Consider the following 141,101-nt stretch of genomic DNA (forward strand, 5'->3'; position numbering starts at 1 on the left):
TTCGATTTTCAAATATTGTTATGCCAGGAGTCTCAAGAAACCCTAACTCCTAGTGGTGATAAAGACACCAGATGGTTGTGGTTATAGGAACTCAAGAGAGCGGAGATAATAGTACATAAACTTAGGATGTACCTTTACGGAGTTCTGCCAGTGTGGACATAATGTAGTTTTAATATCCCAGAGTAGAAAGGCTACTGTAAATGTCTAAGCCGCTCAAAGTTCATCTTTTAAAAAATGCACTTTGGAACATATTCTTTAAAGAATGTTTATTGTCTAAATATGGCTTCGTTCATTCTTACAAAAACATTACTTGGACATTACATTTACTGGGTTTCAGGTCAAAAGAGGTCTAAGGCAGTTCTTTCAGTGAAGGGAGTACACTTTCATGTTTTCTACATGTGAAAAGAACATTCTTCCAAGAGCTGTTTGCTGATATTTTGTCCTTCAAACACTTTCCCTTAATATAGAAATACATAAATCATGTACATAAAACTAAATGCAAAGGAAGGCACAGCTGGTTATAGTGTGTTTAGAAGCAGAGTTCAGCATATGCAGAATTAAAGCAATAAAAAGCTTCACATATCCTTATTAGTTATATTGAAAACATTAAAAAGGTTCTTCACTGTCAGTGTTCAACACTTCAGAGCTAAAAGGATAGAAAAACAAAAACATTAAAATCCACTTAATGCAAAACACTTTCATATAGAGCTGAATATATAAAAATGGTTTTTAAAAGGCTAACATACATCTAGGTTATCCGTGTTATGAAAAGTGCAAACCAAATTAACAGGGTTTCACAATGTCCTTCTCATGACACAGGTAAACTAGCCCATGGGGACAAACTGGCTTCATCAGTTTTGAGTCCTTAGTTGCTGCTGCTGCCGCCGCCACCACCACCGACACTCATCATGATTTCTGAGAGCTGGAGGAAAGCAGGACTGGGGATGGAGCTCTGTCCAAACTGGGGAGTGGCACCGGCATGTGACCATTGAGCAGTGTGGGGAACTGTAAGGGACAAGAGGCATTCAGTGATAATGGCAGATTCATTGAGCAGCTTAGACACACCAATGGAGGTACTTCATGCCACCCAGTGATGGGAGTTGGTTGCTGACCTGTTTGACAGAGGTTACCGAGAGCAACAGAGGGAGGCCCAGAAATGTCCCTACTCTGTGTGCTTACGTCCTAAAGTGTACTTCAGCATGCTCTGCTACTGTTTTTAAAGGTTCTCAGCTACTTAGCATGCTGATTTGCTTTAAATATTGAGGGGATGAAACTGGAAGCCAACATTCTTTACATACAAGTCAGTAATCTCAAATTTTGAGATTTGCTGTCAGCTTTCCATAGCACAGCAAAATGGCCCATCAGTACTTGTTTAAAATGAGGACCAGGGAACTGGACAGATAGCTCAGCAATTAACAATGCTCACTGCTGTCTTCATAGAGGGCCTGAGCTTGGTTCCAGCACCCACATCACATGACTCAAAACTAATTCCAGTGACAGATATCTGTTGTACTGGCCTCTGTGGGCACGCACACACCCAAATACATAATTAATTAAAAAGAAAGTGAATCTTTTTGTAAAAGACTATCTTAACTTTCACTGACTTAATATCAATGCACTAGATCACAGCCATATAAGGGAACAGTAGGACTTCTGTTACAGTAGTATTGTTGGTAACTAGAATGGCAAACAGTAGAATGAGGCATTATGTCTGACTTCATGGCTTGAACAAATCCTTCGGCTATCCTCCTAAATGAAGAAGAATGAGTAGAAGCATCTTCTTAACATGTGACTGCTCACAACTACAGTTCTGCGTTGCCAAAGATGAAATGTGTCCATTCGAGCTACCAGGTGCTCTTCTAGCTTAATCCCTGTTTAGTCCAGGAAAGTTAAATATTAAGCTTCAGCACTGACTATCAACCTGCAGTGCCTGGCACATGGTAGAAGTCCAATAAATATTTGCAGAGTGAGTAAATACTTTTTTTTTTTTTTAATTTTGAAACTGTTTTGGTAACACATCCAATGCCACCTTCCCAGGGCTGCCATCTCATTGGATGTCTAGAAATAGAAAGCAAGCCTTCTTAGCCTCCCTTTATAAATGAGAAAAACAAAGAGGTTCCAATTAGTTAAAGGCCATAGCTCATAAGCAAAACCAACTTTTATCTCCAGCTATACTAAACTGCCCGGCTCCTATTTTAATTTCTTGAATGGTAACTGGCATATGCAAGCTTTTCTGTCTTTCCTGCAGCTTTAGGATCTTTATAAATTGTGGGACTTAGTTATGTTCCTAGATCTATCCAAATGCATTTTATACCATCTAAGCCAAGGGCCATGTCCTTGTCACCACTCCCGTGGTGGCTTCAGTTGAACGGCAGAACTGGCCTTGGCTTTCATTCTTGAAGAACAGTTGCATCTTCTCTCTTGGACACTCAGCCACCACTTTATCAGTGGTTATAAAAGCATTGTCTTTAGTTTTACCTTTTTCCATGTATTAGAAATTCCTCTGTATGAATTTAATTGTCATTCTAATCTTGATAGGTTATTTTTTTTATTTTGTTGTTTTTCTGTTTGTTTTCCTGGCATGTTTGTTGGCTTTTCTTTCACCACATTACAACATTCCCAGACCTCCCTCACTTTTCTCCAGTCTTATCCTGAACATGACAGCCACACCCTGAGCGTGATAGCCATGCCCACTGTAAATATCTGAATCCAAAGCCTCACAGAACCTGCTCTTTGGTGTTGAGTCGGTGAGAGGCAGGATTAGGAATGCAGGGCTCCTCCATACACTATTGTGTGACCTTGGGTAAATCTCATCTTTATAGTACAAACACACAGAAGGAAACATGACTTAGGCTAAAGTCTGGCATGCAGTAATCAAAGTATAATTTAGCAAACTGATGCATGCCAGCTGGTATTAATACTCCCATTTTGTAACCTACCAGCTTTGTTTACACAAAATTTCCAGTACTTACCCTCTTCCTCAAACCCAACTCAAAAGTCTTTCTCTTACTTCTGCTAAACACAAGCCTAGTACAGTTGGGATCTATCTGATGGGCTATAATTTTATAATTTTATATTTTATATATAATAAATATATATATAATATTTTATATTTTTATAATTTTATATCCTCCTGTTCCTTAACTCGCTGTCATTTCTTCCTCCACATGCGTATCAGTGGGATTTTCCTAACAGACTCTCATACCTGCAGTGTAAAAAATATTAACACACAAGGGCAGGAGCTCATGACTCACAGTTCAAGGCTTATCGCTGCTTTCCACCTGACCTGTTACCACCCTGCTTCCTGTACACCCCCTTGTCTGAGCCCCACAAATCTATGAAGGCCTAACTGCACTCTTCTCTCTGTGGAAGGCCTGACCCTCTTTCCTGTCTCTGCTCAGGTGGTGCTTTCTGGTTGAGGCCTCTCTGGCTAGTTGCCAGCTGGGAAGAGTTCTTCTGTCCCTGTTGTTCCAGCTCCAGGACCTCATTGGCTGCATCTCCTACAGGCCCTGCCACAGAGGCCTGAAACTGTGCCAGGCTGAAAAGTTACAGGGCCCATTCTCAGCTGGAGATGAAGTCAAGTCCACCTTGTTGCCACATGTACCTGCCTGTGAGGTACATTCCATAGCTGGTCACCTGGCAGCTGAAATGGAACTGTGCTATTTGTAGCTTGGGCTCTCACTTCTCACGCAGCCATGCCTTTGCTCCCTCTTCACCGAACATATTGCAGATAGAAAACATACCTCTTTCTTTGCTTCTGTATTCTTTGCTGAAATTCTGCCATGTCTGCTCTAATCATGGTCCAAGTATGCTAGTGCACACCTGTAATCCCAACATTCAGGAGGGCCACAGTGAGTTTCAGGCCAGTCTGGGCTACAAAGTGAGTTCCAGGCTAGCCAGAGCTGCAGTGTGTGACCCTGGACCAGTCCCTTTCCCTCTCGGGGGTTATTTGTGTAGGAATGCCTTAACGCCATCAAGGCTTTCCCTATGGATTTTGATTTGCTTTTCCGGAGATCATACAGGAAGCTTGCCCACTCTGCTTAAAATGTGCTGTAGATTATGTTTTCTTTATCATTTACTAACAACCAGTGTATGTAAATGGGGTTTATTATGTTTATTAACTTGAAAGGGGCACTGTAGTAATCTGAATTCTGAGAGACCCATTTGATGTCTTATTTTTAGTTGGAAGTCTCATTCCTCTTAGCACGGTTGCTGTTTACCATTTTAAAAACTGCCCCCTCTGAATTTTGCCATATTCCGTTGCTCTTTGTTCATGAGAAGAGTAATAATACTTTAAAAGGTACAAAGTTGTTTCCCTTGGTCTCATGGATCCAGCCATAACTGAAGAACCTCAGGCCATGTAAAATGTCAGCTATCCAGGCTAAGTTGTAGCCCCTTCCCAGCCTTCCTAATTATTGTTTTTTTTGGGGGGGGAAGATTTTGGTTGTTGTTATTGTTTCGTTTTGTTTTTTATGACTCTTGGAGGGAAAACAGATTTGTTTGGTGAAATTAAAATTGAAATTCTTTGCAGATGGTCTTTATATTCAGTAATCTGCAGAATTTGAAATATAAGTTAGGAACCCCTGGTCTGCAACAGTTCTCAGAATACCTACATTCCTATATCAGAGCATCATTAGAAACATGAATAATATGTTTCATCAAACCCAGTTAAGACCTCATGAATCAGAAGCCCTAGGGTGGGCCTAGCATCTTTATTTGACACGTTATCCCTGACACTCAGGTACATGCTAACTTCGTAGTATGTGGTGTGTGTATCTCCCAGCTCCCGGAGGTCCTGGCTGTCAATCAGCTGTGGACATGAGCTGTATTTACTGTTGGGAATACTGGAATAGAGACAAAATTCCACTGGTTCCTTGTGGCTTTCCTAGGAGGTCACCAAGGCTTGCACCAATCAGATGGCAGAACTCCCGATGGCATTGGAAATGAGAAGCTGTTTATTATTCAGATATTTACTGCTCTCTACAAAAGCTCCGTGTTAAATTCTTTAACTATATATAGTGTTGCAGTCCTACTCCCAAGGAGCTGCTGTAGTCAGTCATGCAACTCCTTCCTGCTCCAGTTCTACCAGAACATGCTGCTTCAGGTTAAAATTGTCACCACTACCTGGCTGGAACTGAGCTGTGATGGGACTGGGGGTCAGGGAGAGAAGGAAACCCGATTACTTGAGGGAATATTCACAGCATGACACCCTACTCCAAGCCTGCTAGGAAACCAGAGGCACATGATAGCAATCAAAACCTCTGTGGCTGTCCCATTCTTGCAGTGAGACCCTAAATCCCATTATGCATGCACTGTGCTCATGCAGAGGTGCTCATCAGAGGAGCTCATCAACAGTGACATTTTATTGACAGCTGTGCTTTGGCGTCTGGTCACTAGGTCATCAGTAATGACTGACATGTGTGCACTAGTCGATGTGCTAGATGCTGGGAAATAGCACAGAGATCAGACTATGGTTCCTGTCATTTGGGGGCACACTCTAGTGGAGTTTGCCAGATCAACAGGAAGCCATAATACAACATGCTAAATGCAGTGGGAGCAAGAAGCTACAGTGAGTTTGGGGTGAGCTGTACTAAGGCTAGGAAAGCAGGCTAGATAAGACCAGGCTAGAGTTGGGGAACAAGGAGCTGTCACCGTGTCCATCTTTGCTTCATTCCTGCCCCTGCCTGTACTCACATCCTCAAAACAGTAGCACCTTGAGTGGGTGAGCAGCTATCTTAGGGACCCTGAGGAACTATTATTCCACATGATAGGGAATAAGGCTCCTCCTGGAAGATTCCAGAACCTCAATGAATAATGAATGTGTTCATCTAACTCAGGGAGGTCTTCATTATTCTTTAACCATATGCTGCACAGTATTTTATTTCAAATCTAGAGCTCAGTTATAATTTATAGAATGACACAGGGAACTTCTACTCCAGTTTGGAAAAACTGTCCGCTATTTTTATTTTTTAATATATTCCAGTATGAATATATTGGCTAGTTGGATTCATATTTTAAACTGCTTTACTGAGCTTTTTATAAAAGCCAGTTTTTAATTTTAAATAACTTATGCGGTAAATTTCCAGTTTTCCCAGTCGTGTGCAAATATGCAGAACACTTGAAGAATCCATGTTTGGATTCCTGACATGCGCACATCTATCTTTTCTGCCTCAGTGAGAATGTCAGTCTCTAAAGGACTGTGTAGCCCAATCTTCACGAAGTCCCCTTGGAAACTTACCACAGTAACCAAGTATGTGTGGAATTTAGAGAAAAGCCACGGATGGCCCATGCTGAAAAGTTACTTCCAAACACTTACCTGGAAAAGTGTGTTTGGCCCTTGCAGCCTGGCAGGACTCAGGGGAGCAACAGGACTAAGGCTGCTCCAGAAATGTATGCTGGAGAGCAGCGGACTCGGGGTCAGCAGCAGTCCATTTGGTGTCTAGAAGACAAGGCAACAGGCAGGTCTTGATAGGGCATTACCTAACGCCAGCCATGACGTTAGATGCACTAGCCATGGACAATGAACCAAACCTTGCTTTCTCCAGAAAACTGGGTAACTTTAGTTCCATCTGCATGGCTATGAGCAGTTTTCATTTTCTTAATACTAATTTTATCCACTTAAGTCTTAGGCAAGTCACCTTGCCTAAGCATCCTGGTGGAAAAGGCAGGTTTGTAGCAGCTTCAGCCCCTTCCCCAGCTCCCAGGAAACAAAGAAGTGTACAGACATAACAGCCTCCCTGGGAGGGGTTTTGTTTCTTATCAAAATACTTGCTCATGGTGGACACCTATTGCTTACATGGGCACACACACGTAAAGTCTCCTTGGGTTTCACTGCCCGCTATCAACAGCCCTTTAATATCTGACATCCCATTAGCATGGGTCTGCAGCAGCAACTTCAGAATCCCAAGCTGATTTTAAAGACTTCCCCCTGGATGTGGGGCTGGGAAGAAGTCACCGCCCGGGCAGTGGAAAGTAGGGTTGCAGAACCAGAGCTTAGCATTTCTTAGAAGTGACAGGACTGGCATTTGCTTGCCCACAGGACTCGGCAGGAGTCCTGGCCCACAAGCCAGCTGAAGGGCAGGAGAAACACCCCGCCCAAGCCAGTAAATCTGCACAGCTTTTCTTCTCAGCAGAGGCAAGCTCCCTGGCTCGGGGTGTCTGCACCTCTGGTGACCAGAAGGAGCCCCTCAATAAGACTCTTTGTGTAAGAACACAGCAAAGGCGCCAGCATTTCAGATTGCATCATGCTGGACGCAGCCGTGTTATTTTTTCCTAGAACTGGCCTCAGCAGCTTCAATAATTATCAAGAGCATTTGAGCTTAAACCTAAATTGAAAGGTTTGCTCTGTTCAGCGGGAGAGAGACAAACATCCAGTGGTCTTCCAGCCAAAGTGCTGAAAGGTAAACAAATTGAAACCAAGTTATTTGAGTCTTTGGTTCCATGGCATTTCCTTCTGCATATTGAATGGCCTACGAGGTTACTAGGATAAATACGTGTTTTGAGTCAGTGCTCCATTTCTTTCTAGTCCAGGCAATTTCACAAGCATGCTAGGCCAGCTGGCCTCACGGTTAAAAATTAATGAGCTCTGCCAGGGTTCCCATATCAGAACCTCTACTCACTAGCTAGACAACCCGAGACAAGCAACCCAGCCTTTCTGGGCCTCGATCTTAATCTGTTCAATGGGAAGAATGAAAATGCATGCTATTATTATAGGGTTGCTGGGAAGATAATATAATCCATCTGAAACTCCGTGTGTGTGTGTGTGTGTGTGTGTGTGTGTGTGTGTGTGTGTGTGTGTGTGTGTGTGTGTCCAACACAGAAATGTCAAGGCTAAGGAGACTCAAGACATGCAAAGTCTTAATATCTTTGTGAACTAGTGAATCGGTAATAAACATAAAATATATCTGACACACTCATTGGATGGACTTTATTCGTGGGAGAAATTCTCAGCTGGGTACTGAACAGTCCTGTGAAACCAGCTGTGCAGGTATGTTGGGCCCCAGTCCACAGACTCAGGTGACCTGAGAACTAATATTTACACCATACCCCAGGGCCACGTTCAAGCTACAGTATGTCACATTAATATTTAGTAACCAGTGTCAGGGCCTTCTGGTTTACCCTCAGTGAAGACTTCTCCAAGTCTACATGGTCTTCTAAACTATATAGGACAGCTACCTTTTTGTCACCCAAGATCACATGCTCACACCTCTGGACAATATGTTAAATAGAGGATTTCTGTTTCCATGGTTGACAGTTCACATTCCCTCTGGATTTGAGGTGTATGCACATTTGTTTCCAAGAAATACAGGATGTACTTAGAATGCAGTGGCCTTCTGTTCCTCATGGTAATACATTTGAAATGTCTTCTGTAATTTATGCAAATCAACACTGTGAAATGACTTCATTCACTCCCCCTCCGATTGCTGTTCTCTCTGGAGATCCTGTGGCCTTAAAAGAAAAACTGCTTGGGAACTTGGAAGGGGAACTTCCTAAACAGCCTTGCCTGGGTTATCTCAGGACATTGTGGAGCCTCCACCAACTGCCCTGGAGGAAAGAGTGCCTGCCCAAAGAGACTGGGCACTTGGAGAGAGGAGTGCTACAAGCAGGACCCATGCTGCTGCTTCCCCTCCACCTGGAAATGCCTGTCTTAACAAATGGCCATAGGAGTCCCTGATCCAAGTGAAAGATACCCACAGTCAACGGGCAGTCGTTGACAAGGAAGTGGGGTTTCCTACAAGGATCTCGCTTCTCTTCCTCCCCATTCAACTCCACTTAACACCAGGTCTCCCCGAGACCTTACTCACATGTAAGCTTTAACAATAGAATCTGGTCTCATCCAGATGTGTTGCACCTGTGTGTCCTGCTCCCTAGCCATTTGTCTGCATCACGTCCTTCAACCTTTTCTACCCGTCTCTCTTTGCCCATCGAAAGTGCCACCTTCTTGCCTCCGGCCTCCACTTAAGCAAATGGGGTTTCTCCCCATAGCCATTGGAGAAATTGTTCATTGCTGTCCTGAGTACACAGCCCCCAAGTGCTTGATGAGCTGAAGAACCTATCAGCTCTGTGTGCTCCCATCTGAACCCAGGACAAGCCTCACTCAGTATCCGGGGCTCCTCCCAGCACTTCTTACCCTGCCCCCTACCAACCCTAACCCTCCCCCTCCCACAGGCTGGGCTTTGCTTTCCCCAGCCTGATTTCTGTATAACTCAGCCATTTTGGCTATGCTGGTATCTTGGCCCAGGCCACCTCTCTTAGTAGTCAGCTCCTCTCTTGCTCTCCCTTCCCATCTCTCCTCTCATGGTCTGGTTGAGTCTGCCAACCATGCCTGGATTCTTCCCTCTGCCTGCTTTCTCCCCCGTATCTACAATAAAACTTGTCTTCATACTTTAGGAGTAGTCATGTCTTATTTCATTTTTTTTTCATTCAGCTTCTCTGCTTGGAATGACCACATATTCAAAACAGAACTCATCTTTCATATCCACTGATTCTTAAGGTTTCCATTTCTGCACGCAGTACCAGCAGCTGGGTATCAATATATACACCGACTGTGGCTGAAAGTGTTTGCAGAAGCAAGGAAAACACAAGACACGATTTCTGCACACATGGCTCTGCCTACTGCTCAGCATCCAGTTACCAAGGCACAAATAGTGCCTTCCTGGAATTCACTTTCTATCTCTTCACTTTGTCTGGGCTGCATTCAAGACCCAACCAGAATGTCACTCAACCAGTGATATTCTACAGCTCTCCCTCTAATACCCAGAGCTGTTCTACATCCTTATCTCATGTTCTTCTCAGTCGATAGTGCTCCCACCTATAATGCTTCGGTGTGCCAGAAAGATTCCTGCTGCTTGCTCAAAGCCTGACCCAAGTGTGACCACCCATCTCATAGCAACTCTCAATGTTCTTTAACTCCTCTGGGTAAATTAATCCCTTCTCCCTAAATATTCCCTTGGCGCCTGCCTCTAGCTCTCGGGGACTATCCCTAATTCCAACCATAGCAGTTTACACAGGGGTGGTGCCCCCTTCACGATTAGGGAACTGAGCCAAATGTTCTTGCTCCTTGTGCTCTTCAGGTCTCCTCTGCAGGAAATAACTGCCGTGCGCGCGCACGTGTGTGTGTGTGTGTGTGTGTGTGTGTGTGTGTGTGTGTGTGTGTGTGGTGTGTGTGTGTGTGGTGTGTGTGTGCATGTGCTCACACATGCGCGCGCGCTTCATCATTGCTAGGTCCTAAGGTTGTAAAACTAGTCACTTGTGTCCTTTTCATGTCTTGTAAAATTAATGTTCAGTGGTTGGTTATTAACTCTAATAAGGAATTTGTGTTCCACTTGGTTTACGTCTCTTGAATCTGTTAATGTCCTATCAAACATGTCTGAACTTCTTAGCCAGGTTTCATGACCCTAAATTATATATTGGTCCAGATTCTTTACCTTGTGGGCAGCAACTGTAAGCTCATGAGAGCAAGAACTGTGTCTATCTACTAACCTGGGCAGCAAGGAGGTACCTGGGTATGTGTTCAGTGACTAGCTCCAAGGGAATTAAAAAGAGGAGGCATTTGCTACATGACAGATAGAGAATGTGCAGGATCTCTTCAGTGGCTAGTATTTGCTGATGTCTTGAGTGGGTGCTTGAGACACTAGGAAATCATCCAGACTTTAGGAAAAAACCCAACATATATACCTTAAAAGTGACATAAGAGGCAAACAGCATCCATTATGATGGTGTCCCAGTTAAACATTATTTAGAAAAGTTGGGTCAGTGGTAAAAGCACTTGCCACTGAGCCAAAGTTCAGTCTGGGGGACTCATAGTGGAAGGAAAGAACCAACTCCAACAAGTTGTCCTCTGACCTCCACATGTGCGCCATGGCACACATGTCCCACCATCACACATGTAATAAGTAAAGTGTAATTTATGTGTGTGTAAAATATATATGTGTGCACTTCAGGGAAGTTCTTGACTGAGCTGGTAACTGTTTCTTATAATATATATATATATATATATATATATATATATATATATATATATATATATATATATTCCCTGAAGTGTCAATCTCTAGAAAGTCACATAATTGCCTTAATTCACTAAAACCATAGTTTTAATGACTTTAAAAGAGGACCAGAATCCCATAAGAGTTTGTGTAGTTCTGATCTGAAGGAATGGGATAAGGAGGATCTCATACATCCAATGGAAGGTACTGAAAGCAGTGATGAAGCATGAGATGAGATGAAAAGAGTCATGAGGGATCAAAGGAGAGGAGAGGAGCAACCAGGGGACCAGGGAACCCAGGGCACAGGGAGGGAGGCACTCCCTTGGGGTAACCCACAACTTGGGAGCCAAGAACCTACACAGCTTCTACTGCAAAGGCCTCCCACAAGGAAGTTCTCTGCCTGTAGGGAAGGTCATTGTGAACAAAGCTGGAGGCTTGGCTGGGGAAGTGTTAACTGTTTTTCTTTCGATGATAACGTTAAAAAAGACAGGAAGATGGAACCGCCCCAGAAGTGGGATGGTGGACAGGATGCCTGCATTCTGGTTGTTCCACACTGCTCTGGACTCCCACTTTCTGACTCCGGATCAAAGCTGTCTCACCACCCCATAATAAAGGAAGTAGACTTTAGCATTTCCAACCTAGCAGGCTGTCTCCACTCAGTCAGCACTAATCCGGGCTGCTGCTGAGCAAACACCCTGGGGCCTGCATACTCAGACTCTGATGGCGAATGCCGTGCTGAAACAGATCTGATTTCATCATCTTGCACAGTACAGGTGAGATGAACATGAGTCTTGGCATAAATGAGAAACACAATGCATCAGCCTTGGATTCTGAAGTGGCTTGCCCCGGGGGCAGGGCGGGTGGTGGTGGACAGGAGCAATGGGACTGAAATGGAAAATGGCAGGAAGAGGGACAGATGAAAGCAAGGTGCAAAAGACAGAATCAGAAGTTCCAGCTGGCGCTTCAGACTGCCAAGGTGCCTGGCTAGAGGCCAGAGAGGCTTCACAACCCAGCTCCTCCCCCTCTGCCTTACATTTGGTAGCTTGTGCCAACAGAGACAGCAAGCAGCCCTGCTCTTTTGGCAACATTCAGATATGACCTCTGGTGTTGAGCTCTGAGGTCCCCACTTCTCTGTATCTATCTGACTTTTGTTTGAGTTTTTCAGTTCCTTACAGTCCCTTGTTGGAGAAGTTCTTTTTTTTTTTTTTTTTTTTTTTTTTTGGTTTTTCAAGACAGGGTTTCTCTGTGTAGCTTTGGCACCTATCCTGGCACTCGCTCTGGAGACCAGGCTGGCCTCAAACTCACAGAGATCTGCCTGCCTCTGCCTCCCGAGTGCTGGGATTAAAGGCGTGCGCCAGCAACACCCAGCTGGAGAAGTTCTTGACTGAGCTGGTAACTGTTGTTTCTTATAAACTTATAGCAAGGGTGATGTCCCCGGCTCTTTATAGCTCCTGTTAAAGGCATCACAAGTGTCCCTGCCATGAGGTGGCTCTGACGCTGAGGGAGTGGCAGAATCGTGCTGGCTTCCTTTTCTGCACATCAAGTTGGAGATGAAAAGTTCAAATCTGAACTTGGACCTTACCAGGTATATGGACAAAAACAGTGATCATGTGACATGTGGGTCAAGGCTCCGCACTTTTAGGGGCAGGGTTAGCAGAGCACAGGCTTCCCCGCTTGTAAAAGGAAGTTCCTCCTCAGGGCAAAGGTCTAGAGGGTGTTCTCATAGGTGACCAAATGCTGTGTGCCCACAGGGTCCCACTTCACAGAGCAGGAGAAGGGAATGTTGCCATGGCAAGGGGGAAGTGCTAAGGTGGGCAAGGGAGCCGGCCCATGAGTCAGGGAGTAAGCCCTCCCTTATGAAGGGTTCAGCAGGGTATCCAGTGTAACCAGTCCTGAAGGACCAAGGCCTGTCAGGATAAACTGGAGTGGCCTGTCTAGTCCCAAATAAACCACCAACGGCTGAGGGAAGGCAGGTGTAACAGAGTTTTAGTGTATCACCGTCCTTCTCTCCCTCTCTGTTGCCTGCCCATACTCCAGGAACATAAAGGTCCTGAGGCTCCACTATGTCCCCAAGCAGTCTCCTTCCAAACCCTCTCATTCTCTGTCTCTCCCAGAAAGCCTGGGCCCATTTTTTTACTTTCCGGTCCTCACTCAGTGAAGATGGAGTCCTCTCAGCTTGACTCCCAGATGACTGAGGCACACAGGCCTCGGTCACAGAGCCTGGCTTCCCTCAGCATTCTCTCCAGGCTCTAGATGAGAGGTTCTATCTCCTGGGATTAATGCTTTGTCCATGTGGTAGGATCCCTATCTCACTCAAGGTCCTTCCACTCCTCACCCCAGCCCTGCCCTCCTAGTTCCCTCTGAGAGGTCCACCCCACTAAGTTCACAGTAGCTGGAACCAACGCCACAGTAGAAACCTGGGTGATTTTCCCCAAGACAGCCAGGGCTACTCTGCTCTGAGTAGGTTGATAGAGGCTCATGGAGAACACAGACACTACAACTGGAGGTGACTTGGCCTGGCAGTAGACCACTCTCAACCATACAGTCATGAGCACTAAAGCCAGATTATCCACCTGGTAGCTCTGATCCATTACTGACCTGAACTGTAGCATGAGCCGCTTGCTTCTTGCGTGTTGCCAGGCAGCCTGGCTTTGTTAGGGAATGCTAATTTCAGAATGCATGGCCCCTTCCAACTTATCACAGAGTCCTGGGCCTCTCATCAGTAATGAGTGCTATTACTGCCACATGTCACCCCTGGGAAGCCTTGCAAAGCAAAGTAGCGAAGAGTTGCTGGCAGCTGGTCTGCAGTGGTTCTGCTATCAAGGTAAAACAACTGTTTTTCCCAATGTGGGATGGCAGTGTGTTTAGTTTCAGAGTGGATGCTGGAGGCAGACAAAATAGGTTCCAACTCTTTCCTCTTACTTTTAGCTATGGAATTGGGTCAAGATACTTCACCTCTGTACCCCAGGCCATTGCAATGACAACAGTATCCACACCAGGGGGCTACTATGACACAGATGGCAAGGTGTGTGGTATGTGGCCAGTGTCTGGCACATGCATAGAATTTGGTGTCTACTGCTGGAGCCAACAAAGACAGCTATGACAATGATAGAGGCAGAGCCCAGAATTCCGCCACCCCCGCTCCCCAGCATGGTCCCACTCGGAGCCACAAAGCTCCAAGATGGCAATGCCTGCCAGTTAGTTGGAGCTGGCTAGGTAGGGGAGCATAGTCATAACCACCATCCCAATGTACTGTCACTATATGGCATCACGCAGAGACACTGCCCACTGTCCCACCCCTCGGTGGGGGGGGGTCACAGATGCAGAATATAAGCCTACGCTTTTAACCTCTACCACTGACATACGTCTGATCTGGTCTGCAGCCACTTCTTCTGTCTGTCCTGCAGCTGAACCAGACACCACTGTGACACTTTTACAGGAAAAAATAAATAAGTAAATAAAAAAGGCCACCTTCTCCAGGGACTCAGAGCAGCTAAGACCTTTACACTCTGTGAGTTTGCTCTCCTCTCCCCATGCTGGGACCCAAGCTTCCCCAAGCAGCCCTGCTCTTGGTGGAAACTTTCCTTCTGCATGTACCCCTTGTGTTTCTTGTTAAAGGTCAACATGACACCCAAAGCTCCACACTGTTACCTGTGAACATGTATTATCTTATCAGGACACATAGGAGGCTTCTAAGTGCCTCCAGAAAATCATGTCATTAAAAACTTCCTAAGGCCTAAAAGCCCCCAAAAGTGCAAATGTCCCCAGAGATCTCCCCACCCTCATAGACTGTGTGCATGATCCTTCTGGGGTTACTCTGGGTCACAGAGAGCAAATGTCCCTTTATTGCTAGGATACCAAGCCTTTCCTTGTGTGTGACTTTGAGACACTGGTGAGAGCATAACTCTTAAGGTGGATGGGGGTGGCTCTTCTGGCTTTCCCTGGGACCACGGGGATAGTGTTTACCTGTGCAGTGAAGAAGGCTGGAGTGAGGGATCCTGAGGGGAGGGCTGGACTGTTGAGGGCGATGGAGCCGATGTCGCTGCCGGAGAGCAACAGTTGAGGTGCAGAGATTTCCAAGCCTTTGGGTTTTTTGCCTTTTGGGGGAAGAGATGGAGACTTGGATTTGGAGCCCGATGACAGATTTAAGGGTTCCAGAGAATCCGAGTCATGGCAGGCTGCCTCGAGGAAGAGGCTTCTGTGTTCAGAAGGGAGGGGAGAGTTGGGGGACAGGGATGGGGACCGAGATGAGGAGGGTGATGCAGACGAAACGCTGGCAGCAGCATTTGGCAACATTAAAGAGGAGATCTTGGCTGAGACAGATGAGGCCAGGAAAGCGGATGCTGCCGCGGCCTCAGATGTGGAAGGCAGGGACACCACAGGTCTGGTGATGTGCTTGTCGGTTTTATTGGTCACAAACCTGATCACAGTCCTGACTTCTTCCACAGGGGGGCTGTCATCACATGGTTCCTCCAGCTTCTCTGTCTTGATGGCCTTGAAGGCCTCAGGAGGGTTCTGCAGGGAATTGATGGTGAAGGACGAGTACAGGCCCGAGTGGATGTATTCGTTGCGGCTTGTGCTTTTGAGGGCAGACAGGCCATGCTTGTGGGCCTCTCGGCCTTCAGGGGACACCTTACAGTCGCTGTCCTGCAGCAGGAGGTTCTCCCGACTGATCTCCACCGCGTGAGGATCCATTTTTAGGATATCCGGGAAAGAGACGAACTTGTACACAAACTTCTGCCCAATCACTTTCTTGATGATGTTCTGTGAATACAAAAGCAGATATTTAAAATGGGCGAGCCACAGACATGGAAGGAGGGTGCACTGGAATGATGAAACCTTGGCAGCAGAAGCGTCAGACTATCCTTGATGTCCACAGGGTGGCTAAGAGGAATGATGTCAGAGACTTTCGAAGGCTCCCATTTGCATTCTGGTCCTGCTGCCCAGGAATGTTGCGCTCTCCAGCCTTTGGCAACCTTCTCATCTGTATTATTTGTAATAATTTTGTAATAGCAAAAGCTACCACTGAGTTAGCACGTATTGTGTAGCTGCGATGACTCATACTTTAGCTCCCAGAACTTGCACTGTAATCCTACAAGCAGGTTTTGTCATTCTTGTTTTACAGTCAGGAAACAGAGCTAGAGAGATGGCTCAGTGAATTAACTTCAAGCACAGGGACTGGATTTCAGATCACCAACACCCAAGTAAAAGCTGGTCAGGTGTGGTGGCCAGCACTTGGGATACAGGGGGTCTCTAGTGCAAGCTGATTAGCTAGATGAGCCTAATCCATGAGCTCCACATTCAGCACGAGTTCCTACCTCAGTAAGTAAAGTAGAGAATAACTAAGGGAGACATCTGGTGTCAACTTGGTGCACACACACACACACACACACACACACACACACACACACACACACACACACACGTATGTGCATGCACCCACATAACACATGCAAAAATCAAAGGGTCGAAGAATTAGGAAATAACACTTTCAGCATTGCAGTGACTCACACAGCAAGGGAGTACTTCCTTCACCAGTACTGTCTTACCTGCTGCCTCTGGGAGCTGAGAGAGTGCAATGAAATAATAACAGGAAAATCTCTGCTGCAGAGCACTGGGGAGACGTACATTATCGCTACCCAGCAACACAACAGTTTCTTCAGTCAGGCAGCCATTTCTGGCATGAAAGCCACTGGAGGGAAACAAATTGCCTGCTTAGATATTTATGGCATTTGTTTCATATTCTTAGTTGCTAGTGTCTACTTCTGGCTCTTCAGTGAAGGCTTCATTCCTCTAAGATTAGGATGTAAATGAAAATCACTGTCAAGGCAAAAGTTTTCTCAGCCTGTGACAAAGTGGATTTTATATGGAAGGCTATGCTGTTCTTAAGGCTAATGGGGCCGGGAGAGCAGTCCTGCACAGCCTACCCAGTTCCATGTCCGTCTAGCAAACGCTTGCTGCAGGTCTTGCCCTATTGTTGACTCTAAGTCCTAGCTACTCCAGGGAGAAAAAGATGGCTTCCCTCTGTCTCAAAAAGCCAGCACTATTCTATGGGGAAAGGACCCTGAAGGTTTCCTTAGAAAGCCTTCCTCTTAAATCATGTGAAATACATCATATGAGGAAGAAGCATTTTATTGATTGAGTGTGTCACAAGTCCAGCCATCTGCTGTATAAATCCCACAGCAGCTCTCATGGAGGGAGGAAGGTAGCATCCTTCCCCTGCCAAGACAAGGAAGTACGGGGAAGGAGCCACAGCCCCAGACTGCCAAGATCCCCTGGCACTAAAGCCAGAGCCTTTCTACATTCCACATGGGGAAAGAAAGCACAATACAACCCGATGGAGATGTCTCCATGCATTCTGACCCTCCTTGGGTGGTCATGGTCCTAAGTATGAGCATATTAGCTTTTTGCCTGCTACCTTGTTCCATTTTTTTCACTCCCTCACAACACAAGAGAAGGGCTCATTTGCCAGTCACTGAAATGTTCAAGAAGAAATTCCCTGAGGCAGGTTTTTACAGGAGACATGCAAGGTCCCTGTGCAGGAAATCCTAACCACATGAGCCCCAGAGAGAGACCTTACCCAGCACAGCACACTGGTATGCCCTTGCCTAGGGACAGGTCAGGTTGCTATCAAAGTTAAACAGTCCCATGGCTGGTATGCTGGGGCTCTGGCCTGCAATTCACCTTCCCAAATCCCGTGACTCTAGCTGACCTCAGTCTCGAACCCCAGGCTGGCAAATCTTCAGAGCAATGGGAGAAACAAAAGGTTCCACCAGCTGCTTTGGGTGGGGGTAAGGGGCATCTCTAGTGAGAACAGCACCAGGCCTGTCATAAAGGAGTATGCAAGCATGGAGCTTCCTCTGCTTAAACTGCTGCTGTTTATATTATATGTAATACATTTTATTTTATTTTGTTTTATTTTATTTATAGCTCATAATTACTTCCTCTTTGGGAGAAAACTATTCTTTTTCTTCTCAATCACTTTGAATATTCATCTAAATTGAGTGAACTTATTGAACCTAAATAATCATACAGGAGGAGCAGATAAACTGTTACTTCAACTGATCAGTCTCACAAAAACTAACTTTTTTAAAGAAATCATTATTTTTTAAATTATTGGATCAGAGGAGTGACTACTATATTTATGAGTAAGCCAACAGATAATTAAGAGCTATGATAAAATGACTTTTGTGGGGTCTTGCAAGATTTCCCAGTGGCTAAGGGCACAGGTTGCTCTTTTGGAGGCCCTGAGTTAGATGCTAGCACCCATATCAGGTGGCTCACAATCACCTGCAACTCCCAACTCCAGGGGATCTGGTGCCCTCTTCTGAACTCCTTGGATACCCACACATGTGGCATATAGTCACACAGACACACAGACATAAATAAAAGTCTTTTAAAAAGTTTTAAGTCTCTCCTCAAAAAATTAGTTGAGGATTAAACGTCAGCCACAGATAGACAGCTGCTGGCCCCTGGCTTACATGCCTTCCAGCTGACAAAGGGCAGAAAAATATAATACAGACCTAGAATTGAGTATTACCCAACAACAAAAAAGTAGGAAGGGCCGAGACATGCTATAATAGGGACAGAGGTCCTTATGCTAAGTGGTTATAAAGACTACACATCATGTCATCTAATCATATGAAATGTGTGGAATGGAAAATATCCACCATAGACTGGCATGGTGGCACAGACCTGTAACCCTAGCACTTGGGGGCCTGAGGCAGAAGGATGGAAAGATTGAGACAGTCTGGGATGCACAGTGAAACTGTTTCAAAAACGTTCAGACTGGCCACAGCAATGATTGCTCTGAGTGCAAGCCTCGGCCACTGAGCTACAGCTTTCATGAGTCAGGTGACCAGCCTGGGGATTATGTCTCAACAAAACTGTTTTCTAAGAAGAATGTGAAGAACCTACTATGAGTGTTCATTAGAAGACAGTGGGCTCTGCTGCTCCATGGTAACAATCTCATTTGCTGGTCTCCTGCTCTTGGGAGAAAAAGTGGAAACAAGGGTTGAGCGTGGTTGGGGAGATGGCTCAATGGGTAAAGGGCTTGCTGTGCAAGCTTGAGGACCTGAGTCAGATCCCCAGCACCCACATAAAAAGCCAGGCATGGTGGCACATGCCTGTGACCCCAGCACTGAGGGGAGTGGGCAGAGACAGAAAAATCACTGAGACTCACTGGCCAGCAAGTCTAGCCAAAAGCGTGAGTCGCAGGTTCTAAGAGAGACAGTGTCTTAAAACATTGGGTGGAAAGCTATTGAAGAAGACATATGAAGTCAACCTCTGACTTCCTCAGGGACACACACACAATTGAGTGCATCTGCAGGGGCGTGTGTGCGCGCACGCGCACACACACACACAGACCCCAAAACAGAAAACGTGGCAATAAGAGGGCCTGTGTTAGTTGCTGGTCTGGAAGCCCCACAGCAGGGCATTAGAAGGGCTTCTGAGGAAAGTTCATTGGGTAGATGGATTGGATACAATGCCACAAGGAAGAAGTCTGACTGTCTTAGGAGCAAAGATGGGCTCCACCTCTTTAAAGACCAGCCTGCAAGGTGGATTCCATCAGACTCCTTAGCCACAGGGAACGCTGAGAATGGAACAAGGCAAGGATGGGGAAGGAAGGGCAGGGTACAAGCATCGGAGAGAGGCTTCCCAGCTTGTCAGGGGCTCAACATCATGACAGAAATAGCAAGGAAAATCAAGTAATTATCCACAGCTGGAGCAGGAGACGAGCAGTGGGCTGGAGAGCAGCTAAAGCAACAGCTCTTCCTTTTCTGCCAGGGCAGATCTCAGGAATAAGAGGGACTGCTGATATCTGCAGACCCCTCTACTGTTCCGAAAGAACATTTCCTCCCAAGTCAGCTGGGAAAACACCGTGCAGGCAACAACGGTAACTGGAGTTTGCTGAGCATGCATTTGCTGGGCTCTGTTCAAAGAACTCAAAGCTATTAACCCATTAGGCTCCTGTGTGATTATTACCCCATAGGACAGATGGAAAAACTGAGTTTCACAGACTATAAGTTACTACCGTTGGAAACTCATGCTTGGAGACATCTGGTTCCTGAGCTCTTGGCCAGAAAAGAAGGTGATGTACATCAGCCAAAGCAGATCAGCACTTGGACAGGCAGGGCTCTTGTTGTGGTAAGTGATGAAGACATTTTGAAGATGTCTGCTTTTCACCCCTTCAATACCAGACTCACAAGTATTTGTTACTCCCTGTTGCCTGGCAACCGGACAAATGCTAATGTGTGTCCAGTTGAGCCAAGAGACTTTCTGTGGTTTTTAAAGAGACAGTTGCATGCATCTCCTCCTTTCTATGTGGGAAACAAGCCACTGAATAATCTCCCATGAAATGTGGAATGTGACCCATAGCCAGGGCCAACTCTGGGCCCTTTCTGGTGAGCCCCAAGGACAAGGCCAACTTCTGAGAAAGGTAAACAAGCATCCCTCATAGCCAACATACAACCGTGAAAGACTGAGCTTGGGAATGACCACTGTCACATCATGCTGTCATATTAACGGTGCAGGAACCTGAAGTGTGGATAGTTTGACAGGTAAAGGCACAGAGTGTCAAGACAAAGACACCTCTCCCAGCTCACATCCTCACCAACAAACTGACCTCCATTTCCCCAGAACTATCTGCAGCCCTGACAAGCCGTAGGTTCACCTGCAAGAACATGTGTGTCCATAACTGTGCTTACATATGTGGGTTTGAACGCTGCCTTGTCCCTTTGAAGGGGACAGGGCTGTGTGAATAATCACAAATACGGTCACCTCATACTTCACTGTCTGGGGGTGAGGGTGGGGAGGTGGTCAGCCTCTGAACTCTGCGGCTGCTCTGTCATAAAGTGACTCGAGACTCACAGCCTGTGCACACCCTTCCATATGCTTTAAACTATCTCCCTATTACTTCTGTCTCCTAACACAATGTTAATGTTATGTACATGGTCAGTATACTGAATATTGACAAGGAGAGGTGTGCATACATGTTGAGTACAGGCACATCTTTTCAAATCTCCATTCTGTATCTGCTAGATTTTCAAAATCATGTCTAAGTGTAGTGGACCGATGAGAACTTTCCTAAACTTTTATGACTTAAATGTATATGCATGTACACACATTCTATCTACTATATATGTATGCACACACAGAGAGAATTCTGGGATGGAATTTACATTCCTAGTTATATTAGGATAAGATTCAAAGAAGCTCACTAAGCATTCTTGTGGTACAGGAATTTGACTATAGAGAACAATGGATCTTGCATGAAGCCAGAGGCCACTGATGACTTCATAATATGTCTCATACATACATACATACATACATACATACATACATACATACATACATCTATATATATGCTTTGCCCACAGCACTTTTGTAATTACATATTTTTATTTGACAGTTTCATGCATGTATATGATGAATTTTAGCCCATCTCTTCTCCTACTACCCTATCATCTCCCTCCTTCTCCTCTCTCTCTCTCTCTTTCTCTCTCTCTCTCTCTCTCTCTCTCTGTTTGTGTGTGTGTCTACGCACATACATGCGCACTCGTGCACATACAATCTATTGAGTCTACTCAATACGGTTGCCAGCATAAGCAGAGTGGGATGTTAGCTACTGGGACATGGACAACATATCAGCAGTTACAGTACTGAAGAAAGCGACACCCTTTTCCCCAGCCAGCCAACAGTAACTCAACAGTCCCTCAGGGAGGGGTGAGGCCCCATCATCCTTTTCCCTTTGGTGATGAAATGTTGGCAGGTCAAATCCTGTGCAGGTCAGCTGCAGTGAATTGTTGAATGCATGAACCATGCCCAGAAGACACTTTTGCAGCATTTTTTTCCGGCTTCTGGCTCTTACAGCCTTCCCAACCCCTCTTCCACAATTCCCAGTGTCTTACTGTGTGGCTGTGGCTGGTCCAGAACTCAAGAGAGATCAGCCTGTCTCTGCCTCTTGAGTGCTGGGATGAAAGATGTGTGCCTCCACACCCAGCACCCCATAGGATTTTTAAGCTAAAATCAATACTGTCACTACAATGCCATGCCTCCTCTGAGAGCTTCATAAACTTCTGTTTTACCAGCGTGTTGACTCACTAGGCTCCCCACGTATGATGTGTGGAACATGCTTTACAGGTTCTGGCACCTCAAGTTTGATCTAAAGTAATGGGTCAGACTTTGATGTGTTCAGACTTGTCAGCCAACCTGTTTTCTCAATGGGCTTCTCATCATTCTTCCTGGCTCAGCTCCCTTAATACACCATCCTCTAAGGGCTCTCTGGAATTGCAGCCTCTTGCCCTCTGACCTTGCCCTATGCTCACCCCTGAGAAAGGTCAGCGGCTCACACAGCCAGGAGGGAAAGTTGTCCAGAAACCTCTTACACCAGCTGGGACTTTTCTCAGCCTCATGCTGGGAGCACAGCTGGGAAAGGGAATAACGTAGGAGGATCTTTCCCATAAGTATCTGCTTGATAGTACTGCAAGGCTACTACTTGGATTAAGTTTTAAATGCCACTCAGACTCCCTCTAGCCACATGATTTGACATCCTCAACTGTAGAATAGGACGGACCCATCCACCTAAAGCTTGTAGCCAATAAAAGCCCAAAACATTTATCGGCATCAGCATTATCAGCTTTATTTTCCACTCCCATTTAGCCAATATTAATCCATTAATGCTACCTGCTCTTTAGCCTGGCTGACAGGTTATTGGTCAAAATGAACCTCCTAGAAGGTTGTGCACATTCTACTTGCTTTAGTCACAGTTCATATACCCCCAACCAAGCAGGGGAATCGTGGTGTTTTACTTAGCTGGATTCAGACAAGAAAGAGATGTGAGGAGGTCTCTGGTATACCATGCTAAACACAGCCACAATGTGACAGTCACTATGAAGAAAACCTCACCCGATACAATTAACTCATGGGCCATTATACCACACTATTCTGTTATTCTGTTGTGGGCCAATCAGAAGTCCTTAAATGGCACCTCACTCTAAGGCCTGTGAAGGAGTCTCTCATACACAAATGCCCATTTCACAGATGAGGAAACCGAAGTTTTGCTCCGAGTTCTCACAGTCTAGCAGCAGGGGTGGCATGTCTCCAAGTTACTGGCTTCCCAGCCAACACCCCACATAAGTTCATCATTTGGAGGCTGACTCACTCTCCTGACACAAATCCTAAACACAATGCCTACAGGAGCCAGGCTCCAAGCCCCCTGTCCTTAACCAGCAAGCCTGCCCACAAAATCCCAAGAGACACCTTCCTCTGGATATGCCCAGACTCTAAGAAACAGAACCAGAATGAGTTCTGTAGGTCTCCAAGTGTTAGCCTGGGGCCTGCAGACTGCCCTAAGCAGTTGGTTAGCTTTATTGGGATCAGCAATAAATTTGTTTAGGCGAGGTCCTCTCACATTTGCCCCCAAGGAACACTTATAAAAAGGACCCCATCACCCTGAGTTACTTGGAACCAGGCAGCCTCTTCTACCCCCACAGTGTGGTGGGAGAATGGTATTCCCCCTAGAACTCATGCCTACTCAGAACCTTAGAATGTGGCCTTATTTGGAAATAAGGTCTCTGCTGATAAAACTGGCCAAGGGTGCTGAGACTTGGGGGAAGCATGAAGTGCAGTGACTAATGTCCTATAAGACGAGGGCAGTGAGGGATGGACACACAGGAAGGATTTGCATGTGAAGACAGAGACAGAGAATGGAGGATATACCTAGGGAGCACCAAGGACTGCTGGGAGCCACTAGGGCTCAAGAGGGAAGGTTTTCCCTGAAACTGTCGAAGGGTGCAGCTGTCTTCCTGTGGGGACAACCAAGTTCTGTTGCTTTGAGCTAAAGTCTGAGGGTATCTATTACAGCAGCCTTGGGGCGGGGCAGGGCGGGGTGGGGGTGGGGTTCTTAAATGACCTGTGCCCAACAGAGCCTCTGACTCTGTGGAGGGCCCAGCATAGTCTTCCGCATTGGATGTTGGTCTAGGCACCAGACTAAGCAAAGCTGGGACACCCTTTGTCTAAATTTGACATTTGGAGCGCATGCGTGCAACCACAAACTTCTAAGAATAAAACACCCTAACTTTGGCTCAGAGTTGGCCTGCTCCACCAGCTCCCGGCTTCAAGATTTTCTTGTGGTTTGGACTAAGATTTCTTTATTTTTCTGGCATCAGTAAACTGTAGTGTGAATGGCTTGCCAAATACAGCAACTTAACATTGGGAGGGCTCCTCCGACTCACTGTCTGAGCCACTGAGGCACCCTGAGGACCCCTCTTCCTATTAGTCTGGTGGGACATCCCTCCCTGGGAGACTTGAGCTGGATTCTGGGGCATCTTTCTCTGCTCTCTTTGCAGCTGCTTCTTGCTAGGCTCAGTTCTAACTCCATCCTGGCTCCATCAAACATTCCTCCAAGGGTGTTTGTCCTCAATAAATTGAACCCTAAGACTGCTGTGCCAGCATAACCCTTCCCTGGCTGGGTTGAGGACTAACTACAATGGTTCTCCATTTTGAGTGGATAACTCTAATGATGACATTTGGCATGGGGACCTTAGGACCCCAGGTGGAAAGAAGTATAATCTTCCCCCAGGTTTGCCAGATTTTTGATATTCCATACTGGAAGACAAAGCCTTGGCCTCAGCCTCCTGGTTTGCTTTCTGTCTATTTGATAGAAGCTAGAGTCATCTGGAAAAAGGAACCTCAACTGAGAACACACCTGCCTCAGATTGCCTGTAGAAAATCTGTGGGGTATTTTTCTGATTAATGACTGATGTGGGAGGGTCCAGCCTACTCTGGGCAGTGCCACCCTCAGGCAGGTAGTCCTGAGTGGTATAAGACAGCAAGCTGAGCAAGTCATGAGAGGCAAGCCAGTAAGCAGTGTTCCTCCATGGGCTCTGTCTGCATCAGCTCCTGCCTCCAGGTTCCTGCCCTGACTTCCCTACGTACTTCATGGTAGAAATAAACCCTTTACTTCTTCTCAAGTTGCTTTTGGTCATGGGGCTTTATCCCAGGAATAGAAAGCTAACTAAGACAAGCACCAGACAAAAGAAGAATTAAAAAAATAAGAATAAAAGTGCTTTCTGTTTAGGACCGTCATTTGTTAGAGGTGCACTGGCAGGGCGAGGTGGTTTCTTCCGTCCTTCCCAGTGCCGACATTTCACGCTGACATTTCCTCCTATGCTACAGAGGCTGCCTGCTCACTCCTGACTCACACTCTGCCAGCAGACACTGGAGATGATGGCAATGTTAAGAAAAAACAGGCAGGGGACCAGTAAAGTGGATGCAGTGATGGGGGAGGGGAGGAAGCATGGGACAAGGGAGACAGACACCAAGCAGGGGCTGCTGAGGAACAGTCAGAGTTGAGCTGGAGAGGCGGCCTGAAGTGGGCAGGCAAAGTGGGTGGGCTAAGGATGAGGCTCAGAGGTAGGAAGCTTGAAAACCAGTGGAGTTGGGGCTAGAGGGTAAAGAGAGTTTGGGGATTTCCCGGGGCCATTGGGTGGCCAGGGTGTACGAAAGCAGACAGGAAGGGAATGCCAACCTGGCTTCCTGCCTGTCCCCACCCCCCCTCTCTAAGACAGGGTCTCATTGTGCAGCTTTGACTGGCCTGGAACCCACTATGTACACTAGACTGGCTTCAAACGCTGCCTCTACTCCCTGTACACTGGGCAAAGGTGCACACTGTTCTGTCCAGCTTGCTAACTTCTTGTTTTGAAGACTTATTTATTTTTTATTTTCTATGCAGGAGTATTTTTGCCTGTGTGCATGCATGGGCGCCACATGAGCGCCTGATGTCCACAGAGACCAGACGACGGCGTCAGATCCGCTGGGTCTCAAGTTATAGATGGTTGTGAGCCCCCATCTGGGCACTGGAAACCAACCCTGACTTCTCTGGAAGAGCAAACAGCAAGTAGTCTTCTCTCCAGTCCTCAACCTGGCTTTCTTTAGGAAGCACGATTTGTAAGTGGGGGCTCTCTGGGGCTTCCAACCTAACCCCTCCCATTCTCAGTTAGCCCAGAGCACCTCACAACTTAGCACTCACACCTCAGAGCACACTTTCCAAAGACCACTTGATCAGACAGTGTTGGCTTGCCCCAGAGATAGTCATCAGCCACATAAAGGATGGAAGGTCTCATTTCAGCTGGGGCCCCCAGCAATCTACACCTGTGTGATCTGCAACTTCACTTATCCCAACTATGGCCCTGAGGCGAAAACTTCTAGGCTGAATGCTTGACCCTAAGCAGCTGCTTCATCTTGGGTGTGCTACTCAACCCGCCCCCAGACTCAGTATCTCCATCTCTAGAATGAGTCTATCACTGGTCACAAGGCTGAGTGCCTTGGAACTCAGACAATGGTTAGCAAATGTGCATGCAATGCCTAGCACAGAGCCGAGCACAGCATGCCCCATCCACGTGAGTTTCCCTCCTGGCTTTACCATCTGGGGTAGGAGCTGAGCCTATGAGGGAAGTGCGGAGAGGCCACCCAGAGGAGCAGCTGGTGGCTGGTGGCTGGTGGGAGGTGTGATGTGAATGTTAGTGGGTTTTTTGTCAGTTTGTCTACACAATTCCTAAATTTTCCTGCAGCTAAGAGCCCAGAGCAGGAACGCTGGTGCCTGCCAAGGGGGACTTGGTGTAGGCTAGGGCAAGTGCCTGATGCAGCAATTTGGCAAGGCTATGAGAGCCTCAGCAGCTGAGTATCCCACAGAAGCCGCCCCATCAACATGTTAACTGTGCTCTCAAGACTGCCTCATCCTGTTTCTTAGCAACCACCCTATTTGGGGGAATGTGGAGTGCTACAGGGACACTGGCTTGGAAGCATGGGCAAGACAGAAAGCACCCCCAAATTTACCACGTGGTATCCGGTCCCTTGCACTCCCACAGACTGCCTTCTTATGCTGGCTGCCATCTCCAGGGGGCAAAGCAGCCAGATTGGAAGCCTTCCAAAAGGGAGTTCAGCTACATACAGGTCTCCAGGCAGCTTCCAAGGCCAAATTCATGCAGGGAAGTCCTGGTTACCCGCCCCCCCCCCTCGCTTGGCCTCTGGACAAAAGCCCAGGTACCATCTGTTGTCTTCCCCCCCACCCCACACACACACAATCTGAGCAGCTGACGTGGTACAGGGGGTAAAGATACCCAGCAAAGCACTCAGGCTCTTGATATTCAGGCTATAGCCAGGCAGAAAGGATCTCAACCATAGGCAGAACATTCCAGAAAGTTCCAGGATAGGAACACTTGCTGGACTCTTGTTCTGTCTCCACTCTGAAAATATATCCTTTTATCTTCTCAGATTTTATTTTGGGGTATTAAAGGATTCCACCAGAGCCAGGCTTTTTGGCACAGGCAGTTGACTTCAGATATATGTTATTAATGCTAACATTTTCTCATCGTGATTGCACACCCCATTTAAAATGAATTACCCAATTAGACCAAGGAGGTGATGCATTTGCCTTCCTGGGATTTGTTGCCAGTGGCTCTGCCCTGACTGCTCTCCCCTAATTTCCTTCCAATTAGGCGAAGATCACTTGGTGCCCTGTGTGGGTCAGCTGGGAGGTTGCCGTGGAGACCAGAGGACTGTTCACCCTATCACCATTTTCGTCTGCGGATGAGAAGGGAACTGGAAGCATTTCCAGGCTCCCCCTGGGATGAACGTTCTCTGCCAACAACAACAGAGACAAAAGGGCTGTTGAAGGGATTGAGTCAGCTTCCGGGTCTTCTCGTGTAGCAACCAAGGTAGATGTCGTCAGCTTCCCATGAGCAGCTGCACCTAGGGGAGTGCCAGGCAGTGTGACACTTGCCTTCCCTGCCCCTGTGTGCTGGAGAGGGCGCTGCAGGCCCTGGTTCTGATGTCATGACGAGGCCAATTTACCCAGTGTGGAAAAGGCCTTCCCAGTAGCTGGCCAGAAAGATCAGAGCAGAGTGTAAAATCACCAACACCAAGGAACACAGGAGTGGCTGCAGGTTTTTATTTCTAAAATGCAAATCATCCAAATCCTGGCTCCTCGCTTTACATCCTTCACTGTCTCTCATCAGGAAGGACCAAGCGAAACATGAGATGCTCCATGCTTCTCTCCCCATGTCCCTCTCTGCCCCATCTCAACCTCATTCCCTAAGTAAATACTCTGCACTAGGAAGGATCAAACACTCACGCTTTACTTCCCACAAGCTGTTTTCTGCTTGGTATTCTTCTCCAAGCCTGGCCCCCCCTGGACTCAGGTTCAGCCCAGGAGTCCAAGGTCAAGTATCTTGACCCCCAGAAATCTCTCCATCTCAACTTCCTTACCTCCCTCTTCTGGAAGGCCTCGAACCACATCTATGCTGGCACTTTTCGCAATTTTAGGGGGTAGGGATGATTTGTGTGTCTCTGTCCACAGCCCCATATCTGCAGAACCATGCAAGGGGAGGGAGGGGCATTTTCAAAGAAATTGCTGAGGGACTTGAGAACCTGAGAACAGAGGTAACAGAGAAGGATGTAATTGTCAATGTGATACTAAAGAGTGAGTTAATGGAGCTGGGGAGATGGCTCAGTGGTTAAGAACACTGGCTGCTTTCCCAGAGGACCTGAGTTCAATTCCCAGCACCTATAAGGCAGCTTGAAACTAACTGTAACTCCAGTCCCAGGGATCTAATGCTCCCTTCTGGTCTCCCTGGGGACCAGGCATGCACGTGGTTCACAGACATACATGCATATCAAACACCTACACAAACGAAATGAATTAATTTTTTAATAATTTATTATTTATTTTACATCTCAGTCGCAGTTTCCTCTCTTCCCAGTCCCCCATCCATTCACCCCTCTGTCCCAACCCCTGCATCCAGTCCTCCTCCATTTCTGTTCAGAAAAGGGCAAGCCTCCCATGGATATCAACAAAGCATGGCATATCAAGTTGCAGTAAGACTAAGCACCTCTCCATGTATTAAGGCTGGGCAAGGTGACCCAGTATGAAGAAAAAGAAATTAGTGTTTTAAGTGAATGAAAGCAGCACACCCCTTGGTCCATGGGGTGGAGCCGTTACAGACACTGACTGTCCATCAGTCCTTCCCTCATCTGCCCTAAGATGAAAGATTTAAAAGCAAGCATGCCTAGTATTATGAAGGAGTGGAGTAAAAAGTTAGCTTGCTAACCAAGTCTCCAAAAGGCATCCTTATAATTACGTCAAGTCTACCTTCTGGAAGTATTGGTTTAAAACCAAGGTTGGGAGGCGCCTACTGAAACTTTCCTGGGCAGAGCTGCAGCTGCTCAGAGTGGAGAACGGAATGCAGCGCCTGGGAGAGCAGAAGAGGGTGAGCGCCACTGTCACTCAGTGCCTTGCTCAGGTCTCTACCACCTGTACCTCCCCCTGCTCAGACCCTAGAGCTTAGGCTGGCCAGACGCCCCTGAGCCCTCACCCACCTATCCTACCCCAACCCCCTACCATCCTCCTCCTCCGGAGAGTAAAGCATGCTGTTCCTGGGACTGAGTGACCCCCTATCCTAGAATGCTAGTGGAGTCTGCTCAGTAGCCTCTTCAAAAGCTTAGGGTGGGCCAAGAGGGCCATTGTTGGAGCTTATCATTGCAAACCCTGACACTTAGCCTCCAGGCCACCCCCATCAGATTTTCCTAAAATAAGGGATATGCACATGAGGAAACCCATAGATATGCAGGTAAAAACTGTGGCCACCCCAGAATCTGAGCCCTTGGGAGCAGTTTTTGTATCAGCTTCAGTCTCTCTTAAAGCCCTTGGTAGCAAAGATCAGGGACCCATAAAGTCCCAGCAATCCCAGTGACTCAGTATCTCCCAAGGCAGAGCTCAGCTCCTTCGCCTCTGACCTGGCCCGGGTGCTGGCTGACATACATGCTGTTGAATATAGTGTCATCCCTGTCACAGAATCTAGCATGATACCTGTTGTTGAGCTACATGGCTAGACCCAACCTCAACAATAAATAACAGTAACGTGGTTCATGAAGACATTTGTATAGCCGACCTCTGTTACCCAATGCATTAAGAGGCTAACACGGCTGAGACCCTCGCACACATCCTATCTCCAGATCCTCTTGTGACCTGGTGAGGGGAGGCACTGCCAAGATTGTGCTTTGTGATGGTGCAGGTGAAACAGCTGGCTTCCACCTCCATGGTCCTGAATCCAAAACCCGGATACTAAGGGCACTCGGAGATGGATGTTCATTCTCGCTAAGTGCCCAGAGAAGAGTGCAGGCTTTCACTTGGAGGGACAGGAAGGGCATCGAAATATGGGAATTTTCCGAACAGCCTAACTATGCAGATACAAGCAGCTGGTACAGTTGTTGGCCACTCTTAGTGATAAAACATCAGAGCTAAGGGCTCCTGACACTGCCTAGATGAGAGCACTCCTTTTCCACGCACCTATTCTGGAGGATTGTCCGCAGGCTTCACTTCCCTTCACTGCATTCACCCAAAATTTTAAAATTAATGGCAGGAAAAGACAATTACCCACGTTATGATTCTGGCTGAGGCTTCGTCATATCTATCAAGTACTGCTCACTGTGTCGGGACCACACAGGTGCCACTGAGCCTATCCGCCTTGACCCCTCCAATAGACTCTGCTGCCATTCTCATTCTGCATTAAAAAGGAGAGTGTACTTGCCTAGCATGTGAGGGTCCTGGGCCCTATCCTCAGGACCACAGAAAAGATGGGCTAAGGGAATGGTGGGGGAGGTGGCTCAGTCAGTGAAGTGGACCTCAGTTCTGATCTCTGGTGCCCATTTGTACTCTCAACGCTGGGGAGGTAGAGTCAGAAGGATCCCTGAGGTTTGCGGAGAAACTGTGTCTCAAAAAATAAGAGGGAAAATGATCCAGGTAGAGCCCTGATAATGACCTCCAGGTTCCACAAGCACCCTCACACATGTGCACACAAAACTAATACATACAAACCTACTCATGCAAAAATAAGTAGATTTATAAGGAAGGAGGCTAAGGCAAGCCCAGAGGGACCACCCCTCCCCCCAGCTGCTCTCCAGCCCAGACATCTAAACCAAGACCCACACCACACCCACCTCTCTGTTACAACCTGTGGGCTGGGGGGCACATGTTTTGAAGGGACACCAATTTTAGCCCTTCACCCTGCCAGATATCACAATCACATCCAGTATTTTCCCTCAGTGTCTTATGTACAGCTTCATACACTTTTCCACATCTCTCCTCTGCCCACTTTTAATATTCTGGGACAAGCTAAAATTGCAACATATACCATATAAAAATAATGCTGTTCGTAGGCTTGTCTGCGCTGGCAGAGAAACTTCCCTATTAGGACAAAGCAAAGGATGTGCGTTTTCAGCCACCCCAGGGAAAGGATGCTGGCTAGAGAAGGCCAGAAAAGACAACAGAAAAAAAATTGCCATGGCTGCTCAGTGAGACAGTCACAGATTTATACCACTCACAGGCTGCGTAGGAGGGAGGAGGGGGGAAGAGGAGGTCGATGACAGTCACGAGGATGACACCGGAGAAGCAGAGGGGACCAGCCTGAGCCTGGGATCACTCCCCCATCCTTGCCCGAAAAACAGAGCAGGGCAGGGCACATCACATTAGGCCCGTGTGGCCCAAGAGTTTCACATCCACAGACACCCTAATCCAAGCTGCCCTTCCACGAGAAGGTCATGCCGGTCATGACTGCCAGTCTAACCCTGTCCGATGTTAGAGATTTGAACCACTGTAACAGACCCAGGCCATCAGAGTGCTGCTGTTGAAACCAGAAGTGTTAGAAAATGCAAAATAAATGATCTTAGTGGCACGGTGACAGTTTTCTCTTGTTCTTCCTCTCCTCCATTCTGTCTCCTTTCACCTTCTTCCTTCCCTCTCATCATCCTCCCCTCTTTGTCCCTCCCCCTCCTCTCCTTTTCTTTTTAAACTCTATTGAGAGTCTGTGGCCATGGCTGGAGCATGCCCCTGGAGTTGGAAAGTTGGAAGCCAAGTCCTTAGTGTGACGATGCTTACCTTTAGGAGTTAGGGACTGTGCCGTGCAATCGTGTGTCTTGTCGCTGAGGGTGTGAGAGATGTTCTTGCAGGGTTGGATCTTAGGAGAGTGGTTTGTTATGAAAGAGAGGGCCCCATCTCAGTCTCCTTCTCACTCATGCTCCTGTCATGCATCCTCCAACTATGTCACAGCCAAGGGGACCCTTACCAGAGCCACTGCTGCGCTCCCAAATCTCCCAAAGCCCTTCCTTCATACGCTACCCAGCCTCATGTATTCTGTAGTAGCAACAGAAGATAGGCAGCTGCAAAGTCTAGATGGTGTCATCTCTTGGGAGTGTTGCAGATGATGAGTCGCTGTCCTGGGAACATGTACGTACACAACTGTAATGTGACAGGACAGGTATGGGGCAAGCCTCTCTGGTGGCCGAGCCTGAACAACACACTGAGATAGGAGAGGCAGCAGAAGCTCCTGCCTTTACTGCAAGGCCCAGCTCCTAGGCTGCTTCCAGGTCACATGACTGGACTATGCTCTGCCCCCCCCCCAAAAAAAGGAAGGGGACAAGCCTAGCAACCTGACCATAGTGGCCTCCTGGGCCCCAGAGTTTGGACTTAAGCTAATACAGGATATTTGTTTGGACTTTTCAGTATTAAAACTGAATAATAAAAACTTCTGAGGTTAGCACAGCATATGGGCAGCCTACCTGACCTCAGAGGTTCCAAAGTAGAGGTCAAGGTTTGTGTCTTAAAGAACAGCACAGAGCAGCCAGGCCTTAGGCCCTGCCACTCACTGGCTTCATGGTCTAGCATGGTCTTCCAACCAAGGCCCTGTGTTCTGCTTCATATAGGAGGGCTGGGGCAGGATCTGTCTCAAGAAGTGTCATCTAGTTTAAAGTCATCTAGTTCAATAGGAAGTACCCAGGCCAGGATAGGTCCCTAGACACCCAACAGAAAGCAGCAATATGCTTCCTGGTTGACAGCTATAAAACTACTTCTGAAAAACATGTGTTTTTGTGCATGAGAATTTTACTTGTGTGTATGTGTGTGTGCATATGTATGTGTGCTTGTGTGTATGTATATTGTACCTGTGTGTGTGCATACATATGTACTTGTATGTGTGCATGTATATGAATTGTACTTGTATGTGTATGTACTTACGGGTATGTATATTATACTTGTGTATACATGTGTGTGCATGTGTGTGTGTGTACATGTATGTATATACACAAGCATACACATGAATGTGGAGGCCAGAGGACTTCAGCAGTCATCCTTAGAAACATCAATCACCTCCTTTGAGACAGGGTCTCTCTTTGACCTGGAGCTCACCTATTATGCTAGGCTAGCTGGCCAATGAGCCCCAAGGATTTACCTGTCTCTGCCTTCCCAGTGCTGGGATTATAAGCAGAAGACATCATGCCCATCATTTCTCCAGGATCTCACCTTGTGAGAGAGGCACTTTACTGTCTGGCTCTCCAGCCTGAAGTTGCACTCTCTAGAGACCTAAGTCCAGGTGCTGGCTAAACAACAGCAGCTCTGCCAGCCACTAACAGTCACTATGTCCCCAGCCTGGGACACAGACCCCTTCATGCTGATGGAATATACCCTCAGGTGCAATGCCCAAACCATGAAGAGGTGACAATAATCTCAGGCATGGAGGCAAGCCCTATTTCCTTTGACACCTTGATTTAAAACAATGGAAAGGCCAAGTTTCTGGGCTCTCTGCCAGCAGGCAGGGCAGACAGTTTTCCTGTGGGGCCCCCAATCCCCATGGCAGAACATTGAACTTGGGGAAAATGCAAAGCAAGACACCATCTGCTTGGCTTCCAGGCAGTGCAATTAGCTGAGAGGTGCCTTTACCTCGTAGGACTCTGCATTAAGCCGGGATTAATTAATTGCCACATTAATGGGAAGCACCTTTAGCTCTCCAATGACATAATCACAAGCAATTAGAAGCATAGAAAGAAGCTCTTTATAATTAATGATGTCTTCACTTCCTGAAATGTGTAAGCCTCTGTCTTCAATTCCAAAGAGGTTTGCAGACAGAGGTACTAAATATAGATCAGGAACTAATATTTAAATCAGTTTTAAATTCACCTTTTCATATGAATAGTGAACCCAGAACAAAAGCTGACTCCGCTTACTAGGAATCTAAGCCTTTATGTCCACAAAGCTAAATAGCCAGCAAGCATGGATTCAAACAGAAATGCCCAATAGTTACAGATATTTATCCTAAATAGAAGGAATTTTGCCCTACCAAGCAAACTAACTAATTTGTGAGAAATGAATTAAACTCATGCCAATTGTCCTGACTTTAGCAAACATGCTATGATTCACTTTAAAAAGCACTGTAGGAGCTGGAGGAGATGGCTCAATGGTTAAGAGCACTGGCTGCTCTTCCAGAGGCCTGAGTTCAATTCCCAGCACCCACATGGCAGCTCACAACTATCTGTAACTCCAGTCTTAGGGGGGTCCTATGCCCTCTTCTGGCCTCCATGGGTACTGCACACATGTAGTGCACAGATAATACATGCAAGTGAAACACCCATATACATAAAATTAGTACTGTTTTTCTTCAAATTATAGCACTCCATACTCATCTTCTTAATACAGAAATGAAGCTAGCTTTGCTTCTAACTAGGAAGTTACTAACAAGTCAAATGCCACATGCCAAGCAGGAACAGCTATTCGTACTTGAATGGCTCAGTGAATCCTCACCAAGAGCCTGATTCGGGAATTGCTATGATGCCCATTTCACAAGCAGGGACACTGCAGTGCCAGATCCTTAACAGTAATAATGTGTCCAGGGCTAGAAGTGTAACTCAGTGGCAGAACACTTGCTTACGGTGCACAAGGCCCTAGGTTTAGCCCCCAGCACACAGGGGTCAAATACTGCACTCCCAAACTACCATTCCCAAGGAAAGGTTCTTCTGGCTGGCACCCCATCCAGAAAGAACAGACAGATTCTCTAGACTCTAATTCGTATTCTGTCCCCAGAGCAGCATCTGGAAAGCCCCAGAGCCACCTTGACACCTCACCCCTGCTGCCAGCATCCTTCTTCAGCAAGTTACTCAGGAAAAGGCGGGGACAAGATCTGAGGCCCAGTAACATTCTAAAAGTTTCCCCAGGAGGGGAAATCCTCACGGTGGTTTTGCTCAAAATTAAAGATGTAACCAAATCTCCATTTTCTTGTGTTCTCAGTGTGTTGTTTGTACGCACGCATGGTCATGGGCATGTATGTGGTCATCATTCCTCAGGCTCCATACATCAGTCTTTTCTTGAAACAGGGTCTCTGAGTGGCCTGGAATTGGCAATTAAGGCAAGGCTGGCTGGCTAGGGAGTCCCAGGGATTCTCCGGTTTCCACCTGCCTGGCTCTGGGATAGCATATTCATCACACCAGGCCTTTTTGGTGGGTTCCAGAGACTGAATTTAGATCTCGTGCCTACGGAACAAGCAGTTCACTGAGTGAGCTGCCTCTGAGCCATTGCCTCTCTTTTCTAATTTGATCCACAGCGCCCGTTCATCGGTCCTCATCAACGAAGTAGGAGAGGAGAGCCCCCCCCCCACCTCCCCTAGGAAGCTGAAGGTTGCTTTACCTTGTCGTAATAGTATCTCAGGGCTCTGCTCAGCTTGTCGTAGTTCATGTTTGTCTTGTTCTTGCGGAGACCCCACAGCTTGGCCACCTCTTCCGCCTTGAGGAGCTTGAACTCGCCGTCGTTGGATGTCCAGCAGATGAGGTGCTCATGTTTCTGGTCCAGCAACAAGTGCAAGAGGAACTGCCACAGTGTGATTGCACTCTCCATACCTGGGGGGAGGAGGAGGCAGGTGGGTCAGAACTGGGGCCTGCAGGCCAGGGGCTACACTTTCCACCCCATCCCCACGGACTGCCTAACCACACACAGACTTTCTGGTTGCACTCTTGCTAGCAGCTTAGATGCAGAAACGCAACATCCAGCAAGTGGCAGTGCCCTGGGATCCTGGAACATACAAACCAGCAGAGGTCACCCTATGTGCTGGTAAGTCCCCATTCAACTCCTCCTTGCCTTAGCTTTATCTTTCCCCACCCATCACATCAGTTGTGTTTTGGTCATCCTCTAGCTATTGCTTGCTGAAATGTGGCATGGGTACTGCTGGGGCTAAGTGAGTTTACACAGGGGCTGGGATAATGAAGACATAACATCCCTTGGTTGAACTGTCCTTTCCCACCATACAGCCAGTTTTGCATTGCAGGGAAGGGACACGGTCACTCACTCTTTGCATTGTTTACATAGAGCAATCCACCAGTCAGTAGACGCTGGTGGATTTAAAGGATCTCGGGCATTGCCAACAGAAGAGAACTTCAGTTTCCCAGGCACCTATCACATACCCGCTCCAGCCCCAAAGTCTCAAGCACACAGGTAGGAAGTGTTTGTCCCATCAGGAGAGGAAATGCCACAAACATGTTATCCTTAGCCTTTGCCTATAGCATAAACTCTGCTGTTCATTCCTCCTAACAAGCTGTTCTCTAGTTCTTGGTATTTTGTGAACTCCAACTCATCCACACTGACACACTTCAAGTGGGATCACTGGAGGTTCTGAATTTTGATCCGTTGAGTGTACCCATAAGAAATTATCCCTGTGTTTTATTACACTTATTTATTCTGTGTGTACGGTACACATGTGTACCCATGCATACCACAGCATGTGTGTAGAGGTCAGAGAACAGCTTGTAGCAGTCTGTTCTTCCCTTCCACCCGGTCCTGGGAATTGAACTCAGGTTTTCAGGCTTGTTGGCAGGCGCCTTTAGACCCATCAGCCCTACCCATTTATTTTATCATCATCCATGTAATTAGGAAAAGCTTTCCTGCGAGCCAATTGTCAGGAGAAACACCAAGGGTGTTTGGGTCTGGGCCGATGGAGCTGGGATTTTAATGTTGAGCCAAGAAAGCTCATGAAGATTCCAAGGTGGAGGCCAAGCTGTGATGTAGACACAATGGACAAAATGAGAGAACCCCCTATATGGCAGCAAGGAGACACTGGGGTCCTTGTGACAGCCCAGGGTGACACAATGAGGAACGGTGAGAGAGATGCCTGAAAGACAGAACAATGGCCTTGAGGAGTTTTCTACAGTGAGTCTCACGGCTCCTCTTCTCCATTGCTCTTCATAGAGCAGCTTCAAGGTGTCCAGCAGTTCCCTGCAGACAGACCTTCAAACTGGCTGGCATTTTTCTGCCTCTTCCAGCAGGTTCCAGAGGGCAGGAGTATTGCTTAGCGGGAGAACACTTGGCCAGCATGGCTGGGGGCCTTGGGTTCCACGGCAGTACCACAAGAAACAGCTTTGGGATCCTAATAGCAGTCACACACCCCTGCCCCCTTGCCATCTGAAAGCCCCCCAGTCACCCTTATAAGAATTCACTTCCTGTTTCCTTTCACAGGCCCAGCCAGAGAAAGAATCCTATTGTTTCTCTGGGTGCCATGAGGGTGCCTATGTTAAAGAAAATCCAGACTAAGAATGTGCTACAAACACCCACAGGGTGTTTTATTTATAACTCTTTAAAGGGGGTATTCTTAAAGAGATCTGTCTTCACCACAGTGGTCACTGGGTTTATAAGAGTTGGCCCCACCACTTCTGACTTCAAACCACACCAGTAACTCCTAAGCTCCATAAGGGCTCCTGGCAGGATGGGCAGTGTTATGGCTCCAGCTCCTAATGAGCTGGAATAAGCCACACACATTTCAAATTCTTTGGTGTCTCTAGCCAAACCTTCTGGAAGTGAGTTTTTAAATATCTTTGAAACTTAGTGGCCACTCAGAAGAACCTTCCTGGAGAGGCAGAGAGATGCCAGCCAGTTTGGAGTTCTGCAGACAGAGAAGGGCTAGGCCTGCTCTCTCTCTCTGGTTCCCAGGTCAGGTGAGAACATATGGAGCAACCTCAAACCTTTAATTGCCAGGAACCAGTATTGTTCCACAAGAGTCAGGAAGACAGCAGAGGCATCTGCATAATTTTGCACCATGGTCTCACCAGGCTCCTGGGGAAAGAGGGTGTTTCCTAGAATCCCTTCTGTGAGCTCCAACCTGAGCACAGGGAAGAGGGGCTCAGCACAACTTGGAGGGGGGCAGCTCCCATGTGGCTTCCTGGATCTCTAGAACTCCCTCTTTGTGGACCTCCAAACAGGCCACCTCTTTCTGCCCCTTTGAGCAAAGCCCTTGGCATGGCTACTGAAAGTTTCCAACATACTTAAAAGTATCTATTGTCCAAAGGTTTGGCCAGCATTTGGACACCAAGAATATATAGAATTTATTCCCAGGTCTTCCCTGCTTTAAGGGGCCAGGCAGCACTACACTGCACTGGGTCCCTACATGGGCAGCACACTGAGAGTTGGGCTTGGCCTTGTGTCTTTTTCTAGTCAGTGAAATACTGCATTGAAGTGATGAGATACAGAGCTGACCTAAACTTTATCAAAGGCTGGCATGGGCCCAGTCTGAAGAAACAGACATGTAAGGAAAATAAATGCCGCCATGAACGAGCCCAGGATTCTTGGGATAGTTTGTTATACGGTGCCACTACAGCAAAAGTTGACAGCTGCAACGTCACACATATTTGTCCCTCCCTTCATCAGGATGCCCTCTGGAGCTCAAAGAGACACAAAAGGGCAGAAAGGGAACAGACCAGGGAGTGGATGGTGGAGATGGGGTACCTAGCTGCAGGGACTCCCAGATTCCTGAAATGGGTAAATGGGGCCACAGAAGGCAAGGGTAGGAGATAAGGACCTCAGAGCCACCCAGCCACTCTCAGGGCAGACAGAGCCCAGTTTGGGAGGCAGCAAGCTGGAGCATGCGAGGGTCACTCAGAGCTGGTGTGAGCAAGTGTGCTCCCTGGAGGTGACTAAGGGCTCAGGCTTCATGTGTGGAAAGCACTCTACCCAGCACAGAGCTCAGTCTAGCTACTGCCTTGCCGTACTAGGTGTCCCAGTTTTGATGACTGAGTCACACCTAGTTCTATTTTGTGTTGGAAGCCCAAGCCAGGTGTTATTCAGCAGCAAGTGTCAGAAATAGTCCCTTTTAGCCACCTCATAGTCCCACCACTATAGAAGCCATCCTGGGGATGGGGGGTATCCCAGAGGCACAAGATGGCTCTGAACCCCTAACCATCAAGCTGTGTTGCATGGAGCCAGGCAGCCAAGACCAGGCACAGTTTGGCCACCAACAAAGGACTCTATTCTTGATCTCTCCCCTCAAGTTATGTTTCTTTGACTCCATTTCTTCTATTCATTCTAATTATGACAACATCAAGTTTTGTAACTTGCAGTTGTTTTCACACACAACCATGTGTCATGTTGTCCCACCCCCAGCTACAATACCTGTCATTTAGAATGTCCGGGAAGAGAAAAATTCTGACGTATGTACCAGGGTTACACTCTAAGAACTGTGGGTGTTGTAACTCAGCTTCTGGGGAAGAATTAAAGAAAGCCTTGCCGCTTGGGCTGGATGTTGGCTACATTAGCTGGAACATTTTATATGGATACATCGCATCCATGAGACTGTATCATTTTTGCAACACTGCATTAATATAATGTTCTGGCAGCAAAGCCTGCTTTAAGTTACAATGTGTCATCAGCTGACATTCATTTGGCTGGTTGCCCAGATGCGCTAGCTTCCAATGAATAGAACACTTGAAAGAAATGCTAGAGATGTGACAAACGCTCTCACATCCATTCCCGGGTCGTCTAGGCTTTTAAACAATTTTTTTCTTCTCCCCCACTTTAGTTTTTATTGGTTCGGGATATGTCAGCATGCACAAAAGGCACTGATCAAATCGAGACAGTGAATTCTTTCCCCTTTATTTTTGGAGCCTCAGACTTGAGTCTCCTAGGTCGTCATAAGATAAACAATAGGTTATTGTGAAGCATGGAGTCCCTAGAACAGAACTTGCCAGAACTTGCTCCTCCAGGTAAGTGCATTGGTCTCTGCTGTCGAACCTCCCTTTATCCAGCTCCTGACCCTTCCCAGCCTCTAGTGGGAATGACTGCTTTACACACACACAAACCAGTCTCAGAGCTTCCTCACGCTGAAAAGAACACACAACACACGTTGTTGCTGTCGTCTGCTTGTTTGTTGGCTAATTAGAAAACGCTTCTCTTATCATGCCCAGACCTTATTTTGAATATAAGGAGTTTTATCAGGTATTTTAATGGCATCCTGTGAAAATTTACTACGAGGGAGGAGTGTATGCACACTGCAGCATAAGAACGAATTAATAGAAGTCAGGGAAATCTCTGCGCAGTTGGTTCTCAAAGATAGAACTCAGGTATCCAGGCTTGCCAGCAAGCCTCTCATCCGCTATACCACCCTACCAGCCCATCGGTGCCTCTTACACACTTCACTACCACACGGCATTTGGCTTTAGGAGGCACACTGCTCTCACAAGATGAGCTGCCCTGACTTCCCATATTCCTCTGAGCACACCACACCTCCAGCCTGGCCCTTCCCTCTCAAGATGGTCTTCACTACTTCCACAGAGTTGACCCTGACCAGAGAGAATGCATGCAGAAGCCACTGAGCTCACCAGCAGGATGGCTAAGCCAGTAGTAATGGACCGCATATTTCCAGGTAGCGAGAAGATGGGATTGGAGTCTCACTTTGCACAGGGACAATAAATATTTGTGGTGTAGTGAATGTACTAATGTTGCTGATTTCATCATCACACAGTACACAAGTATCAAAACACCACATCACACCTCATAAATACATACAATTACCATGCCAATTAAGTGATTCAAATAACAAAATAAAATGCTTATCGAATTTGAATAACCTCCTTTAAAGAGGCAGGAAGCAGACTGATGCACCCGCAATGTTGACAGCCTATCTTTCTTCACTACATTTTTTACTGTCTTCTCTCTTACGTTTAAAAGGCAAAGCAGGGTATAGAAGGCTCAGGACGGGCAGTGCTTGAAGCATGATATGAAATTCAGAGGCAAAAGCCAATCCTCTCCCAGCCTCTTCAAATTAACAGTTAGCTTCACACATGGCAGGTGATGTTTGCTGAAACCTAGCCACACCTCCCAAAACAAAACAAGCCAGGGCCAGTGAGACAGCTTGGTGGATAAAGGCACTTTACCCAGCAGCCTGGCATCCTGATTCCTATCCCTGAGATCCACACAGTGGAAGAAGAGAACCAACTCCAACAAATTGTCATCTCCATATGCATGCTGTGATATGTGTTCCCAGACACACATGTGAGTGTATGTGTACACACACACACACACACACACACACACACACACACACACACACAGCAAGAATAAATAAATGTAATAAAAATGAAAACAAAACAAATTGAAAGTTATAATACTGAGTACATCAGTGTAGGTTCTTTTAAATAAGATGTATATATACTATACCGAACCCAAACCATCATTCTTTACATTCTCTGGTGTTTGTTTCCTTCCTTTGCTTTTCTTTCTCCCTCCTCCCTCCCTCCCTCCCCCTCCCTCCTCCCTCTCCCCCCCCTCTCTCTCTCTCTCTTCTCTAATGCCAAGATGCTGTCTGGCTTTTTGGAATACATCAGTAAACAAAAGGACTTATGTCCTTATTGAGCTCAAATGCCAGTGGAAGAGACAGGCTGTGAACAACAAAACACATGATGAATTACATTACACAGTGTGGTGGAAGACAGGGCCTATGGAAAATCACTAAAGTGGGAAGAGGGGACAGGGGAGCAAGACGTGCAGGCACGGTGGGGCAGGAGTGCAGGCGTCAGAGAAGATCCTGCTGAAATGGTAAAAATGAAGAAAATTCTTTGTTTAAAAATGGCATCTTCAAGCAAGGATAAAATCACAGTTGCCTGATGGAAACAAGGGGCGAACTATGTGGATGTTCTAATGGCACCAAAAATGTGAATAACGGGGCATGTAAAGTGGAGGAATACTGAAATGAAATAGCAAATGGGGACAAAATGGGCGTGGAAGGGCAACAATGAAGCATTGTAGGACAGAGCTGAGTACCAATGACAAGAGTTGCTGGACAGCCAGCTCTCTATAATAAACAAAGTCACAATTCGCTTCCATAAAATCTGAATCCCACCGGCCAGAGGGGATTTCTCCAGAACCTAAATGCTGCATGGCTGTAGTGAAGCAAGCTTCCTTTCTGCACCTCGAAGAGGCTAGTGAAGGGGTGCTGGTGCACACAGGGAAGGCTACTCTGTGGGTGACGAGATTCTGAGACATTCAGTTACAAGCAGCTGCCCTGCCTGCCTGTGGAATTTTGGGGATGTCACTTCACCTCTCTGTATATCTCATGCTCACAGGTAGAGACGGTGATGGTGATGGTGGTTACAATGGTGATGGTGGTTACAATGGTGATGGTTGTGGTTATAATGGTGATGGTTATAATGGTGGTGGTTGTGGCTATAATGGTGATGGTGGTGGTTATAATGGTGATGGTTGTGGTTATAATGGTGATGGTTGTGGTTATAGTGGTGATGGTTGTGGTTATAGTGGTGATGGTTGTGGTTATAGTGGTGATGGTTGTGGTTATAGTGGTGATGGTGGTAGGATGACCGATGGTGACAAGAGGATAAAAACACCTCCCTTGCAGGACCACTGTTAAATATTACAATGTTACTAATAAACTGTACGTGGGCCATAGAAAGAACTACTTAAATACTAGCTGCTGTCACTTCTTAGATAGTAGGAAAGTGCTTCACAGATGATGCTGTGACATCAGATGGCCACCATCACCCACTCCAAGGTGTCATTCAGACATTGATGTACCTTGGCTTTGTCATTAGGCAATGGCATTGATATAGTCACTGAAGTCTAGGTGAAGGCTCAGCCACACTGCATGTTGGCTTACAAGGTGACTTGGAATTTAACTATACACACTGTTAGGACTATTGTTTGATATCCTTGTAGATAACACAGCACTAATCCTCTCCCTCTAGCATAAGACCCTAACTCCTGAGACTTCCAAGTTGGGTAGTTCAGTAGAGAGCAAGCCCTGCTGTTCAGGCTGCCCCTGGGAATACTTTGCTCCCATAGACCGTGTGTTCCGGAGAGGGCCAGAGAGTCAAGTAGATGGGATATGCTGAGTCAGGGGCAGGGGCCTCTAAATTAACAAGTCTCTGTGGGTGACATGACCTATGGGGTCCCCTTATCCAGGTGGCTAGGGCAACAGATGGAGCAAAGAGGTGGTGCAGGGTGCAGGGAAAGAGTTGGTTCACAGGCACTGGGGGGAGGTGATGTTTTTGTATACTTGGTATTCACTGTTTCCAACACTCAGTTTTTTAAAAAATGTAAACACAAAATGGTTTTTATTCTTCCTAGTTGTCTCTCTTGAAAAAACAAACAAAAAACCCTTAGGCCACACTCACACAGTGCAAGATGCTGCAGATGGAACAGACTGACCACTCTTGCTGTCTTGCCACACACACCACGGGGAGACTGCCTACTTGGGAGATGTTCTGAGGCCCGTCTCCTCGCCCCTCAGCTTCAGAGAAGCAGCTCGGGGCCGCTTGTTGGAGGAAGGGAGCTCTATCTCCTATCTGCCACAAGGTGGCGCCAGATGTCCTCCTGTGAATTGGCCGCAGACTCCACTCAAAGCTAGAGGTTTGGGCGGCCATTCTTAGAAATCCAAAGCCTCCCTTGCTTGTTCCTTTGACAGACACGTGATGCTTTTCTTAGCATGTCAACTTTGCTTCTGCGGTTGCAGAGGATGCATCTGGGAGGGTAAAAAGACATTTCATTTCCTTTCTTCCCTTTTACCATTTATTTTGCTTTGATCTGAGACAGGGTCTCACTATGCTATCCTGAAACTCCCTACGTTGACCAGGCTGGCCTCAAAATCACAGAGATCTGCCTGCCTCTGCCTCCCAAGTGTGCACTACCATACCTGTTGCCGTTGACTTCTTTAAGCTTACATGTGGTAACTAAAGAAATGAACCAAGGAAATACAGAACTGGGAGCTGAAGGAAAGAAGGGCCACTCCTGTGTGAAGGACTCACAGGAGAGATGCTGCTGCCTTTCTGTTAAAATGTGTGTGGATCCAGAAATGAGAAGGACATTTCTACTGCTGACATTTCTCCTGGATGCAGCTCCTTGTCCAGTGAGGAAAGGGCTCAGGGTTGTTGCATCACCACTGTCCGAGGGGATGGGCAGGAACCACTGAAGTCAAGGAGCAGGAAAACATCTGGGGTCTGCTGTGACCCAGGACAGGTAACTTTGGAGTGTGAAAGAGTAACTTGATAAGTACATTAATACACAGTGCCTACAAACCCTGAAGTCTTTTTGTCTTACTCAGCCTTCCTAATGCTTCTACCCTTTAATACAGCTCCTCATGCTGTGGTGACCTCAACCATACAATTACTTCATTGCTACTTCATAACTGTAATTTTATGACTGTTATGAGTTGTAATGTAAATATCTGTGTTTTCTGACAGTCTTAGGCAACCCCTGCGAGAGGGTTGTTTGACTCCTCCCCACCCCCAAAGGGTCACAACCCCACAGACTGAGAACAGATGGTAGGTATTTTTTCTGAGATGAGCCTAAGATTATTACAACTTATTATTATTATTTTTTGATTTTTCGAAACAAGAGTTTCTCTGTGGCTTTGGAAGCTGTCCTGGAACTAGCTCTTGTAGACCAGGGTGGTCTCGAACTCACAGAGATCCCGCCTGCTTCTGCCTCCCGAGTTCTGGGATTAAAGGCGTGCGCCACCAACGCCCGGCTACAACTTATTTTTTCAAGCAATATTTTAGTTATTGCCGACTGTCACACATGAAAAACAAATGTATGAAGTCAAGGGGCTCATGTTTCCCAAAGCTCTTCCGATGGCACAACCAATGTCTGTGTTCTTATTTGTTCTGTAAATAAGCTATAGGTTGTTCATGTTTTTAAAAGGAACAAGAGAACAGCAAAGAGAGGGCGGTATTGCTCAACCTAGAAACATATCCTCTAGACTATGCCTGACAGTTTGCCATGTTTTAAAAATGATCTACCATCTGAGGGGAGAATTTTCAGGAGAAGACACTGACAGCCATAACAGAATTGCAATTCATTGTCTACACAGACTTCCCAACTCTCCTGGAACTATGTCATCTGTGGGTAAATCAGAAGTGACTCAACTGGCTTGCTGGTGGCTCACATCCAAGGGTGTTTTCTTTGGAACACTAAATGGATGGCTACATTGCCTCCACGGGAACGGTGTCTGTGGGCCATTCTACTTCCTCCAACATCCGCAAATTCATCCACTTCCCACCGCACCCCAACAGGGCACAACCCAGCCCTATCTTATCCCATGGGTTTTCAGACCTCTCTAGACCGCCTCACACGGATCCTCTTTGATCTCTAATATGGCAATGTCCCAAGGCTTCTTAAGGTACAATTTGTTCGTTCTGGACCTGGAGAAGAGGTGGGCCACCCACGGTATATCTGGTGTCCCAGAAGCACACACCTTCCATGAACCTCAAAGACGCAAGTCAATTCTAACTGGGAGAGCGCTGGAGCTCAGAATAATATCCCGCATGCTATCGGGCTGCACAAAGCTTATGTGCTACAGTCATAGCTGCTTTATAAGAAGCAAGGTTTCCACAAACAGGCTAAGTTTTTAGCCAGTATTTCATTAGCATTTCCAGCAATTCCAGCACAGTGTGTGATGAGAAGCAAGCACCCACTAAACAGGTGTGTAATGATCCCAATTTTTTTTATCTCAATTTTTTTCTGGGGGGGGGGGAATTGAAGCATTTGGCTTCACAGAAGCAATAAAAGCTAAAGATCCCAGGCACTTATCAATCACCCTCTTGGGAGAAATATGGCATTATCCACTTTCCCAGTGTCGTCTGATCATCTGAGCCCTACGTGCACCAGTCGGGTAGCCAGCCACACAAACAAAGCATGCAAGGTCTCTTCAACACAAATTTCCACTCACTCTCTTATTTGAAGACAACAGACCACAATGTTATGGGCAGCTAGATCCAAGAAAGAAACTAATTAGTCACTCAGATTTCACAAGGAAGACTGCAGCCACTGGGCTGTCCAGGTCCACTCCTCTGTTACCAATAGGTCCAGGAGACAGAGTGAGCACTTGGGTGGGGGGTTGCTTTCCAGATATCCAACTGGACAAACAAAGTAGACCATGTCTTGAAAGACGAGTAGGGCTGTAAAACACAGAAGTCCCTGCATGGTGGGTACAACTGCCCCACCCCCAGCCCCCTACCCCAGAGACCTAGACCATGTTTTTTCTTTCAACAGAAGGGCTGCTCCTTTCCAGCCATTTTGGGATGAAAACCTGAACATTTACTTTCAGTGTGACTGTTTTCATTGTCCAGGCTCTTTGCACGCGTCTTATTCCTGGCTGGAGGCGCAGCCCCCATCAGACGGCTCTCAGGCTTCCTCTTCTTGTGCAGGTTGCAGGCAGGAAACTGGAAAATGGGCCACAGGAAACCCCGCCTCCCACAACTGCCCCACTTTGTGACTGCAGCTCTGGTTTCATTCGGTCTATGTGTCAGCTCTGTTTTAACCCTCCACACGACAGCCAAACTGAACACCCATGTACTCTTGGCTGAGAAGTCTCCTGTAGGACTTTGGGCTTCTCCCACGAAATTAATCCCATGAATTCGATCGAGTCTCCAGTGAAAATTCAAGATGACTGCATAACACAAGACACAACAGAAAGTTGTTTTAGGTAAATGGATTTACAAGCTGCCTGATGAATTCAAACTTACCAGGCTTTGGTGCGGAACAGGAGCGGAAGTTGTAAATATACACCCCGCTACAGGCAGTCCCATTATTAGGCTATTCCAAGTTATGTTTCCTCCGCATCACAATCTCCTAGGCTGAACTACACAAAATAACTTTTCTTACAGTCAAAAGCTGTTACACAGTAACGATCTCATATACTCCACCTAAGACCACGGGAAAGCACAGATATTTACATCACGATTCATGACAGTAGAAAAAAGGGTATGAGGTAGCAACAAAAATAACTTTAGGGTTGGAGTCACTACATGAAGAACCAACTGTGTTAAAGGGTCGCAGAGTTAGGAAGGTTGAGAAACACTGCTCTAGAGTAGTTTCCTATACCTCTCTGCTGCTAAGACAGCAGTCAGAAGGCAAAATGACACTCTCAGCAGGATACAGTGCAGAGATGTCCTTTTTTTCCATCCCACCACTCCATGACTCCAGGCACTTTGACTGGGCTGTTTGATGAAAGAATCTGAGCTGGGCATGGTGGCCCACGGAGGCAGAGGTAGGTGGATCTCTGTGAGTATGAGGCCAGCCTGGTCTACAGAGAGAATTGTGCAACAGTCCAGGCTATATAGCGAGACCCTGTCTCAAAAAAAAAGAAAGAAAAAAAGAAAGAAAGAAAGAAAGAAAGAAAGAAAGAAAGAAAGAAAGGAAAGGAAAAAAGAAAAGGAATCTAAGCCATTTTGCCACTATTTCATTTAGCCAATTTCCTCGATGAACAGAGATAGAGATGGATGGATGAATGGATGGATGGATGGATGGATGGATGGATGGATGGATAGGAGAAGGGCAGAGAGACCAAAATAGACATAAAGACAGATGGACATGTTAGGTTCACCCAATGGGATTTTATTTCTGTTTGCTTTTTGAGACAGGATTTCTCTGTGTAACAGTCCTGGCTGGCCTGGAACTCACTGAGATCACCTGCCTCTGCCTCCCAAGTGCTGGGATTAAAGGCATGTACCACTGCCAACCAACCCCAATGGGAATCGAACCTAGGAGTCACACTGGGCAAAGAACCATTGACAGCTCTCTGTTCGATTTTTTAAATTTTAAGTCAAAATCTGGGTAAGTTGAAGACTGACAATGAATTCATTATGAAACCTAAGATATCGCTGGTTGAAATTGCAATCCCCCTGCTTTGGTCTCCTGAATAGCTGGGATTTCAGACCTTGCTATCAGGCCTAGCTCAAGGCTGGCCCTTAATGACAAATCAGGCCATGAGGCTCTGTGAACTGCAGAACTCGACTGCTCCTCAGATGTGGAGTGACTTGTCCTTTTATTTGACCTGTGGACACCAGGACTGTGAAACCTGTGATGGAAGGAGAGAGAGGAAACCTAACGCTAAACATGAACACTTCATGGTACTCAGAAATGAGTCATGAGAATTGTTCCTTGTGTGGAGAGGGACAGCCTGGGAGTCCCCGACCTGTGTGTGGTAGCCCTTGGAAGGGGCCTGACACCCTGAGCAGCCTTGGTGACTTCCTGTCACATAGAGACAGACAATTCATCTTACTAAAATCTTGCCAACTGTCCTTAAATTTGAGCTTCAATGTAAAGCGGGGGGGGGGGGATGCCTCCCCAACACTCTTAAGCTGTGTATTTTAGGGGCCTTGGCTGGAATGGTAAATATTCCCCCCAAATTTCTAGCTTGTAATGTTAATAAATTCAGTCTTGTGCATGCAGGGTGGTGAGGTGGACATTGGGAGTCAGGATATTTTTTTTAAAAGATTTATTTATTTATTATGCGTACAGTGTTCTGCCTTCATGTATAACTGCAGTCCAGAAGAGGGCACCAGATCTCATTACAGATGGTTGTGAGCCACCATGTGGGTGCTGGGAATTGAACTCAAGACCTTTGGAAGAGCAGGCAGTGCTCTTAACTGCTGAACCATTTCTCCAGCCCTGGGAGTCAGGATATTAAAAACAAAATAAGACAAAAAACTGGTGTATATTAAGGCTTTGGGTCTATATGATCCGAGATAGGGACAATAATAACTCTCCTTCAGGATCCCCTCTTTAGAAGGCAAGGCCACTCTTCACAGTGGTGTGGGCAAAGTGAAAGACTTTTTTTTTAAGGTTGAAAGTATTTTGCAAATAAAAAGTATATAATCTAGGCTGGGTACGTGGCTAAGTGTTAGAGCAGTCCCAGCAATCTTGAGACTACAAGGTAAGTCCCCCAAGCAGCACGAATAGGAACAACAAGGTAACATAGGAACAACAAAGTAACAATACACGGTCCTTCCAGTAAGAGGACACTCCTGTCTTCAGCTGACACCCTAAGGAAGAGGTGCTCTGACATCTGTGTTTGCTTTGCCATCAGGAAGAGTTTATTCACTTAGATACCTGAAGAGGGCTTTTCAAAAAAAAAAAAAAAAAAATCAAAATACAGGCATGCAATCTTCCAGACGACGGAAAACTGGAATCCTTCAGATAAACTTGAAAGCTCTACCATGTTAAAGGGGCTGCTGGTAGAGGTAAAAATACAAGCCCTGTGCAGTGAGAACACTTGTGCACACCACAGAATGATGGTGGGTTTTCCACAGGCAGAAGCTGAGGCGCTTCCTGCCAGAGCATCCTCCAGCTCTCCCATTGTGTTGAAACTGTAAAACCTTTCTAAATCAGGACTTCCTGCTATTATGCTGCAGAGGCGTCTTTCTGGGAAGGGGAAAACTCCTGAGGCAAAAGGTAGGAATTCCTGTGGCACCACCCAGTGGAAACACGGGGTGAGGGTGGGGGCGGGGGTGGGTGAACTGAAACACTGAGTAAGAGAAAAGTCACCTCAGCTCCTCCAGCTAAAAGTCCCAGCGCTGTTCCTTCACCGTGGATGGCACCCTGCAATAGGTCCTGCTTACAAGGGACCTGTCCCTGTTCCTCTGCCCTCTCTTGCTCCTGTGCACAGGGGGCTGAGCAGGGCCAGGATGCATGGTGCAAGCCTAGGAAGGAAGGGGTCCCAGGTGGGGTTAGATGTGAACTGTCTCACAATTCCTTCCTCTCTAAAGGACCCAAAGGGATTCTAAGGATGGGAGGTCTGCACAGCTGTGCTGGACATCCTAGATATGATGCAGGGATGGTCAGGCATTTCCTGGCAGAGTCATACCCATCCGGGTACCTTCCTCTTCTCCTAGCGAGCTACACCTGGTCTGGCCACCTGACATTTCATTTAGAGATTCGTGGAGACAGTTACAGGTCCTCCTTTCTCCTGGGTCCTGTCTCCATAAGAACATGACTACCCCTGTCCTTTCAAGGCCACTATGGGTGTCACAGGCAACAGGCAGGTTGTTTGTCCCCAGTTCATTAACTGCCATCATTAAAACATAGCTTTTCATCAAGATCTGTTTCCAAGTATGTGATGCATTGGACTACAGTTTTCTAGGGAACCGGATTGAGCAATAGGAATCTTTGGCCACATCCTTCCAGAAGCCCTGGTAAAGGAGAAAGGCTGTGCCGACCACAGAAGCTTAGTATCATTTTGTATTCTCACACGAAGTGGTTATATGTTATTGGTGTTTATGAAAAAGAAGTAGCTGGGGACATGGTGTTGGGGTTTTTGAGAAACACAGAGCTCCCCTCACAGAGTAGTTACCTGTGCTAGGAGCTGGGTGCTCCTGGGCTCTGAGGCTGTGGCCACTTCAGCTTTGGTAGCATTCTCAAAGCAAAGTTTTTCATAGTTCAGGAACTTCAAATTCCATACACTAATGCTCGTACCCCAGGCTGGTCTTTGGATCCTACTTGGAATTGAAGCTAGAGTCCTCAGTGTTGGCCCGCTCATTCGGCAGGCATGTGTGGAGGTCTGGTGGCATCTGAAGTCAGGAAGGTGGTGACTAGACCTAACAGCTTCACTGGCCCATATGCGTGTGTTTCTCTTGTATTTTCCTTCATGGACATGAAGTCCAGCCAGATGTGACCTGGCCACTGCGCCACGTGCAGAGAATGCCTTCCAGTTGTAAATAGCTTCTAATAAAGCTCTTTTTAACATGAAGTGAAAACCCAGGGGCACTGAAATAAGCGAGTAAGCCAGAGGCCACTCAAGTCCTCATGAATGGCTATCTTAAACCACACCTGGCACGTGAACAAACAGCCTGGCACATGAACAAACAACAGTGAGTGAAATAGGACAGTTAAGTGGGGCAAGTTAAAATATCTTGGTATTCTTAACAGTTGCTATTATTTCTAAGAAGATTGTTGCAGAATACACAGTACGTGATTTCAAATTTTAAAGTCTTCTTTGTCTTACACCTAAAACCTTTCAAAAGTTCAACATCAAAATGCATTGAAAGTGAACAGTGTTGCACACTGCTGCCAATGGACCATTCATTCACACCTCAGGAATGACACTGCATAATGGCCATCAAAACCATTGAATGAAAAAGATGACACCAGTCTCAAACAGGGACCCTCATCCCAAAGCACTTTGACCTCCTTGAACTCCTGTACAGGAGTCTGCCATTCATGAAGTTGGCCCTTTTGGAAATACCACATACAACTTGATGTTGATTCCTTTTTCATCATGAATATATTAGCTATAAAAATAGCCAGTGCCAGATTTAGATTATATTTCTCCCTTAGTCAAGAAAATTGACCTCTTGAAAAGTGAAATATTCTAATATAGGAGTGAGTTTATAATCTTCTACTTGGAGGTGTGTGTGTGTGTGTGTGTGTGTGTGTGTGTGTGTGTGTGTGTGTGTATTCGTGCAAACATGTTGGAGTGCACTTGCATACATACAGGGGCCAGAGGGTAACCTTAGATGCCATTCTCAGGAATAGCATCCACCTTCTGGAATAAGAACTGACTGACCAGTGAGCCCCAGGGATTGGTTTATCTCTGCCTCCCCTGCACTGGGATTACAATCGAGGGCTACCACGAGTGGGACCTAGGGATCAAATCAGGTCCTCTTGGTTGCAAAGCAAGCACTTTACCTATTAAGCCATTTCCCCAGGACAGCTGTGACATTTTTAAGGACAAAATTCTAGGTCTAATACTGTTGTTGCTGCTGCTGTCATCTTGTCATGGTGTTATTTTTGAGTCATGGTCTCATGTAGCCCAGACTGGCCTTGAAATAACTATGTAGCCAAGTGTGACTTTGAATTTCTGATCCTCCTGCCTTCATTTCCAGAGCACTGGGACTACCGAGCTGTGCTACCACATCTAGTTAACATGGTGCTAGGGATGGACCAAGTTATGCCAGTTAGGTATTCTCTCGACTGAACCATATCCCAACCCAACCTTCAGCCTTCTGAGAATCACAGAACACTAGCATCATCCTATTTGATTCAGGCATCTTGGTGATTAAAATGACTCACTTTGAGACAATGTCAATATTATGTACATTATTCTATTTACCCACATATCATAAATTCAGAGTGGGTAATAGTAAATCCATAAATTAAGTAGATTCACCAAAACCTAGGCATTTACCAAAACCAGCTGGCTGGCTGAGCACTGCTTTTGCCTCAGCAATCAAAGATGAAGGAGTCTGCTCAAGGCCATCTCTACAGGTTCTGGGTATACAGTCCAGGTGTGACCACATACTTCTGCCTAGGGGCACCTGGAGGTACAGTTCTAAAATACATTTTTTTTTTTGAGACAGGGTTTCTCTGTGTAGCTTTGGAGCCTATCCTGGCACTCGCTCTGGAGACCAGGCTGGCCTCAAACTCACAGAGATCCGCCTGCCTCTGCCTCCCGAGTGCTGGGATTAAGGGCGTGTGCCACCAACGCCTGGAGGCTTAAAATACATTTTTTTAAGAGACAGGAAAAAGAGACAGACAGAGACAGAGAGAACCTAATGCTCTCTGGTCTAAATGGCCTCTGAGGGTAAAGCTCGGAAAACAGATGGGCACTGGCAGAAATCACTTCCTTATCTATGTTCCTGAGTCCTGAACTCCAAGAGTTCAATCCAAGATCATACAAGTGAATGTTCTACCTAACCTTCCAGACAGCACTAACAGGCCAGGTGCCTTCTTTCTTTGTTCAGAGTGGGACTCGCTGGCATTACTGGGAATCCAGGCTTTCTCCTTTCCTGGAAATTATAGAATAAATCCAGGCTCTCGCCTGACTTCCTATAATGAAACAATGATTCTTCTGGGTGTAGAAGCACAGTAAACAACATTCCCTTAGGCACCTCCCTAGGTACAGAAGAAGCAGGGCTCAAATACCACCCAGCCAGGCTTGCTCCCTACATAGGAGGAGTAGCTGTTTTGGTCACTTTTTCTGAGGTCACATCCTGCCAGATTCTCTTGGACCCCGGCAGTCATGCCTACCTAAGCAGACACATACGCACCCTCCCCTTCCACTCCAATCTCTTTCCTATAAATCCCAATGAGTAGAGCTTATATTTCCACCTCCAAAGGCAAATATGACAAACTCCAATAAGGAGACAATGTGGAAATACTCCAGGTTCAGTGAAGCCTTCCAACTAGCTTCCAGTGTTAGATAATCATCCAACATCAACACCCCCTTTTCTTGCTTACAGTATTCCTTGGGTGAGTGCTGTGAGTGCAGGTGCCTTGATTTTGAGGATGACAAGCTATAGGTGTGGGCAGTGCAGTCTCCCAGTTGATTCCCAGACATACTGGGGAGCTAGCCCTGGGGTAAATCTTGAGACTTGTTTTAGTCACTCTTTTCTCCTAAGATCATGGCGGCAGGGCTGGAGGAGGGGGTACCTGCTTGACCATACATTCTGGTTAACCCAGACTTGACCCCCAACAAAGGGTTCCTTGGCAAAACCAAGGTGAAACTAGTTGGAATAACTAGTCCTCCTCCATCAAAAAAAAAAACCAAAAAAAAAAAAAAAAAACAGAAAAAAAAAAAAAAAAAAAAAAAAACGAGCTGGGCTGGTCTTTAACCCATCTCTTCTATTATTTTAAACCCCAGCAGAAACATTACTGATTTCAAAAGGTTACAGACAAACACTACATGTGTTCCAGGTAAAGAAAGGCTTTCAACCAAACGTGGCAGGACTCAAAATGGATTGTCCAAGGCAACCGTGTGAGATTCTTGTTACAAAATCTTCCATATAGGACTGGGGGTCTTTAGAATTGATGGAGTCTGGAAAGAAAGCACTTTCCATGAATGTCTTTCGAGCCATAGCCGGCCTTTCTCAGTCTAACACTGGTCTTAAAATCAGAGCCAAGTTTGTCTCAATAGAAATAAACTAACCCAGCTTCTGAACATACACTTTTCTTGGAAGTTTAAATAAAAACTATGGCGAATGACACAGGCGCTCCTCCTAGCTATCTTTATGATTTAGCCAGGAGATCTGCCTCTTAGTAACTCAGCAGGGCACTTTCTAGAAAAGGACTGGGTTTATGCACAACAAGGCCAGGCTACATTGATAAGGCTTCTTTGCTTTGCTTTGTTTTTAATTCACCAAGTGCCAGGTGTTGTATACCTTGCTGGGTGGACACAAGGATGAGAAAAGCAGATGTGGGCCCAAAGCGAGCTCCCAGGTGGATAGGTCCCACAGATGTGGAACACATCATGTCACACACACTTGCAAGTGGCCCTCATTCTCTGAAGCTACCTGGCTCAAGGGTCTGGACAACATATTATCACATCTCCTTGGTTTTGGAATTTGGAATAAGGGGTATTAGCAGGTAATTAGGAATAGCAGCCAGTTTCCAGAAATACACACCTAAACCCGTCTAGCTCCTGGGTCCAGACAGCAAGAATTTGGGTAATGAGGAAACTTGGGAATAAAGCCTCTAGTAAGGGCTGGGGTCCCAAGGGAAGGGCTGAGGGCCAGCACAGCTTTCTGCAGGGAGGGGACAGACAAACTGAAAGAAAGCCAAAGAAAGAAGGGAAGGTAGGGAAGATAATGGAGAGAGGGCAAACTACCATGTTTTCTTTCATAAGCATAATCTTGACTTGAGAGGGAGAAATGAAAGCAGAAGAGGAAGTGTTTGAGAGAAGACCAGTTGATGGGGGAAGAAGAAGGAGGGAGGGAGGGTAGAGAAGGGATGTGACTATGGGACAATGAGTGACACACGTGCATGACCATGACAGGATGAACTTTACCACGTTGTATACCCAAACCAGGAAAAGCTATTAAGTTCATTTACAAAATAAACATACATAAACAATGACTGTTGACTGAAAGCCTCTGAAGAGTAGATTCCCAGGGGAGTGCATGTACAAAGGTGGGTGGCAGGGGGATCAGTTAGGACAGAAGAACGGACCACATGTTGAGACTGGCCACATCCACAGTGTGCAGCTGCAGCTAGGGAGCTGCATCCTCACCCTGGGCTGCTGGAAGGGTCCGCTGGGGCAGGGGAGCCAAAGCAAAAGAGGATGCTGTGAGCTTGCAAAGGGCTGGAGCTCCTGATGCTGCCAGGGCCTGGGGACAGGGGAGGGTAAAGAAGGTGGGTGTCCTTTTGAACAGTAGAGGTGATGGAGGGTACCATTATTCTCTCACGGAAGAGGCAGAGAACTAAGCCTGGAGACAGCAATCTTCTCTGGGACAACCCAGACTCAGAGCCCAGCCCACCTCAGTCACTGTGCTGTATGAGGGGCTATAATGTCCTTAGAAATGAGCACAGCACTCAGTTCTGTCCCCAAACTCGGGGAGAGAATGGAGGGGAGCTGGGCTGGTGGCAATGTCCTTTGGATGCTCCTTATTTAATAAAAGGCCATGTGAAGTCAAAGGGAAACTTAAACTGCTACGCTTGGTCCTAAGGTCTAAGCAGCAAAAATTCATATCACATTTTCACAAGGTCAAGTATGCTGTCCCTCCCACCCCCCCAAAAAAAACTATAGGACTTGGGTCTTGACATTCAAGCCCCTCCATTTCAGCACCATTACCATTCAGCCAGGGAAACTGAGGCACAGAATGACTGAGTAATATCCCCTCAACCCAGTTGGCTTTAAAGCAATACTTTTATTTTTCCTATAGCACTGGTTAAATATTTTGTACATCAAATAAACCAGAAGAGATACCTCTTTTTCCTGTATGATGAGATTATCCACATATCCTACTGATTATGTTTATCCATACAGTTAAGTAAAAGGATTACAGTATTTTATCAGGGCATTCTGGGGTTTAAGAATCTGACTGGTAGAATCATGAAACTGTCCCAACTGGAATAAAACAAAAATACTCAAGGAATACCTTGAAGTGATGGAAATATAAATATTCTTCATTTAGAGAAGATAGATCCATGGATGTATACAACTACACTTGAAATCTGTGTGTCTGAATGGATGTAAACTGAAGCCTTCATTTGTTTGTTTGAGATGGGGTCTCACATTATAGTCCTCAGACTAACAACCGGCCTGCCTCAACTGCCCAAATGCTGGTGTCAAAGGTGTACATCACCATGCCCAGCAAAACCTATGTCTTTTTATTAAAGTAAAAAGTGTGTTGAGGGTCTTGTGCTTTTTGTTTTGTTTTTTCTTTTGCTGAGAGCCCTAACCTAACCAGTCTTAAGAAAATGCATCCAGATGTTCTTTTTTTTTAACCTACCCTATGATTCCTATCAGATTTGTGGCTAAATGGGAGCACCTTAGCTCCAGTAGCTTTATAAATACTTAAAAATACCAAAAGCCTTTGAGCTACCTTTGAGTCTGTGAGTAAATTCATTTTAGTTTAATTTAAATTCAAATGTTATTACAACCAATCACCTTGGTTACTTTAAAAATATGCAAGTAAAATTCTCAGCTAAGTTATAAAGGAATTCTATTTAATTTTTCTTTAATAAGTATTTTCTTTTTAAATTTACTTTTAATTTTTCTGTGCATTGGTATTTTGCCATGGAATTGGAACTACAGACAGTTGTGAGCTGTCATGTAGGTGCTGGGAATCAAACCCAGGTCCTCTGGGAGAGCATTCAGTGTTCTTAACCCCTGAGCCACCTCTCCAGCCCTCTATTTAACTTTTAAAACAGTTTAGTAGTTGTTCTCAGGAAATGTAAATTACTCCATATCAGTAAAGTTGCCAGAGTTTATTCCTAGTGATAATTCAACCCAAATCACATTTAGCTGAAGTGACCACTGCAAAGTTTATTCGGAAACTGCTGACATTGGTGTGAAGTTCCAGGAGTGAGTGTAAGGGCTATTTTAATTCTGATTGTGGAAAGGAATCAGAGAGAGTTAAATATTAGAAGATCAGTTACCTAAAAGAGAAAATGAGCTACCATCTTTAGAGGCCTTGAGGATTTGTTAACAGAAAGCTAAACATACAAACACAGGAGTAATTTAATTTGCTGGCCCTGCGTTCTAAGTGGCAACAACGGAGTCATCATGGTGTCACTGCCATGGTTTCAATTAAAAAGCTGAATGACCTCAATTCTAACTGGCCATGGGCAATAACAATATTGAGCTTTTAAAAAAAAATCAATAAAACACCAAAGTTTGGAAAGTGTGGATACAGCAATAAATAAGAGTTATCTACGTGGCCCTTCCTCCAGCTGGCTCATCCCAAGGTGTATGTTTGAGCTTAATCTCCATCCTCTTCCTTCATTTTAGCCTTCTGTTCTGGTTTGTAGTGCCCTCACTTCCTGTTACTACAGCTCCATACTCTACTGCAAATCATGACTCACACTTAAATCATAGAGACACTCATCAAAAACCCCAAATTTCACAGCACATAGGAACCCAGTCTTTCAAGAGGGCAGCATTCTTAAGACATTACAGAAGACAGAACACAAGACCAGTTCCTTAGAAATCATGTCAACCCTTCCTCAATAAATACAAACTCAATGTTTGGCACCTCCAGTCTTAGTACTCATTACTAAAATGGGCATGTGGGATGTTAATGTGAAAATAAGCCATTTTTAAAAGCATGACATGACTCCAAATAAAACCTTACATGCACACATGTTCCTGTGCATCTGTATACACAACACATGTTTTAAGAGACAACAAAAATATACAACGAAATGCTAGCAGCAGGATTTTTTGGAGATGTTTATTGTTGTCACTGTGGCTTTCTATGTTTTCCTAGGGTAATTTATGATTTTTTCACAACCAAGAAAGACAGAAAAAGTAACCTTTGGAAGATGTCTTTTGACTGGTGTGGTTCCAACCTGCTCTAAATCACCCTGCATCAGCAAAGAGAAGCTAAGATGACGAGTACATGGAAAATGTCTGCCCGGAACATACAAGGCTATTTGATGAACGTGAGGGACTTCATGTCACTCATGATGTATACAATGGAGAATAAGCAGGCTGAGGAAGGGGTCACCAGGGGAAAATTAAAACAGACAGGGAGCTCATTGCTTTTTATGCATGATGAGGAGCCCAAGGCCTAGAAGAAAAAAAAAAAAAAGAGGACTATATCACTGCCCAGGCATGTCAAGGACCCAAACTGCTTACTAGCAGGGAGTAACTCACCTTACTCCAGGAAGTCATACCCATGGGTAATTTTTTAATTAAGTGCCTTGGACTTGTCAGTAACATTTGCAACATCTGACAATACCATCTATAGAAGTATAATTTGGTGGCACAGAACACACAAAATCCAGTATGTGATCCCTGAGAAGGAATATTTTAATTTATACACACTGCCTGGAAGTCCTCTAAAAGCAATTTCAGGAAAAGATTTAGGTTCCAAAAAGTTATGACAAACATAAATTTTAATGTATGACCTCAGGATTGCATTTACTGTATATTAGCAGTTTTGAATTCATTGATTTCTTACAGAAGACAACGGGGGCGGGGTATATAAATGCTTAGGTAACTTCAAAATTCAAGCAGGGCTGATAAAAAAAAAAAAAAAACTGCTCTCCCCCATCCAAATACTGCCTTTCCCATCTAAAAGGCTTCAGTACTGGTTGTGTGGAGACTCACTGCTTACAAAGGTTCAAAAATTCACCACACACACAAAAAATCACTCCATCACAATGTCAGTATCTGTCATTCTGTAACACAGAGAAAAAGAGACAGACAGGAGCGGGGAGAGACAGAGAAAGAGAGAGAGACAAACAAAGACTGAAACAGACATAAAAAGGAGTATGCTGCCGTAATGAAAAGGACAACTGGAGCCTTTAGATGCCCATCTGTTGAGTGAATGTGAGCCCTTTTATCATCTTCATCATTAAGGTGAGTGAGAATAGTTCGGTGTAAGCACTACTAATACTTGAGGCTAGCAGATTATTTATGGGGAGGTGTCCTGGACATTGTTGAATGAATAACAGCACCCCTGGCTTCTGCCTGTGGATGCCAATTGCACCCCTGGAGGTATTCCTCGAAGGGAGCAAAATCATTCCTGGTTGGAAATGACAGAAACAGATCTCAGGCATGTTCAACTTGGACTCTGATGCCTTCATTCTTCTGATAAGAACAGTGGTTGTGGTTCTCAACCTGTGGGCTGAGACCCCTTGGGGTCACACATCAGATGCAGAGCAGCAAAATTACAGTTATGAAACAGCAACGAAATTCTTTCATGGTTGGGGGTTCACCACAACATGAGGAACTATGAAAGTGTCATAGCATTAGGAAGGTTGGGAACCACTGAATGGATTTAGGGGATGCACTGGATGATTAGGGGACATGTTCACAACCTGGACTCTCCTGTAGGATGAGTGCTTGGAAGAAGTTTCCCCATCAGCTAGAGTTTTGTTTTCCATCTCAGCCAGTCACTCAGCAACAACAGTTTACTGACCACCCACTAAGAAAGGTGCAATTGAACTTAGTCCCACTGACTCACATAGGGTGGGCTGGCTGGGTTGCTTTTACATTGGCCACTGGAGAAGTCATGGCAACACCTTAGAAGTCCAGAGAGGCAGCATGTCCTTATCAAGAAAGGGGCCCCGTGCTTCTAAAGGGCTTCTCTAAAATTCTTTGTCCTTTTTAGTAACTCTACAGATTTCTAGTCAACATTTAAAGAAGGAAAGAAAGAAGGAAGGAAAGAAAGAAGGAAAGAAGGAAGCAAGCCAGAAGGCCTGAGCTATATTTGGCATCGAAAGGCCATCACTTTTCATGCTCTGGGGTTTTGCAAGCAGAGTCATTACTGGAAGCTTATGTCGGACAGTCTCCTTAACTGTCTGACCTGCATGCCCTCCTAACACAATCTCTAATTTTATAATCCTCATAAATTCAAACCCATAACTGACCTTTTCCAAATAAATGTGTTCCACAGAGAGGGAGAAAAAGGAGTGAGACCAGAGAATATTTTGTTGGGCAATAAGGCTCAGAAATCGATTCAGGCTCTTTAATAGATGCCCGGAACATGCCTGGGTTTCCCAACGCCCCCCCCCCCCAAACCCCCAACAAAGCTGAGGCACAGATGAGAGAGGACCGGCAGGCCTGTGTGTGTGTGTGCGTGTGTGCGTGTGTGTGTGTGTGTGTGTGTGTGTGTGTGTGTGTGTGTGTGTGTGTGTGTGTGTGTGTGTGTGTGTGTGTGTGTGTGTTGGACAACAGAAAACAAAACAGAACACACACGCGCGCGCACGCACGCACAGAAGAAAAGAATGTTCTCCTGAGAACCAAAATGGCCAAAGAGACTTCCAAGTTTTTTGAGACTGCCCTGGAAAGACTGGCGGGGTGGAGGAAGCACCTCTAAGTCAATAAGGCGGTGACTCGCCTCGCTCTGCAGCGCCTGCTTCGCAGGCTGACAGTGGCTTGCACAAAACCCCTCCTGTGCGGAGCAGCGGAAACTCCCAATGAGATTAGTCGGTGTGTGTGTGCAGACATTACTTAGCAATGACTAAAGGGGCTCTCTTCCTGCAGCAGCCAGTGGAAAATTCAAGGAACATTTTTCCCCCTGCAGCAGCAGAATCCCTTTAACCCTCTCCCCAGCCAACTCCAAAAACAACTCGGCCTCCCCCCCATCCCCAACTGCCCCCACCTCGGGCAGAGGACTGCCGGGAGTTAAAGGCCAGCAAGGGGCTTTCGAAGCGGGGAGGGGAGGAGGGGGCTGGTGGGGAAGGGGCGGGGGACCCTTGAACACTACAAAGGAAACTGTAAAAGGCACAAATACATAAACCTGAGAAGCAGCAAACCACAGTTTCTTTGTGAGCTCCTCAGTGAGTCATTTTCAAGATGCTGTCTGCAGCCAGTTTCAAAGCGGAAGCGCACGGCAATTAGTCTTGCCGTTTCCAGACAAGCCAGAAACTCTCCCGACACTCGTTTTTTTTTTTTTTTTTTTTTTTTTTTTTTTCCTTCTAAAAAGCCCCTTTTGCAGTTTCTGAAATAGCCTTTCTTGCTTCCACCCCCACCCGCCGCGTAACTGCAGCTTATCCTCGGAATGATTCGGTTCCGAAAACGTAACAGAGACCTTTAAAAAAAATTTTAGCTCTCGCCCCCAATTTAATCCCCCCTCCTTCTTAAAAAAAACAATAAAATAAAATAAAATAAAAAAGTTCTAGTAACAGTACAGGCCAGCAGGCAGTTGGAAGTTAAAGAACTGATAACTTCAAGAGCATCCCTTGCCTGGCCCATGTCCCAAATCCGAATCCGGACCAGCAGACTCGGTCGGCTTTTAAATGTCCAATTGACTGGGCGTGCGCCTGGGGCGGTGACCTGGGCGGGGGTCACCTGCCCAGAGAGTGGACACGCAGCCCGGTGCTCCACATCTCCACTGCCCACGTCCTCCACCCCCTCTCCATCCCTGTGCCCTCTCTGGAATTGAGCACCCGCGCCTTGGTGCCCATCCTGAAGGGATCCCGACCGCAGCCCCAGCTTGAGGTCAGCGGCGATCCAGCCTCCAGTCACGCAGCCCGCTCCGGCCACCATCCTCAGTCCCAGGGCCTGCAGGGGTGCGGGAGCTTGTACGCCGGGTGTCCCCTTCCCCTGGTTCTTAGCGAAGCCCCCCCCCGGCTGGCGCAAGAGCTCCCGCGGTGGCGGCGGTGGCGGTGACGGCGCACAGCATCCTCCCCCTCGGGGACGCACCCCCAACCTCCCCCACCACAGTCTACAACCCACCCCACAGAGCCCACCGCCCCACCCCCACCAGCCAAAGAAAAGAAAGAAGGAAGGAAAAAAGAGAGAGAAAAAACTACCCCGAAGAAAACTTTGCAAGCGCCGGAGCAACAGGCAAACAGTCCTGCAACCTACCCAGATGTGGGGGAGCGTTTGGGAGTCTTCTTGGGGAGATTTCTAGGAGGACCCGGGCGAAAGCCCCCGACTTTCCATGCTGACAGGCGTCTGCAGACGGTCTGTTGCTCTTGTAATGAGATCCTGATTTTTCCCCCTTTTTTTCTTTCTCTCGCTCCTCTTTTTTTTTTTTTTTTTTTTTTTTTTTTCCTCTGCTGTGTGTGAGAGCAGGAAGTTGGAGCAGTCAGGCCGAGCCTGCTCACTTCCTTTACTGCATTATTCCCCAGGCGGTGTGCAGTCTGTGTAAACAGGCTTTTCCGCCCCGCGCCGCGCGCCCGGGCCGCGGCTGTGCGCCGGGGCTGCCCGCCCAGACCCGCGCATCCCCCGGCGCCGGGCCCTGAGCCCGCCCGCACGCCCCGCGCGCCCCCGCGCCGCGCCCCCGCCGCGCCCGCCCGGCTTCCTGCTGGGCCACCCCAGGGGAGGAGCCTGGGGACCCGCCGGCAAGGCCGCCGCCCCTCCACACGACGGGTTCGGTCAGCTCCCGGGCACCCAGGTCCCTGAACTGGGCATCACCCTGGGGTCGTGCCCTGCAGCGTTGGCCTGCAAGGGAGCTGGGCGCGCTGCTCTCTATAAGCAGGCACGGAAGAGTTGTGGACAGGAGGGATCGAGAGTGGGGTTCAGGGCTTGGATGCTCTGGGCACTGGCCTGCTTTTATTGCAAACCAGGCGAGATTAGGGTGAAAAGATGTAGGGTGTACGCAAAAGGAGATGGACGCTTCCTAGAGATGCGGTCGAATAACGTTATCTTATATTAACTTATTTAACAGCAACAATATAATAAATAATAATAATAATAATAATAATAATAATAATATACATTTTAAGCCAGCTTTAGAATTAGGGTCCTCTTTGGGAAAAACTTTTTAAGAGCCACAAACTAGAAGCCAGGTTTCTTAAGAAAGATACGGGTAGGGCTGAAGAGATGGCTCAACCCTTAAAGGCTAGGCTCATAACCAGAAATAGAAGAAAGAGACGGTAAAGTGGCTTAAAAGACACCACCTTAGGAACTCCAGGTGGCTTGAGACTCCGGAAGGGGAACCCTGTGGTCTCAAGCCTGGACTCCCCACCCCTGGCCAGGATCTGATTGGAGAGTTGGACAAGTCTCTGAGGCTGCAGGGGAGGGAATGGGTCTCTTATTAAACCCTTCACACAGTTTCCCAACCCCAGCCTTCTGCTTCAAACTCACAGCCTTCCAGAATCTTCCAGCCTCATGCCCCAGCTCTTTAGGGCTTCAGATCAGTGGGTTTTAAACCTGTACGTTCAACGTTGTGTGTGTGTGTGTGGAGTGTGTGTGTGTGGGGGGGGGGGATGGCGCATAGTGGCTTGTTAAAACCCGAATTGCCCAGCCTTAGCCCGCTCTCCTCCTTCCCTCCCACCCACCCCCACTCCCTGCCCCACGTTGTGTTTGGTGTGATTGTCAGCTGGAGAATCACGTTCCAGTGTGGGGTGGGGGTGCTTTGAAATCTAGGCCACAGCACACTCATCGCAGACCAACACCAGTTTCCAGGTCAGGAGGAACACATTCTGACATTTCCTCATTTTTTTCTAGTATTTGTGATCTCTCTGAAATATTATTAGTTTATAAGTATCTCCTTACTATTAAAGGTCGGGGAGATTAGATTTATGGAAGTAAATACCACCTCCCCCATCTATTAGTGTCTATCCGAACATCCTGTTAAACAGGGCCAACGTTTTTGCTTAATAACTAATGTGTATAACCTGTTGATTGGGACCAGGCTCCCCAGTGCTCTAAGAGGTAAGAAGTGAAACAGAAGGAGGGCGAATGGGGCTGTTATCAAACCCTGATTTCCACAGGCAATTTTCCACTTGAGATTATCATTTAAAATCCCTGGCTGGCTTCTCCTGTCACTCAGCAGAACCCAGACTGTGTGTGTCCCTATATGATCCAGCTGTCCGTGTGAACTGAATGCAGAATGTAAGCGTACCATCCAGCGCAGAAGCACAGACACTTAGGAACACATGTTGCTTTTTATTTTAGAAAGCATGTGTCTGGGAGAAGCCAGTCTCAAACAGCTAAATGTTGTATGGTTCCAGCTCTTTCCAGAAAATGTGGAACTATGGGAGCAGTGAGAAATTTGTGGTCACAGGCGGGGGTGGGGTTTGGGGGGGTGGGGAGTGGGGCTGGTGGTGGTGGTGGTGTTGGAGACAAGAAAGGAATGGATAGGCAGAACAAGACTTTTAGGGCCAGCCATGAACTGCTCCGTGTGATGCCATGGTGCATGGGTGCATGTAATCTCACATTCCTCACAACCCACAGGTTATCTTCAGGGCCATCAAGAGAACCGTGGGCCTCGGGAGAGAGTGTGTCAATGTGTCAGGCAAGTCATTTGTGAGTGGCGCACCACTGTCTTGGGGAAGATGGCAGGAGTTAGAGACACAACGCCTATACAGCTGCTTGGAAAGAAAGCTCAAGAAACCTGTACAGGTCTCACTAGAGATTTAGCTTGGAGGTAAAGTACTTTCCTAGCATGTACAAACCCATGAGTTCAACACTCAGCACTAAATAAATAAATAAATAAAGGAAACAATTACAGGTAGATTTAAAAAAAAAAGCATAACTGGAGGGGGAGAAGAAATCAAACCAAGCTATTCTAAAACAGACAGAGTGGTAATATTAGACACCTGGGGATTGGTGGCTCTGGGGAGAATCCATCATTGCTTTGGAGAGGCTTCAGTAGTTGGGAGTACAACAGAGTTTAGTGCTTGGGAATGGACAGCCAAATGGGGCAATGGGAAGACAACCCACTCCCAAGAAAATGTTCTCTGGAGGTCCCAGTCTGATGCTGCTCTTCTGAGTGTGCATCTTTGACTAAACTCTCCAGCCTCACTGAGCCTGAACAAGCAATCATTTCCACTGTTTTATTTTTTTTTATATAGTGAAAACGAAATTTACATTAAAACAACATGCATTATGGAGTAGGGTTTTTAAATGTTTGTGAATTTCATTTAAAGGCGCTTTTGAAGAAGTTTCATAGACTTGTGGGTGGCCTTGTGGGAGCTGGCCTTCCCACTGCTTGTGGTTAAAGGATTTTCTGGGGACGCTGAGAAGCTTGGATTTGGATTGTCTCAGGAGTCCCCTGCCTGTTCCTGTGCAGCTACGGTGAAAAAGTTTCTCCTTTTCCTTTGTAATTATAGTTTGGGAAAAAAATAGCATCTGCCAGGCTTAAGTGGAAGAATTTGCTTCTTTTTCTTTTTAATTGTGGCTTTGAAAATAAAGCAATAAAATGTACCTGTTTTAAATGTCTAGTTCAGTCATGCTAAGTGTGTTTGCTTTGTTAGGAAGCTGATCCCCCAGAACACATTCATCTTATAAAACTGAAAAGCTATAACCATGAAGAACAACCTCACCCCCACCCTTACCCTGACTAAGCCTTTGGAAAGACTCATTCTACTCCTTGCTCCTATGAATTCTTCATGTAAGATACTTCACGTACGTGGAATCATACAATATTTGTCTCTCCTTGACTGGCTTATTTCACTTAGCATAATGTCCTAAAGACTAAAGCTGAATACTTTTCCAGTATATGTAGACATAATTTATGGGCATTTGGGCTGTTTCTACCTCTTGACTACTGGGAATAATAAAAATTTGTTTACTCTTATTATTTTTGTGATCCTGGGGATCAAGTCCAAGGCCTTGTACATATTAGGTAATCTGCCACACCATGAACCCAAGAACTTACATTTTTAAATGATTGAAAACAAAAATTTTAAAGGGTAACATTTTGTTACATGTACACATTACATAAAATTCAATTTCAGCATCCTTAAAGTTTTATTGGGACATAGATATGCTTATTCACTTATATACTGTCTAACATTGTGTTTGTTCTACAATGGAATGGATTAAAAGGAGTGACAGAGACTATATGGTCTATACAATTGAAAATATTTCCCTTTTGGTTCTTTACAGGAAACATTTGCCTACCACTGACTTAGCCAACAAAATCATGTATCCTTTTTGATTGTTCAATTAAAGAATAAACGCTTTCTGTTTCATCTTGGTTTGCTTTAGTTTTGCCTTTTGAATTTTGTGACAGGGTCTGGTTACACAGCTCAGGCTTACCTCAGATTACTGGTCCTCCAGCATATACCACCTTGCTGACAATGGCTTGACTTTTAAACCACTTTCTTCCTTGTTCTGAAGAAGGCCTTTATGTGTCATGTCAGATGAAAATCTCAGCATCCTTAACAACCTTCACGTCCAATAATTTCACCTTCAGAGTAAACTGAGCCTCATTTAGTTATTCTTACTTGGTCTTCTGAAGAGGTGAACAACCACTGGTTGTTCCAGTCACAGCCCTGAGATGCTCCTTCAAGACTCAATTCAAGTCTCTGAACAGACCTGAGCCTCATTCCTGATGGTTTCACATCATAGCTGCTTGCTCAGGGCCTCACCCCTGGGAGGCTGATGTCAAACCCAGGAATCTGTATTTTTTCAAAGCTCCACCCATACCACCTTTGTCCTTGAAAAGCACATGTAAATGCCTTGTCCATCCCTTACTCACTTCACATCTGGCCTCCTCCAAGCAGCCTTCCAAGATCAACCAGATAAACCACCTAGAACATCTCTCCTTACCCATATACACTACTGTATTTGAACTTGGTGGGGACCCATTGAACAATTTGTTCCTATGAGTCAAATTCTTTAATTAAATGATTTGTCTCTGCCCTGTGCGCGTCAGATTCTTGGAGAGAGAAATGTGACCTTTGTGCTCTTGTAAATACTATCCATCACATCTGGGAAATTGCTAGAAAGGCTTCTGTTCACACTCTGCTATCAATCATACTGTGTGATGCAGCTGGGTTCTACCAGCCACTCTGATTCATGGGATATGTGTAGCAATTGTTGGCCTTTCACAGTCAGATTGCCTGTAATGGCTCCAACTTCATTATATGTCTCCCCGGCTGTGCACACCCAAACAAAGAAAAAGTAGAGCCTGAAGTGGTGGCATGCACCTCCAATGCCAGGACCCAGGATGCCAAGGCAGGTGGATCATGAGTTTTAGGTCAGCTTTGGCTATAGAGCCAGATCGAGTTTCAATAAATAAATAAATGAAAAACTAACAACACAAGTATAGCAAACACAAGACTACAAGACCCACATTTGCCTGGAATCACGTGGCATGATCAACTTGGAAATAATATTTCAATGATATCTTTCTGCGTGTAACAGAACAATTTCTTGTTAGCTAATATGATGCTTTGGCTTCCAGTTTCAGCCCATTTCAACAGAAATACCCAAGGATAAATCCTTCAATTGAGTGCATCTGAGAGATAAATTGTTCACTTGATGAGTTATGGCTTTGAGTTGATTGAATGAATCACTCTCTTATGAATCCTCCATCTATAACCTTAATACCTACTCAAAAAGTGATAATTTTTGTTTTGTTTTGTTTTTTTGAGACAGGGTTTCTCTGTGGCTTTGGAAGCTGTCCTGGCTCTTGCTCTTGTAGACCAGGCTGGTCTCAAACTCACAGGCATCCACCTGCCTCGGCCTCCCCAGTGCTGGGATTAAAGGCATGTGCTACCACCACCTGGCTGGTAATTTAAATTTTTATTTATTTGCTGTGTATTTGTGCACATGCATGCATATGTATAGTTCAGACAACAACATTTTAAGAGTCAGTTCTCTGCTTCTAGCTCATTTTGAGTCAGGGTCTCTCTTGTTTCTGCCACTGTTCTGTGTACTCTAGGCTTGAGAGCCCATGAGACACTGTTGGCTGATTCCCCTGTCTCTGCTTTCCGTCTTACCATAGGAGTGTCTGGATTACAGATGAGTGTGCCATGGTATTCAGCTTTTTACATGAGTTCCATGAACTCAGGTCATTGGACTTACATAGCAAACACTTTTACCCACTGAGCAACCTCAGTGAGCCATTGCCTGGCCATGCTAATTGTGTTGTTAAATGAACCTGCAGTCCATAAAAATAGGAATGACACACGATGAAGTTTTACAGTGGTATGGTACAGATGAGAACAGTCATCAGAGGAGAACAACTAATGGGGGAATTACAACTAATGTCAAATATTTACATAGATTAAAATTGACTAGGACTCTGTAGTCTCCGACCTCCCCCAAATCCACATCTGTACCATTAGAAAGAAGGAAGAAAAGGCAAGTAGTGACAGAGTATCACAACTCCCTGAATTGTGAGTCACTGCCATCATTTCCAGAACAACACAATAAAGAACCTGCCCAGACTAGTCAAAATCACCTCCTACATGACATAAGTTCGGTAAGCCCAAAAGAGCACAAAAGGGCTCAGCACTCAGCCATGCCTTGAATACCTGTGCTAGCAGCTGGTTTGGATTTTAGATGTGTAAGTCAAGAAAATGGAGGGCTCTCTCTCTCTCTCTCTCTCTCTCTCTCTCTCTCTCTCTCTCTCTCTCTCTCTGATCCTAGAAGGTGTTGGACCAGGTTTGACAGGAAACTGCAGTCTTCCCCGCCAGCTGTCTCTGTCTCTGTCTCTGTCTCTGTCTCTCTCTCTCTCTCTCTCTCTCTCTCTCTCTCTCTCTCTCTCTGTCTCTCTCTCTATGTCTCTGTCTTTCCTTCCCTCATTCTCCAACTACCAGCAGCTCAGGAAATGCCATGGAAAGCAAGATGCCACACTGTGGGCTCAAGGCAAAGGTGGGGGAAAGTTACAGTGTGAAGTTTCAAGATCAACCCGTTAATGCTAGAAAAGGCTAAGGGATTAGATGTTTGGTGTTGTGTCCCATTTGAAAGAGGCCTGATACTCAAACGACAGACATTATTTAGAATGACGCAGGAAAGTCTCAGGACCACCAGGACTGGCAGGGGGAACTCCAGATGAGGGTGTTCTGAACACAGAGTAACTCCATAACACAAGCACAGCGATGGAGTCCTAGTCCTCAACAGCCTGCTTGGACTGGTTCAATTATCTTTGGAGGCAGGAGCCAAGAGAGAAACTTCAAGGAAAGAAGCCATTAGCTGAGAGACTGGGTAGGGAGCCAGCAGAGAGATAAAGGGAGAGCATTATCTTTACATTGGCAACGTAGAACCTGTGACTTGGGACTAACGAGAGAAGCGGTATTGGAGAAGGCTCAGAATGATGCCTAGTGTTTGGATCCCTGAAACCAATGTAAAAGCTGGGCAGGCATGGAAGCTTACCCGCCAGCAGGAGGTAGAAATAGAATCTCTGGAGCTAGCTGGCTAGCAAGACTAGCTAAAAAGGCAAGCTCCCTGTTCAACGAGAGACCGTACCTTAATATATAAGGTGGGAAGAGGTTGAGAAAAATATCTGGTGTTAGTTTGGGCCTGTACACATTCATACACAAATGCACCTGCACAGGTGTACATACACATGCATACACACGCGTGCGAACACACACACACACACACACACACACACACACACTTGAAAAGAAAAACCTCTGAAGACTATTAGGGAGAGGCAGCTATTCAGTTTCCCCTGGAGCATATGTTGGCTAAGCTATGTCATAATGGTGTCTCAAGGCCTCCTATGTACCTGGGACATAGTTGAAGATTCATATCCCAAGGTAGAGATATGAGAAAGGTCATCTTGCAGGCTGCCTAACTGGGGTTTACAGGTAAGGATGCTGGCTGATACCATGCTATTGGATTACCTTAAATTAACTGACTTCATAAGCCACTGTTAGGGATCTGGAGACAGGAAATTGCAGGGAGTGAGTAAAAATATGAGTGAATGTGTATTGTTTGGCATGGGCATGCCCATGTCCAGGATCCCAATGCCTTAGACTCACAAAAAAATGGCAAGGTCTTCCCTGGGTTTGGCTCAGGGAAATGACAAAACCTACCCCTGGTCAATGTGCAGATATTAATAGCGTGTACAGACAATGTCTTCCATGGTGCCCCCCACACACACACACCATGTTTATGGCCTGAAGACTGCTTCCCTGCAGCGGCTACCCCTACTGAGACCATCTAACTCTGCCTCTTCATGCAGCTGTCTCCAGTAAGCATGCCTCCCCCTTCAGGTGTGCAGAGGGAGCGGCTGAGCTCCTGGCTTGCTGCAGCTTTTCCATCTGAGAACTCAGACCACCCAATCCTTTGCTGTGTTTGTGTGCCTGTCATTTCTTCATTCTCCTACTGCTCTTAGTCAGGGTTCCAGGACCCAAAGAGTGGCAGGAGATGCTGGGGGGGGAGGGGAATAATGGCATGTCCTCTTAGAAAATGTCGGTGAATGGTCTTAGAGGATGAGACTAAACAAAATGACATTCCTGGTCCTTCCTTGGATAAACACCATGGTACTCAAGGAGCAAAGGCATCATTACTGGGGACTCTGCATGGTACCCACACTCTAAATACTTCATGCAATAGATGAACTACATTGATAACTCGCTTTGCTTCAATCAAGGAGCAAAAATAAGAGTTTTGAATTAAAGTTTACACAGTTACTGAATAAGGGGGTTGGAATTAAAACTCAGGGGTTTTGTTTCTTTACCTAAATCTAAATCTTTTTTTTTCCATTTTTGTACCACATTATAACTGAGGACATAAACAAACAAACAAATCAAGCCCAGGAAGAGAACCTGCAAACCCAGGGCTCTGATTCCAGCACTAACTTCTATCATCTTTCTTGGGTTCAGCCCCTTTACCTATAAAAGGAAAATGCACATGCTCCACAGGCTATGCCATACTGGATGCTAAGTCTTCGTTACCAAAGCTCCATTGGCCAAAGCCAAAGCTCCAACTCCAATTTCAGTTCTGGCTCACGTTCAGGTCCCCAAAGATGCCCAGGCCCAGTGAAGGCTCCATTGTAAGGGCCTCTGACCCCCATCATGAGGATCTGATGGGGGAAGTACTTCTGTGTATGTTTATCTTATTGATTGTTGAATAAAGTTCTGTTTGGCCAATGAAACAGCAAGTTAGACAGGACTAGGAGTCAAAGAGGATTCTGGGAAATGTAGTAGAGAAGTGGTGATCCAGGCCGGAAGTGACATAGCAAGGAGACTCATATTTAAGCAAGGAGAAACAGGAAGTGTCCCCTTTCCCCTTCGCCTCCTCCTCCAGCGGCAGGATGTGAGCCACCGGCAAGAGAGGGCACCAGTGAAACGCATCCTCTATAAGATAAGTCTTATAAATATATAGATTTATGATAATTAAAACTGAGCCAACAGATGAGAAATCCTAGACATTGGCCAAGCAGCATTTGAACCTAATATAAGTTTCTGTGTATTAATTGGGGCCCTAACTCGGGCAGGCAGCTGGTGTAAGCACACATGTGGTGGTGGGGCTCGGCGGCTTTTGGCGGAAAGATTTATCATAACAAGGATCAGATTGATGTGATCCCCTAGCTGCTGTCTGTGGGGCTGGTGTTCTCCCACACTGTTGGTACAAATGATGTTGGGAGGGAGCGAAGTTCTCCCAGGTCTGAAATTTTGTGCCTTTAGCATGGAACCACCTATGAGGAAACCTTGAAGTGTAGGAGATGTTACCAGAAAGATGCTGAGGACAAGTGAGCCCCTCTCCATGTAGAATGCCACATCCTGTCACTCCTGGCCTAGTCTATACCTTCCCCTTGACACATTATATCCCACACAGTACCTGGCACACAACAGCTGTTCACTGACCAAAAGTAGAATAAATGTGACTAAAAGAAGCTAGTCACATGGGACTAGTAGAGTTTGGGACCTGGCAACTCAGTGACTCAAGAGGAGGGACTATTGAGTCACCTAAGTTGTCTCCTGTGGTGCTTGGTGTCATCTAAGTCAAGTCCTACCAGTGTGTTGTTGGTGCAGGTGACACTCCAGTCAACTGTGGTGGCACAACCTGTAATCCTTGCAATTGAGAGTTAGGAGGAGAGACAGGTGGCACTGGGTACTTTAACATGCAACATGACAGAAACAGCCTCGAAGTCTACCGGGCTTGCCCTGACACCTCCTTTCTCTTGATCCTCTTCCCCCAAAGCAAGAAGTTTTCCCAGAGGGTCTGTCATCCTCAAAGGACCAGACCTGCCAAAGAGAAACAGCTTCCTGTGATCTGCTCAGTGCTACTTCACTCATCATACCCAGACCTGAGGACCTTTCTTCTGGGATCCTGTCTGCTCTCCAGGCTTCATTTTCTCTAAAGAGCCTTTACCTCCCCTCTGAACCATCTACAGCTCCCCCATCTCCCCTTGTCCTACATGGAATGGCATTTGAGTTCCCACTATTTAATGTTGCTTTGGGGTGTTTACTTATTTGTTTTTGGCTCTTCTTTTTCAGTGCTTGAGATCAAACCCAAGGCCTTACACATGCTTAGCTTATGCTCTGTCATTGGACCTGAGTTTTTAGATTCTATGTAGCTTTTGTGCATACACACATTAATAAACCTGTTGTGGACTTTTTCCTGTTAATCTGCTGTAATTTTTATTTCACTGACTAGTTTTGAGTCCTTTGGAGGGAACGTTTGGATTTCCTTATAGAGGGAAATGGCAGAGGTTTAAGCCCATACAGATATGGTCCCACTTGGCTAAGCAATAGTTTTGTCTCAGTGAAGAAGCAATGACAGGCCCACAAGCATAGACCCCAGCATTTGGATCTCCTTCCTCCTCCTGTCTTTCTTCCTTGTTCACCACCCTGGGAATCTGCCTGACAACAAAGTGTTCTTCTCATTTAAATGTTTCTTTTAGAGCAGTGGTTCTCAATCTTCCTGATGCTGCAACCCCTTAATGTTATGTTTTTGTTTAAATTAGAAATAAAGAAGAAAAGAAGGAAGGTGCAAGATGAGACATGTTAACAGTTTATTATAAGGCCCGATAGAGTAGGGAGACTAAGAGAGAAGAGAAACAGAGTTAATGGATGACCGTCATGGCCAGTCGCCATGGAAAGAGAGAGAAGAGAAGCAGAAGCAAACAGAGAGAGGAGAAGAGTAGAGAGAGAGCGAAGAAGCAGCAGAGAGCGCGAAGCGGGGAAGTTGGTACTTTTAAAGGGAAGACTGCACATGCACATTGAGGTTCCATGCATGTCCAGAGTCCTCACACAGGCTGTAAATGCTTGGTGGGTGATGTGGTGATGCACGTCCCTGTGCATGCCTGACTGTTGTCAGGGGGCGGAGTCTGTCTCTTAAGGAGGTAGAGCCGATCAGCATTAAAGCCTGAACCTTTATACAATTCCTCATATTGTAGTGACCCTCCAACCATAGTATTATTTTCATTGCCATTTCATAACTGTAATTTTGCTATTGTCATAAGTCATAACATGATACCTATGTTTTATGATGGTCTTAGGCAACCCTTGTGAAAGGGTGTTTGACCCTGAAGAGTCGTGACTCACAGATTGAGAGCCACTGCTCTAGTGGGTCAACACAATTGTGTTAAAAGGAAATGCATTCAAGGTCAAGGGTAGGAAGGCTGAAGCTTCAATCAACCTTTGTTTCAGTTCTCTACAACAAAGCCTAACACACAACTTAAACATTATTTGTCCCAGTTCCTTTTAGAGCAATAAATTGGTTTCATAGTGTCAGCTACAACAGGCCTACAATCTGTAGGTTAAAGCACCAACAATTTTATTTGCCCACAACTCTGTGGGTTAGAAATGTTGGTTAGGCTCAGCTGAGTGGCTGTTCTGCTGATCATGTATGGGGCTGGTTATTTAACAGTGTTCATCTGGTTAATTAGCTAGGGTTGAATAATCCAAGGTGGTCTCTCCATATCCAGTGGCTGGTACTGGCTACTGTCCAAACCTTTTTGTGTAATCTTCCAATCTCAAGGAGACTCGTTTGGGCTTGATCATATGGCTACAGCCTCATTCCACAAGTGATAGAAGTAGACGTAGATAGGGCCTCTGGTTGCTTAGATCAGTGGTTCTCAACCTTCCTAATGCTGCAGCCCTTTCATACAGTTTCTTATGTTGTGGTGACCCCCAACTATAACATTGTTTTCATTGCTACCTCATAACTGTCATTTTGCTAGTGTTATGAACTGTAAGGTTAGTACCCGTGTTTTCTAGTGGTCCCCTGTGAAAGTGTCATTCATCTCCGAGGGGGAACAATCCACAGGTTGAGATGGTCTTAGGTGACCCCTGTGAATGGGTCATTTGATTTCTAAGGGAGCACAACCCCACAAGTTGAGAACCAGTGGCTTAGATGCAAATATAGTGCCACTTGTACTATATTCTTTACGTCACATCATGTTATGGGACTAGCTCTGATTTAAAGGAAATCTCTTTTTCTTGAGATATTCCACCTCTTGATGGAATAAAAGCAAAATTGTGTAAAAAACAAAGACAAAAAAGCAAGAATGGGAGAAATTGTGGCAACAAATTTGCAAACAATCTACTGCAGAGACCTTAAGGCTCATGCAATCTAAGACACACATAGATTAAGTGCCTTTGTCAAGTTCATAAAGAATCAATGTCACATCCAGAGTGGGAACTTGGGTCTCCTACGTTTCAGTCTGGTGTAGAGCTTCAGTCAGAGCTTCTTCCAACATGTCCTCTTAGCTTTTCACATAAGCCCAGTGACCAAGCCTGTCCATTGAACCATCCCTCATCTCAGGATTTCTTTCTGGGTAGCCATATGGCACAAATACAGTCTTAGAACTGAACACCAGATCCCTATTGTTAAGGCTGATTGCAGTTTTGTTTGGTTGTTTTTTTTTGTTTGTTTGTTTGTTTGTTTTTTTGATTCTGTGAGTCTCCTGAATTGGAATGGGGGTTCTACTTCCAAGAAATTATTCTACCAGGCCATAGCTAGATTTAAAGCCAAACCTCATTTCCTTAGGTCCACTTTAAGCATTCCATCAAATACAGCTTTGGTAGGTAGGTGTGTGTGTGTGTGTGTGTGTGTGTGTGTGTGTGTGTGTGTGTGTGTGTTTCCTTCAGGCAGTATGTCTTGAGTATATCCTGGAAGATGTTTAAGCAAATCTCTTAGGTACAGGAATGCTACAATGATCTGCTAAATTGAATTGCTTCTGAGAGTTTCAGTCTCAGTACCCATATTGAATGGCTTGCATTTTCCTGTAACTCCAGCTCCAGGGTGATCTGATTCCCCTTTTCTAGTGTCTGAGGGCCTTTGCACTCATGTGTACAAACACACGAGTATAGATGCACACACATATATACACAATTTAAAAATAAAAATGTCTTTAAAAAAATCCGGTTCACCTTCAGGGCACAATGAGATGCCAGTTCCTACAAAGTTGGTCTCACCCTCTTCTTGGGAAGTCAATACATTCCTACTCAGAGCTGTTCTGATGTTTCTTCAGGCTTAACCCATACTTATCACTTTGTATTCTAATTCAATGCTTCTGTGGTTGGCTCCTCTATTAGACTGTTCTGAGGGCAAGAACCAAGTGTGCTCATCTCCCTGTGTCCAGGGTGCTGTGCAACAGTAAATGTCCATGTTTATTCTTTACTGAACTTGTGTTAGCTAGTTTTCTGTCACTGTAACAAAATACCTGAAGCAATCAACTCATAGGAAGAAAAGACCTATTCTTTTATCACAGTTTTGCAAGTTGCAGTCTGTGGTTAATTGGCCCTGTTACTTAGGGACCTGCAGCAAGTCAACAGATCATGGTAGGAGTGTGAGGAGGAACTTGCTCACCACATGGCCAGGGAGCCAAGGAGAGGAGGCAGAAGGGACCAGGACTTCTCAATCCTTCAATTGCCTCACAACTTTTACTCTTTGACATCTCCCAATAGTACCAACATAAGGACAAAGTCTTTGCAGGAACATTCAAGATCCAAACCACAGCAGAACTAACTGTTGAACTAAATTTGGACCTAGGGAATATTTCCAAAATTCCCAGGCAAAGTCAGCATGTGTTACTGAGACTGCTTAGTGTCTTCTAGAGTCTCCATGAAGGCTCCTTCTATTGTGCATATCTCAGTTAGGGGGCTTCAGGAAAAACTCCCCCTCCAACATTTTGTCTTTTATCCATCACCAGCCCCAGTACTCATCATACAATGCACATGTTTTTGTCTATAGTAATTCCATCACCTTGCTCTACTCTTAACAAAAGAGGCATCTGTTCATTCATTCACTTGTCCGTGTGCTCATATGATGGGTACTCATTCACTCACTTATCTCTGTGCTCATATGTGATGGATACTCATTCATTTACTTGTTCATGTGTTCATCTGATGGCTACTCATTAATTGTGTACCTTCTTTTTCAATAAGCATTATTCAAGGACAAGCTTCTGCCTCCAAAGAACTTGAATATTAGTGAATGACTCACACATCAAACAAATGCAGAAAAACCCAGATTAAATAAGAGCTTTGAGAGGAATAGGCATATTGATAATCAACCCATCCATGCTGGTAGATGGTATTGTTTGGGGGTAAGCCTTCCTGAGGAGACAACATATGGATCAAGACCTATTTGATAGAAAGTGACACTCAAGAAAGCCCAGAAGAGACTGCAGGAGAGGGTGACCTCATGGGGACCTTAGAGAAGTGGAAAGGGGAAGTGAGGAAAGATGACATTGGAGGAGTAAGCAGAGGCCAGGTTGTAGTCTTGAAGGCATAGAAGGACTTTTGATTTTGTTAAAAACAAGATAGGAATAAGTCTAGCAAAGGGTTTTATGAAGAGTGAAGACATAATCTGGTTTATTTTGTAATGTCAAAAAAAGCTGTTTAACAATAATCTTGTCAGAGAGGTGGGGAGTAGAGGGGTCTAGAGAGATGGCTCTCCATTAAAAGCACTTCTTACTTCTTCAGAGGGCCTGAGTGGCTCCCTCCCAACATCCACATTGGGCAGCTCAGAAATACCTGTAACCCCACCTCCAGGGGACCCCATGCCCTCTTCTGGTCTCTCTGGGGACCTGCACTCACACATGCATAGACACACGTATCACATATGCACATAATTCAAAAAATAAATTGAAGGTTGCAGAGATGTCTCAACAGTTAAGAGCAATGGCTGCTCTTCCAGAGACCCAAGTTCAATTCCCAACAACCACAAGGCAACTCACAACTATCTGGAATTCCAGTTCCAAGGGATCTGGCACCCTCACACAGACAGACATACATGTAGGCAAAATGTCGATGCATATAAAATAAAAATAAACAAATCATTTTTTAAATGTCAAGAAGATACAATGAGAGTACTTGATAAAATATTTTTATTATATGCTGGACAAACATACCGAGCAGGTGCCTGGATGGATGCAGAAATGGGGAGGATGGCAGCTGCTCTACATAGATAGGCTCTATCCTCTCTTCTCTGGCAATATTACACTCTCTGCACAGCCAGGAGAATTCTTAGAGATGCGCTTTATGCCCAGAGCCAATGGGAATTCATATGCTGTACTCCCAAATCCCCAGAATTGACCGGGAGCATACCAACCTCTTCATGCCTTTTCTATGGGCTCAGTCACACAAGGACATCCCTTTGGAGATCTGAGGAAACTGTCTGGGCCCAGGAATGCCTGGTGGCCCAGGGGGGTATGGAATTTGGCAGGGGTGGGCAGCACTGTTGGTCTACTAGCTGCCTTGGCTATAGGTTCTCTCACCATTCCTCTGATTTATCCTCAGCATCTCCAAGGGTCTCATTTTGTTGGGGGAAACACACCCTTATTCTTTCTGTTTTCACATTCATTTAACGGTGGGGAGAGTACTAGGTAATTTAACCTGAGCTGAACTGCCCTGGGTGCCTGACCCCAGCCTTTCTTCTGAGACCTTGCTGGCCCTTCCTAGTCCTCCAGCCAATCTAACCTCCAATGGACAAGCTCTCTTCTTCCAGGGAGGGTAGGGTGTTTTCCCCGCCCTATGTAACCCCTCCTTCGACCCACAGCTCCAACACCACTTCCTGCTAGAAGCTGTCCCTGAGGGCTGTCTGCCAGACTATGTATGTGCCCTGATTAAATGCTTTCAAACCACCAGAGACCTTTTCTTTATAGGACTCAAGGCAGCCATATTTGTATAGTTAACTCAGTAAAATGGGAATCTTTGAACCAGAGCTCAAGGTTAGCTAATAGTCTGGTTTTTTCTTATATTTAAAATTGGACTCATCTACTTCCATCTCTGCCATAGCGGTGTGGGGACGGGTGGGAGAAATTTCAACTTGCTGTTGGAAGGTATCGGCCTCTTCCGGTTGGAAACAATCTGTTTCCCGGGCAAATAATCAACTAATTCAAAGATGAAAATTCCTATCAGGGTTGCTTCCTGGCTTCCCTCCCTCCTCTACCCGCAGGGTCAGAGGTTGGCTATCAAAGTGTTGGGCAGGGCCCTGGTGGGCTGAGAGGGCTCGCCGCTGATTGTGCTCTGGGAGAGCTCTTCCGCCCTGCTCCTCAGCCTGCAGCTCAGCCATTTTGGCCTTGGAACCCCTGAAACAGCGTCTGCTTCTGGGATGTGTAGGACTGGATTGGCCTCCAACTATCTAAGCAATCACACCTCAGCGCTTGTGGTGGCCATTCTCTTTCCCCATAAACTCTCAAGCCTGAGAGTTGCCTGAGAAAAGACCTAGAAGAGTGGTTGGTTCTCAACATGTGGGTCGCGACTCTCTGGGGGGTCAAATGAGTCTTTCACAGGGGTCACCTAAGACTATCAGAAAACACAGGCATTTGCGTTATGGTTCATAACAGTAGCAAATTTACAGTTATGAGGTAGCAACAAAAATAATTGTATGGTTGCGGGGGTAGGGGGGGCGTGTTGTTCACCACAACACAAGGAACTGTGTTAAAGGGTTGCAGTGTTTGAGAACGACTGTTCTAGAGGAACGTCTTTGTCTTCTACAGACCACACATAGGACAAGAGGAAGCAAGGCAATCTAAGGCTCTTCTCATTGGAGAGACGGACTGTGGCTGCCCCATGGATTTATGGGGTACCTGGAAAGAGACACTTCTTTAACTTCTAAGAAGAAAGGGAGCTCAGCTGACTTCCAGTCTGACACCTGGACACTCCATATGCCCCAGGCTTCCTCAGAGGACCTGAAAGACACTTCTGACTTCTGCCTCCTTTTCCCTAGTGCTCCATCTGCTGACTTACACTACAGTCTCTGCTGCAAGAAACATGTAGGCCTTCCGTCTTGCTATAGAAGGGCAAGCTTCAGGAAACTAATCACGGCCTCCTGTTCCCTACACCTCTCTCCAGGACCAGCATCACCGTGTGTGTGCGCAGCACTTTTCTCCTTCCAAAAGCTTGTCTTTTAAGATCGACCCAACAGTTGAGTAGCGACCTCTGTTTCCTACCTGTACCCACCCTCTCTGAACCCACCCTCTCCAGGGTCAGGGACCACATGGTTGTCAGGAAACCAAAGCTGCCTGCCTTCACTTGCCGTTTTGTTTTGTTTTACAGCCAAGCTCCTATTTGGCAATTTGCAAGCCTCATTGTCAGCACCACCTACTTCGGAACTAACAATATACTTTGATGTTATATATTAAACATATATGATTTACATATATACATATATTTACATAGATGCATATGGTAATATATATGATTTATACAAACAAGTTCATAGAGCCATACCAGGAACTATTTAGAATGGTTCCTTTATTTCAGGACAAGGACCTGCTGTGATTTCAAAATACTCTGCAAGGTTTGTGTTCAGATCTGATCCCCAATAGATACCACTGAGAGTTAAAACTTCCTCTGAAGTGACCAGGTTGTAAGGGCTCTGACCTGGTGAGTAGATTTATTGTTGCAAAAATAGGTTCCTGAAGAAACATGTATTTCTCTCCCCTTTTCTTTATGCTATGAGATAGTGTAACGCCAGGCAGTGGTAGTGCACGCCTTAATCCCAGTACTCAGGAGGCAGAAGCAGGTGGAGCTTGCTCTATGAGTTCGAGACCAGCACTGGTCTACAGAGCAAGTTTCAGGACAGCCAAGGCTATACAGAGAAACCCTGTTTTGAAAACCAAATGTGTGTGTGTGTGTGTGTGTGTGTTAGAGAGAGAGAGAGAGAGAGAGAGAGAGAGAGAGAGAGAGAGAGAGAGAGAAACAAGAGGACCTACACCATATGCTGGCATCTTGATATGGGACTTCCCAGTTTGCAGAAACATGAGAAATATGTTTCTATTGTTTACATATTACCCTGTCTCTGGCATTCTGTGATGGGGGAGGAGGTGGGGACAAAACAACAACAAAAACCTCTAGTAAGTTAAAACCCAAAGCCTGGGAGAGCTAAACTTCATGTTCAAAGTCACCAACAATGGCAGGCCTGGCTCTTAAGCCTTCAGTCTCCCTGGGTTCTATTTTTACCACCCTTTTCCAAGTCACTGCATTTGTGAGGTGCTGTTTGCTTGGGATCTTATCTACCTGGGGCTTCATCCATCAGAATGAAGGATGCTCTTCTCAAGAACTGGTTACCTCAATAAGTCAGCTGACCAAAGTAGACCCTCTTCCTCCCCGTTTTCTCCACCTGGCAGATGGATATACAACGATGCCATTTTCAGAATTTAAATAACTTAGTTTTTATGATTAAAAACTGTACCCTGTCATTTTATACAAAATTATAAAGAACCTCCACCATGTTGCTAACACTTAACCCAGTGGCAATACACACTGAGTTCTTTTGAATTAACATTAATAAGAAAAAAATTTAAAAATCACATGTGATGGTACCATCCAGAAATAACTATAATTCATAGCTTAGTGTGTGTACCTACAATTTTCTTGCATGCAAACACATGAGTCTTTTAAAAGTAGGATGTATATTTAATATTCCCTTTGTAAATTCCTTAAACAAACTCATCTAAATGGGCAAATAAGTACTGGCTCATTCCAGGTCACCTTGGGAGGCTGTGTTCATACTTCAATGATTTACTGTTGCAGATACACCTAAGGCCTTGCCTTCCAAGATTGTTGCTATTTTCTCCGTAGAAATAAATATTCATTCTCTGGTGAATTGCATTTTGTAACAGCAGTATCACTTGGATAATGGTGGGGGAAAGGTGAGTGTTTCTATTTTGGATCAAAATAAAATTTGACAATAAAACAATATAAAAGTCTTTTCCTAAGTAGCTCATAAACTGGCTTTGGTGATTAGCCCTCTAGAGGAGGTTCCAAAGTGAGTCCTGCAGGGCTGTACAAGCAAAGGTTCAGGCTCTCTGGGAGGCTTCTCAGCTGCTGGATTGCATCTGAAGCAAAAATTCCAGCAGATGAGTTCTAAAGACAATCCCATTGGCTTATAATGATGTTTCCACAATTCTGGTCACTTGTAGGAAATCGTAAAGAATTTCATTTTATTAAATGCCAGCGCACTTTTTTTGTTTGTTTGTTTGTTTGTTTTTGTTTTCCTCCAAGTATAAATTTCATGTCTTCCACAATTTAAGTCAAGGGGAATCAGATTCTGTGCACTTGCTGAAGCTTTAACCTTCTCGAGGCACGATTGCTTTGCCTCCCTTCGGGTCATTCTTCTTGCCTTCAGTCTTAGTACAGTGCACAAGGGGAGTGTGCCCACCTGCCCCACCCCTGCTTCTCTCTCACCCCACACCACCCGGTACTTCTGTGTTGTTGGAGTGATGATGATGACCTTGTTTAAGAAAGAGGGTAGTTAGGGTTGGCTCAGACTTGACTTTTCACCTCAGGCTTCTCTTTATTAGCATATGTTAATTTTACCCAGCATGCATGTCCTGCGTTTTCACACATGTTCGAGCTGTATCTTGATTCTGTTGCCCTCTATCAATCCCCACTGATTCTTTTTCTCTTCCCAACTTCTCTCCCTTTCTACTTTCGTGTCTTCTTTTTCACCCTGGACCCTAAACGCTTGCCATTTTTAAGAATAGTCTAACTGAGGAATCACAAGACATCACAAGTGTCTTCTGGGCCCAGGAGAAGCCTGGCAGCTTTTGTGTTGGAAGACAATAGGGATTAGAGGGGACTGGAGTAAGCCTGAGGAAAGGACTGACTTTTGCCCTGGACAACAAACTCATGGCTGCTGTTTTTTCCAATGATGACAAGCTAGAAAATCTGTTTTTTAATTTTTCCCCTCCTGATTTTTTTAGTGTAGGCAAATATTTCAAACCACATTCTAGTCAGTGACTAGTAGTATTCTGGAAGCAGGTCAGATGGTTCAGACTCTATCATGTTTACTGTGCCACTGGAAGCACAGTAAAAGTGATGTGCCTCAGTTTCCCTCCTTTACAATATCATAAAGCTGAGATGAAGGATGAAGAAGTCAGCATATATCAGAGACAATAAACACACCACTTGCACTCACACAACACACACACACACACACTCACACTTGCACAAATGAGAAGCATCCAAATGGGCTAAATAAAGCATAGTTTTATTGCCCTGGTCTAAAATCAGAAAGGTCTGAGTAACCAAAGACAGGGTAGAAAATCAGACTCACTGTAGCCTCAGCCTTTTCCAAAGCACACAGAATGTGTAATGGTCTGTAAAGGTCAAACTGACCCTTAATAACTCTCCAATTTAGTAATAGCCATACTGTCTCGCTAGCATGCAGCCTGCCAACAGGAAGGGGCTTCTCCATGTATCATGGCAGGGCTGTATAAGTAACATAGCAAAATACTAGGTCCATGCCATCTTGGCCAACTCCACTGCTGACTTGGTCATGCCAATCACCCAGCCTCCCTTGGGGGGCCTCCGAGTTGATATCGTGCCTTAGCTTCCTTGCCTGGCACCTGTCTGACTGCTTTGTGCCCACACCAAACTAGTTGTTAATTGCTTTATTTACCTCCTCCCCTTATGCCTGGGAGTAACAATGTCAAACAAACTTTTGACTTAACCACTGAAAGGTTTGTTTTTCTTCAACTTATTAACCTCTCTGAGCCTCGGTTTCCACATCTGTAAAATGGGGATGGTGTTAATAACTACCTCTTGAGTTGTTCTGATAAATGAAGAAATCTGTGTAAAATACTGAGCACAGTGCCTGAGACCTTGCAGTCCCTCTCACCATCCCCACAAATAATACTACAGGTTCTACCACTAGGCAAAAGTCATGGGCCTGGGTGACCTTTTGCCATCAGGAAGACAGCCTGGTCACATGGGCATACTAGTGAAGACCTACAGAGTTCATATATGTTCAAGGTTTTGATGTTAAAAACATTTAAACAAATATAAACATCATTAATTATATTTCAGTTTTACATTGGAATAGAATTACTTAAGAAGAAACTTTCAAGTGAACAGAGTATATTTTGACCCCCTTGTCATTGCCGGGCCAGCATCCCTCTAAATTTAAGGTCATGCCCATCTTGATTATTGCTGTGCTGTCAGCAAATGTCACATTGCTTGGCCATGGTAAGTTCTCAGCATTTGCTGAGTGACTGTGTGAGTGTCATGGGTGACTAAAGACAACAGAGGCTGAGGGGAAAGCATATAAAACACTCGAGGGGCCAGAGCCTGGAGCAGGGTGGAAGGTACCCAAGTGTTGGCTAGAAAGATCCGTGGATCCAGGATTCTGTTTCTGGGAAGGCAGTATGTGTGGGAACAATGATGGAGAGCCAAATACAGTCATCTCCACATGGACAGAAGAAAATGGGGTCTTGGTGGTAGATGAGACACCAGAGCACATAAGCAGGGGCCTAGGTGTCTGTTCTGATGTTTTAAAGGACTCCCCCTCAGAGGCCTATTCCTTCTGGCAGAAATGACCTCCTGTTGAGCCATATTGAGTGGAGTTCAGAATTCCAGGGCAATCCCTCTTCTGCTTCATTCTCAACAAAACTCACATCCAAGTTGAAGGCAACAGTCAGGCTTCACTTAGAGAGAAAGGCCCACCATGCTGCTCTCTTTTATGGAACTAAGCACACACTCACACCACCACCACCACAACCACCACCCTGTAGCCTCTGTTGGACAGGCTCCAGTTATCCCACGTCTCCCACAGATCTCCCTGGCAATGGTTTCTGATTAAAACAAGCAGGACTCAGGCATCGACTTCTGGAGCTGGAATCTATACGTCACACATCACTGAACTAAGCATGCTCCCACACAGCTGTGGTGGTTGTTGCAGTATTAAAATGCAACAAATGACCACCATCTGACACAGGGGAGGGTGACTTCCCGCAGCATGGCCACGAGGTCCCCAGGGTCCTTTCTGATGAGGTAGGGCCAATGCCTTGCTGCTAAATGTACTGAAGCCCACCCCTAACTGTCCTTAGAATTTAACACAGTGCCCAGCATCTAATATAAAGGTGTGCACCCATTGAAGGATGGATGGATGGATGGATGGATGGATGGATGGATGGATGGATAGAGCAGATGTTCAATATATCTACTCAGAGCAGAACTTCCTGAATCCATCTCAAGCAGCTTTAAAGCGGCTACATAACTCAAGGTCACCTTCCTGATAGTACCTGGGTTTTTAATGCAATATTCTCCCATCACCTTCAGAGCAGCACACAATAGCTTTCTGTAGGGCAAAGCGCATTCTAAAGAACAAGCCACAGTTTGCTTTACATACTTAAGGGGAGAATCGGTCCCTGGTTGAACATAATGGCAGTCGTTTATTCTGGAAAAAGCAATTCAGAAGACATCTCCCTTACAAGGCTCTAGCAGCCCACTTGGAGCTTTTCCATGGCGGGGCTGTCAGAGACACTTGAGCTTAAGAGCTATTTTGACGGGACAGAGATGCTTTGATTTCCCGTAATGGCAGCACCACAGAAGTCTGTCTATTACCTGGAACTGTTTGCTCCTAAAATGTGTGAGCAGGTCTATCTGAGAAGTAACAGATGCTTTCTTCAGTGCCCAGCAGCCCCCATTAAAACCACTTTAGAAGTGTCTTTGCCGTTCTTAGCTGGAGCTGCAAGGCTTTCAGTGTCCTGGAAAGCAGGGATACTCCCTCCGATTAGGGTCTGCACTTGCATAGACTCTCTCCTTCTGCTTTCAGCACAGAGTCTGATAACATTTCTCTTATCTTTTTTTCCTGTCACCCACCTTCCCAGCTCCCCTAAGAGAGCCATTGTGGTATACTGTACTGAGTGTAGAAGTCTCTGAAGCCACTGATTCTTCTATCTTGGACTTTTTTGTTGTTGCTGCTGAATTTCAGATTTAGCAGCGGGACTGTTTCTTCCTGTCACAACCTTGGTCTTCCTAACATTAAACCTAGAGTTACCATGCAGCTTCTCTTGAGAGGACAGACCATAGGGTATCAAGAGGGAAATCCCAACCCCCTTTGGGGAGGACTAGGTTCAACTCCCTGAATGTTCTTTAGGAATGAAATTCTCAAAACCTGTTTCTGGCCCTAACTGGCAACCTGACTATATAAACTCTTGCCTTAGGAAGGGGAGCTGGGATGCTGGGTTTGCTTAACACCCCCGAAAGCCCGCTCACAGAGAACTCCCATACACCATGTGGGGATTGGAGGAAGCTCCTGCCTTCCCCAGAAATGACCAATGGAAAAGAGAACAGACTCCAGCCAGGCCAGGCAGGATACAGTCTCTGGAAAGCAGTTGTTTTTTGTCTCCATTGCCATGGAAAACATATCCTCTTGACTTACTAAGGAGGGAAACAGAGCAACTGCCCTGCTGGAGGTTACCAAGGTGAACAGAAGCCAAGATTAAAATCTGCCAGCCCAGAGATGCATTGAAGCACGGGAAGGACCAGAGAGGAAATCTAGTGTGCTATTGGTAAAATTTTTTTGGATGCTGTTTACGTTTGAACTTTTCTGTTTTCCTGTTGAAACTTCCGTACCCTCTTCCTGAGTCCCCACGAAGGCCAGGACAATGCAGTGGTCGGACATGGGCAGGGCCCCACTTCCTCCTTCCTGCAGGGATATCCTTTCCTATAGAAGAGGTAAGAATGCAAGGTTCATGTGAAAATGTTATTATATTCCTTATCTCAGTCATTTCGGGCTCTGCCATTTGGCGACAATCAGTCCGCCTGGCCACATTCACAATAGAGGTCGCCCCTGTTCCTAGCTTTGGCTCATGCTGTTTTCTCAGCTGAAGAGGGCAAACAGGCTGTTAGAAACTCTGCTTGTTTTCCAGGACCTTATCAGGGGTTCATGTCTAAGGCCAGACACAGAAGGGAGGGCTCCATTCCCCCCTCCCCTCTCCTCTCCTCATTGTTTCCCACTGAACTGGCAGGAAGTGGGAGTCCTCCACCTGTCCCTCTGGGGAGCAAAACTGATTCCATTCTGTTTTTCAGATGTGTCCTCTACACCACAAGTTGGGGACATTTCCGTTCTCCCCAAGATGAATATGTAGGACATTTACACAAAGGCCGTCTCTCAGGTTGGAAATGAGTCAATCTTAAATGGAGACCTTTGAGAGTACTGACTACTGCCTCATGGAAAGGTACACAGCCCCTTTGAGGGATGAGACCCTCTGCCCCAGTTCATGTAAATCAACAGTTCCCACTCACAGCTGCCTGGCAGGGTAGGCTGAACATTGGTGTGAGACACCAACAGAAGCCACCTCATTTTGCAAGAGTTCTGGTGTGAATTGTGGTCAGCCCTCTACCTTCCCTTTAATCAGGCACAACCACTGAGGTTAATCTGAACAGGAATGAGGTTCCATCCAGGTGCTTTGTGTCCTATGGAAGCAACCCCAGATGATACATTGTAAGGGAAGCAGTCCTTTTGCAGGTAAACCCCAAATATGGGAGTTAGATAAAGTTTTATATTTCATGATGGGGATATTCCGTATCACCATGTCACCTTGGAGCTCAGATTTAGCAGCTGGGGCAATCCTCCAATATATTCCACCTAAACTACCTCCAGAAACACCAGAATCAGAAAGGAGCATGTCTCCACTCAACTGTAGTTGTGATTGTGCCAGGCCACTTGTCAGCCTCAGCCCACAGCTCTGCCTCTGATCAAAGAGCTTGTGCTCCCGTCCTGTCTCCCAGTGCTCAGCCTGCTGCTGGCTGGGCTCTCACTCTGAGAGAGGGTATTTGTAGGCCTGGAGAAGTCCTCCAGCCTCCCTCTCATCAGGCCCGTGGGATGGCTCTTGCTCACAGATTTCTCTGCAGGTCCACACCCTGGACTGTGTATGACAAGAGTCTCCCGACCCCAAGCTCATTCTGGGATATCTGCTTGATGTTTCTGATGCAGAAGTCCAAAAGAACCTGCCAAGAGTCTCCTGGGAAGTGTCTAGCCCCACCCATTGAAATGGCCAATGTGGGAGCAGTTATATCTTTACTCAAGAATTACATTGCAGAGAGGAAAACTGTTGTCTAGGCCATACTTGCTCTCAAACCCTGATGTTTCCTTTCTCTTCATGCTCTCTGTACCCTTACAGAGAGCATTAACCTCTGAGGTGATGGTGGCTTTCTGTGCCAACTGGCTCTAAGAAAGGAGATTATAACAAACACTTTTAAAAAACAAAAACAAACAAACAAACAAACAAACAAAAACAGCCAGAAAAAGACTTTCCTCAACTTTTGTGTTTCAAGAAAAGTGTAGTCTATCAGGGAAGTAGAAAAGACCTGCAGGAAGGGCAAAACATTTGTCAGAAATGTCATACACACAGCCAGGCGTTGGTGGCACACGCCTTTAATCCCAGCACTCGGGAGGCAGAGACAGGCAGATCTCTGTGAGTTCGAGGCCAGCATGGTCTACAGAGTGAGTGCCAGGATAGGCTCCAAAGCTATACAGCTACACAGAGAAACCCTGTCTTGAAAAACCAAAAAAAAAAAAAAAAAAAAAAAAGAGAGAGAAATGTCATACACAGATAAGCACAGGTCCCAGCTAAGCCACAACCTTTGGACTTCAGGAATCAGGGAGAATCAAGGAAAAGAAAGAGTGTGGCAGGTGAGGTCTGAGGGGACTAAGCAGCTTCCACCTCTAGGCACCCATGCTGCACTCATAGCCTGTGGTCACTTATGCCTGGGAACCACACTATTGCCTTGTCCTTGGGCATCTGGCCTGGACTGCCTGGGACCACTGGTAGCATTCTTCTCCATGACTCTTTAGCAAGAATGACATCTACCGTTGTTCCCAGACATGGCTACTCTGTAACTGGACCTGTGCAATGTGGTCAACTCGAAGTACAATATCTTGAGGTGCTTGTAAATCCCAAAGGAAAGTGGCACTGTTGGACAATGACAGGGAAGGAACAGTTCTTTTGTGTTCACAATTGAAGGTGGAATGGATTCCCTTAAACTAACCCTTGTTAAAACATTGCCCTTGGGGCCCACACTGGTCTTCCTCATTGAAGAACTTGGACGATTTTCCACTGAACTGGTCTACCAGCTCAATTGCATTATCCTAATGTGTGTTGCATTCCTAGCCTGTCACTTAAGCTTGACATTGATACTCATCTTGGCTACTTTCCTAATTTTCACCATTTCCATAACCCTCACTATAAAAAAACTGATCTTGCAGCTCCCGGGTTCAAGAGTTTGTAGCAGGCTTAATTTTCCTGGGATTTTAGTTTCAGTGTCTTAACTACCACCTTCATCATTAGCATATTAGTTCCATACCTCAAGGGACCCTGGGAGGTTACCTCAAGTGTCTGTCAAACTGCACCCCTCCATCTTACCTAAGACAAAGTGAGTTCAGTTAAAATGGAGGCCCAGGGGTCACAGTGATATCAGCAGAAAGAAGAGATCCACTTGGGATGACTCAAGAGACCATATTAAACGTTGAATAGCCTTTATTCAAAATGCCTGACATCAGAAGTGTTTCTGATTTGGGGCCTTTTTCTCCTTTTATATTTTGGAATATTTGCGTATATAATGTTACCCTAGGGATGGAACCCAAATGAAAACTCTAAGTTTATTTGCATTTCATAGCTGCCTAATACACAGAGTCTAAAAATAATTTTATACATCTTTAATGCTTTTGTGTGTAAAGCCAAGCTTGTGTATGCTGACCCATCAGAAGGCACGAAGTCACCATCTCAGCCATCCATGTGGTGAGTCTGTGGTTGAATAGCACCACTGTCCTTCCTGACTCTGAGTTTATGTGTTTCCAATAAGCAAACTTCCCTGTGTTTATTATCATTCTGAGTGCAACAAATCACATGGGGTCAGGGTACAAGGCCAGGCTCTCCAAATAACCTGTAGCTTTCCTTGAACTGCAGGCTCACCAAATGTACTTTTAAGTGACAGAGAATATCGCCCCAAATTCTCTTAATCCACGTGGAAAACAGTCCCCAGCGCTCTTTGGCTCTCCTTAACCTTTCCCGTGTGCCTTCCAGAGTCTTCTTGCTAGCACTCCATTGCCAAAGGGCCCACTTAGTGAGTTTCTCTAAGAATTAGTCCTAGAGACTAGATGTTCAAAAACAGAAGTCTTTGTTGCCATATGCTTTTTACTTTAAAAATGTGAATATTCACATAAGGGGACAGGACTCCTTTCATGGTATACTATTCCCATAGTGTCAACCTTGCTCTTTATATAGGCATAGATTAGTGTAGTTCTCAGACCTCATGAGAGAGGTTTCTTTTTGTAAGGCACAGCAGTTAAGACAATGAAAACTGACTTCATAGCAGAGCCCTCAACCTTGTCAGAAGGCCTGGTTTTTCTGCAAAGCTTTCATGTCAGGTCTAGTAAAGGAACCAATGCTCATACAAGCTTCCACTGTGGTACCATTTCTTTGGATTGAATGCTGTCTAAAATTAATGGAGCACGGCAGAGGACTGGGAATTCTCTGTTATGATAGAGAGGGTTTTGTGGTAAGTTATAGTGGCTGGAGGTTTGAGGTTGGGGAATAGAAATGTGGTATAGAATGTTTCTTTCACCTGTTGGTCCAGCAGTTACCAGCATCTTTGGGACTTCACTGCCTCACTTCCAATATTTGGAAATCCTGGGGAAAGTCATTTAATGTGTTGCTGCCTGTGTTTCTTCATCTGTCAAGTGTAAATAGTGGAAATGCCTACCTCAGGGGTTGGTGAGAGGATAAAAGAGTTCGTATCTACAATGGTTCTTCATTCTCAGTTGACTGGGCTTGGAATCTCCCTAGAGACAAATCCTGGGTGTGGCCAGGAAGGTAGTTCTAGAGAGTCTAACTGGGGAAGAAAGACCCAACCTGTTTTCTGGTATGGACTGGGGTACTGGGCTGAAATAAAAAGAGGGGAACTAGGAGACCAGATGACTATCAGTGTTCATCTCTCTCTGTTTTCCAACTACATATGCCATCACAACTGGCAGAATGCCCAAGCTTTGTCTTTGGCTCACACTGGCTACAACAGCATCACCTAGCTCTTCTCTCTTAGTTGCCATGGGGGTTCCTAAAAATCAGGTTTTGTCAATCAATAATGTAATAGGGGTGAGCAGTAGAAATATTTGATAATTGTTTTTAGCTCTCTTTCTCTTGGTGTGATCACCTTCTTCTGGCCTCCTCTGGAGGTTTGAATGAGGTCAAAATGGCTAGTTGTTGTCAATGAGTTGTCAAGTGTGTTGCTTACAGGCTAAAGCATGTAGGAGCTAACACAAGATCTATCCATGCATGGAATCCAGCAATACTTAAAGTGGGGACTATACCATCAGTCTGCATACCTCAGTGACTTTCATAAATGTGGACCAGAGTCACCACATGCCCAACCCCTCCCCAACCAATGTCCAGTGAGCAGTCAATGTTCAGTGGATAGGTAGCATGAATGAGAAATAAAGTTTTATGGGGTAAAGCTGCTGGGTACAGGTGTGTGTATGTAAGTGTAATCCTAGCACTCAGGAGGTTAAGGCAGTAGGATCTTTAATTTGAGGTTGTCCTGTACTATACAGAAAGATCTTATCTCAAAATTGACACAAGCAAGAGCACACATTCATGCATATACATGGCTGGAATTGCAGCCAAGTTGTACAGTGCCTGCCTACCATGAGCAAAGCCCTTGATGCAATCTCCAGCAACAACAGTAGGGCAAACAACAAAACAGTGCACAGGGTTAGACAGTTCAGTGTTCATGAGGTGGGAGGTAGGGTAATTTGTCATTACAGCATGACTCAGTCTCTCCTAACTGACACAAGGTATTTTTGGCAAATTGCAATAATGTAATTTGACTGTCCACAGGCAAATCTTTATGGTAATAACTCCTTTGTTCTGTGACTCATTGCCTGCTGTCGGTTAAATCCACAGCTCCCCAGCTTTGCTGCTTAGTCTCAAATCTGACCTTCTAGCCTATGACTTCAGTAGCAAAGCCCAGATGGAGTCCTTGAACATCGGGGTAACTTCTCATCTGTGTGATTTGTCACCTATTCAGGACCTTACCCTATTGTCATACTCTCCTGGTACCTAGTGTCATATCCCTGAGCCATGCCCTGCATCATTCGTATAATGGAGAGAAACTGGAAGGGCCTGAGTGGTTCCCAGAATGGTACTGAATAAATTAATTATCATGGTCAATAAACCAAAGTGCCAGGCATGTGTCAAAGGGGACAAAGAGGAGTGGTATGAATTGACACTGACAGAGAAGTCTGTGTGTATAATCTACAAGGTGGCACATGGCATGTCTCTGTTCATACCATTTAATGTATTTTATATTTACAGAACCCCTGGATGTGTACTGACTAGAACAACAGTAGTTGCTCTGAATGGAGGTGGGTTGCTGGGATGGAATGAGGAATGGTTCTGGCTACATATTGATCAGAAGGCAACGGGAAGTGGACTGAGACACTGGGTGGTATCTTGAGCATATATGAGACCTCAAAGCCCACCTTCACAGTGACACACTTCCCCCAACAAGGCCAGACCTACTTCAATAAGGCCACAGCTCCTAATAGTGCCACTCCCTTTGGGGGCTATTTTCTTTCAAACCACCTCAAGCTGTGAGGGCAAGAAGAGCCATTGGAGAGAAGGGCAGCCACAGACAAGGCTGCCAGACAATGGAAAACACACACACATGTACACACAAATACACACATGCATGATTACACACCCATATGCAAATATACACACATATGTATACATCCACACATATGTATGCATGGACAAGCATGTAACACACACACACACAATTGCATGCATGCTCACACACCCATATGTGCATGTGCATGCGCATATACACACATACATAGTTGTGTTCCCATTCCCCCACACATACCATGTGCAAGGGTATTGATTAATGGCTTCTGACATGCTGCTGTCCTTTTATTCTGGAGAGAGTGGATCTCAATGGCATTTGCAGTATAAGCCACAATACCTGGTACCTTACAGTCCTTTCCAAGGATCCACTGAGATATAGACTCTAGGTCAGTGGTTCTCAACCTTCCCAACCCTACAACCCCTTAATACAGTTCCTCATGTGGTGACCCACCACTATAAAATTATTTTGTTGCTACTTAACAACTATGAATTTGCTACTGTTATAAACTGTATGTAAATATCTGGTATGCAGGATATCTGATATACAACCCCAGAAGGGTTGCAACCCACAGGTTGAGAGCTGCTGCTCTAGAACAACTTTTAAGGTGGGCAGAATGCAAATCTCTAACAAGGAGGACAAAAGCAGATTATATGATATTTAGAAGTCCTACCCAAAGTCACTTTTGCTTTAGAATCAAGGCTCAGACCTGGGTCTCTGGTTCTGAGTCCAGTTCTCTTTCTACAGCTGAAGAAAATTCCAGAGTCCCTCGGACAACACTTTTCTAAACTAACATCTGTGTTCTATTTTGCTTGTATGAAGCTCAACGTTTCAAGAAATTCCATCCATCTTTTTACCACACTTAGTGGGTAGGCAGGAGCTATTAGAAGTACTTCAAAAATGTTTTTGTTAGCATATATTTATATGCTAACATAAATGGGTTTCATTATGGCATTTCCCTACTTGTATATAATGCATTTTGATCATATTCATCCCATTTTACCCTCTCCTGCTCCCCCACTAACAGTAAGCCCCCTCCTCTTCCCCACAAGTCTTGATATACTTTTCAGATAGGTGACCCTTAGCAGTTTTTTAGGGTGTCAGAGCTGGAGAGGGAAGAAAGCTAAGTATGGACCCCATGGGATGCTGTCACCACCCACCACATCCCTTGTGTCTCCACCTCTGGCACCTTCCATTTGAAGTCTTCATTAAATCTCAATACCCTTGCATCCATCCATAAACACTTTTGATGTGGATTTGAGTATGATCTCGAGCACTCTCTGACTCACTTCCACTTCAAAGAAACTAATTATGAGCCAACTCACCCCAGGTGTGTCAAAATTTTAGAAATCATTGACAGCCCCTGATATATGATATGGGAATGCATAAAAAATACTGTTCATGAACATATCCAGTCATTCCTTTTTCTTAAAGGAGAAGAACAATAAATCAGGAGAGATTAAGCATCTTGCTGCTCTGGCTATTACCACGTCTAGTCACTCCACAACTGATGATAGCTTAGTCTTGCCTGAGCTGGGCTTGTCCCATGTCAGGTACAGACCAGGGAACACACGGGCCAAGTTCCTGTTCTCAGTCAAGAATGAGAAGTCAGAGAACAGGATACCAGACACTCCAGGGTATCAGGTTCTGAAAAGTGCTATGAGGAAAACAAAACAGGTGGAATGATGGGTAGTGACACTGGAGGGACTTCACACCCAGTAGTCAGTAGGGAAGCATCTTGGAAGGGCCAGACATCAGAAAGGCTGCCAGATGACACATACATCTGAGTGATGACACATGAGGTTTCAGCTTGGAGGGGCTGGAAGACAGTGATATGCCTGGAGTACACAGAGTGGCCCCAGAGGGAGAGTCTAGAAATGGGGTAGCTGTCAGATCACAGGGTTTTATAGGCAGCAAAGATGTGTGGGTTGTTTTAATGTTTGAGCTGAACTCAGTAAGGAGGTTAAGGCAAAATGGTTCAATGTCCTCTGTAATGATAACACTTTCCGCCAGCCGCCTGAGTTCTGCTGCCACATTAGGGCTCCCAAATAACACACAGAGTCTTATATTAGTTACAATGCTGCTGGCCAATGGCTAGGATTTCTAATTTGCTAGCTCTGTCTTAAGTATCAACCATAACCATTAATCTATATATTTATAAAGACTTATCGAGGATGCTAGTGGCATGTGTCCTCTCTTCACGGGATCACATGGCGACTCCTCTCTTTACTAAATTTCTCAGAATCCTCCTCAACTCCTAGCCCCACCTATCTTGCTTTCCTATTGGCCAACAGTGCTTTATTTATCGACCAATAAGACAAACATATACACAGAAGGACTTCCCTCATCAGTCCTCAAAGTGACTTTTATAAAAGATGACTCTGGCAACTAGTGGACAGTGGAGTGTAGGGGAGCGTGTCTCAGCTCAGGAGGCTACAAAGCACTTAGATTGGGTGGGCTGAGGGACAAACATTTATGTCTTGCAGTTCTGGAGGCTGGGAAGTCCCAGGTTGGTGTATTGGGAGACTCAACTTGCAGTAAGGGTTCTCCACTGAGCTGTCACCCCGTGGGCCTGCTGTGTCTTGCTATGGATTTAACAGGACCTCTGTTTAGTGTCTATGAACTGAAGGAGGAGAGGTGGGGGAAGGGAGAGAGGGAGATCTACTTTTCCCATAAGAGGACTTGTGTTTTGTCAGTAAAAGGACAAGCAAACACAGGGAGGGGAGGCTACTGTTGGAGTCCATGTGAGGCACTGCAGTCTGGATGGGGCTGGGCATAACTGGAGATGAAGAGGTGGACTGCCTCAGGCCATCCTTTGGAACCAGAGCTCAGAGACAGGCCCTCAACAAACATGTCCATTCTTTCATTCTCTTAATCCCTTGCCACCAACTTGCTTCATTTGTTGAGGCTTGGCATAGGTTGAAGTGCTCAGCATACTTTTCATTAAGTAGACAGCTATGAGTCCTGTCCAACATCAGATTGATTCAGATCAGCTCCACAAAACGTTGAGATGGGATCAGGCAGTATGGGAAATGCCCAATCTTCTCCTATTGGATGTTCTTTCTGTTTCAACTAATCCGTGATTTTGATTGATGGTTAGTGCTGAGTGTTCGTATTAAAACCCTAGCTCTCAACAATTTCAGATTCCAACAGAACAGAAAGATGGGCAAGACGAAGGAGTATAACAACGGAAGACAAGTGGAATGCGTAGGGTAGAGGGCACTGGCAGAGCATGGGAGGGAGTCATTCTTGGAGAGTGAAGAGAAAGCTTCCTGCAGCAGATACCAGGTGTCCTGGATGTTTGGGAGGAACTGTACCAGACTGGACATGAGACAGAGAGCCTTCTGGGTTGGCAATAACTCAGGAAAAAAGCAAAGGCGCAAACTGCATGTGTTATCAGCAAGTTGGTCCTGTTGGGCATACGGATGGGGTTAGAGGCAGCGACAAGGCTCTCGGTGCAGGGAGGACCCAGACCACAAAGAGCCAAGTTTAAAAGTATGAATGGGCTTGTATCAGACTCTGTGGGTGCTGGGTGCTCAGAAAGGTGTTTAAAACACACACATGAGATGTCTTTAACTCTCCCATGTTGGCCAGACTCACCTTCAAGATACATGCATAATTGCTGTGAATATTTGGGAAGTTATGTGAGAGACTTTTGAAAATGTGCTACTCCCAAGAAATTATATATTTGGAGAGGGTAGAGAAAGAGGAGAGGAGAACAAAATTCCCAGCAGCTCCAGGAAGAATTTTCAGCCCTCTTCTAGCCCCTGGGGAAAGGTGGACATGGGAAAGGCAATGTCTGTTATGTCTGCAGATGTCTGAGGCAAGCCCTGCTCCTGTACAGAACTGGCAATTCATGCTGGATGTAAAGACAAGTGGTGCCCGTTTTCCAGGGCTGCCATGCCAATTCCAGCTGCAGTAAGAAGGTGACAGGAGCCAGGAGGCCCAGTTGTGCCAAGATACATATTTCCAGTGGGCATACCATTAAGGCATCACTAGTAACAACCACTAGTTGTCCTGCTTGAACTCCCATAGGACTTGGCAGCTCAAGGTGAGATGGAATGTGCAACCCCCAGGCTAGCTGTGTGCTGGATGTCTCACAGCATCTTAATGGGCTTATGGGGGGTGGTGTGGAAAGCTGCAACCATGCACAAAAAAATTCATTATATTTCAATACATATGCTTATCTGTAAGTATGTATTTTAAAGGACATATAAACCTGCCCAAAGGCATGCTGCAAACTCAAGTCACAAGTGGATAGCTTCACTTTGTGATATCTCTTCTGTGCAGAAAGCTGGGACTAGCAAAGTGAAAATATACCCAAGCATCCCAGATGCTGGGACTTTGATTTGCATGCAGGAACTGGAAAGGTGTGAGCCGTGCTCTTTGAGCAGGGTGGCTGAGCAAAACCGGCTTCTGGCCAGGACTAGGAAATCAGTGGGAACTGCTAGATCATTTAGAATAAATATACCCCATCTCTATTGCTGCCATAAAAAATCCACTAAGTCTATGTTGCCCAGATCTTTTAAGTAGCTATATTTCTACTTAAATATATTTGTGTTAAAGTTAAGTAGAACTTAGAATTTGTTTCTCAGTTGCATTCACCACATTTCAAGTGCTCAGTAGCCATGTGTGGTGGGTTGGCTATCCTATTAGATAGATGAGTATTGGCTGACCTATTGGATGGAGGCAGGGGCATTTCCTGATTAGCTGACACGGGAACCCTCCATGCTTTTTCCTCAGATCATGGACTCTGAATATTGCTCCAGCCTTGGTTGTTCTGACACTAATGGAGGAATGAATTGTCCTAATGGTGTCCCACATCACCAAGCACCAGCTTTGTTAGCATTGTGCTAGCCTGTTTGGCATGTTAATTTATCAAGAGGTTCATTTTCTTTCTGTATCTCCATGTCTCATCTTGTGTGAGGACATGGTGGCAGAACAGAGCCAAAAGCCAAAGTTCACTGTAGGCAAATCATCTGCTTGTTATTTTGCCCAAAAGCCAAGCTCATAGAGGAGCTGATAGGGGGTTTTCTTGGAGAAGCAGAAAGGAGAGGGAAGAGAAAGTCTGGAAGAAGAGAGAATAAGGCAGGCCCTCCACAGAGAAGAGGAGCAGTGACAAGGAAGGCTTTGGGGTGGTATATCAGCCACTTTCATTGCTGAAATAAAATATTTGGGAAAAGCAACTTATTTCCCCTTTCAGCCCCAGAGAACACAGTCTATGCTGGCAAGGAAGGTAGGCAAGGAAGGTATGGCGGCAGGGGCAGGAAGCCGCTCACCGGTTGCATCTGCAGTCTGGAAGCAGGGGACATGAATGCTGCTGCTCAGCTCCCTTTGTCCTTCCTACTGGTCTGGGACCCTACATGTCACCTACATGTAGGGTAGGCCTTTCCACCACAGTTCGCTACTCCAGAAAATCCCTCACAAACATGGCCAGAAATGTGTTCCCATGGTGATTCTAAATCCTGTCAAGTTGGCAGCCAAGATTAACCATCTTGGTAGATTCGTGTTAAAAGAGATGAAACAAGTATATCTGTGTTAAAGGAGGAACATGGGCTGCACAGAGGGCTATCACGGGCACACATGCACAGAGGGCCATCACGGGCACCATGCATAGAGGGTCATAATAGGCACACATGCACAGAGGGTCATCATGGACACACATGCACAGAGGGTCATCATGGACACACATGCACAGAGGGATACCACAGGTACATATGAACAGAGGACATCATGGATATGTATACACAGGGAAACATCACAAATATATATGCACAGGGGGACATCACAAATATATATGCACAGAGGGACATCACAGGTACCTATGTGCAGAGGGACATCACAGGTACCTATGTGCAGAGGGACATCATAGGTACCTATGCACAGAGTGATGGCTGCAGGAGTGGCCAACACAGTGGTAGTAACTGTGAGTCAAGAGAAGATTCCTTCATAAAGACTAACTGCCCTAGCACCTTGATCCAAGCACAAGCTAGGGGGTAAACAAGTGCAGGCTGTGCTGTCTACACAGGTCATCTTCCTACTTCATGATAGCATAAAAGAATAGAGATGGAGTTGCTGAGGCAATAGAACAACCAAGTACAGCTTCCAAACATGCTTCCTTCCATCTAGTCCTCCAGCCATCACAATTGTGTTGGGAAAATGCTGATTCTATCTATTGGTGCTCTCCTTCTAGTGACTCCTCTCCCCTTCATCCTCTGTGGTTCAGGTGGACTGCTATTCTCTGTGTGTACCTTGTTGTGAACAGTGGGCTGGGTCCATGAGCCAGTCTTGATCAATGGAGGCTTTCCATGCCTTTGTGACCAAGGCAAACCCATTCAGCCAATTAGCATCCATATACTTTTTTATACACAGCAGCATAGATTTGGAGAGAAGTTTAAATGTGTTGTCTCACTGGACTTTAGATTAGAAGCCCCATAGGGCAGTCACCTTGCTGCCTCTGTATCCAGCTGTATCTACAGTACCTGAAAAAGCAAGTGTTCACTAAGCATTTGTAGAGTGAGTGAATTCCTCCACCCTCACACAGGTACCAAGCGTTAGCTTTGAACCCAGATGCCTTAAAGCTGAAGCTCATTAGCCTGACAATCACATCCCTTTTCTTCAATTGAGTTTGGAGATCCACGCAGGTCTAAAAGTTAAAGTTTGGTGTGTGTGTGTGTGTGTGTGTGTGTGTGTGTGTGTGTGTGTGTGTTTACAGTCTGCCAATGGTGTTAAAAGAGTTCTATTATTCGAGTCTGTATCATTTAAAATCATCTGTGTTGGTTGCCTACTTGTCAGCATGACAGAAAGAGTTATTTGGGTAAAGGGAACCTCAATTAAGAAAATGTCTCTCTCAGATTGGCCTGTAGCCAAGTCTGTGGGGCGTTTTCTTGGTTGATTGTTGGTGAAGGAGGATCTAGTACAATGTGGGCAATGCCATGCCTGGTCGTCCTGGGTTGTATAAGAAAGCAGGCTGAGCAGGCCATGGGGACCAAGCCAGTGAGCAGTGTTCCTCCATAGCCTCTGCTTCAGCTCCTGGTTTCAGGTTCTTGCCTTGAGTTTTCTTCATGATGGACTGTGATCTGTAAGCTAAATAAACCCTTTCCTCCCCATGTTATTTTTGGTCATGGTGTTTATCACAGTAATGAAAACTAGGCCATTGTCCTAACCCATGGACAGAGACAGTAAGAGATGTTCATGGCCATGTCTGTGTTTGTATTCGTTACCCTATTGGGACAAAATGGTGCCACAACCATCATCTAAGGCTTATATGAAAGGAATATGGATGGACTTCATTCCTAAGTGACTCATAAGTGATGCCTATGAAAGCTAAGTGGCATCACAGGGTAACAGGAAAAGTAGGGTGTCACATGGCAAAGAGCAGCCACCTGGGAGGTCAGAGTGACCGTCTCCTTGTGGCCAGTGTCAATTCCAACTCACACTTTTGTCCTTAGACTGAGGCGTACTAGTCATGAAGTCATTTTCAGCTTGCTCTGTTTTTTAAACACAGTGTGGAGTTTTATAGTTGCAGAAGAGTTTAGCAATAATTCTCTGGTTAAATAATTTGGAGTAATGTACAACTTAAATCTACCCTTCACGTGTTTTTATTTTCTTAAAAAAAAATATGCCAGAGGCATTGCTCAAGTTCAGGAAAAGCTTGTGCTATGTGACAAAACATGGTTACGAATGACTGATGGCAGAAACCTAACAGGCAGCTCAGACCTAATTAGGGGTGTTTAGAGGAAGCCAACTCGAAGCTGGAAATAGTTATTATTTATTCAGCACTGGTTAGTCATCTCGCTGCATCCTTTACAAGTCCCTTCTCAAATTCTCCTAGTGAGTTTGCAATGTAAATATTATTTCCCCAGTTCACAGATGAGGAAGCTGGGACTCAAAGAGGCGTGCAACACATCTGAAGCACACAGCTTGAAATGGAGAACAGGATTCAAGCTCAGTCTATCAGACCTTGGTAACTAGACTTTTTAGCCTTTTCCTGGCATCAAAATGATTTTTAAGCCATTAAAAGGATGAAAACATGTTTTCTCATGTAAATTTCATTTTTAGTGTATGAATGGCTTTTTAAAAGTGAATAGAGATTTGTGAAAGCAAATTTAAGTCTTTTATCTTTTGAGACCTTATGAACTGGTGACAAGGGATACTCTTGTCATCTCCAGTATATGCCATACTGTTAGTACTGATGGAAAAACTCGCCAGCCCAATGTGACCCACGAACAGTCTGCTAACTGTTGATTACCAGCCAACATGAGCACTCACTGTCAGGCTGTAATGGTTTTATACTTTGAGTGTCTTTGAACCTAGCTTCTCTTTCCATTGAAAGGCATTCTGGTGAGAGTGCAATATGTCTGTTGAGTCTCTTAGTGTCATGGGCTACAGCTCAGATGGAAGGTGTAGAAGTTCAGCCTAAGGCTGATGGAGCAGCTAGGGCTGATGTCAACCCTTGTGGAGACCCACCAAAACAAGGGTGGCCCATCCGGGCTGGGAGGCACCAGGATGAACAACCTCCTGCCAGAGGCAACTACGATGCAATCTCTTAGGTAGCCTAGTCCTGCCCGCTCTTCCCCACCAAAATCCACACACACACACACACACACACACACACACACACACACACACACATGTTCATCTATACTTTATGTTATTCTCAACTCAGAGATTTGAGAACCAGGTTGTGTAAAGGTCAATGACTTGTGAAAAATAATTTCATGCCAATGGCTGATGCCATTAGGCAGCATGCAATATGCACAACACTATAAATACCTGTTGTTGACGATGCATGTAATACTTGGTGTTTGCTTGGGGCAGAAACAAAGAAGAGGCGAATACTGTAGTATCTAGAAAATAATTGTTGCCGAGCTTGCAAAAGGCATTCAAGAGCTGGTTTCCACAGGACTGTCTCTTATTAGTCCTCACATTGAGAGAGGCAAACTGTCCTGAGAATGGAATTTGAACACATTGTCCCTTGTATAGATTCAGGACCTGCTTGCACTGTTCCATGGCAACTTAAGCACCAGGAAAGGATAAATAAAAGTGGTTTTTCATGCAGAGATCATACACAAGGAAGGGCATGCAGTATACCCGCATGGCCTGGTGTCTCAGCTAAACTTTAAAGCCCTGAAGCTGAAGGTTTGGAAGAATCTAGTAATCACTGAATCAGAGGGATAGCCAACAGGCTAACAAGAGTATATACATGCAATTTCTCAAACACAGCATTTTGATGCTCAGGTCTTGATGATACGCTTTCCCTTTTCAGGCAACTTTGCTCCCTTATCTGATTAGACAATTTTTTTTTTACTTTGATGAATTTAGTTAGAAAATGAGATGTCAGAGCAGTTGAGATGTCTCTATCCCTCCCCTTCTGAGAATCTTTTCTGAGGCAGATTTTCAAAAAGTCACTCAGCATTTTCCAACATGCCTGTGGCTGTTCACAAGTCTCTATTGTTTTTCTAACTCTCCACTGAGCCAGGGAAGAAGTCAAGGTGACAGAGGCCTTACAATGCAGACAGGAAGTTCTCCCCTTTGACCTGGGAAACAGAAAGGAAGAGCAAGAGGAAGACACTAAAGAAAAATGCTAAGAGGAGGTTTGATTTGTGTATACTTTTTTTTGTTTGTTTTTTGTTTTTTGTTTTTTTCGAGACAGGGTTTCTCTGTGGCTTTGGAGGCTGTCCTGGAACTAGCTCTTGTAGACCAGGCTGGTCTCGAACTCACAGAGATCCACCTGCCTCTGCCTCCCAAGTGCTGGGATTAAAGGCGTGTACCACCAACGCCTGGCTGTATATACCTTTCATGCTAGCCCACAGAGTTTTGAAGGTGGAATCTGTCTTTTTTATTTTCTTAGGTGAGAACCTTAATATCTCCATCCAGTCAAGCTTCTTGTAAATACCACTCTGCTCAAACAGGACGAAGGCTAGCAGTTCTAGCAGACAGGTGGGAGGAAAGTTGACAAGTCATTCCTTGTTGTCCCACACAGATGCACTCTCCACACTTACAAGACACCAAACTCTGCACCACTCAGTTCAAGCCCACATCTCCTACCGTATCTACTTCAGAATGCTAGTGATCAGCCATTATGGGTTGAATTAATAAAACACATTGTCTTAAGGTGTTTTGCCCCATGGTCATAGCTGGGTTCCTTGCCAAGGTACCCAGCTGAAAATACACAGGCACTTTTCCCAGGTTGGGTCTGAGTTGTCAATCTGAGTCTTAGGCAGGTACCAGATACCAGCAGACTGTGTAACCTCTGCCTGGGCCCTTGGGTCAACACCTTCCTTGGGCCTAATTTTTCTTGTTACTGTGATGAGGTTTACATGACTTCATATGTAGCCTCCAGCATTAAAAGATGATGGATAAGATACGCAGACCTCTCAAACTAGCTATTCCAGGAGGTGATACATTTCTACATTGCTTCAGCACAAGCTCTGACTGGTCAGCTGTGTCTGTCTGGAGCCATCATCTCCATCCAGGGATGACATCAGACCCTGGGAGCACTGACTCACACAGCCCTGCCTAGGACAAGTCAGACTTATACAGGAAAGCTCTGTTATTAGTCGCCATGACAAGACAGATAACACCCATCCTCTCCCCAGCAAACCTTTTCCCTAGATCAGTGGCCCATGCCTATTAAAACATTCTCAGTAAATCACATTAGTTATCAAGAGATTGGGCACATGTATTTGGAATAAGAAAGGCTTCTGAGTCAGAGGCTATTGCTTCCTGATGATTTTCTTTTGTACCATGTGACTGCTAGGAGGGTTGGGTTGAACACAGAAGAAACTGGCTCTGGTATTTAAAAAAAAGTAAGAAGAAAAAATTCCTGGAAGGACCATGCTAGCTTAGAGTTCTCCCTGACCATTCTGTCAGGAGGCCAGAGACATTGGTACTCACCTATAATTGCTGTATTAACTTTTACATCATCAGAGTCTTCCTCATTAGACTGTGCACTCAACGGGGCTGGAGACAGTGAGTGTTACTCCTGTTTGTTCTTCCATCTTCAGAAATTTCAGTAATACCCAGCTTACTTAATAGTCTCAGAAGGATCTATGGGTCAAATCAATGAATAAAAAATGAGAGTTGAAAATGTAAGCCCTGGGAATGACTGCAGATATAGACAGACTATCAATATCAGGAATCTCTAAGGATCCTTTGTGAAGGCATGGCTGTGGATGAACTCTGATAGCATTTATCTGTTTCTGCTCCAGGCTTGCATGCTTTGAAGAGAGAATCACTTGGTTCAGAGTAGGCTGACAGGCCCACTCTAAAAGCTATAGCTTTGAAGGCATGGGATCAGCAAAAGCAGAGCTTTATGGAGGCAAAAGGAAGAAGGAGGGTGGATTGCCCAAAGAATAGGTGCCAAGCAGATGCCTCTTCCTTTCCACCATTGTGAGCATGGTAATTCTGCTCTCTAGCAGAATCCTCATAAGGTCTGTCTATCAGTGGTCAATTTTCTTGTTTTCATGATTGAAAGTCTCACTTGCTCCAAGTAGATGAACGCGCTCAGGGTCTGCCAACTTGGGCTATGGATGCCTTTTGAGCCTATCTCCATACATTTGTTTCTTATTTCCTAGTTCATGAATAAAACATGTCTACTTTACATTTGAAGAATGCATGTTTTCACTTAACCGGGTCTTTGTTTTCTGCAAACCTGAATTGGAATCACATTGTTGTGGCTGATAACTGTTATCTACAGCCACCTAGAGCTGCAATCTGCTTAGTTCTGGGGATGAACTCTAATGGAAGCTTCCACCTCCTCTGTTTATAACTGGACTAGAGAGGAAATACACTCAGTTCTAGACTAACAAAAACAATGCAAAGCTTACAAAGGTCTTCCATGAGGCTTTTTCTCCTTGTGGAGAAAGTGCTATGGGGAAAGAGAGGGTTTGTGTCTTTTTTCATTCCTTTTTCCTTTTCACAGGGTTCTTTGCATGTGAGGATATACAGCTGGGGCAATCACATTATAGGCATGAGGTAATATGCATAAGAAAAAATAACAACATGGAGAAGGTGGCTGGATGAGAGAATAAGGTTTGGGTCCATGATGACATTTTCCAGCCTGCAAATCAACTCTGGACTCTGAAATCAATGAGAGGTATCCATATTGCTTGATCACTCTGTCAGATTTACTGTAGTCAAAAGTCCTTCCCTCACATGCCCTCCTTCCACTTAACCTTTGACCTTACAGTATCTGTATGTATCTCTTGCCAATGAATTTGGGGAAGAAATAAAAACCCTCTGAGAACCATTATCAACACCCTTTTGTTATATTTGCTTTTTATAAAGGGATTGTTTTAGCTTCACTTCTATTGCTATGATGAAAAACAACCTAACCAAAAGAAACTTAGGGGATGCTGTGCTTTATTTAGTTTACAATTCCAGATTCCAGCCCATCATGGAGGGGAAGTTAAGGCAGGAACTCAGTCAGTCGCACCACAACCACAGAAGAGCAAAAAGAAATGAACACAGCCATGCTGCCTGCTGCTACCGCTGCTCAGCTAGCTCTCCTCACTCTTACCCAGGTCCAGCCTGGGAAATGGTACCTCCCACACTACTTAGGATGGGTCTTCCCACCCCGACAACATTCAAAACAATCCCCACCCCACCCCCCAAAATTCTCACAGGTCAATCTGTCTCAATCGACATCCCCTTCTCAGGTGATTTGAGTTTGTGGAAAGTTAACATTTAAAACCTCCAATCACAGAGGTCGTTTTGAACGAACACTAGATGCATAAATGTTTCGTTTACACTTGCTAATAATGTATCACTTAACTTTAAGGCTGCTCAGTTACACTGTAGCAGACACCAATCTGGTGTGATTTTAGAATTTCTATACAGCAGGGAGTTAAAAGTGGCAGCTGAGTGGGAAGTGGACGGGAGGTATTGAAATGGCATTTGCATTGTGCTTTAAAGGCTGAGACACATGCGACTGTCCCCATGGGATGAAGGGAGAGCCAGGAAGTTCCAGACCCCCCACCTCCACCCTCTCATTAAAGTTGCTTCTCTCTGGAAACCAACCTGCTTGTGTTTTAGCATCCCCGCAGGAGTCAAGGTACCCATTGGGAAGGCTTCGTGCCATTAGCTTTAAGACTGGAAGCTTAAAGAAATACAATGAAACCCAGTGCTGTCAGGTCCCTTTGTCTAGCAATGTTGGATTGTCTCTCACATTTAACACAAGAACTCCAGGCTCAGAGAGACTGTACCGCCAAAGCATACAGCTAGGCAGTAGACATTAGACTCCTAATTGCGTTCCTTCCATTCCATCAGTTATTCTCAGTTTAGAAGTGAAAGGATGTGACTGAGAAGGGCTCCTCTGCTTGGAAAGGAACCTTGTTTGAGAACATGAGCTTTTTCATACCAGGGAAGAGGAACAGAAGAACACTGGAGAGTTGGGGGAGGAAATAACCACCCATCACACAGAGGATCCGTAAAGTGGTACCCACAGGGCATCCCACTCCTCATCCTAAGCATGTGCTAATTGAGTGCACTATCTGCTCTTTCCCTCAGTTGCCTGTGTAAGCCTGATCAGGCTTCACTAGACCAAGCCCACCAGGACAACTTTAGATCTTAGGAAGGAAGGAGGGAGGGAGAAGGAGGGAAGAAGAAAGGAAAGAAGAGAAGGAGGAAAAAGAGATTGCCTCTGCATCTCTCTGTATATGTGTGATTAGAGAGTATTTCCAATTTCTCAATAAGCATATGATCTCAGAAAAGGGGTCCCATACCCCTGAGAAAGAGAAGAATATCTTCAGGGATGGGCTGGAGACCCCAGTGAGTGGAGGTGAGGCAGGTTGGTTGTCAAGCCCCAAGGCAGCTTGGGTTTTCCAAGTCCAAAGGGAAACCACAGTCCAGAAGAGACACAGAAAGTTAGAGCCAGGGGCCTAAATGGAGAAGAGGTAGAAGACAGTACAAGGAAACCTCATGTTGACAGATGGACAGACTGAAAGGTTTACACATCAATGTGAAGAGAAGGCATTCTGGCTTCTGCACTCAGGACCAGGACAGTGATGTAATCTGTATAAGTGAGACACAGTGGTCTGGCAAGCATGGCAAGAATGTGGGCCAGAGGGCCCTGAGTTACTTCAGGTTGCCATGGTAGTTAGCCAAAAGCAACAGAGCCAGACGGAGAAATGAGGCAGCTGTGTGCCTCAAGGATGTCAATGCCTGCTCTGAGAAGTAGGACAAAGGAGTCCTGTTCATTCCTTCCTATGTTAGCCAATGAGTAGAGTGAATAGTGGAGTGTTTCATTTAAGGACTCGAGGTCTGGGAAACAGACACACTAGGGTTCAGTTCCTGGCTCCTCCATTTCCCTGCTGTGTGTCATTGAGCAAGCAACTTAACCTTTCTGTGCTTCATGGTTTGCATGTCTAGGCTAGTCACAGCACCTGATTCATGAGGTGGTTGTGAAAATTAGATGAGATATGGACATGATCTGAACAGTACTTAACCTAATGCCAGTGCATGGTAGGAACTCAATCTTCACTTATTAGCTTTTATAATAAAATAAGTAAGAAGGGCAAAATGAAAAAAGGGATAGTAGAAACACGAGAATGGGTGTAATACTACACGTGTTATAGGTGTTATCTATGTGTGTAATTAAAAAGCATCGAAAGGACAGATTGGAAAGGAGATGACCAGAGGGTAAGCATCAGTCAGAGATCCTCATGGGTAGTATATCTGGTTTGTGTTAGGTTAGATTGCTTGGGTGAAAATTTTTGAGCTCCCAAAATACCACATGGAAATGAGCATGGTTTTCGAATGCACGCTCACATATGGAGAAGACTTTCTTCCTACCAGACAACAGTTAAGCAGCAACTGTCAGTAAGCGGTGCTGACTGCCACTGCATGTCCACTCACCTTCCTGGTTTACAGGGAGTTTTAGTCCAGGATATGGAGCAAATCACAGCCCAGGTCACTCAAGACTTATTCTTGGGGCAGGGCTTGTGAAGGAAGGTTTTACTCATTTGATGTGAAAATTGGGAATCTTAATCCAACCTTAAATCTTCAGACCACAAATGTTTAGCCTTTTGGTTTTCTTGTAAAACATTCAATCCATGCCCTTTAATCTCATTTGCTTCCCTTCCCTCCTGCCCAGCCTCGATACCACCCGCCATCAGTTTGTACTTCACTCTTTTTTCCTAAACACGTGATCTCCAAGTCGCCAAACTTGACTCCACCTACAGCACTCTACCTACAGTGCAAGTACCACTGCACTAGGCAATGCTTGCCCCAACACCCCACCCAATCCCTCTGCCTCCCACTGCACCAGATGAGGGTCTTAGAACACTCCTGCCCCTCTGTCTCCAGCTTGTCCATATCACACCCACCTTCCTCCTGGCCTTCACGTCTCTGAAGACCCTTATTCCTACTCTTGGGAACCATGTTCTCTTATCTCCTCCAGGGCTTCATATTTGCAATAATCCTTTCTTCTTCCTACGCGGTCTTCTCTTTCCCCCGCTACCGATTACATCTCACACCTTAGGCATGTACACACTTCTCCCATCTTTTAAGGAAAGAACTTGAGAACTTGGGTGGAAATGACAGCATGATAACATTCAGGGTGCTGAGGAAGGAAGGGAAGAAGTCAGCCAGATAAAGCCAATGAGCTGCCGGAAGGCACATTTCCAACTGCTCAAGATCTTGGCAAGAAAAAGCCTGTTGGAAAGCAATGGAAGGGACAAAGGGGCCGCACAGACAGGATGCCCTTTCCACGATGGAAGCCAAACTCCTCAGGTGCCCTTCTTGTGGGTAGGGCCACTTACCTCATCAGCAATTAGTTAGTTTCTGGTTCCCACGTCAGAGAAGGGGCAGATGAAGAGAAACTTGGGGGGCTTCAGAAACTGTTTACACCAGGCTAAGGTGCGACAGTCCCCAGGGACTGCAGCAGGCAGGTGGAAAGCAAGAGCTGAACTGCCTAGCCTGAGACAACATTTGTACTGGAGCGGGGAGACAGGGGGGAAGCCATCAGAGCAGATCTCTTCAGACCCAGGGGGGCCTATAGAAATAGACTCATCTCAAAGATGAGGGCTACTGGAGGAAGAAAATGATGCTACTAACAAAACATTTGCATAGCAACAAAGAAGTGGGGACACTCTTCAGTCTGTCAGATAAGGACAGGGGGACCTGGCCCTCACAGGAACAATAAAACAAAAGGACAGCCTTTATAAGAAGACATCTAAGCCATGGGAACAAAGTAGGTATCCTGCTTGAAAGAGCCGTGAAGGAGAGTGAGGCCAGCCATCCTAAGAGCCTTCCTTGGACATGTATCACTAGGAGGTCTTCAACCTCTTGACAGCCCCTCCCCCCCTTCCATAATCCTACCACTCAGGCTTCCTGGCAGGTACATGGGAATCACACATGAAGGGCCATGGGAAGTTTCTAGAGAACTGACCAGGTTGCCGCTATTAACAGTGGAGAGAGCAAGAGGAATGAGACTCCAGAAGCCGCTGGACCAGACTTCAGAGAGCCAAGTGGGTTGGAGTATGGAGACAAAATTCAGAGGACATCAGGGGAATGAGAGCAATGCAAGGACAGATGATAACAGGGGAAGTGAAACTCCAAAGCAAGGGGAGGGTGAGGAACAGCTTACTAAAGACTCACAAGGGAACCGCCATCTGCATGAAGGAGATTTTTTTTAAGATCACTGTTGGCTGGGGATTCTGCACCAGGGGTTTTCCTCTCAGCTGCCTCGGTAGGCCAACAGTTAAGATTTCATTTTTAAGATTTATTTATTACGTGGCAAAAATAAAATAAATTTATTATTATTTATTATTTATACAGTGCTCTGTCTGCAACAGTTAAGATTTTCTTTAAAGATTATAAAGTCCTTGGCTGACTTGGTGGTACATACTTCGGACCCCAGCACTAGTAGAAGTAGAGACAGGAGGATGATAACTTCAAGATCAAGAGTGACACTCTGTCTCAACAAGCAAGCAAGCAAGCAAGCAAACAAGGCAAGGCTGGAGGTATAGCTCAGTGGTAGAACACTTGCCTAGAGTGTGCAAGCCCTTGGCTTCAATCCCCAGTGCTGGGAGTTCTTGCAAACAGAGAATCCTTTGGCAATGTAACCCTTTTACAAATGATGAAACGTAACAGGTCATGTGCCACTCTAGAGAAGAGGCTGCTGCACGTGGTGAAGAAGAGAGCTCAGGCCTGTTGGACAGGCCCCAGGGAACTCCGTGGTGCTAAAGTCAATGCACTGCCACACAGAGACCACTGTAAGATGGCTGTGATCGTGCTGATCCCAAAGAATGAAATTAGATCCCATCTCTGGATTTCAGGCAGTAAATGAAGACAGAGGGTCCACTGTGAGCACCTTTATGGCAAACCAGTGTAATCTGTGTCTGAAAAGACAACCCCAGAGGCAAGGGCATATCCAGAACAGTAGGTCACATCTAGGAGGTCCTTGGTAGAGTCTGGAGACATTTTTATTTATCACAGTCGGAGACTGCTGGAATTGGGCAGTGGTGGCGCAGGCCTTTAATCCCAGCACTTGTGAGGCAGAGGCAGGCAGATCTCTGTGAGTTCAAGGCCAGCCTGGGGGGTTCTGGGATAGTCAGAACTATTACACAGAGAAACCCTGTCTTGAAAGAAGGAAAGAAAGAAAGAAAGAAAGGAAGGAAGGAAGGAAGGAAGGAAGGAAGGAAGGAAGGAAAGAAGAATCCTGCTAGCATTAGGGGGCAGAACCCACAGCTGTCAACCATTCTTCAGCATATGGGACAGCCTCCTAGGCAAAGAAAGGACTGTCAGACCCAGATTTGAGGGATGGCTCGGCAGTTAAGAGCACTTGTTGCTCTTGCTGAGGATCAGAGTTTGGTTCCCAGAACCTATGCATGTGGTGACTAACAAGCCCACCTAACACCTGTTTCAGGAGATCTGATGCCTTCTTCTGGCCTCTGCAGACACATACAGGCAAAACACTCATACACGTATTAAAAAAAAAAATTAAGGGTCGGATTTCATTTTACTGGTGCCAAGGCTGAGGAAACCTAACATTATCCAGAGTGGAATCTTTGTCATTCTTTGTGTAGTATGTATCAATATACCGGGCTAGCCCAGTTGTGTGTGGAGTACTTCTAGTTCCAAAGCAGCAGGGGAAGGAAATGTGGTGAGTGGCTTTGGTTTAATACTGTCAGAAATCTTCCTCCAAGGCTGAAATATGCTCATTGGTCACAGAGGTACCAGGCTTGGGGGATCTGTTACCATATCGGTAGAGGAAATGATACCCTAAAACTCCCCAATGAAGAAGTGGTTTCCAAAAGATAGGAATGAAATCTTTATTGAAGAAGAACTGGTAAGACTGAAGGGTCAGGGAAGTGCCCTCATGGCCACCAAATGGAACATGTAAACCCAGCCCGTGGTCAACATTGGAAGGTCTGAAGACAAAGATAGGCTTTTGTAGCTTTCCAGAGACTGAGCAAAACCACATTAAATAACTCAATGCAGAGCTTTGCACTGGGGGAAAAAAAGATACAATGAAAGCCATAGGAAAGCCACACTAATAGCTTAAGAATAAAAAGATATTCTGAAAACCAGCAAAAAGGGGCCTAGGATCTTTAACATGGAAAAAAGATGACATGGTGTGCCTGTGCTTGAACACTGGAGAGATTAATATAGGAAGAAACGTGGCCAGCTGTTTTCTGTGTTCGTGGAGGAGCAAATTATTGGAAATCGGATGAGACTGCCATGTAAGGGTGGTTGTGAACACAAAAGCATTCCTAACTGGACCCTGGGACAGACTTCAGAGAAAGAACGTTCAATTTCTGTTACACTAGTTTGCTAAAAATACATCAAGAATTCACCTGGCGGCAGACAGGGGGGTAGGTGTAATGGCTTCTCACCATCAGGCCCCTGTTTTATAGTTCCCTTTCCTGATGCCTTCATGTGACCTGGCTAATTAAGTAGATGGCTGGAAGAGTCGGTTGTTTTGCAGTATGGTCTACATAAGTGAGTTTTCTAAACAGCCCACTTGATAGATTTTCATTCCATCGTTTATTAGATTGACTGGTGGCTTCAGGGTCATGTTGACATGTAATTTTATAGCATTCATTTTCCTCCGTGGAGCATGGCCACGAACCTATCGATTATATTATGCTTGTGGGCCACCAAGTAGGCCTTGTATTGATCATGCTGTTAAACAGCTCATTGTATGAGCGGATTGATACCAGCCCACACCCGATGACATCTGAACCAGTCATTCAGACCAGAACAAACAAGATGAGGGAATGGCCCTGGGCTTTGGATTTGCTCCAAGGGTGTGCTTTGTACCCAGAGTGTATACATTCTCTCAATTTGAAGGCAAACATGTGAGTTTGAACAGGGTAGTGGGGGGTTAGGAAAGGAAGTGAGATCCTGTGAGTTCTTGCCCTGGACAGAAGTCACTGTGTCCCACGTCCAAGTGAATTTACTGACTCATAAATGGAGAAACACTAAATCCTTTGGGAGTTATGTCCTGGGCTGAAGGAGCATCACACTTTTACACTCCTGTGAACTCTTCTGTGCAAGTGTGTTAACCTGTTTAGGCTTGTGGCCCAAAAGTGGAAATGGGTGTAGACTGAATTCTCCATCCGCTGACTGTTTCATTGCTTTATGAAAATAATTGCCCATCTCTGAATGCTTGAACTCCGAGCAGAAGTATCCACCAGTGTCTCACTTTTTTCCAAGGCAACAGACAGCTGGCCAAAACCATGGATGTTTGAAGGTGGGGTTTTAAATGAGTCCACCAGACCGAAGAAAAATGATAGATATTTATTAGGAAAGCAGTTACACAGATAAAAGTAAGTAACAGCTGTGGTCTTCCTGCTCCAGAAGATGAAATCTCTGCCCTCCTAATGCTCTCTGCAACCTAAGAGAGAGCTAGCCAACCCCTCCTCTACCTTAGAATGGGTCATCTCTGCACCTGAAACCACACCCGAAGGGTGTGGCCATCACTACATCTCACTGGCAAGTCAAGATGCCACTACAGATGTTCATACAAAATAGTGTACATTGGAACTAAACAAGTCTTACCAAGGAAGACTTCTATCAGAGCTCGGTCCTTTCACCTGGCCTTGTTCCCAAAGCAGTTTGGTTGCTTATCCCCTAAACCCGAATCCCTACATCTTCCTTTGGTAAAATAGACTGACTCTCAGCCAGATCTCAGACTCTGCTTTCATGTCTTCTTAGCCCTTAGGTAAGGCAAGGATGGAGTTTTGACAGAAGGGATGTAAGTCAAAGAGATTACAGAAGCTATATGAGCCAAATCTGGTCCATTACCTCAAAGGAGAAGGTTAACATCTACTTCTACCTTGCCCTCTATCCCGAGGCTAGGACTCATGCATAACAGCAAGACCTGAGCAGCCATCTCCAATCAGAAGGCAGAGCTTGGCTAGGGAAAGCAGGGAGACTCACGATGTCTTGGAGCCACTCTGTCGGCCTTGGAGTAGTTATGCTTTGACTATTTAGGACAGAACAGACTTCCATTTATTTAAACTACTCTTATTTATACTTATTTAGACCACTGTTATTTAGCCAAACTGGTTTTCTAAGATCTTAACCCTTTTGGGCACTATAACCTTTGGTTTAGGTGTTTCCCATTTAGTGAAATTGAAATTGGGGTAGGGGAGACATATCTCACACTCTGTAGTATGAGGTACATGCAGCTCAGTTTATTCTTTCATTAATAAACTAAAGGTTGTAAACAACACAATAATGAGCCTCTAGCAGGGGGTAAACAGCATGAGCTCTGGGGAGAGACAGGCCCACTGGATGACCAAGCATCGTCCAGGTACTTCATCTGGTCATGACAGGTAACAACTGTCTTCCCTTACCAGATGTTGTGAGGATTCCAAGAAACCACACAGGTAAGGGGCTAAAAAGGTGTCATTGGTGCATGGCACTCACAGACACTAAATAAATATTAGCTACTGCAATGGTGCCATTCCTCTTTAGGTGAAACTGAGGAACGGAAGCTTCTAGAGACATTCTAGATATCTAAACCATCTGCTAATCTGGAGTCTTTTAGCAGTGAGCCCCAGTCTGTGTTACCGGCTCACTTCCATGACTTGCTTAGCTTGCTTTTTCATACCACCCAGGACCACCTGCTCAGGTGTGTCACCACCCACAGTGGGTTGGGCCCTCACACGTCAGTCAAGAGAAATGCCCCTATAGACTTGCCAGAAGGCCAATCTAATGGCAGCGTTTTCTACACTGAGGTTTTGTGTTCCCAGATGAGCATGGCTTGTGTCAAGTTCACAACAAACTAGCTAACATATATATCATTACATTTCAGAAACTTAATTTCTAGAGGAAGTTTGAGTGAGAAAAGCACAATTCTAACATGTAGCTGTTGACTTCTCATGCACACTGTCTGCTCTAGCTTCTCTTTGGAAAACAAGGACAAGGTTGAAAGTGGTACCCTTGTCTCTCACAGTCATCATCATCTCAGCTCAAGGTGATGCTACCAGGGTGATTAGGGTTAGAGCCTGGGCGCCCGGCAGCCTTAATAAGCCAGACCCAACCACTCATCCTCAATGGGCCAATTAAAGAGACAATCAATAGTGAAAAATAGAGAATTTATTCCACATAGTCACACTGGTCAGAGTAACAATTGAAGATGTCCAATCCCTCCCACAGTCTTACTCCTTCACCCTCTCCCTGTCCCTAATCTTCAGAGTCCTGAAGGTTTAGGTTTAAATAGAGGGCAAGAGTCATGCATAAACAGATAAGCAATCCAGGTCAAGGTGTGGTCCCATTGCTACTCCCTCCCACAAGATGTTCTGACAAGTTGTCAGAAATGTGTCAAATCTCTTCCTGGAGACAAGTTCCTCCTATGATTCAGCCTTTTCCTAGCAGCAGAGTCCTAGGAAAATTCAAATTGCTTGAGGTCCATTGTCTCAACAGTCTGATAGCCCAAAGGAGGGCAAAAATGTCTCTTTATTGACTATCTCCATCTGGCAGAATTGTCAGTGATGGGTCTTGAAGAGGTGGATTTGCTGAGAAATAAGTGGGGTTGAAGCTTCTTGGTCCCTTCCTTAGTTCAAGCTCCTTTTAAAATGCCGAGCCCCTTCATTGTGGTGGGACAGGGTGGGACCAATCCTGGTGGCCCCTACCAAATCCTCCATGGCTTGCTTGGGCTGGTGCCTTCTGGAACATTCCATTGTTGTCTTTGACCCTAAGATGAAGGATTTGGATGGGAAGCTGCTCTGCTCCCTGCTCAGAGACAATGGCACCTGGGTTCTTTTTTAGCTACCCTAAGGCCGCCAGGGACATAGAGTTGGCCAGCTGGACCAACTACTGTCAAGACATGGAGAAAGAAGCAGTATTGGATGCTGCCGAAGAAACATGGCCACTGAGGGATTCCAAAGCAGGAAGATACTTCTCTGAACCATTGACATAACAGGAAGAAAACATACAAGGAGAAAGTCAATTATCTCCCCCCCCTCCCAATAACCAGTTTTGGTGTCATTCAGAGGAGAATTTGGTCACAGTATTGGTGGGGGTGAGGTGTCAGGTAACTAATCAGCAAATAATAAAATACTGAGTCATTTTAATGGATTTTGTGGTGCTTGTGGTATTTGTCAGCTTTTTAAATTATGTGAATCCTCATTTCCGATCCAAACCTGCAATTGTTTACTTTTGCCCTTAAAGAGTCTCCATAATTGGATGGGCAACAGGACTCAAGATATCTTTCCCTAGGCTAGAGTTAGGACTTAAACCAGTGAGGAGGACACTTCTCGATTGGACTTTTAGATGAAGACGGACTCATGTTGAGTGGTACAATTGGCCAACTTCATCTGTCAGCAGGGCCTTGGTCCCTGCGGAGAGGCAGTGAGTGACTAATCTTCAAGACATGATAGGCGTGATGCATACTTCCTTCCAGCAGTTTTCTTTCTCAATTTCATGAATACTTCCTGCGTAAATGTGACTAAAAAGTCCTAAAGAAAATCACTTTTCATTTTTGGACTTCCCAGTCTCAAAAGCTTGCCAGGGTGGGTTCTGGTTGCATTCCTGGCAGAGACTGTTGCCTGGGAAGTTACCTCTGCTACGTAGGTGTCACAGAGAAACCTTGAGTCCCAGCGTACCTGAAACTTTCCAGGCTCTTGTGTTCTGGGCCACAGAATTAGACCAGGAACACATGGTTAAAAATGGGCATAGAGACAAGTTATTAAGGAAGGGAAAGTGGTCCCTAGAAAGGGAATAAGTTTGTGAACTGAAGAAGGCCCAAAAACCTCTGGCCCTTGAGGCCCCTGATCCTTTATAGATCAGATGATGTAATACTTACTGTCCCACATTTGTATGTCACAGGTATATCTCCATGCTCTAGACTTTGAATGGGGAAGAATTTCTATTCTTTCTCTGCCAACTGGCTTCTTTTGCATGTTAATATTGATGTAGCTTTCTCCAGACTCTACTGCAGTAACATGGCTGCCACCAAGGGACTCAGATTCACTCATATAACATAATCATCGTTCCCAAGTGTCTTGTGCCATAAAAATGAGGCAGTGAGCAGGGCAGTGGTGGTGCACGCCTTGAATCCCAGCATTCAGGAGGCAGAGGCAGGAGGATTTCTGTGAGTTCAATGCCAGCCTGGTCTACAGAGAGAGTGCCAGGATGGGCTCCATAGCTACTGGGAATCCTTGTCTCAGAAAAACAAACAAAACAAACAAACAAAAAAAGAGGTAGTGAAAAAGTAGAGTTGCCTGGTTTCTTTTTGTATGTGTATATATGTGCGTAGGGGCGGGGAGGAGGTACCCAAGTGGGTGTGAGTGGGTCTTCATGTGGAGGCCAGAAGACAACTTCAGGTGGTATTCTTCAGGTGCCACTCACTTTCTTTTGTTGTTGTTGTTGTTGTGTTTCTCTGTGAAACAGTCCCAGCTGTCCTGGCACTCACTCTGTAGACCAGGCTAGCCTCAAACTCACAGAGATTCGCCTGCCTCTGCCTCCCAAGTGTTAGGATTAAAGACAGGCACACACCTCACTGGCCTGGAACTTATAAGTAGACTAGGCTGGCTGGCCAGCAAGCCCTGTAAATCTACCCATCTCTGTCTCCCAAGCACTGGGATTACAGGTACACTCCATCATGTCTGTGTTTTGTTTCAGTGGGATCTGGGGCTTGCGCTCATGTTCTTGTGCTCACAAGGCAAGTGCCTGCTTTACCTACTGTGTTATCATTTCAGTAGTACAAGTTGTCCCATTTCCAAACCTGGCAAAGAGAATGGGCTAGATAGCCATCTGGTGGTGACCTTGGCTAACGTTTTCAGATCTTCTTCCCTTAGATAAGAAGCTGGAGAACATTGCAAAGTGAGGATGGACCACAGGAGGAGGGATGGGGCTGCAGATGGGAGGGCAGTCGTCACCGCTGCTTTCCATGCAACCCCCTACAGAACCTTCGGGAAAGCCTGAGTGCTTCAGTCTAGAATTGCCCTTTGACCCCTGGCCAGGGTCCATGCAAGACAATGTTGTTTTAATAACCAGACTGTGTCATACTTCTCCTTAGACTCCTCCAATGGGCCCAGTCCATGAATGTGAAAGTCACGTTCGTCTGGCCTACCAGGACATCCATACCCAGACTGCTGCTTCAGCATCCGATGATATCTTTCATACAGCTCTGTGCTTTAGTCATTTCTCTACCCTCCCTTCCCCTCTCCTTCCTTCTTCCTTCTCCCCTGCCCCCTTTCTCCTCTTCTCCTTTCTCTCTTCATATACTAGCTTTAAGATAGTACTCATATACTGTATAATTCACCTATATAAAATATACAATTCAGTGAGTTTGAATATATTTTAAGAGTGGTGAAATCTACTGGAGAAAACTTGTCTTTTCAGTGTATTTCTTAGATTTGTTTGTTTTACGTGTGTGTGTGTGTGTGTGTGTGTGTGTGTGTGTGCCTGCTAGTCTTCATGCTCTTACCACATGCTTGCGGGTGTCAACCAAGTCCAAAAGAGGATGACAGATCCCCTGCAAGAGCAGCCAGCACCCTCAACCACGGAGTCATTTCTCAGGGTCTCTGGCTCCTTAAATGACCCATCGTGTTCTTTGGGACAAGAAGTTCAGGAATGGGTGAGAACTTAGCACCAAATCAAATGATCAGGGAACTTCTTCTCTAGCTCTGAGAGAGCTGCTCAGCATCTATGGCTTTTCTCTTACACTGACTTCCTCTTGCCACAGAGACGAAGGGCTGGCTCTTTGTGTGCAACCACATGAGTGTAATGATAGAGCCTCTCCTAGTCTGGCACTTGGGTCTGTCACAGAGCCTCAACAGTGTGATTCATAGGCTAAGCTTTTTATGACTAACTTATGAGGAGTTCCACACTGCTTTAGTGAGAAGAGACATGGAAGTGGGCACTGATGGGTGAATACGATCAAACTACACTATAAAAGTATACATGTAAAAAAATATATGCTGGGTGGTGGTGGCACACGCCTTTGATCCCGGCACTCGGGAGGCAGAGGAAGGAGGATCTCTGTAAGTTCCAGGCCAGCTTGACTTATGGAGTGAGTTCTAGGACAGCAAGGGCTGTTACACAGAGGAACCCTGTCTTGAAAAACAAAGCAAACAAAAACAAATGTCATAATAAAATTTATTATTTTGTGTAATTAACATACACTAATAAATGTCCGTTAACAGATGAGCACTGTGTAGCCTGAATCTGTAATCCCGTAGGAGATGGAAGCAGAGAGGTTGTAAGTTTGAAGACAGCCTGGGGTACCCAGTGAGAAGTTATCAAAACAAAATAAGCTTTCTAATAATGATTCTTAGGGTTCTCCAAAATCTTCCCCCCCCCTTTTTAAATTTAAATTAGAACAAGCTTGTTTTACAAGTCAATCCCAGTTCTCTCCCTCTCCTCTTCCCCTGTCCCCCACCAACCCCCTATCCTATCCCCAGGGAGGGTGAGGCCTTCCATGAGGGAATCTTCAAAGTCTGTCACATCATTTGGAGTAGGGCCTAGACCCTCCCCCATGTGTCTAGGTTGAGAGAGTATCCCTCTATGTGGAGTGGGCTCCTGAAGTCCATTCATGTACTAGGGATAAATACTGATCCACTGCCAGAGGCCCCATAGATTGCCCAGACCTCCTCACTGATATCCACGTTCAGGGGGTCTAGATCAGTCCTATGCTGGTTTCCCAGCAATCAGTCTGGGGTCTATGAGCTCCCCCTTGTTCAGGTCAGCTGTTTCTGTGGGTTTCTCCAGCCCGGTCTTGACCCCTTTGCTCATCACCCCTAGGGTTCTCCAAAATCTTAAAAAAGTCCTACAATCACTGGGATAAAAATGTTTTGAAGCCTCACTGGACCCCAAATCCCCAGAACTTGTAATCTTGGGTTGAAAGCCAATATGAAAAGCTGACTGAGCTGAGTCGTTATGGTTTGGGGTTGAGGCAAGGGCTGTGCAGGATGTGAGCCCTGTTGTGACCTCCCCCACCTCCTCCTCTGTCTTCTCAAAAGCCCCAGCAAGCTAGAAGACAGGAGGCTCTCCTTGCAAATGAACTTGTCCTTTGTGAGTTTTCTAATTTCCCAGGGTCCAGCACTGGTGTGCAAAGAAAGGATGCTTTGGGAGCCCCCTTTAAAAAGCAGTATTTGGTTTATTGGAGTAGCGGGTTTGAAATCCTTGTTATAACTTTTAAGCTCAGGAGTCACTTTTATGACCCTTGTGCTACTTACAGAGACTTAATACGGGACAGTGGGAGCCTTGCTTCTAGGTGGTTCCACTCAGCCTTAACAACTTTAAGGCTTTGTTTTCGTTTTTTTTTTTAAACCGCACTGATAGACTTGGTAGTTTTGATATATTAGCTAGCCAACACAGCCCCTACCGTGTTCAGACACTGCCTTCAACAATTTCCAAGGTTAACCATTTAATTCTCAGAGCAAGTCTAGCTCACATTCCATATTGTTGTCTCCATTACACTCACAGGGAAACTGAGGCACAAAAATAATTCTCAAAGGGCCGTTTAGCTAATAATATCAGAACTAAGTTTGAAGCTGTAAAATTGGGCCGCAGAACCCTGGTTTGGGATCTTACCTTCTGCATTAGTTGGCTGACTGCAAATTAACTAACTGAAGAGAAAACTCCCGAGTACTTCAGACATTCCAATAAAACTAATACAATTAAGAGTGGTGGCTCATATTGTTCTAGAAATGTTGAACTTAATTTTTTCCATTTGTACAGGGGTAACACACTGTATTAAATATGTAAGGTCTTAAAAAAAAAAAGAAGGGATTTTGAGATCCCATCCCATATGAAGGGATGCTCTCTTGACCTGGACACATGGGGAAGGGCCTAGGCCTGGCCCAGGATGATGTGGTAGACTTTGGGGAGCCCCTTTTGAGAGCCTTACCCTGCCTGGGGAGTGGAGGGGGAATAGCTAGGGGCAGGTGGGATGTTGGGAGGAGGAGAGGGAGAGGGAGAAATAGAAGGTATTGACATCTGAAGCAAGCTTGTTCCTAATTTAAACTAATAAAAAAATAATAATAAACAATAAAAAATTAAAAAAAAAAGAGTGGTGGCTCACCCTTGTAATCCCAGCATTCCAGGGGCAGAGGACAGGAGTTTGAGGGTAGCCTGGGGTACATAATAGACCCTTCCTTGAAAACAAAGACAACACACACAGTTACATTTGTGTATATGTAATAGGTTCAAAACTCTATGTTCCACAACTGGTTATAAATTTTTGTAAAGATGATCGGTGCCCCTTCCAAGACCATTATTGATTGTCCTTATCATTGTTCTTTAAATGCAAAGCTTCGTCTTGACCGTTTAGGCCTGCAGGGTGATAAGTCAGGGGCCTTTCTGAACTGGTGAACATGTGAGATTTCATCAGAAACTAGACAAATCCTGGCTTTGGTGAGTGGTGAGTTTTGGGTTGACGGACTTATCATTAGAAGCAAAACAACACATTGCTAATATCACCATTGGGAGCTAATTAAAATGGGCAAACTGTTTGCTCATGAAAATCCTAGTTTCTTCCTGACGCCAGTCGCCCCTAACAGCTGCCTCCTGCAGGTCTTCCTAACCTCCCCGCACAGTTCACTGTGTTTCCTTTTCTTGCTTCAGGTCTTGGTCCAGTTTCCTGTCTCAGCACTGCCATCATTTGGGCTGACCGGATCTTTACATACAGATGCTTATATTTCTGGTCTCTACCCACTTGGTAGATATCAGGAGCACTTCCCTACACAAATGGTGAGGACCAGAACTGTCTCTAGGCACCACCAAATGTCTTTGCAGGGGCAAATTTGACCCTAATCAAGAGTCATTGGGATTAGGAAAGGTGGGACCCACAGGTGCTCAAATTAGAACTGCATACAGAATCTTCCATGGTAACCCTGACAGCGTGAATAAAATCCCCAGCAGAACAGAACAGGATCTGACAGTCCCAGAGGTGAGAAATTAGACACATTGCCTTTTGTATAGCTGGTGTAATTAGTTGGCTGATCCCACTTAAAAAAAAAAAAAAAGGCTTGTCACTTTTCCAAACTTCTCACCAATTGAGGTGACTATTCCTGGGAAATGGTGATTAGTTACCAACCACATGAAAGACAAGACAAAAATGCACAGAATTTTAGGATTTGGAGAATAGGGGCTTGGGCGTAGCAGGGGTTGAAGGTAGTAGGGGTTGAGAGTGGCAGGGCGTGGGACACAGAACCCAAATGCTAGATTTAGAGTTTATAGTACCAAGTCTAAATCTAAGATGAGCAAACATTAAAACCCCAGTAATGTAATTCCCTAACATCTTGGCGGCGACCTACAGATCTGCTCCTACTGAAAGTCCAACCTGTTCCACCTGCTACATCTGTCTCCACAGGAGCCCTGTTAATTAGAATCTCTGGACCTTCAAGACAGGGTTTCTCTGTGGCTTTGGAGGCTGTCCTGGAACTAGCTCTAGTAGACCAGGCTGGTCTCGAACTCACAGGGATCCGCCTGCCTGAGATTAAAGGCGTGCACCACCACCGCTTAACCTTTTGAGCCTCCATCCGTTTCCACCCCATTTGTTCTTTCCAGCACACCTAGATGCCGGGACTAGTCGATGGCTTACTGATGGCCAGTCATCACCATGGGGTGGGCACTGTTCTTCATAATCTTTGCTTTGGATGCCAAAGAGGATTTCCTCTTTCCAGCGCTGCCCACTGCACTTCCCACGGTCGTCCCCTGGACCAGAAGTGTACATCCTGGGGCTGGGCAGCACCTGCTGCTGTGACCATGGTTTTGTTGTTGTTGTCGTTTCCTTTGTCTCTAAGAGCAGAAGTGCCACGAGTAGCGAGTCCACAGTGGACAGGTGGGCTGGAGAGGTGGCTGTGTGGCAGCTTGGGGCTGTTGGCTGTGGGGTGAGGGGATCTGAGCTGTTCTGGCCCCGCTGGGGTGGGGGCAGGGCTTGCCAGCCCACAGGGACCTTTGGGGCCAGAGTGAAGGGAAGAAAGAGCAAGCAGGCTTTTGCTGCTCTGGGCTCAGGACTTCCTGAAGGCGGGGCTCCTGTTCTTTGCTTTCCTCTGAGTGAAAGCCAGCAGGTCAGCAAAGGCCCTCATATACCCACCCATGGAGGAGGGTCAGGGATTGCAACAACCCGGCTTTTGATAATGGTTCTATCCCTGGATTCTGGACTCTGAAAACACAGGCTTAATGATAGTTAGAGACACTGAATTCCCAGGTACTGAATTTCCCTGACTCAGAAGCAGGCACTCCGAAAAGCTAAACTGAGACCTTGGCCCATGTGAACTTATCTAGCTTCTGGCTTCAGTAAACAAAATTCACTTAGATTCAAACGTTGCCTCTTTTTTTTTTTTTTTTTTTTTTTTTTTTTTTTAACACAGAGCATCTCTTTTCCTTTGTCCCCATTTCTCCTGGAACTGTCACAGGTCAAGCAGTGGGCAGAGCCTCAGGCCTGTGCCCTCTACTCTAGTAGACCCTAGTGGGGTCCCAACTCTCTTACCAAACTAAGGACAGTAACCCTGGCTTTTGGGCCACCTATGTTTCTCTCATGGAGGACCGTTGTCTGTTTGAGGCTGTCTGGGATATGTGTGGATGTAACCAATCTAGTTTAATTCTCTCACTCTGGAAGAACATGCAAGAAGCATTCACCCTAGATGGGGAAGTAATCAGAAACTAATGTCTGTTGAAGTTGATATCTTCTATGGACCTAGTCGATGGGAACTTTTGACTTCTTTTTATCTCCCTCCTGAGCAGTCCACAACCTCCTGTCCCCAGCTCAGTAGAAAACAGAACAGAGTAACTGAGAAAGATTTAGGATTTAGACGAGCCTGCCTCTGATTCCCAACTTAATTGCATGGGTGAGTTACTGTTTTCTCACTTGTAAACTAGGTTTAATAATGGCTGTCACCGAGATTGGCTTGGAGGATAGAGAGAGCGACTTGATGTGTAGAGGGAGCTTTTCCAGCTCTGCTTGGGAAGATACCTTCTCTGTGGAGGTGGGCAGGACACTCCCAGACAGACGAAGGATTTTGTTTGCAGCTCCAGGGAGGAAGTAGGGAGCCTGGAAGAGCAGGAAACCCAACTCCAGAAAGTGTCCCTCCCTAGGACACACTCCTCCCTCCACCAAAATCAGATCTCCAGTTAATAGAATAACTTCAAGTATGTGATTTCTGTACAGAAATATGAAAGCAGTTCAGGATGAGAGTTGGTAGCAGCCTAGGGCACCATAGGGACTGTCCTGGGAAGGGGACTCGGAACTTCAGAGGCCACAAATAGCACAACCAATTTCACAAATATTGGGGCACTAGCTGGCCACCTGGTTACACAGGCAAAATTGTGGGTTTGTGTGATTGTTCTGTTTCCTACTTTCCTGGCCCTTCCTTCTGTCTTAAGTCTCAGCCTCTGTTTAGACATTACTTGCCCTGATTTCCCAAATATGGGCTAGGATTGTAAACTCAGGGCCCTTCCTGAGGGCTCTGAGGGTAGGAGGGCTCTCCCAGTTATAATTGCTCAATGAAGTATCTGTTTTCCTAGGAGACTATCCACTTGACAAGGTCATAGGTAAGTGGTTTATTCCACTGGCATCCTTCACATAGTAGGTTTTCAGTGAACATAACCAGTGAATGGTAGCTATAGTAAAAGTACAGTCTTTTATGTCCTGTAAACAGCAGGTTCTCATCCCCATTCTGCCTCATATAAGCTGTGTAGTGTTGCCTGGGCACGTTACTTAACCTCTCTGAGTTCTACTCAACCCTGTGAACAAATGGGGCATGCAGGGTCAGCCCAAGAACTCAGGGAGAAACCCCTGGAAAATGGTGTCCACAAAGCTCAGAGGTTCTGGCCCAGCTTCTATTTGACACATTTGCTCCACTAAAATATCCTATCACGTCCCAGGTGCTAGCCCCTCACAGCCCGCTACTTATCTGCTTTCTTGTGACTGCTTCTCTTAGATTTATTACGCACTTCCTGTGTGCCAGGTGGTGTTCCAAACCTGGACTCAGCAAACTACAGCCTGTTCACCAGATCTAGCCCAGCACCTGTTTTTGTGCAGACTACAAAACTAAGCCAAGAAAGATTTTCATATTTTTAAATGCTTGCCAAAAAAATAAAAGATTAAAAGATTTCATGACACATGGAAATTACTTGAAACGCAAATTTCTGTGGCCATAAATAAAATCTTACTGGTGGTCAGTCATGTTCATTCTTCTTTGTGTTGTCTGTGGCTGCCTATCTTAGCCTTCTTGTGCTGCTAATAACAAAATACCCCAATATGGGTTGCTCATAAACAACAAGAAATTATTTCTCGAATTTCTGAGAGCTGGTATGTTCAAAGCACCTGTATTAGGTGTTTGGTAAGGGCTTTCAGATTTGTGCATGTGGTGTCTTTTCACTGACAAGTTGGAATGGTTACAGCTCTCTGGGATCCCTTTTATAAGAGTTTCCCCATGTGTCCTAATACCTAGTCCCTACTCAATAGTATTACCTTGGGGATGGGGCTAGACACAAACATTCAGATTCCAATTGTTGATTATCTTTGAGAGAGGCTGTGACCCATGAAGCCAAAGGCATTTACCATCTGACTTTGTAGGAAAACTCTGTTTTATTAGGCACTGAGCACTGGTCTCTGGTGGCCAGGTCCTAGTGAGAATCAAGTGAAGTCATGAGACAGTTGAGGGTCCTGAGGGGAAAAAGGCTAAGTCATACTGTAACATTCCACAGTTTTTAAATAGTAGAGATGGCACCAAAGTGGGTAGGTGACTTTGGGATGACTGTTGATAGCCTCCTGTGCCATGTCAATGAGTCTGGGCTTGGAAGTTTCCACATCAGGAAAGTGACATAATAAGGTGAGATCTTAAGGTGACCATTGTGACCATGGACTTGCAGGAAAAGGGGTGGAATCCATAGCATAGATTAGTGGTTAGGAGTTGGAACTTTAAAGAGCTGAGCTGTCTGCCTAGACCTGACAGCATCCTGCCATTTGTCTGTGTGATCTGGGCCAAGTTACTCAGGTCTCTGCCTCATTTCTCCATGTCTACAAAGGGGTGTCTAGACTCTCCCTTAAGGGGTTGTTGTGGAGATTGGGATGGAAATGTTGGTGTTATTTGTCCACCTTTAACGCACAGAGCAGTCCCACATACATGTCTGTTGGTCATATGTGTCATCTCGGCAAGACTCTATTACTCCTTCTCTATCCCAATTTTGTACAGAGTTACCTAGATACAAGACCCCCGAGAAGATCTGGGTTGGGCCATAGCTTGGCCACTTCCTCTTATCAGATTGCCACAAATTCTCACAAGGGCTATAGAATGTGAAAAGCCTATTCAATTCCAACCTGGAAACTTGGCTAAATGTCCCCTTGAGGTACAACAAGAATCCAGAGTAGCTGAGAATTGTATCGTCTTAAATCCCAGTTTATCTTGGGATTTTTTTTTTGATGCCATGTATTAACTTTTTGTCCCCAGTATAGATTTAAGTACATATGTAAATGTCTATGCACAGAAGAAATACTATAATAATACAAAAGAGGTATTCAACAGGTTGTAGGAACTTCAACTGAGGATTTGAGCACCCCCAAGTCCTCACACTTGCCCTTCCTGCTTGTTAAAATGTGTTTCTTACAGGCTGGTGTGTTTGAACACTATGCTGGCTAGATTTATGCCAACTTGACACAAACTATAGTCATCTGAGAGGAAGAAACCTTGACTTATGGAGAACATGTCTCCATAAGACTGGTCTGTGGGGCAGCCTGTAAAGTATTTTCTTAATAAGTGATTGATGGGGGAAGAGTCCAACCCATTTGTGAGCGGTGCCAACCCTGGGCTGGTGGTCCTGGGTTCTATAAGAAAGCAGGCTGAGCAAGCCATGAGAAGCAAGCCAGTAAGCAGCACTCCTATGGCCTCTGCATCAGCTCCTGCCTCGAGATTCCTGCCATGTTTAAGTTCCTGTCCTGACTTCCTTCCATGATGAACAGTCATATCAAAGTATAAACCAAATAAACCCTTTCCTCCCCAGTTTGCCTTTTGGTCATGGTTTTTTGTCACAGAAACCCAGAAACAGACAAATATTGAGACAGGTGCTGTCTTGGAAGGTTGTGGAACCTTTGAGACATGGAGCCTAGGTGTTGGACATCAGCCTCTAGTGTCTGGGCAGAGGGCTATGGCCAGCAGCTGTTCCAGTCTGAATTCCCAGCTTCCAGATCTCTGAGCTGAACTGGTCACACTGCAAGCTGCCACTACCACCACTGAGGGAGTCCTAGCTCTCATATCTCCCATGAAACTGTGAGCAAAAATAAAACTCTTCCAAGCCATTCTTGTCAGTGACTAGAAAAGAAACTAAAACAAATACAGTGGGCATATGCATAATTTAACATCTCCCCAAGCAAGTTTGAAATTTCTCCCCATCCTGCCCTCACCTATATCTGGCTTATATACAACCATTCTCACCAAATATTGACAGTGAATATAGTTGAATATTGGGATTACACTTTTTTAAAAAGACTATTTATTCTTATTTTATGTGTATGAGTGTTTGCCTGCATATATGTACCACTTGTGTGCAGTGGAGGCCAGAAAAGCATTTCAGAACCCCTGGAACTGCAGTTACAGATGGTTATGAGATGTCATGTAGGTGGTGGGAACTGAACCCAGGTCCTCTGCAAGAACAGCAAGTGCTCTTATCTGTTGAGCCATTTCTCCAGCCCCAATTATTTTAATTTTTGTTCATCATTTTGTTTTGCTATTACTAAAATTCTTCCAGGAACAAGGCAGGCTACTGTTCCTCAGTGCCATTGCATTGAGAAATCACAGTAGCTTAATAACTGAATAAGTGACTTCATATGTATAAAATCCATAGGTTGATGTTTAATATGAGTTGGCAAAACATAAAAGAATATATTTTCCAATTATAAAAACATTGAGGAAATAAGAAAACAAAGACAGGCATAGTGGCATAAGCCTATAAATCAGAACTAAGGAAGCTGAGGCAGGAGGATCACAAATACAAGGTCAGCCTGGACTGTAGAGGGAAACCCTGTAGCTTAGATAGGACATTTTTAATCAGAGCCCCCATGATCACCTGCAGGAGACCCTGGGCTGGGTAGAGATTAGCATCCTCTTGAGGAGGGGAGAGGGAGGCTCACCAGAGTGCCTCCATCAGCCCATCATGAGGCTTCTTTCCTCCCTAAAGTATAAATAAGAGTTGCAGGAAGCTGAGCATGGGGGCAGAAGCAGGGGAGAATTACTCCAATAGCCTAGCTTCCCATAATTCTTTAGGGAGATCTCAGTGGATCAGCGTCTCAAGAGCTGTTCACACTGTGGTGGGACTCTATTGATTTTGTGAGTCACTGTCCACACTGGGATGGGCTATAGTCAATGATGCAGATGTGAGATTCACCCAAGCTCTTATGGGTAACCCCAATAAGTGTACTGGTTTACCAAGCAGAATTTGAATCTCATTTGTTGTTGTTGTTTTGTTTTTTGAGACAGTGTTTCTCTGTTGTTTTGGATCCTGTCCTGGAACTTGCTCTGTAGACCAGGCTGGCCTCAAACTTACAGAGATCTGCCTGTCTCCACCTCCCAAGTGCTGGGATTAAAGGTGTGAGCCACCACCACCCAGCTGCAATCCTTTTTTGGTATGTGAGTGCCTTCTATCTGGGATAAATAGATGTTTCTTTGCATGTCCCCAGGAAAAAAAAAAAAAACATCTCAAAAATAAAAGTCAGGGACTGGAGATATGGCTCAGCAGCTAAGAGCACCCACTGCTCTTCCAGAGGACCCAGGTTCAATTCCCAGCACTCCCATGGCAGCTCACAACTGTCTATAACTCCAAGATCTGACATTCTCACACAAACGTATGGGCAAACGAACAATGCACATAAAGTAAAAAGAAATAAATTACATTTTAAAAATTAAAAAAAAATAAAAATCAAAGAGGACCAGGACCCCTGCTGACTGCAGTCAGGTAGGGACCACTCCCCAACACCTTACCTCTCTTCCACAGGACTCCACACCAATATGGGGCCCTGATGGCTGGCTCCCAGTAAGAGACCAACATGGCTTCAGCTTCAGCTTTACTGGCTCCAACTTGGGACCTTCTCCAGACATCCAGCCCCAGTAAAAGCCCTGCCCACTCCAGACTCTCCCAAGACGCCTAGTCTGCTACTCTTCCTTAGGACTCCTTCTGGCCTCCCATTCAGTCCTGGTAAGAGACCTGCTCCCCTCAGCTCCATCCCCTTGAGACTCTTCCAAAATTTCCCAGCCTGCTACCTCACCTTAGACCTCAGGCCTAGGGGAATAAAAAACTGTATTAAAATACATTACCAATGTCCTAACTCTACCTACCAGTGCCCGGTCCCCATCACAAATATGTAAGCAATATGAAAAAGCAAGATGATATGACTCTCCCACAAAGAAAATCAACCCCATAATGTTTGTCTCCCTTGAGAATAACTTAGACAAGACAGAATTCAAAAGAACAGCTATAAACATGTTCAAAGAGTTATTCAAAGAGGACATGAATAAACACTTGAATTAACTTAAAGAAGACAGGATTAAACTCCTGAGTGAAGTTCAAGAACTCACAACTGACTGAATGAAATAATGAGAACAACTTAGGAAATTGAATTCAATAAAGAAATAGAAATACTGGAGAATACCCAAAGGGAAACAAAGCTAGAGAGGAAAACTTCAAGAATTCTAACTAGAAAACAAAACAACCAAATCTAGTGGAAAGCCTGACTAACAGGATATTTGGGGTTGAATACAAGCTAGAATAGGATCATTCAATCAAAGAAAATAATAAAAATAGTTTAAAACTCATGAATGGAACATGCAGGAACCCTGCTATACCATGAAAAGACAAAAATCTACATAAACTTCTAAAAGAAGGAGACAAAAACCAGGCCGATAGCATAGAATATAACTTCAATAAAATCCTAGAGGAAAGCTTCCAAATTCTGGAGGAAATGATGCTAAATCAGAAATAAGAGGCACCAAACAGACCAGTGAAGAATCTCCACACACCATACGTAAAACGTTAAAGCAAAGAGAGGGTATTGAAACTTCAAGTAAGAAGGCCTAAGACACAAATAAAGGCCCCCTTAAAAAAAATCTACCAGAAAGCTCCTAAACTAATCAATACTTCCAACAAAGTAGCAGGATTCAAAATTAGCAACAACAACAAAAATTAACCTTTTAATATACTGTGGTAGTTTGAAACTGGCCCTCATAATCTCATTGGGAGTGGTACGATTAGGAGGTGTGACTTTGTTGGAGTGGGTATGTCCTTGCTGAAGGAAGTGTGCCACTGCAGGGACAGACTGTGGTTTCCTATGCTCAGGATACTGCCCAGTGTCTCAGTTGGCTTCCTGTTGCCTGTAAGATGTAACATGCTCAGCCCCAGTATTATGTCTGCCTGCACACCACCATGCTCCTCATCATGATGATAATGAACTGAACCTCTGAAATTATAAGCTACCACTCCAATTAAATGTTTTCCTTATAAGAGTTGCCATGGTTACGGTGTCTCTTCATAGCAATAAAAACCCTAAGATGTATACCAACATCTACCACACCAAGAAATAAATCAGGGGAGAAATCCTATTCACAATAGCCTAATAACCTAAAAACAAACAAAACCTTGGAGGATTTAAGTGCATGCAATTACAGCCATCAGACAAAGATAGCAGAAATACACATTGGAGGAAAGGCAGCATCTTCAAGAAGTGGTTTTGAGGGAACTAGTTATTCACATGGAGTAGAGTGAAACTTTTTGCTCTCATCCTGCACCAAATCAACTCCAAATGGATTGAAAACCTCAACATAAAGCCTGACATTCTGAAAGTGCTAAAAGAGAGGTATGGGTATGTTATAGCATACAGGCACAGATAATGACTTTCTAAATAGAAAGAACCTTGGCCACATTGGAAATAAGGCCAACAAGTGACGAATGGGATCTCATGAAACTGTTAAGTCTTCTGTGCAGCAAAGGAAACTGTCAATCAAATAGAATGAAGAGGAAACCTACAGAAAGTCTTTACTATGTATATATCTGATAGAGAACTAATAGCAAGAATACAAAGAACTAAAAAACTCAAAACACCAAGAGAACAAACGACCCAACCAAAACAAACAAAAAGAGGAACTATTGAACTGAATCAAAAATTCTCAAAAGGAAAAAATAAGAATAGTTACTAAATACTTCTAAAATTACTCAACATCCTTAGTCACCAAGGAAATGCAAATTAAAACTGCCTGGAGATTCCATTTCACCCCAGTCAGAATGGCTGTCATCTAGAAATCAAATGAAGATAAATGCTGGCAAGGATGTAGGGAAAGAGGAAGTCTTTCTCACTGTCGGTGGGGGTGTAAATTGATGCACCCACTGTGGAAATCAGTGTGGCAATACCTCAATAGCCAGAAATAGAGCTACCATATGACCAGCTATTCCACTCCCGGGCATAAACTCAAAGGCCTGTATAGCCTACTGCAGAGATACTTACTCATCCATATTCATTGTCATTCTATTCACAATAGACAGGAAATAGAATCCGAATATCTGTCCATCCATTGATGAACAGATAATGTAGATGAGGTAGGTATACCTGCGAAGATAAATGAAATGATGAGATTTGAAGGATAAGGATGGAAGTGAGAAAAAATAATATTGAGTGAGGTAACCCAGGGACAGAAAAACAGATGCTGCATGTTCTCCCTCCCATGTAGATCCTAGCTGCTCATTGCTAATTTTGTGTGCTCAACACGGGGTTCCTGTAAGAGCCAGGAGCCAGAACAAGGCCAGTGAGAGGGGCAATCTTCAGGGAATTGGAATCATAGGATGTAGGTGATCTGAAAGTAGAGGGGCATAGTGAGGATGTAAAGGATTAAGAAGGGGGTTAGTTAGAGGATAGGGAGAAGGGGGTGTGGGGGAAGGTGGACTAAAACAGGGAGGGTATAAAAAAAAACAGCTATGTGGGAGATTTTGCAACCAAATTTAAAAATTATAATTTGGGAGTAGAGAAATGAGTCATTGGTTACAAGCACTTCCCATTCTTCCAGAAGACCCAAGTTCAGATTCATCCATGTTGGGTGGCTCACAAATACTTGTAAATCAGGCTCCTGGGAACCACATAACCTCTTCTAGCTTCTGTGAGCAGTTGTACACAAGTGGCACACACTCACACAAACACACACACACACACACACACACACACACACACACACACACACACACACACACAATGAGGTAGAGAATTCAAACTAGAGCTGAGCTAGAAGCTTCCTCTTTGCTGAGTAAGTAACTTCATAGTATTGTGTAAGTTGCTTGGAGAGAAAAGGCATCAACTGTCTTGTCCAGCTGTGTACCCCACAAACAATGAGTCCAATACACTAATTAAGATGTGTCCATTTGGCCAAGTTTTGGTGGCACACACCTTTAATCCCAGCACTCGGGAGGCAGAGGCAGGCGGATCTCTGTGAGTTCAAGGTCTACAGAGAGAGTGCCAGGACAGGCTCCAAAGCTACACAGAGAAACCCTGTCTGGAAAAAAAAAAAGAAAGAAAGAAAAGAAAAAAAAGATGTGCCCACTTGTGCAATAGTGGCAAGACTCTTCTGGGGGTAACCAGCTCCTCTCTAATTGGGTTTTAAACTCACTCTACAGGAGGGAATCCATGCCTGGTACCACAAACCTAGTCAAAACCCCTAGTCACAGGTCCTAGAAGGAAACAGAATACTATGGTTTAGCTAAATTAACATAGCACCATAACTGCCTTCTAGTTATTTATGTTTCTATCCTTGGACAAATGCTACTCTCAGCCTTAATTGCAGAAGTCTTTCTTCCTGTGAATGGTGATGAGTGAAGAGACTCTTGGCTATCCAAGGTGTTGAGAAAAAGTGGCCAATGAGTACTCAGCCCTAAGTAAAGCATCTATTCCATCTCCATTTAGGGTTTAAGGGAACACTGAGGAAGAGGGGCAAAAAGAACCTAAGAGCCAGAATCCAAGGATAAGGGCTGCAAATGGCATCTTCTGGACAAGACACCCCCATTGCAGTTATGAATGCATAGCAACTATGGATGCCTCCACCAAGTCAGCACATAGGGTCCATCACATAGTTTCATCCATGGATGAAAGAGGAGCGTACGGGACGATACCCCTCACTGCTTACGTATTTGTTACTGGTAGATTCAGGAAGAAGGGGAGTCATTGTCTTCAACTGTGTACCCACTGGTGACCCCATGTGGCTCCAATCCACTGCTCTCACTGGTGGCCCCACTTAAATTCAACGGATCACAAACCAAACCAAAGTTGAGCATCTGGGTAAGAAACCAGTAGGCAAGAGAAGGGATTGGATAGAGATGCCACAGAGAGCTAAGAAAAGGTGTGGGCAGAGTGGTCAGAATGTGTTATATACATGTATAAAACCGTCAGAAAAATTAATTTAAAGGTGGGAAACTGAACAGGAAGCATAAAGAATGAAAGAAAAAAAGAATTCATGACCATAATTTGGGCATGCTTTAGGGGCTTGGTTAAGCTGAAGAGCACACTCAGGCCCCCAGTTCCTCATATATGAAATGGGAAGATGGCTTCCCAATTATCTTGTGAGGCTCAGATGGTGGAGAGGAATAGAGAGCGATGACAGGTCTCTGAAAGCACCAAGTAAAATTTAGAAGTAGGGAAGTCTTATTATTATTAGGAAAAGGATTGTATGGCCTTGAAGACAGCCACACCACTACTGCAGCAAGGATTGCTAGCAACAGGAAAAGGATGACCAGACTTCCGCTTCTGGCTCTGGGTCCAGCCCAGAGGTTCTTTCCTGGCCCGGAGAAGGGGGTGGTGGGACTGGACAGGGGGCGAGGTGGGTGGGGTAGAAGATTGAGCCTGACTGAAGGTTTCCCAGTCATCCTCTTTCCTGTCAGATGGTAAATGGACTCTGCTTTGTGTAGGCCCTTTGCTGCCTCTCTCCCAACTTGTTTTTGTCTTTAGCATCTCCATTACATTTGGTTTGTTTTTTGGGTTTTTTGTTTTTGTTTTTGTTTTTTGTAGGCTTTTGGCAGCCCAGTAGCTAATAGTTGCTGAATGTTTACCAGGTCCCGATGCTATGCTCGAAGTCTCTCTCTCCTAGATTCACAATTGAAATCTAATCACCAATGTGACTATATTTAGAGACTGGCCCTGGAGAGTGACAAGGTCATGAGGGTTATAGTGTCATGAATGATGTCACTGACCTTATAAAAAGACCCCATGAGCTGTCTGCTTTCCACATACAACAGAAAGCCAATCCTCACCAGATTCTTGACCTGCTGTTGTCTTGATTTTGGACTTTCCGGTCTCCAGGGCTACACGAAATAACTTTGTGTTGTTACAGACACACAGTACATTGTAGTTTGTGGCAACAGCCCGGACTAAGCACCAGGCATTTTTCTCAAACTCCATGTCATACCTTATTTACTTTCCAAGCAGGTCTAAGAAATAGATGTCATTTTATCGTTTTACAAAGGAGGAAAAGCAGGCATGGGGAAGTTAAGTAACTTGGGCAGCCTGTACGTAGTGGCCTGAGACTCAAATCTCAGTGGTCTGGCCACAGGCTGCTGATGTTTTTTTTATCGAGATCAAGCTTCAAGCTAGCAAGGCCCCTGTACAGCAAACTCTGGAGATGATTCACTGATAGTGGGGCAGGGTGCCTGTGTCTGTCAGCTAACATCAGCTCAAGACCCTGTGTGGGTTCACTGGCCTAATGGATCCCAGAGGGAAGGTCAGACAGTTTGAGTTCCACAAGTTGTCCTGCTCACTATGGGTCCAAACTGTCTTGTAAAGATCATAAACTGATAAAGAGTTCTTCGAAACAGTGCTGAAGTTGGAAGTTGGTATTCATGCAAGGCTATATTCAAAGTCAGTTTCTCTAGTGCCCCTGTCAACTGGGGAGGATGACAGAATACCCCAGCATCCGGGAGCAAGCATCCATGTGCTACAAGAACTCTGACCTTCACAGCAGGGGAAGCTTTCCAACTCAGATAGTCCCAGGCTGGGAGGTGCGTGCTGCTCTGACAGTTCCTGGACCCATTCCTCTAGGTCCTAGAGTCTAGGGTTTTGGGTGGTTCATGCTTGGAAGGCAACCTTTTATTGCAGAGAGGGTGATGTAACCCCACAACCCCTAGCTCCAAATGCTTTGTGGATTTTCTAAGGTGACCATTTCCTGTGTTCTAAGCTGACAGGTGATGAGAACCTTTGATCTGGGAATTTCGGACAGGTGTTTCCAGGAAAGCGTCTCAGGTGGCCAGGATGCACCTGGCCACAGGTAACAGAGTGCAGTCCAAACAGTGTCTGGCAGTTGGTGGAAAGATTTGTCGTTACAAGCTGACTTATTCATCTGAATTCTCTCTGGATAGACTTTAGGTGAGGATGAACATAGGAACACAACTATGTCGCTAAGACCTGCCTTTTCTTTTTATTGTTCTTCTGTACTTCATTGTAAGGTTAGTTCATTTCACAGAACAAGAACATACACCTCTCAGGGCATACACCTCCTTCACCTCTAACAGAATAAGAGCACCTACCCTAAGTTATTACATGCAAGTCCTTGGGACCCGAGAGATGGGTTAAGAGTGTGGACTGCTCAGCTGGGCGTTGGTGGTGTGTGCCTTTAATCCCAGCAGAGGCAGAGGAAGGTGGATCTCTGTGAGTTTGAGACCAGCCTGGTCTACAAGAGCTAGTTCCAGGACAACCTCCAAAGCCACAGAGAAACCCTGTCTCGAAAAACCAAAAAAAAAAAAAAAAAAAGAGTGTGGACTGCTCTTGTTTGATTCCCAACATCTACATTAGGTAGCTCACAGCTGCCTGTAACTCCATCTCCAGGGAGATCCAAAGCCTCTGGCCTTCAAGGGCACCCACACACATATACATAATTAAAAATAAAATAAAATAACATTTTTAAAAAGAAAGAAAGACTTGGGCCTCTGATTAAACATCTAGGATCACATGCCCAGTCCTGAACCAATCATTATAGCTGTGGGTCATAAAATGCCAACATAGGTTTAAATCATTCAAGACCCACCCCAGGATTTGCAAACTAAAACACTTTGACCACTGCAGTACCTTGTTCCTCTGATTTCTAACAGACAATTTTCTGGAGTCATTCAAAATCCCAAACATGATTCAATGAAACCATAATGTACAACAGTCTCTTAATCAGTCATCAAAATTTTGATAGGATTCTTGAAGCCTTCATTGTCTAAGTGGGTAGCAGGTATGGCATCCTCCATTGTTCATGAAGATTGTACCTGTTACTGGAGGTTCTTGTCCCACCAGATCCTGCCACCCTTATCAACACCAAATAAGCACACAGATGCTATATTAATTATAAAATTGTTGGCCGATGACTAGGGCTACTTATTGACTAGCTCGGTCTTAATTATTAAACCATTTCTATTAATCTAGGTATTTCCATGTTGTCTTATCTTACCCAAGAGGGGTCCAGACCTCTCACTCCTTTGTGGTCTACATGGCGACTCTCTGGCAGACTCCCTTGTCTACCTTTCCCAGAATTCTCCTTGTCTCCTAGCCCCACCTATCTTCTTGCCTCTACTAGCTATCGGCCAAACAGTGTTTTATTCATCAACCAATAAGAGAAACATATATACAGAAGGACATCCTCATCAGGTACTTCTAGGACACCATTAAATGCAGGGTATGAGAGGAAGAGAAGCCAAGCATCACAATTCTTACATATCTCATTTCTACTCACACAGTAAAATCCCTTCTCCCTATAATGACCTCCATGGCCTTGCTCCAGAGATCTCAGGTGGATCCCCAGCAGTCACGGAAGAGCCAATAGCTGCAACAGATATCTGTAACCCCAGGGCCTGGAGACAGATGGCTCTCCAGAGCTCAATGCCGGCCAACCTAGCTGAATCAGTGAACTCTAGATTCAATGAGAGACCTTATCTCCAAAGAGCTAGGTAGGAAGTGATTGAAGAGGACAATCTTTGTGTTCTTCTAGCTTCCATACACACAAGCATATGTACCTCAGTTCACATGTGCACACACCCACACAAACACATACATAACCACAAAAATAACAGGCAGAAAAAAAGAGAAATTCACAATGAAGCATATACTTAAATCTTATTGGATCTATTTATTTGCATGTGAGTGAGCATGTACACACTACAACATGCATGTGGAGGGCAGAGGACTGCTTTGTGAAGTTAGTTCTGTCCTTCCACTGAATGGCTTCCAGGGATCAAAATCAGGTTATCATGGCTGCAAGCACCTTTACCTACTGAGCCATCCCTCCATCTCCAAAATGTATACTTAAATATGTAAACATTCGGGGCCTAAGGATGTAGCTCAGTGGTAGAGCACACACTTAATACATGCAAGGCCCTGAGTTCTATCCTCAGCACCAACAAAACAAAACAAAAAACAAACAAAAACCTTCACTTACAACTGCACTAGCCAACAAAAAGCACCTCCACAAAGTTCAGAAATATCCCCCATAAGAGGTACTACTCTCTTGAAAATTTTTCCCTCTGAGAAAATTTCTCTCTCTGACCTGCACACGGACAATCATGCACTACTTCTCACACACGAGGCTGCTGTAGCCTCACTGACTTCTGGGTATTTAAGATCCTGTTAGGTGTGGCTTCGCCTGGGGTCTTGGCAATCAGACTGTCCTCTCCCATGAGTCTTCAGTGTTTTTCTCCAATGCTCTTTTCTCATTGAGGCTATAAAATCAAAGAACGTATAAGTCAGAGCCACCATAAGTCAGGGATCATATGTGTTCCAGACTTGCATGAATCACTGTTAACCTGCCAAAGCATGTCTTCCCTCACATGATACCGTGTTCCTCGGGATATGATTCCCCACCCCCATCCCCAGCTTCTAGACTTCACATCTGGGTTATGGATTTAGTCTCCAGGTCTGATAATATTATGACAGCTTCCTGGAAGCTGTGATCTTTATCCTCCTTCCTGCTCGTCCCTGTGGCTCCTTGACCTCTACCCTCCAAACACTCCAGAGCTTTGTGTACAAATACACTTCCACAAATGGGCTTGTCAAACCCTTCCCATGCTCCCCCGGGAACAGTACTCATGCCCCAGGTTTCTAAATCTCATGCTTCTAAGACCCTACAATTATTTGTAATTCTTATGACCTGCAGTGTATCCTTTGGCGTATCAAACCTCTGTGTGTTCACGGGGTTCAGATTGTTTAAGAGCTGGGAGTTAGTTATGCATCTCTAGAACCTTATAATGGATATCCAATGAGATCCTTTTCTATAAATCTCTTCCTGGCACACAAGGGTCAATCCTTGTGCTGGTTACCACAATGCACACATAAGGAAGGCACAATTGAGTTTTGTGCAGTTGAAAGTTATAACCTGTGAAGCCAGCCAACTGGGTTTTGGAAAACATGGGCAGTAAGATGCCTCAGTTATCCTTTGTACTGCCAAAATAAAAACCAAGGGAGGTTTAGAAACTTACTCACAAAACAAATTAGGGCAGAACTCAATTCATATTGCTTAGCTCTAAAATATACACTGTATTTATGAGGAACACTAGAATTAGTTACCCATGATGCTAGATTCACTCAATACGCAGAATAATACAGATATTCCTTGACCTATGAGGGAGTTGTGTCCCAAAAAATCAATTGCAGGTTGAAAATGCATTCAATACTCCTAAGTACTGAATGTCACTATGCTGTATAGTATTGCTTGTTTAGCTTTATAATTGGATGGCCATGAGCTGTGACTTGATGAGTGCCCAGCACCATGAAGGAGTATGATACTGAATAGATCAGAAGCCCAAGAAAAAGACCAAACTTCAAATGGGGCACTGCAAATGTCTCCTGGACACGACGTGGCTGTTGCACTCCTTATTCACTGCACTGTGAAACTGGGCCTGCCAGCATGCCATCATGGATGATGGAGGGGTCCAAGAAGCTCCACCCTTCCCCGAGGGTCTATTGACAGCTAATATTGCCTGAAGAGGAAGCATCATTTTCTTCAGTGGTTCTATATAGCCAATGGTAAGTTGTCCATGCTCCAATAAACAACCCCACCCATGCTCATGCACGCAGCTCTACCTAAACTCAGTGGGCCTCATGTGCACAAAAGAAATGGAGGTAGAGAAAGAGAAGGTTGGGAAAGAGAAGGATTTCTGCTGAAGGTGGGGCATGAGAGAGGGTAGTGGAGGGTGAAGATTACTAAGGGTAATTATAAATGTGTACAAAATAGTCCAAGAATAAAAATAAGGAAAACTTGAAAACTTACAAAGATCAAAATTCAATATATAGTTTCTGTGGATTGTCTAACACTCTTAGGTCATAAAGTGAAAAATATCAAGTAGGACCATGGTAAGTCAGGGCCACCTTTACTATACTAGAAATTAGGTCTTTACTGAATTTTTTTGAGACCAAAGTGCCTAATCTTCAACAAAAAGATTGGGGTTGTAAGTGAAAATGTTTTGCTGGTGGGTAGGAAACCAGGAAGGCATCCTCAGGAAATCCTTCCCTTGTTGTTAGGAGACAGGTAAGGAAGGGGCGGAGAATGGCTGTGGGTGGGTCCAGGAGTGGATTCCTTCATGCACACAGCAAGCCAATACAGTCAGCTCAAATAGTAATGTAGGCATAATTTTCCCCTTGGTGTGAGTTATACATGTTGGCAACCTTGTGCAGAGTATGGCATTGAAAAAGAGAAGAGGGGAGGGGAAGGGACAGTAGGAGAGGGGAGGACTTTTACTCAACAAACTTGACCCCAGCCATGTGATCAAGGTCAACATCTACAGTCAGAAATCAAAACAAATCATAAATCACAAATCTATATGATGCTGTGAACGCACAGTATATCGGTGAATTACACACTACAAAATCCCTGTTCTAGACCACTTCGAGAGAGGAGAAAGGACTGTCATAAGGAGGCAAATATGATTAAAGTAGATTGTATGTGTGTATGAAAATTTAATAGTAAAATCCACTGTTTTGTACAGTTAATATGCGCTAGTAAAAAGGAAAATAACCACTAGTCTGTATTCCTCCAAACTGCCAGGGTCACCAAAACCTTGCCTGAGCCAAAAGGACTTGGAGCAGACATGAGACTCCGGTACACCAGCCATCCAGAGATGAGGTCCTGGAACAGAGGAAGGATGCAAAAGAGGAGGCTGGAAGAATTGCTCTGCAGGGAAAGACAGGGTTCATGTGGTGAGGCCAATAGAGCAAAACCAAAAAAGACAGAGAGATGGGGAAGCTGGCTGTACTAATGGGGACACTCTTAACATCAGAGCTGGGAATCTGAAACCTCCTTCACCTATAATATATATATAATAATAAACAATATAATAATTGTAGAACATGCATGTATACACATATGCACATCTCACACACATGAAAAAAGACACAGGACAAATTCTATTCTTTAGTATTAGATTCAGTGGGTATAAAATCATTCTGTTGAATCGGTATAGATGTGTTTAAATAATGTCACTTGAATGATGGTCTTGTTATGAACTGACAGCAAAGAGCTGGGGAGCCAGCTATGGACACAGGCTGAGTATCACTGGTCTAGAGGTTGGCAGTTAGAGCCAATGGACAGAAGGACCCTGAGTCACTGAATGGCTATGTGGAGCAGAATCATTACACATACCACTTCGATCACATCACTCTCTACAGCCAATATACGTGAGACTGTAACACCAGTCACATGATTAAGAGATCTCTGGCTGGGGCAGTGGTGGTGGCACACACCTTTAATCCCAGCACTTGGGAGGCAGAGGCAGGCGGATCTCTGTGAGTTCCAGACCAGCCTGGTCTACAGAGTGAGTTCCAGGACACCTAGGGTAACCCAGGGAAACCTTGTCTCAAATACATATACATATATATATATATATATAATATATATATATATATATATATATATATATGTAGTTTGTGAAGTCACTTAGATGTGGTAGTCACCTGGCATGAAAGTCAGTGTACAAAAGAAACCTCACCACCTCCCCTTGTTAAAGCCATCTGTGAGCCCTGTCTGGCTTCACTGTACACTTCCTCAACTTATTGTCATCTGTCTCCACCTTTACCCTTTACCCTTCCCCTGAAACTGTTTTGAGCTGAGGGTGACCTACTGGGGGTACTGTGAAGCAGTTCAAGAGACATCTCTGTTGCTGTCCCTTCTAGGAAGGGGAAGATGGCCTCACACTTGTAGTTCTAGGCCACTGATTTGTATTAAACCATATTAAACAGTGCAGGGGCCATTCGTGCAGAATGAAGGTATAATACGAAAGGTATTTCTTTGCTAACTCCATCAACCTATGAGGCAAATGGTCTTGTGGTCCCCTGAAGACAAGAACAATATCCACTCTTCAGATCCTCCTGGACTAGTCACACCTGACCTGTAACCATGTCCTGACACTTCTTCAGACATGCTACTGGAACACCCACCTGCTTGCACGCTTCCTCCCAAGGCACACACTAAGGCATGCAGCCCATCTTGGCAGGGAATTCACAGCAGTGGGAGTGTAAGCTAGCTGGTCACATTGCATCCACAGTCAGGCAGCCACGAGAGTCAAATACTGGTACTCAGTTCTCTTTTTCTTTCTAGTTGATTTCAAGACCTCAGTCCATGGGATGGTATTGCCTACATTTAACATGGATTTTACTCCTGGGCATAGCATGATGGCACATGCTTTTAATATCAGCACGAAAGAGGCAGAGGAAGGAAGATTGCTGTAAGTTTGAGGCCATCCTAGTCTACATGGTAAGATGCAGGCCAGCAGGGCTATACAGTAAAGTCTTATCTCAAATAATGAAATCATAATAATAATAAATATTAATAGTAATAAATAATAATAGTTTTCCCCAGGCTGGGAGGTGGTGGTGAGTGCCTTTAATTGGGAGACAGAGGCAGGTGGATCTCTGTGAGTTCAAGGCCAGCCTGGTCTACAAAGCTACACAGAGAAACCCTGTCTAAAACACCAAATAATAATGAATAATAATAATAATAATAATAATAATAATAATTAATAATAATAATGGTTTTCCCCACATCAGTTAAACCTATCTAAAAATCTCCCTCATAAACCATCCCAAAGATGGTTTCCTAGATCCCAGATTCCATCAAGTTGACAACAAATTTAACCATTGAGTATGGTAACCTTCAAGGTACTTTGTTTTGAGTTCAACAGGCTTCTTTCAAGCTCCTCGGAGCTCCTCCTATTGGTGATTGTCAGGGAAAGGACAACCAAGAAAGGTTCTGCTGTTTGTTTTGCTTGGTGTAACTACTGTCCTTAATAGTTATTTAGTTTTAATTTATGTGTATATGTGTATTTGTGTAACTCCATGTGTACCATGTGCATGCAAGAATCTACAAGACCAGAAGAGTGCATCAGCTCCTCTGGAACTGGAGTTACAGATGGTTATGAGCCCGGGGCCTCTGGAAGAGCAGTAAATATTCCTAACATTTGAGCTATTGCTCCAACCCTTTGTAATAACTTTAAAAAAGGCATTGTCCCCTGGAAGAGAAGCATGTCAATGGACCTTAGGAATCACTGTCACCAGAACGAAATCCTTCGTTTCTCAAAAGTGAGTCTACATGGCTGCTGTCCTCTCATCTGCAAATGTCTGTTAAGCATCTACTGTGTGCTGGGCAATGGGTTAGATGCTGAGGATACAGTAGACACAATACCTGCTTTCCCTGACTTCCTATGGCTACAGCACAGCCCTCCACAGCCTCATGGTGTTTCAGTCAATGAGAGATGACATATTTGAACACTATGACAAAAAGACACATAGCTTACAAGGAGAGAAGATTTATTTCAGCTCATGATTTCAGGCTATGATCACTCAGCCATGTTGCCTTTGGGCCTGTGCCACATAGAATTTCATGGTAGAAAAAAAAAAAAAGAATTTCATGGTAGGAGCTTGTGGCCAAGAAATAGAGAGAAGGAGATATGGTATATTCCTAACAACCTCTTTTCCTATAACTAACCATGTAGGTTCCACAGGCTGGGGAATCAATCCTTTGGGAAAACACTCAGATATACCCATAGCAGGGCCCCATAAAATTATAATGGAGAAAGAAAGGTCATGTTTGCCTAATAACATCAAAGCCAGCCTGATATCATAGCATAATGCATTAGTCACATATTTGTGGTGAACCTGGCATGTGTAAATCTATTGCAATGCCACTTGAAGAGAAGCAGGGCCCATATAATTTTGTATAGCACATAATCCTCAATAATGATAATAATTGACTAGGTTACTGGTTTATGTATTTACTACACTAGCTTTTTACTGTTATTTTATAGTGCGCTCCTTCTACTTGTATATTGAAAAACAGACTGTAAGACAGATACTGGGTGATGCAGCCCCAACTTCATACATCTCATATTGCTGCTTCTCTGGCCTTGTTAAGTGGCTGGCCTATTCCAGCTAAGTCTTCATGAACACACTTGATTATGCT

The 141,101-nt window shown here is 45.2% G+C and overlaps 1 protein-coding gene and 2 long non-coding RNA genes across 3 annotated transcripts; 2 read left to right on the forward strand and 1 right to left on the reverse strand.

Moving 5' to 3' along the window:
• Positions 1 to 264: 264 nt before the first annotated feature.
• On the reverse strand, positions 265 to 61,666 carry Elk3 (ETS transcription factor ELK3). Its single transcript, NM_001246732.1, is given in 5 exon segments — positions 265 to 1,005; positions 6,317 to 6,439; positions 14,955 to 15,752; positions 35,497 to 35,705; positions 61,616 to 61,666. Coding segments are annotated over 4 exon segments (1,227 nt in total). The 5' UTR covers positions 35,704 to 35,705; positions 61,616 to 61,666; the 3' UTR covers positions 265 to 906.
• On the forward strand, positions 25,727 to 29,040 carry LOC113839216. Its single transcript, XR_004771659.1, has 2 exons — positions 25,727 to 25,937; positions 27,488 to 29,040. It is a non-coding gene; the product is annotated as an uncharacterized LOC113839216 (long non-coding RNA).
• LOC107979681 lies at positions 60,774 to 66,289 on the forward strand. The gene is made up of 4 exons (XR_003480425.2): positions 60,774 to 61,246; positions 63,932 to 64,124; positions 64,954 to 65,104; positions 65,588 to 66,289. It is a non-coding gene; the product is annotated as an uncharacterized LOC107979681 (long non-coding RNA).
• Positions 66,290 to 141,101: the final 74,812 nt, after the last annotated feature.

The sequence above is a fragment of the Cricetulus griseus genome, assembly GCF_003668045.3.
Source record: "Cricetulus griseus strain 17A/GY chromosome 1 unlocalized genomic scaffold, alternate assembly CriGri-PICRH-1.0 chr1_0, whole genome shotgun sequence".
NCBI lineage: Eukaryota > Metazoa > Chordata > Mammalia > Rodentia > Cricetidae > Cricetulus > Cricetulus griseus.